Source organism: Triturus cristatus, chromosome 2_2 (genome assembly GCF_964204655.1).
Source record: "Triturus cristatus chromosome 2_2, aTriCri1.1, whole genome shotgun sequence".
NCBI classification, from domain to species: Eukaryota; Metazoa; Chordata; class Amphibia; order Caudata; family Salamandridae; genus Triturus; species Triturus cristatus.
Genome location: NC_140582.1, coordinates 306,832,754 through 306,976,932, shown reverse-complemented (window position 1 = coordinate 306,976,932; position 144,179 = coordinate 306,832,754). Strand labels below are relative to the sequence as shown.

At 43.6% G+C, this 144,179-nt stretch overlaps 1 protein-coding gene across 1 annotated transcript; it reads left to right on the top strand.

The window, feature by feature from the left end:
- Positions 1 to 31,620: 31,620 nt before the first annotated feature.
- On the top strand, positions 31,621 to 140,235 carry LOC146862164 (thioredoxin-like). The gene is made up of 5 exons (XM_085643229.1): positions 31,621 to 31,675; positions 50,331 to 50,435; positions 78,088 to 78,147; positions 91,669 to 91,734; positions 140,151 to 140,235. Exons 1-5 carry the CDS (start codon positions 31,652 to 31,654, stop codon positions 140,211 to 140,213), a joined length of 318 nt encoding a protein of 105 aa, XP_085499355.1. The 5' UTR covers positions 31,621 to 31,651; the 3' UTR covers positions 140,214 to 140,235.
- The last annotated feature ends 3,944 nt before the right edge of the window (positions 140,236 to 144,179 follow it).

The window sequence follows — 144,179 nt, the reverse complement described above, 5'->3', positions numbered from 1 at the left end:
ACAGAGATTTCACTGCGCCACTTCTATGACTTCACTGCGTCAAAAGCTTATGCCTGCTTCAAGCAGGCATATTGACTGACACAGGGCTTTTCACATGGGACTCGCCCCATGTGTAATGATACATTGCTGGAGTTGTGACTTTTTTCCGACACACTCCAGCAATGCGTCATTGCTGCCCAAATGATACGTCAGGACCTGACGTATCTGTTTAATCCTTGAGTAATGAAGTGCCATAGTTTTAATCCGATACATCCATGGTGTTGCAAGTGAGGCACAATGAAAAGTGTTGCATTGCTGTGTTCTACCAGTGATGCAACACTTCTCATAAATGAGGCCTTGACTGTGTAGTGGCAGCACTAGATGTTGTAATAGAGTGTGCTCCCATAACTGAACAAGCTTGGCAGGAAGCTTGTTCTGAGGATACCAAGCTCAATCAGAGCTTCATAATGGGATGTTGGCCAGGAACATGGCGGCCGGCTAAGAGCCTGAGTCGCGAACTCCGCAGTAGGAACGTTGAGTGGAACGCTAAAACGGCTCCTGGATGAAGCAATGAGGAGCGCTTCTGTCGGCAAACCTTTATTGGCAACATTTTAAAAGCTTTAAAACTTACGGGGAGTGGCTCCGAGGCTTCGAGGTTTCGAGGCTTCCCTTGAGAATTTTGTGGAACGACCACGGAGGTGTTTGTTGGCGTGGTTAGGGCAGAGGGAGCGTTCGAGGCTGCCGAGTGCGGCATAACAGAGACGGCGCTGGGACAGTGTCTCGGACCGAGGTAGGACGTGGAGGCGTATCTTTCCTGGAGGCAGCAGTCGGAGGGTTTTGCAGCATGGGAAAGGACAGGAGACTTTTGGGGAACTGCCGCAGCAGAATTTCAGCATCTGCATGGGGCCATACTGAGAGTAAGTTTCAGAGGCCCCCTGTGTAACTCCCCTCTTTTTTCCAGCTGTTCTCTGCAGAGCTAGAAACAGTCAGGAGAGTTGGGAGCACCACGCACTTGCAGAACGGGATCATTAAAGGGAACCTGGCACTTGAAGGTGTTCTTCATGCTAGAGATTGTATAGATAGTGCAGGAACAAATTACACTATCTGTATGAATTCCACAAAGAAAGGGGACAGAGGCAGATGCAGGGGGTCTCTACTTCAGATACAATCTTGGGGGTGCCCTGCCAAGATAAGTCAGCATCATTGCCCCACGCTCGCGCGGACACTGAGGATATTAAGATCATTGAGAGTAGTGCTATTGATCCCAAAGAAGCAGGGTGTGCTTTAAGAAATAAGCGCTTGATCTGGGACCTGGCCCCCTCAAATATTAACCCCCTAGTGGAAACTACATTAGTAAGAGAACAGGAATTGGACAAGGAGGTAATCGTGACACAAGACAGTGGCACAGGTAGATCCACGAATAGGAAACATAGAGGTCAGAAAGTCAAGGGGAAAACAGCAGCGGTAATCTCAACAAGAGCAGCAAAGACGGCCAAAAAAGAAAAGCTAAAGAAAGGATCTAACCTGAAAGTGACTCCTTCATTACGCTCTTTTGTTAAGGTGCAGGAGAAGCCAGTTCTAAGACACGAGTCGCCCAAATCGGAGAGAGTCATTGAGCGCGTCACAGTGGGTAGTCAATTGGTAGAGTCCCCGCCAATACCAACAATAATGGAATCCCCCAATAGATACCAGGCACTCATGACCTTAGATACAGGGCCTAATGAGGAGAATCATACTGGAGTTACTGAAGTTGAGGGGCTGCCAGAGAGAGTAGGTAACCAGTTACAGTGCACAAAAAACAAGGAGCAAGATTTAGAAATATCTGCGCAGGCCGAGATTGGTGATTTGGTGGGTTCACTCTTTAAGAAAATGAAACTCAGTTTTGCGAAATCCGAGAAGAATCAAGAAAAAATTCAGGCCACCTGCGAAGCCTTGGACTCTAAGGTTAATGCTTTAGTTGACAGAGTTGTGGCAGTTGAAACTGCCCTGGAACAGACTAGGGAGGAAGTGAAACGTTGTCAGATAGATATTGATAAGCTCTCACAAGCTGAAAAGGAACTTAGGGACAAAGTCGACAATAACTCTAGAAGAAATAATCTACGCCTGTTGAATATCCCGGAAGGACAAGAAGGACAGAACGTAAGGGGTTTCATAGTCAATCTGCTAAAGGAGTTCACTCCTGACTTGGACGAAAAATCTCTTGACGAAGACATACAAAGGGTACATAGGGACCCCTTTAGGCTAAATAAGGATAGGAAAAACCCCCGGAGAATGCTTGTTAATTTCAAATCTTATTCCCTAAAGGAACACATTTTGAATAAGGCCCTGAAATCTGGCACTCTCACAAAAGATAGTTTCAACTACAAAATCCACTCCGATATTTCTAAAGCAACGGCTGACAGGCAGTGGGCCCTGGGTAAATACATGCAAGATCTGATGGCGGCAGGTGCAACTGTCCAATTGAAATTCCCAGCTCACTTGCGAATAATGTGGAACAATAAAACATTCAACATTAGAGAAGCGAAAGAAGTGAAGTCGCTCCTAGAGCAAATGAGAATACATAGCAAAAAGTAGTAAGAATTATAGAGCCACGACGGGCAACTTTTAGAAAAATAGTCTCCAACTGCGGATCTCAAATAGGGCAACTAATTCTGCCCAAATGATGGTAGGAAGGGTTGTTCAGGGTAGGAGCAGTGGTAGCTTTAGGGGTTTTATTCTTTTCTTGTGCACAATAAACACTTTTTTTGGGTGGGGAGCATTTGGGAAAAAATCAAAAAATAATTGTCTGATATACAAAATTAATACCAAACAGGGCCAAGGTGAAAGGCGGAGTGACAAACCCCTAGCTAGATGAGTAACCTAAAATTAGTGACATGGAATGTGAATGAGCTAAGAACAAGGGGTAGGCGACAAAAGATCTTCGAGTATCTAAAGTTAAAAAATTGCGACATATTTATATTACAAGAAACCCATCTTATTAAAGAAGAGTGGCTCGAAATTATAAAATATGAAAAATGGGTTGGAGAGAGCATCTGCACAAATCAATCCTGTAACATCAAAGGAGTAGCAATTATTATAAAAAAGTCAGCGAACTTAATTTTACTAGGGGAGAGCGTGGACTCAAGAGGCAGATGGGCTATGGCCAACATAAAGTCGGGCGACATCTCTTTATCTGTGGGTGGGTATTATGGTCCTAATACAGATGACCCAGCGCCCCTTCAATCCCTTTATGTTAAGTTGATAACAATGTCTTTTCCAATTATACTAGGTGGAGATTTTAACATCTTATTAGACCCCAAAAAGGATAGGCATCCTCCAGGCAGGGCCCTAAACATCCCTAAAATGAGAGAATGTCTGAATAGACTTAAAGATGACTTGGGGCTAACTGATATTTGGAAAGTTAAAGGAGATATGATTAACAAATTTACTTATCGGAATCATAAGTACGGTCATGCATCGAGGATTGATTTCTTCCTAATTGATAAAACTCTAAGCAACAACGTTAAAAAGGTATCCCATATGCTTGCCTATCTTTCAGATCATTCCCCAGCACACCTTGATCTGGGCACCAATTATCTGCAGGGAGAGAAAAGATGGACACTGAACCGTACACTTTTATTGGATCATCAAGTAATAGATAAGTTAAGTTGTACCACATTCAATTACTTTACAGATAACATTGATGGGGAACTCTCTAAAATGGTAATATGAGACGCATTTAAAACAGTTCTCAGAGGAGCATTAATTAGCTTAGCAGCATTTAAGAACAAAGAAAAAATAACTCAAACTATCACAACTAGAGGCTGATATAGTAGGAAAACAAGGGAGGTTGGAGGCTGTTCTTAATGAGGAAGATCAGAATAAAGTAAAGGAAGATATGCTAAAAATGAAACAGGAGATAGCTTCTTATCTGGAGGACAGGGTAAGGAAGAGATGGCAGGCCAGTTCTCTATCGAACTATGAATTTGGAGAAAACAGTGGCAAACTCTTAGTGTGGAAGCTTAAAACTGAGTCCAAAAGAAATAAGATTATGGCAGTCTATAAGGCTAATGGGAGGGAAAAGGTAGAAGACAGGGTTGACATAGAAGAGGCTTTTGTTGATTTTTTTCAGCTTTTGTATGACGAAGACCTCTCCCCTTCACTCTCCTCGATAGACTTATACTTAAAAAAGTCACAACTCAAAGCTGGACGTTGACTCCTGCAAATCATTAAATGCTGCTATTACGGTGGAGGAGGTCTTGGAAGTAATTAAGAGCTTGAAAAGAGGGAAAGCGGCGGGGCCTGATGCAATTCCCAATGAGCTCTACCTAGTTTTGAAGGAATCGCTGGCCCCTAAATTAACAGATCTTTTTAACTCTATTTACTTAGAGGGTTCCCCGATCCCAAAAACCTGGAATGACCCATCCATTAGCTTGATTTTAAAACCTGGGAAAGACCCTATAAAATGCGATTCATACAGGCCCATATCACTTCTCAACAATGACTATAAAATACTTACTCAGATTTTGGCACAAAGACTTGGGTCCCTCTCTAATCACTTAATCCATAAAGATCAGAAGGGCTTCATGAGGGGGAGACAGCTACATGACCTTACCCACCAACTTATAGGAGCCATTGATATTACAGCCCAGGAAAAAGTTCCCTTGCGCTTTTTACATTTGACGCAGCAAAAGCGTTCGACCGCGTAAACTGGTTATACCTGCAGTAGTTTAGCCACTATTATGGTCTAGGGAGGATATTCTTAAGGGTCATCGTGAATATACTCAGCTCCAGTGGGGAAAATACTTGTAAATGGCAGAGTATCAAAAGGCTTTCAGATCAGAAGAGGCACTAGACAGGGTTGCCCACTCTCCCCTCATCTCTTTAACCTATACATAGAACCTGTAGCCAACCTGATAAGGTCTTCTGAAGAAATTATACCTTTTAGCTTTAATGGTTGGGACTTGAAAGTAGTGTTATACGCCGATAATTTAATGATCTATACGAGTAGCCTGAATGAATCTCTTGAAAGCATAAACCGCCTATTATCGGAATTTGGGAGGATTTCCGGCTACCAAATTACCCATAAAAAACTGAGGTTATGCACTGGAACATAAGGATGCCCCTGATAGAATCTAAAAATAAAATTAAATACCTGGGGATCGAAGTCCCGAGAAATATTGAAGAAATTGCTCAAGTTAATCTCGACTCTAAAACTAAAGAAATTAGGAAATTATTAAAATCATGGAGCTGTCTACTTCGTACTTTGATGGGGAGAGCAAATGTCATCAAAATGGCCATTCTACCAAAGTTTACATTCATTTTTAATGCAATTCCCATGGAGTTCAATTTAGCGGGTTTAAAAAAGATTCAGAGTGAAATCAATACCTTTATTTGGGCCTCTAAAGGGGTAAGGATAGCTTGGAGATAGCTCTGCCAAAAGAAGAGTCGGGGGGATCGCCAGCCCAGATTTAGCCATGTACTACAAAGCCTTTCAATTAAAAAATATCAGGATTCTTTTTCGTGCCCATGAGTTCTATCCTGCCTACTGGAAAGCTGTAACTGACATTGATCAATGTCTTTATAAGTTCGGCCACCATAAATAGATCAGGTTGAAGGTACTAAGATCAGCTTATAAAACCTGGTTTGAGAAAAGGAAAATATGGAGGCTTTCGTATTATAGTCCTCTGGCTCAAATATGGAATTCGCCGGGCACACCAGACTGTTTGAAAGACTCTCTAGCAGGCCCCCTGAAAAGAGCATGAATAGAGAAGTGGGGAGATCTTCTTGAAAATGGTAATCTTAATTTCTGGGACATTTTAGTGGAAAGAACTAATAATGAAATATCGAGATTTAAATATTACCAGATGGCCAGCTGGGCTAGAGAACAAGTTATATCACCGGACCCATGTTGGAAGCTAGAGGAAGATTTACAGAAAAATCCAACCCGAAAAGAAGTATCAAAGTGGTACTGGTACCTGATCAAAGGGAATGAGGCCGACTTCGACATACCTGACGTTGTATGGAAGAAAACCTCTCCGGCTCAAGACTTGCAACATCTCTGGCAAGTATCCTGCACTTTTTTATGGCACATTATTGTTTCTGCACCTCTTAGGAGAAATCATCTTTTTACTTTGCACAGGTCGTATTGGACACCCGAAAAATTGTCAAAGATGAATACACAGGTGATGAAAAAGTGTCCTAAATGCGGCAAGATGGAGGCAAATGACATACATATGTTTCACACATGCGCTCACCTTGACGCTTATTGGTACGCAGTTGGTAAGATTGTTGATAAAGTCTTAGACATCAATATCAAGGTAAGCGCATTTACTGGTATATTTGGCATTTTGGACAATGACGATTCCAACATTAATTTAAGTAAAAATCAGAATCATTTTCTATTCACTTCTATGTTACTAGCCAGACATGAGGTCTGTAAAAATTGGATTCTTCCATCACCTCCTAAAGTAGATGATTGGGTTAGAGCAGTGAACAAGTTTAGAAATCTGGACGAATCGAGAGGTAACAGCAAACGTACAAATTATTGGGAACTCTGGGATAGGGCTATGTGGTAGGGTAGGAAGGGACGTCCAATGATTTAAAATAACACGGTCATGCAAGTTCTCGAGTTTCTTCATGGCGGTGATGAATACAGGCCCCAGCTAGGCCCGCAGGACACAAGGGTTCGCTCTCCTGTAATGGAATCTATAAGGAAGTTGGCACGGAAACTGCAAAGTACAAAGACAGCATTTATTAACCCTTAAGGGTGGTCCTACAATCCACACAACACTCTTCAGTATTGCATAGAGTAGCACAAAGAACCTTCGTACATGGTCCCCTTTTATACACAGTAGAGGGGCTCATAAGTGGGTGGATACAACATGAGGCCGAAGAACATTACCATTTATGGTCATTTTCGATACTGAATCAATATGTGGGCGGAGCTAACACACTCCTTGAGCCCGCGAAAACATGGTCAAGCAAGGCTAACTGATAACAGATGTGGTCAAGTCTGGGCATGCGCCAGATGGACAAATGAGCTATTTATAGACTGTTACTAGGCAGATTACAAGAGCAACTAACACAGAGGTTGGACTCTTCTCGTGGGGAACACGTGGAAGCATGACAATACAAAATGGAGCCCAAGCTTCGGTCAACATAACAGAGAAAACACGATCTATAAAAGGGGGATTAATGTCTTTAGTAAATGCTTAATCACATCGTTGTTTCAATTTACAACAGACGACCCTTTCAGCATTTACTGAAGACATCCGGTTTGTTAGGATAATCATCATATATGTCAATTGTCATCATTTCTTCAACTTCTTTTGCTAAACGTTTCTGGTGAACAACATCGGCAATAGCTTTCTTATCAGGGATACAGAATGATACACATAATGAGCAGAGCAAGGGACCACATTGAACGCAGATACAGCACGAAAACAGAACCGCTACAATAATGCAGAGACCAGTTAGAACCTTCCATCCCCAGGCGGTAATTAACGCCCAAAACCATCCAGAAAAGGACCAAGTGCCGTTTTCTGTATGGATCTCAGCTGCAATTTTATGCAGTTTATTGATGGCATTATAAACTGATGGCGTATGATCAGGGATAAACACACAACAGCTACTTCCAATAATTTTACATGCTCCTCCTCTGTCAGCTAGCATAACGTCTAATACCATACGATTCTGCAATGCAACAATTCTAGTAATTTGCAATTCCTCCGTAAGATTCCCAAGAGCAGCAGCAGTCTGATTTGTCACAGCTTCTACCACTCTTGTTAATCTTCGGATCTTCCTACTGTTCAGGGCAGCTCCAACAAAGAAAAACAGTCCTAAGTTAAAATCAATATACTGTTGCAGACTGGTATCAGTCTGATCCACATCATCAATTGATAAAGTACGTTTATACCTATTTACAGTCACATTATTCAATAATTTCAGATCCTTATGATAAGATGCGGGTGCTAGGAATACAGGAGGTAATAGAAATGATACATAGCATACCCCAGACCACCCAGCCGGCAGACGGTAATAACCTTTATTTCCACACACAAAGTACGTATTATGGGAGGCTAAGAAGGTACTATTGTTCAACCCATCAATATTCAAAACAGTAATGCAATCACTAACACCAACAGGGATGAAACCCACACTCTGGACACACAGGTCCGCCTGAGCTTGTGCTACTTGAATCACAAACTTATCCTTTCCCACAGTGTCTCTTGTGTTCGTGAAGATGTAGGGAATGGATTCATTGTCTGGTCGGTACTCTTCCCACTCCCAGATTGCCCCATTCGCTTGTGGATACCCATTTTTGTCTTGATGGCATTCTTTATTGAGTCTGAAGAGCAATCGTCCCACTGTCGGTTTCCGAGTGGCAAAAAGCAAAGTATACCATGCTCTACAAGAGCCATTATGAGAGAAAGAAAGCGGTATAAATGGCGTTCCTCCTTTCTTCTGATGAGCTGGCATCATCCCACATATCCAACAGTTCGTAGCATTCGTAGCAACGTGGGTATGATGCAGCATCTGGATGAAAGTGTTATTCAAGTAAGACTGTCGATGCTTCAACTCTTGATACGGTAATGTATAAAAGTAGTGCTCCTCAGGCACCGGAGTTGTCAACACAAGAATCTTCCGAGCGGGAGTTACATCCTCCACGAACCATGTGGTTATCCCAACAATGGCTACTGTCAACATGAACCCTAATGCACAAAGGGTTTTCTTTTTCTCCATATCAAAATAAAAATAAAACCCAATATCTTCCTGAAACTAAAAGTCTGTCAGAACTCTTCCCCTTGGGCAGCGGTTGATTTCTTCACCAGCGGGCCAAGACGGGTGTCGCTACACTAATGCAGGGCTGATCCCCCCCCCTTGCCTCATCGGCTCTCCGTTTCACTAACCCAAGGGCCGTTCTGACAGTATGTCCCGGTACTGGAAAACTCACTTCCTTGGTCGAAGATGATATCGCCTTCCTCCAGGAGTCGCGTGGTCCGGAAAAAGCTCCTCAGTGGCATTTGGCTCCGCAGCACGGCCTGTCTCTGCAGCCAAGATTTCTCGTTGATCGGTCAGCACGGCAGGTTCCACCAATCCGGGCGGCACCTTCCTACAGTGCAGGGAGTGGATCCAATTCTTTCTGTTGGAGACTCGCACAGCCGTCCTTGTTGCGAGGAGGACCTGCTCAGGGCCCACCCATCTCGGCTCCAAACTGTTCGTTCTGTCGAAGACTTTCACCATGACATGGTCACCGGGCCGGAGACCATGTCCTTCGCCGGTAGACCGATCAGGGAGCGCCTCTCGGACCTGTTGATGGATAGAAACCAAGTTATCCGTTAACTGTGCCAGATAATCGCTCATCATTACACAAGGTACATCATACACAGCCTTAGGTCTTGGTGGACCCCAAATATTCATTGGGCGTCCGAAAACAATCTCATATGGCGTAAGGCCAGTTCGAGAGTGCGGTACCGATCTAATTGACAATAACGCCAGGGGCAGAGCGTCTGGCCAAGTCAAAGACGTCGAAGCTTGAATTTTGGCGATCTTAAGCTTCAGTGTACCATTATACTTCTCAACTAGGCCTGCAGACTGAGGGTGAAACACGGCGTGGAACTTCTGAGTGATGCCTAGGCCCTTCAAGACATACTTTATAACATCCGCTACAAAGTGAGGGCCGTTATCACTCCACAGAAGTCTACAAACGCCATATCGGGGGAAAAACTCCTTCAGCAGCAGCTTCGCAGTAGTCATTGCAGTATTGTCTTTCGTAGGGTACGCTTCAACCCATTTGCTGAAAGCGCAGACCACTACTAGAACATACTTCAGATTATTACAGCGCTCCAGCTGGATATAATCCATCTGCAGAACCTCAAAGGGTGCAGTGGGTGTCACAAACCCTCCTGCTGGAGTTCGAGTACCCTTTCCTGGGTTATACCTCAGGCAGATCATACAAGTCTGCACCACCCTCTTCGCTGTGCTAGCAATCTCTGGATGCTCCCAGACTTGGGTAAGCAATTTCACAATTGCGGAAGCTCCAACATGTGCTAGCCCATGTGCCATCTGAACCATAGGTTGTACAAAAGGCGTGGGTAATTTCCATCTATCCATCTGCTTATTTCTCCAGCAACCCTCATCGTCCAATTCTCCCTCACTAGCCCATTGTTCCCGCTCTTTGTCAGAAGCGATCCTTTGCATTTCTCGCACTTCCTCCTTCGCATCATGCCATCTTTCCACCTGTGACTTTACTACATACATGGCAGTAGTACCGGGCTGCATCGCAGTCTCCCGTGCTACCCGGTCTGCTAACGCATTCCCTTCTCCAACTTTATCAACCACTTTCCTATGGGCGCTGCACTTAACGATGGCAATTTTCTTTGGGTATGTCAATGCAGTTAAAAGATTATGAACTAACTCTCCATGCATTATCTGTACTCCATGTGACGTTAAAAACCCTCTCTCCTTCCAGAGTAGGCCGAAGTCATGCGCTACTCCGAAGGCATAGCGGCTATCTGTATAAACATTCACACATAGTCCTGTACTGAGCTCACATGCTCGTGTTAATGCTATCAGTTCCGCTGCTTGAGCTGATTTCTGTGGTATGCGTGCTGTCTCCACTATCGTGTGTAATGTGGTAATTGCATATGCTGCTGAAGTCGTACCATCTGGTAGCTTCAGACAGGATCCATCCACCCACAGTTCTCCATCTACATCTGGAAAGGGCGTATCCTGGAGATCAATACGACCCTTTGTTTGTTCCTCAGTCACGAGAATACAATCATGCGCTTTCCGCGCCTCAGGCTGGGTTTCGGGGTATGGCAACAATGTTGCCGGGTTTAACGTTACGCACCTTTTCAACGTAATATGAGGAGCCAAAAGCGTCAACTCATATCCCGTTAAACGGGCGCTGGTCAAATGCTGCGTCTTCGTTTGATTGAGCAGGGCATCGACAGCATGGGGGACTAATACCAACAGCTTATGAGATAACACAATTCCCTCGCTTTGGCGTATTGACACAGCTGTCGCCGCAACCGAGCGAAAACACCCTGGTAATGCTCGGGCGACAGGATCAAGTACAGCCGAAAAATATGCACAAGGGCGCTGCTTATCGCCGTGCATCTGTACTAAAACTGACAATGCACATCCATCTTTCTCATGCACATACAACGAAAAGGGTTTTGCATAATCAGGGGTCCCTAACACTGGTGCTGAACAAAGGGCCTGTCGTAGTTGCTGAAAAGCAGTATCACACTCGTCTGACCAAGGGATTGGAATAGGCGTGTCCTTTGTCAAGAGGGCTAACAATGGCTTAGCTATGTGCGAAAACCCCAGTATCCACTGTCTACAAAAAGAAACAAGGCCCAAAAATGCACGCACATCCTTCTGTGTGGACGGTCTCGGTGTATCCAAAATTACTTGGATACGATCCGGTGTGAGTGCACGTCCCTCCTTAGACAAAAGGTGACCCAAATAAGTCACCTTTGGTCTACAGAATTGCAATTTCTTCCTAGATACCTTATGATTGTGGGACGCTAAAAAAGAAAGTAAGGATAACGTACTTTTTTCACACAACTCTCGGGTGTCAGCCGCCAGCAAGATGTCATCAACATATTGAATGAGGGCGACCCCCTCGAGCAGAACAAAGGAATCCAATTGTCGTTTCAAAGCCTGACTGTAAATGCTAGGGCTTTCTGTATAGCCCTGGGGAATCCTACAGAAACGATAAGATCTATTATTTAATGTAAACCCAAAAAGATATCGGCTATCAGGGTGAATGGGAATGGAAAAGAAGGCATTCTTCAAATCAATCACTGAGAACATGGTCGCCGTAGGCGGGACCAAGGTAAGCAACGTCGTGATATCGGAAACCACTGGGTATTGAGGTATCACGATCTTGTTCACTTCTCTCAAATCAATTATAAACCGATAAACTCTGGCATCCGTATCCTTTTTCAGTATGGGAAGAATCGGACTGTTACAAATGTTATAGGGGACTTCCTCGACTACCCCAACCGTTATCAAATCCTGCACTATCTGTATGAGAGCCTCCTCACCCTCCTGGGAAATACGGTACTGTGGGAGGCGTGGTAACACCGCCCCCTCCTGGACGCTAATGTGGACCGGTGGAATCACCATTTGTCCTACATCAGTATCCGAAGTTGCCCACAAAGCACGAGGGAGGGTAGATAACAGCGCATCCTCTGACATCGCACACATCCGTTCAGATCGGGGGTAATTGTCATTCAATATTACCCGCACCCCAGCAGGGGAGCAGCGGATAGTAGCCCTAAAATGCTTTAACATATCAAGACCCATAATATTGTCCGGTGTGTACGGGGCAAGCAGAAACGGACAAGGTGCAGAAAAAGAATCAACCTTAAACATGAGGGGCTGTGAAAGAGGGCTTCGGGAGAGTGTACCGTCAAACCCTACCGATGTGACCAATAAGCCGGATGGGGGAGCCCCCGGAACCAATTGCTTAGATAGCGCACTACGTGTCGCTCCTGTATCCACTAGGAAATGATCAGTAGAGCCCAAAACCTCAGCCGATACATAAGGGCCCTTCTGATCGACCGGCACCTCAACTGATTCTAACCCCCATCCAACGCTTTCCTATGCATGCTGAGAGTCATGGTACCCCGACCGATCAATCCCTGACGCTTGATACTGATGCTGGCGATCAAAAACATTTGATCTATCTCGGTGCTGCCCAGCAGAGTCAAAACGAGCCTGTTCGTTAGAATTCCCTCGAAAGTTCGAGAAACCCCCTCTACCTCGCGGGCCACCGTGGGTATGCCCATGACGCGATGCATGCAACACCGGGCAGTCCCTAGCCCAATGACCCGATTGCTTACAATACGCACATTGGTTCCTATTCAAATCAGATCGGCCCGAGGGAGGACCATAAGATCCTCCCCTACCTCTATTACTACCCCGTCGAGGCGGGCCATAGACTTGCGCCAACATCACCTTTGTTTTCAAATCTTTCGACTTCTTCTCCTCCTGGCCCTTTGCTTCTTGCTCCTGACGCTCATAATACTGGGCGATAGTCAGGAGGGCCGTCGGTGTAGCGGAGGACCAAGAACTTTCACTCGCTTTTAGACGGGCCGCAACTGCCGGCAGCAGATTAGCCACATATTTATCCGCAAAAAGGTGGCGTCCCGTATCGTCGGTAAGCGACTGTCCACTAAAATCATGAAACGTCTCCTCAAAGCGCGTAAAGAAGTCCGCAACTGACTCGTCAACTTTCTGTTTACATGCTGCTAACATATTCCAGTCAATCTTTTTAGGGGGGATAATTGTCTTCAACTTAGCCACAATAGCAGCAGGGAGATCTAAAATATTCTGGGGCGGTTTCTGCGCAGGCTTCCTCTCCCTATCCTCATCCTCCAGTTCAGACCATCGAGCCTTAAAAGTGGCAGCATCATCTACCTTTCGCACAGATCGCCACATATCTGGTGGTAGAATAAGCCCAAAGAACAAATCTATATCTGCCAAAGTCATAACGCAAGAATTCAAGGCCCCCTCAACTTCTTCATAGAAGGCCGCTGGATTCTTGCGGGGGTCGGGCAGCGCATTCTTTAATGCCATAACATCAGCCCTATGCCACGGAGTGTAAACCCAATTATACACAAAATATCCCTTAGCATCGGCGGAGGTAATGTCCGAGCTAGTCCCCGCTCCTTTAGGAGGAACATACAAAGGCGCCGCCTCGCGCATTGGCTTAGCATGCACTAGATCGCTCTTATCTGATTGAGAGGTGGATGAGTGGCCTTCTGCGGTACACGAATCCGACTGCGTCTCCTCCCCTGCTCGCTGGCGTGCTTTCTCTTTAAAGACCAGCACCTCGTCCCGCAAGGCGAACAGCCGCCGAGCCGTATCTGAAGCCTTAGAAAAAGAGAAAACACCATTACGCAATGCTTTAGCATCCGATGACACTTCGTCGGGCTCAAAAACACCAGAACGTTTCCGGAAAGCATCAATCACTTCCTCCGCGAAATGACCCAGAAAATACAATTTATCTCTCTCCTGCCACGGCCCCCAAGTATGGAATAATTCCTCTATGGATATCTTGCCCTTAAGTGCACGGAAGGAAAATTGCCGAAGCTCAGCCATTTGTTCGGCTGATAACATGGACCGCGTATCTACCTTACCCGAACCCGGGACAGAATCTTGCGGCCTCGGAGCAGATGCGCCGACATAAGGGGGCGGAGAACGATCTAGTAAATAAAAATCATCATCAAGATTATTAAGGACAGGATAAAGTGGCTGCCGAACAGCATATTGACCCGAAACTTGCAGCCTACGCTCTTTCTCTTGTCTCTCTGTCTGTTCTCTGTCTTCCCGACGCTTCGCTTCCTGGGCTCGCACATGATCATTCTTCCGTTGTTCTTTATCAAACAGCGCTTTCTCACGCTTCTCTCGCTCACGCACCTCCTTCACCCACAACCGCACACACTCAAACATATCCTGACGAGCACGTCGCTTACACATACACTGTTCCACATACTCAATCTTACGTATATCAAACGATCCATACAAAGGCCATCGCAACTCAGGATCTTTTTTTGTATATTTCCTCCATACTGTGCTGTACATTATGGAAGAAAGACCATGCTTCACATACATATCCCTATTAGGAGTCCCCTCTGGGGGAGCTGGAGCAGATTCCTCGAGGTTCAACCGGTTCCCAAAACAGCAACACCACTTACGGAGTGCGCTGAAAGCAGGCATGCTCAGAAATAATGCAAAATATGCAATATTATAGAAAAATGGCACTTAATCGTTGCGCCGTTCAAAGTTACACAGCTCCGGAGAAATCTCTCCACATTACCTGCCTATATGTGTTGCAACGCATATATATTCACAAAGACAAATACAAAATATGACTAGTCATCACAAATCAAACTCAAATAGCCAGATCAGGCTTCAAAAACTCGGAGCAAGTACCGTACACCGGTTCTTACCAATCAAGAGTCCAGATTCCAACTGCCAAGCTCCACAATCGCCCAAACGGCTTTCACGGCCAGACCGACAGAAGAGGTCTCAGTCGAGGACCGGCGCCACCCAGACGGTCAGCTCGGAAGGGAAGGAAGAAAAACCTCGGGATGCCAGGGCTAAGACGCCGCTGGCAGTGATCACGTCCCCGGCCAAATTCCTCACCTTCGTCGCGACCAGTCCTTCGAGCATCCGAGTCGCCGATGAGCCCCACGTGACGGGCGCCAATTGATGAATACAGGCCCCAGCTAGGCCCGCAGGACACAAGGGTTCGCTCTCCTGTAATGGAATCTATAAGGAAGTTGGCACGGAAACTGCAAAGTACAAAGACAGCATTTATTAACCCTTAAGGGTGGTCCTACAATCCACACAACACTCTTCAGTATTGCATAGAGTAGCACAAAGAACCTTTGTACATGGTCCCCTTTTATACACAGTAGAGGGGCTCATAAGTGGGTGGATACAACATGAGGCCGAAGAACATTACCATTTATGGTCATTTTCGATACTGAATCAATATGTGGGCGGAGCTAACACACTCCTTGAGCCCGCAAAAACATGGTCAAGCAAGGCTAACTGATAACAGATGTGGTCAAGTCTGGGCATGCGCCAGATGGACAAATGAGCTATTTATAGACTGTTACTAGGCAGATTACAAGAGCAACTAACACAGAGGTTGGACTCTTCTCGTGGGGAACACGTGGAAGCATGACAATACAAAATGGAGCCCAAGCTTCGGTCAACATAACAGAGAAAACACGATCTATAAAAGGGGGATTAATGTCTTTAGTAAATGCTTAATCACATCGTTGTTTCAATTTACAACAGAGGTACACTGTCGTTTTAAAACTCAATGGAACTTGCTGGTTTTTATGACATGGACTCACCTTGTCTCCTTGGGCGCTCCTCCGTGCACGATTAAGAGGTGACCCTGTTGCTGTAACCATATAGATCGTATAAGTAAGGACAAAAAAAAATAATAATAATAATGGGATGTGATGTGATGTTGGCCTAAAAGCAGGAATTTGTCTGGTGAATTGAAAAGTTTTTCCCAAGTGACCACTGAATTATTGGTGGTAAACAATATGGTAATGCACATCATGTCAAGTACCAGCTTTATTCGATCTAAATAAAGGAGACCATAAAAGCACACCAAAAGTACATAAAATACAGTAAATCCCACATCAATGACTATCATACATTTTAAAATCAATTCATTTCATTTCATTATTCACCGGTCATATTAATCCCCATTTATCTCAGCCCTGTTTAAGTTTTATAAATTTAGTTTAAAAAATACAAAAAGAAGAAATGATGGAGTGTAAAAACCTCAACTCAGGGTCCGCCATACATTCCTATTCAAATCTCTTATTATAATTCATAGTAACAGATTATTTAAATATTTATTAAAAAACATATTTTATTATTTATATCGTATAAAATAATAGTAATACCCAGTTATCAAACATCATAAATCAATTAATCACTTATCTAATATCATTCAGAATTAATCCTATAATTTATCAAAATGTTCTTTCTAGCATAAAAACCAGCCCATAAAAAACTTGACTTTCTACAACAGATATCAATGGTGGGCAATGTTTGTAGAAAAAGATATCGCCGAGCGGTAAACTATAATGGCTTTAGGGGGCTCAAGATATAATATGGGAATGCAAAATGACCTGTTCGTTCCACTAGAGAGGTTGAGAAAAGACATCATTCATGTTCCACGCCATTGGTGGCCATCCTTGGAAAACAGGTGAAATCCATGATTGATTCTTGTGCTGAATGTCTCCTGGCAGATAAACGATGGGGAACAATTGATACCCTGCTTCAGCCAATTCTCTTCCCAGTGAACCCATGGGACAATGTTTGCCTGGATTTTTCAGGCCCGCATGAGGTATTGTCCAGTAGCAACAATTATTTTAGTTTGCTGATAGATTATCACTGTAGGTGGGTTAATTATCTGTTTTGTGATGCCCCTAGTACTGAAAATGTAATCAAGGTTTTGGAACATGTGCTCACGTTAGAAGGTTCGCCAAAGGCAATAGTCATGGACAACGGTACACATTTTTTGTCTCATCATACACTCACATTTCTAAGTCTTCATGACATTCAGCATCTTTAAGGTGGCACTTTATTTTTCATCTTCAAATGGTGTAGTCGGTAGGGCAAACAGAATTGTGAAGGAGGGTGTCCAAAGAGAGCTATCTTCAGGGCAGGATGTGCAGGAGTTCAGAAGCACAAAGATTTGGAGTTACAATACAACACCCCATAGCACCAGTGGAGTTACACCTTTTACATTGCTCAGGGATAGAAGAGAACACAGAAATCTAGTTCCTGATTGGTTAAGATGTAAGTGTAATTTGAATGATATTGGCGCAAGTAATGTTCCTGTCAGTTCGCATGTGATACTGAAGCAAAAACACCATGAAAGAACACTTTAATGCAGGAAAAAATTAAAAAAACATGAACCTTCAAGATGGTGAATGGATACTGATAAAAAATCCAAGGAGAATGCAAAAAGGATTATCAAAGATCTCTTCACCTGTTCAGGTCAGCAAGGTGAGCAAAGGGTCAGCTCTTCTTTGTGACAAGGGATGGTGGAAAAAAAACCAGGCGGTTTCTATGAGGGAAACACTCTTAAGACGCGCCGCCAAAACCTGGAACACCCTCCCCCTCCACCTACGTCAAACCGAAGACCTGCTGACCTTCAGGAGACAACTCAAGACCTGGCTCTCCGACCAGTAACATCTCCCCCCTCCTCCCCCCCAGAGCCTTGAAACCCACCCGGGTATGTAGTGCGCTTTACAAGTTGCATGATTGATTGATTGATTGAAGACGCTGATCAATGTGATTGGTCTAATTGGTTACAGCCTCATCAGGAAGAGCTACCACCAGCTTCTGGTGTTATGACATCTGCATATGTCTTGACTCAAGAAGTCATCAGCGCTACTTCTTGTGTCTCTGGTGGTGGTGAGTCAGACAAAAGAGAAGTAGGGTGCCACTAGAGAAAGACGCCAAGCAGATTTAGGGCCTTTTGGACCTGGCCGTTTTTGCAGGGTTATCCCCAAACCTTTTTCCTTCTTCCTCCTATTTTTGTGACCTGTTTTTGTTGGCCCTAGGACTCTGGGCACATTACCACTGCTAATCAATGCTAAAGTGCATATGCTCTCTGGTGATTATGATTATGATTGTTTATCCATTTTTTCTAAACGTGTTTTTATTGCTTTTTACAAACACAGGATAGAACATGCTCCAACAATATTTTCATTCACATATATCAAGTCTATGTCGCAGTAGCTCTTTTACCAATCACATGACAATAAAATATTCGGAAATATGAGAGAGGAGGGTAGACATTCTGATATGAAGGGCTTGTTGCCGAAAATGTGAGGTAAGATGAGCTCATGTGGCGTTGATGAAGGCGTCACTGGGGGATTAGGGGGGGGCGCTCAGCGCCGGCAGTGTCTTGCTCAAGGGTATGAAGATAGTTGCGCAGAGGTTGCCAGAAATCAATGGGGCACAGCGTTTTTTTATTTTATTTTTGGGGGGCTAAAGGACGGCATGATCCGCATTGATGCTATCGCAGTGTGACATGTGTTTGAGCCTAGTGGTAGAGAAGGGAGGTAGCCTGCTTCCCCAATGAACCCCGATCTCGCACTTCGCTGGTAGAAAGGCCATGGATGCAAGTCTGCGCTCTGATTTAGGGAGGTCGGCAGTGTGGCCTAGGAGTGCCACAGCTAGATCCGGGTGCATCGTGATACCTAGCATTGTTGTGATGTGTGAGTATACAGAGAGTAGGCAGAAAGGGTAGGTCATGTCCATGTCCGCTGTGGAGGCCTGGCATTTGGGGCAGCAATTTGGTCTATTTGCATTATATTAGGCAATATCCAAGGGAATAAGATAGGCCTGATGTAGGAACTTGAAGTGCAATATTTTTTCCTCTGTGTTTAAGCGATATTTTCTGGATTTGTGCGCAGCAATAAGACCACATTTTGTCCGTTAATGGAGTACCTAAGTCCTGCGGCCATCCATCCCGCACTCTGATAGTAGTGTCCGGTTTCAATGCCATACATGAGTTGTATAGCTTTGATGTTAGGTGGGCGCCATCTGGGTTAGATATTACAATTATTAAGTATTAGTGGTGCAAATTCTTCTGGAGCAAGGGGGGAGCTGGGCAGTTGGGATCGCAGGGTTGTATAGAGACGCTAGAATATAAAGCGATGCATGTATGGTATACAATGGAAATGGGGGTCATCGGCGATTTGCAATCCATGGCCATTTGGGAACAAATCTTCTACGGTGAGGATGTTGTAATGACATAATGTGAGTCGTTCACCAGTTTGTGGGAGCCATGGATTATTCTTCAGCGGGGGTGCCAGAGAGTAGGGGGGCCACCCCTCAGTCTGCAGCACAATGTTCGCCATGTCCAGTATGTCGGTGACAGTGTCATAATGTCTGCAGTGTCCAGGGGTATACCTTTTGGCAGCATGGCTGAGTGCGGAATGCCTCGCAACTGGTCCAGTCCTGGCTTCAGATCGGAGATGCTCGAATCTGGATGGTACCATCTATGTGTATATTGGCATTAAGCTGCCAGATTATATAGCTGAAGGTCAGATACTCCCAGGCCATCGCGTTCGTATGGCGCCGCGGTCCTTGCACGTAACACTAGTGGGGCGGTGGGGCCGGGTAAGGGGGGATTTTCAGGGACGATGCTGAGGGAAAATTAAATAAATAATACATTTTCCCTTGTCATCGTCCCTCGAAATTCCCTGTACGGACCGCGGCTGCTCATATGGTAATGCCAGAGTATCCCAAAGCCCACGTGGTCGGCAGCCTGCCTAGATCAAGCAAAGGAGGTGACTGTACAGGGTTCGAAAAAATGAATTTGGAAGGGGTATTGGGATATTGAGAAAAAGGTACAGAAACTGGGGGAGCACAATCATTTTAATGATAGACACCCGCCACCTATTGAAAGTGGTCATTTATTCCACCTCTCAACTTGCACCTCCAGGTTCGCCACTGCAGGTCCATAATTTAACTGCAGTATTTGGTGTTTGTCCCTATGTAATTAAATACCAAGGTATCAGGTATGTCCCTCCGCCCATTTGAGAGGGTGTCCAGTCGATACCGGTTGAGTGGTGTCTGTGAGTGGAAAAAGCTCAGATTGGCCCAGTTGATCTGTAAGCCAAGAGATCACCTAAGCACACTATCTCCTCCACCAGGGGGTAGAGATTGTCAGCAGGGTGCCTTATAAAGAGCAGGATATCATCAATGTATAGTGAGAGAATTAAAGGTCCCTGTTCAAGCTGGAGCCCTTGATGAAGCTGTTGGGCCTGCATGTGGCGTATCAAAGGGCCCATTGCTATGATGAAAAGTAAGGGGGATGATGGGCAGCCCTTCCTCGTTCCTCTAGCAACCAGGAAGGTTTTGGTTAGTGATGATTAATCCGTATACGCACTAGTGGTTCAGAGTATAGTAACTTAACCAGGACAGGAAGGAAGGGGTTTCCGAGCTCCCTCAAGACTGCTGTCAGGAAGGGCCATTTGAGAAAGTTGAATGCCTTCTTAGCGTCTAAAAGAGCTACCGCTGCATGTGTGGTCGGGGATATCCTGTGGAGAACCGCTAATACTGTGTGGATGTTGAGTGAGGTCGCTCTGTGTGTACGAAACCAGATTATACTGGTGAGATGATTTGTTCCATTAGGAAGGCCAATCTAGTCGTCAGGGCTTTGGCTAATATTTTTATTATTTATATTAAGAAGTGAAAGGGGCCTGTACGAGGAGCATAAGGTGGGGTTGTAATAATAAAGTGCTGCTTCTCACAAAGTAGGTGGTAGTAGACCTGTGGTTAGGGCTTGATTGTACAATGTTTAAAGCTGTGGGGCTAGTTGCCCTTTAAAGGTTTTGTAAAAGGCGCCAGTAAGGCCAACAAGTCCAGGCGCTCTGGAGCCATCAAACACATCAATAGCCTCTTTGATCTCATCAAGTGTGAGAGGCTCACAGAGAAACTGCTGTTGGCCATCAGCCAACCATACCATCGCTATTTCTTCCAAGTAGGAAGGAAGTTCCAGGGGGGCTTCTGGGATGCAAGAGGTATATAAACATTTATAATATTCCAGGAATTTAGCCTTTCCTCCCTCAGTGCCCAATAGTGGCAAGCCTGCATCAGTTTGGATATCGGTCATATAGTCTGCCGCTCGGTTGGGGTGTAGCATCCTGGCCAGCGTGCAACCAGGCCACTGGCCCTCTCCATACCTACACGCTAGTGTATTTCCCCAAATACGCAGTTTCTTGGTTGGCCAGTGTGCAGAATTCTGTAATTAAGAGTCCCCAGCTGTGGGGTCTCGGGTTCCCATCTGCCACTGCTGCTGCATCTATGGTTTGCAGTTCTGATTTAATGCTTTTCATTTGGCGACTTATATCACGCAGAATGCCAAATTGTTTAGATATGCTTATCCCCGGATGTTGGCCGTGAACGCCTCCCAAAGCGTAGCCTGTGTGGTGACAGTGACTGTATTCATTGAAAAATATTCTACTACTGCCGCTAACATTTTTGCCCTTTAATACTTGGTCACGGAGAGCATGTCCAGGAAATCGCCAGCGCTTTTCGGCTTTGCACCAGTATGGGATGGCTAGGCGCAGTAATACCGGGCTATGATCAGAGTGGGTGGAAGAGAGTATCTTGACCTTGGCTGACCAATGTAGGATATTTGCCGCTAGAAGTCAGCAGTCTAATCTCGTCCAGACTGCACTGGGTGATGACTAGAAGGTGAAACCCGGGTCTGAGGGGTGGTGAGAATGCCAAGAGTTGCATAGCACATATGTATCCATAATTTGGCAGAGTAAAGCCCTGGCTTTTGGCGTCCGCTAGAGGAGCCTAGCTGTGGGCACTGAGTCAAATTGAAGTCGTTCCCCATTATTATATGGTTGACATCCTCAAGGCTCATGTGGTAATCTATGTCTTGGAAGAAGGTTGGGTCGTCCACAGTGGGTCTGTATACATTCACCAATAGAACCTGTTTGTCGGCAAGAAGGCCATGGAGGATGATTTAACGACCTTCCAGGTCGAAGTGGGATGTGCATCGGGGAAATGGGAAGCTTTTGTATTTAAGTATGCAAGTGCCCCTTCAGTATGTGCTGTATGAGGAAAAATAGAGATGCATGCCCCAAGATTTAGCAAGCACAGAGGTGGAACCAGGGGGTAGGTGCGTTTCTTGCAGATAGGCAATTTTGACTCCATGCCTGCTCAACTACACCAGAACTTGCTTCCCCTTGCACAGGTTGTTAATATCACGAATATTCCAAGAAATACAGGATATCTCCAGGGGTTTTGTTAGGTCACGTGCCAATGGGAAAACGTGGTTAGGAATAATGTGTATGCTCTAATTTCAGAAAGGTTGCAATTACTAATAGGGTTATCTAGTGGCATCATGGAGCTAAAAGAGAGATACAAGAAAAACACTCAAACATCATCCCTCCAGAGGAACAATTATACCCTCCTGCCCTTCTCACACTAGATTCAAAAACATCCAGCAAATCCCAGTCAACAGAAACAAACAACAAAGGAGCCAGAAGCTTATGACTAAGGTTCTACCAGTGGGGCGCAGAGGCGACCCATCAGGAAGCGGCCTAGTTGTGAAAGAGTTGGAAAGCAAGAATGAAAGGTTTCTGTCACCAGTTGCAGTTAGTGATGGAGCAGGTAGAGGTCAAAGTGGGCTCCCCGTATATACAGCATCCATGACATTTCCGGTCAGCCAGCACAATCAAATGCCCAATTCTCCTGCGTAGAATGCATGATGGAGTATATTCTGTCAATTATTTGTCTGGCACTGGGGAGCCCCATGTGTGGAAAGGGGAGCCATTGGACAGTTTCTTGCAAGGGTTTGCCACCTCTGCAGAGGTCTCAAAGATCTTAGGTTTCCCATTATGGTTGATGTTCAGATGGGATAGGTACCGCATTGCATATCGTGTATTCAGCTTGCGAAGAGTGCTTTTCACATTGCCGAGTTTACGCCTCGCCTCCTGCACTATAGGGGTGAAGTCTGGATAAATGGAGACAGTCTATCCCTGGTATTGTAGTTCTTCGCGTTCTCGGGCCAGGCGAAGGGCAGTATCTCTATCCTTGTAATTTAGGAGTCACGCAATCAGAAAACATTGCGCCAGGCCAGCAGAGGACCGCGGGCCCAGGGTACAATGCGCTCTGTCCACAGAGAAGCCCTGGAGAGAAACTGGATCGGTTAAACAGGTCTATTAGCAGTTATTCAACAAAGGAGTCTGGTCAGCCAATATTGGTGGTCTCAACAATGCCCGAGATGCGGATATTATTGCGTCTTGACCTGGCCTCTAAATCCTCATCCTTTATGGCCACCTGCTTGAGTATGCGCTCCACTTTCTCTAAGCACTTCTGGACTGTGGATGACTCGTCCGCCAGACTCAATATTCTCTCCATCCAGTCATACCCCCTGATGGCGCTCTGCTAGCCTGTTCATGTGGCTTGCCAAAGTGTCAAAATGGGCATCCATGGCCCGGAAGCCAGCCTTTAGCTCGAGCATATTAGCTGCTGTGTCAATAGAGGGGGCCATACCTGTGGGAGCACCTGTAGTGTCATCCGCATCTGAGTTTGCACCCCCGCCTTTACATGGTCCAGTTTGATCAAATTGCAGCTTGAACTGCTTCGGGTCCGTCCAGCCCATTGTTGCAAGAGATTCCCCGTGGTGCGCCCCCACTTGGGGCACAGGCAGGCGTCCATTCAGGCGTCCAGTCGTCGCTATTCAATGCCCCGTGCAGGGCAGGGCTGCCCAGGCTGCACAGCATTAAGTAGTGGTGTAAGTGCAAATGGATATAAAAATAGCAGATGGGAACAGATGGAAATTTGGAGTTTGGGGTCTTTGTACTCAAAATTCAAAAATACATCTTTTGAAGAAGTTGTTTTTTAAATTGCTTTTTTGAAAATGCCACTTTTAGAATGTGGGTATTTCTTGCTTTACCATTCTGTGCCTCTGCCTGCCTTTACAATACACATCTGGGTGAGGAGGTTGTCCTATTGTGCATTCACTCTAGACAGTCACACAAAGGAAGCTGAGGTATGCCTTGCATATCCTGATGGGCCATTACCAGGCTGATGGGCCTTTCTGAGCTAGAGTGGTGGGAGGAGTTGTCACTGGCACCTGAATGGGCTGTGCCTTACCTCTATCAATGCTGTCCCCACCCCACTGTAGTGTTTCCGGAGCCAAGACAGGGTAAGGCAGAATGTTTGCACTACAAATACTATCCTTTGAAGTATGCCTACTTCAAAGGCCAAAAAGGATATGAAATGAAATACCAGTATTTGTAAAACGCACAGCTACCTCCGAAGTGGTGCCCCGGCGCTGGGGGCCCTCGGGAAGATTAAGCAAGCTATTGCCCAGAGTCACATGGTGCTTGTCTAACCTGCCGCAGGCCCCGGGGATCAAACCGTGATCCCCGTAGTCCAGAGTCAGGCACCCTGGCCGCGGCGCCACACCTCTTCCACACATAAGTATTGGACCTATAACTCCAGGCATTTAGAACACTTCTGGACTAAGAGGAGATTCTGCCAAGATGAAGAGCTGGAGAAGCTGTTGGAGGGGAACTGCCATCTGCTTGTTGCTGTGTTGTGCTGGTGTGTGCTTGCTGCTTCTGTCTTGCACAGTGAAAGGACTGGACTTTTCTTTCTTCATCCTGCTTGCAAGGGCTTTCCAAGGGCTTTTGTGTGCTTGTCTTCTGTTGGATGTCTCAGGGAGACCTAGGACTTCATCCACATCTTGTTGCCGGCACTGGGACTCTTCTGCTGTGAGTCCTGCATTGCCAAGTGATGCCAAAACCAGTCCTGGGCCCTTGGAACTTAGCGGTTGTGCTGTAAATCCAAGAAAAGAAATCCGACTTTGCTATTGATTGTGCTGCCTGCACCCAAGCCATGTTCGCCACTCTTGAGAAGCACAACGCATCGACCTGACGACATCGCAGCCCTGACCTCACTGACGACGCTTCATGCCGTCATCGATGCTGCTGCCCCTGGTATGCCAACAACAGCCCCATCTACGCCGTCTTCACCACTGACGCAGCTGTCTGCAGCGTGGCTGAGGGCACTGCATGTAGAGTACAACGCATCGCCACGTCTCACACCGCAGTCCCAGGTCTACCGATGACAGTGCTTCTGCATTAACGCTGCACTGCTGCCTTCATTGAAGCTGTGTTCACTGCTCATGAGGAACACGACGCATCGACCAGGATGACATCGCATCCTTGATGCCTGCTCCTGACTTCAACATCATGGAGATCTATCTGCAATATGTGTTCCTTCAAGGTCTTACCGACTTCTGGATCCGACGTCCGCCGACGCATGCGACGCCTCATCTTTGGATTTCATCGCAAGGTTCCCAAGGCCTCTTCATTGTCAATGGTATTGTTTTGTGGGTCTTCCAGATGTCGCACCACTGAACTGATGGATTTGTGTTAGTCACGATGCCTTGATAGTCCGGGTTGGTGCTATCACCTTCAAGGAACTGTATTTTTTGTTAATTCTTGCAAAAGTGATATCTTTACCTGTGTTTGTTGGATTTTTGTCATTTTGTCTTGTTTTATTCAGATAAATATTGGTTATTTTTCTACACTGGTGTGGTGTCCATTTGTAGTGTTTTCACTGTGTTTCTGTGGGTGTTTTGTACAAATGCTTTACACATTGCCTCTGACATAAGCTTGACTGCTCTTGCCAAGCTACCAAGGGGGCCAGCCGATTCTGGAACTTGGGGTGCATGGGGGGGAGCACATGTTGTGCCCCCCGGAATTGCACCCTTGTTCCTGAGCAGTGTGGCATGCACAACATGGTGCATGCTACACTGTGCAGGAATGTGCTGCAGGCTCTCTCACAGCGGCCATATGCTTGTTAGGCTCTCCTATGAGCCTAACATGACACCGCCATGAGACCACTGCAGCACCGCCCGCCGTGGATTAAAGTCATAATCTGGCAGGTCGGCTCACCACGGGCTCGGTGGTCAACCTGGGACCACGGTGGTGGCAGCCCCAGCCAAAGATTGCCAAAGTCGTAATAAGGCCTATAATGACTATGTGTTATTTTGACACTATTATCACTTTGAGTGTTATGACACTATGCATCATTTTTTGTTTTATTACAAGTGTAAGCTTTTACCTGTTTTCTTTCAAGGTGGGAGCTGTAGTAATACGTTTCATGGGTTTGAATGTAAGCATATCACTTTGTATCATTCAGTTTCCGTTTCACACTCAGGAGTAGAAAGGTACCTGCTCGATTTGCTGCAACCCTAGTTAGGTACTGGGTGAAGCTCAGAGACACCGGACACACCTGGTTGTGGATGTATTGGCTTTGGAAATAAAGCTTGTAAAAGCTTCACCTGTCTTCGCGTGGTTTCTCACCACACTTTACACAAATATTTTTTTATGTTCAAAGGCTTGTTTCTGACTGTTCTCTCACACAAAATTACAACCCTTCTTCATGAGCTTCCTCAAATGTTCAGTCTTATCAGCATACATTTTAATACATTTGGAGTAATATTATATTAGCCCCAAACAGGACCTCAGCTGATCTTTATCATGATGAACAGAAACTTGGCTTTCAACACATTTTTCTTAGGTCTCACATAATCCTTGGAGAGAGTATACCCAAGATACTCAACCTCCTCCACGAGAAATTTGCATTTGTTCTTCCCAGACTCAGCAAACCTGTCCAACACCTGTTTGAGGCTAACTTTATGACTTTCAATAGTTTTACCAAACATCAGGATGTCATCTTGAAAAAATATGATGTTGACCTTTCCTCTAAATACCTCACCCATCATCCTTTAAAAGTCGCTTGCAGTGTATGTTAGTCCATATGGCATCCTGGAGAACTGTAAAAAGCCCTCCATAGGTACAAAAGGTGTAAGCAGATTGGAATCTTTATGTAACTGTAGTAACGGAAGGCCAAAAGCGGTGGAAATCTTGCTGAGATGTTGATTTCAAATATATGCATATGCATTACCAAACCCATGAAGCGAGTGCGGCGAGCAGACCAATAGGCTAACCATCATGTAGCCAGGATATCAGAGAACTGACCACACACTGGGCAACAGTAAAACTCTCCACTCCAGAAGGCAATGACACCATGAAATGCTGCAGTGATACAGCATATGAATGCTATGACATAAAAATACAATAAAATAAACACACATTACAACATCTCCCTTTCCACAAAGGAAAACTAAGAAATGCACATAAGTACAATAAGAATATAGGAAACAATCAGTACCATAATTATTCTTTAAACATAACTGGCATGCCAGCACTTCTCTTAAAAAAAACTGCACTAGGAATTTCTTTTGAAGGAGCGCATGGGAAGGTGATATCTGAAAACTCAACCTCCTGTTCTTCAGCCTTTTCTTCAGAAGTGTTTCCAAAATTCACACAATCCTCGCAAGTGTTTCCAGTGTCCACACTTTGATCTTGGGTAAGCAAATCATTTACAGGAGGAAAAGTAGATTTTTTTTGTCACACATATCCCACACAGAGACTCTCTTCCCTTTATCAATGTTAAGTTTGTTCTCTAACAAAACGTTTTGAAATGGTTTTCATTTAACAACAGCTCCCTTGTTCCACCTCACCAATCTTTCAATAAAACAAGAGAAGAAACATGCAAAACTTGCATGTGTGCTGAAACATTGGACTCTCCTTTGTGACTTTTATAGCTTTTTTGAGGTCTTGAGATTAAAACCCAATCACAACATCATTTGTTTTGCACATGAGAGAATTATTGAAGCGGCTGTCATCCAATTTTGCCATTTTCTCTCCCAATCATCAACATTTGAATGATTGGTCAATACAATATAAGTGCCAGCCACTATTCCTTTGAGTAAAGAAATTAATGAAAAAACAGTGACAGAGTGTGGTGTGTTCAAATAACTCCACATCTTCCCTCTCAAATACTTCTGAACATCCATTTTAGCTGCTAAAGCATTTGAATACCTTCCTTGATGAATGTGTTTGACCTCTCAACTAAACCACTGGCAGCAGGAGAGTGCAAAGGCATCCTCTCATGCTTTAAAATGAGTGCCATTATCAGAAACTTAAATATGTGGAATCCCTTCTTTATAAAATGCATCTGCCAAGAATCACAGAGAAGGTTTCCTGCTTGAAGGGGCTGCGTGTTTTTCAAACAATAGACCTGTCAGCTGCATACCATCCGATCTCCCTCACGCCAGTGTCCCGGAAGCTTACTGCATTAATAACACCTTTTGGGTGCTTTCAATTTAAACGAATGCTGTTTGGCCTGGCATCGGCATCTCCGTCTTCCAGTGCCTGATGCCCAACTTGTTTAGGCGGGAGAGTGGAGTAATGTTCTATCAGGACGACATTTTGTTTTTTGGGGAGAACAGGTTTAAACATTATGAGAGATTAATGAAAATGTTAGGAATTTTGGAAAGTAAGGGGTTGACGGTGGAGCTGAACAAGAGCAATTTAGCTGTTATTAGTGAGGGGTGAGGGTCAAACCTAAACCTTCATCGATAATTGCCATTATTGGAGCCACACCTCCAGCACACAAGGATGAGGTAAGGTGATTTTTGGTAATGGCCGATTACTGCACAAAAGTCATCCCCAGTTTTGCAGATAAAGTGTAAAATATTAGACAATTATTAAAAAGCACTTGAAGTTCTTGAGAGACTCGCAATGTAAGGTGGAGTTCCACAGAATAAAGTATGATTTGGAAAGAGTGCCTACTTTAGGTCGTTTTGACCCTAGAATGGATTGTTTCCTAACTACAGAAGAAGTAATAAAGGGTTAGGGGCAGTACTGTCACAAAGAGAATATAGACGTAACAAAAGTATCATTCAGTTTGCATCCAGATCCCCGTTTCCTGCTGAGGAGAAATAACCCATTATTGATAAAGAGGCATTGTCATGGGCTTGGGGATTAGAGCACTTTTGTGATTTTGTGTGGGGTGAAATGGTTATCCTTCAGTGTGATTCTAAACCCTTGGTTAAATTATTGACCATGGAAGAGAGAGTTACAGTGTTTGCCAGGATTGCAAGAATATCTATGAGAATGAAAGATTACATCTATCACATTGTGTATGTACCTGGCTAAGACAATTTGGGGGCAGATTGTGTATGAAGGATGCCTTGCCCTTTAGAAAGATGTGAGGATGACCCCTGGAAAGACTTTAAGATTGCGTTGGTTAATGATTCCGGTTCACCAGCTATCAAGCAGGAGGACTGGGAGAAGAAACAAAAGGAGGATGCCATTTTGCAACTGATTATTCGAGTTATATGTCTGTAGGCTGGCCAAAAACAGAACTGCTAACGGAAGGGTGCAGACCCTTTTGGGAAGTTAGGTCGGAGTTGTCTGTGGACAGGTAACTGATTTTCCGAGGTTGTAGAATAAGTCATCTGTGTGGGTTGCGTGAAGTCATTTTGAGTCTCTGTCATGAACGACATTCTGGGATCATAAGGACCAAATTGGTTGTAAAGGAATTATTTGGTGGCCTGGAGTGGATAAGGTGGTAGAAAGGTTTGTTAGGGCCTGCAGAAGTTGTACTTCTGCTGACAAATCCTTGTGTACTTTAAGATCACCGATGAGTGATTATGCCTTTCCCAGCCAAATCCAAGATGTATTGGACCCCGTCAGGGAGCTGCAGAAATATGTTATCATGCTGATGGATTTCTTCTCTAAATGGTCTGTGGTGGATATTGTGAAGAGAGCTGATACTGCCACAGTTTGGGGATTTTTCGGTAGGGCTGTCTGTTTAGAAGGGATTCCAGCTGTGTTGTTAGGCGATAATGGAGTCCAATTTGTTTCCAATCAGGCAAAGGCTTATTTCGAGAAGGTGGGTGTGAAGCACAAACCCACTTCTCTTTATAATCCCTGTGGGAATGGTACTGTGGAAAGGTTCAACACAGTGATTAAGGGGGTTATTCACAGTACGGTTGGAAAGCAGCATGATTGGCGCATTGCTTTATGGAAAGCTGTGTGGGCTCATAGGGTGACAGTGAATTATACCACAGAAGCGTCCCCATTGGTCGTAATGAGAGGAAGGAGCCCCAGATGTAAGTTCACTCCGGCGTGGATGTGCGACATTGCAATGGAACATTGGTCACCCAATTTGGTTAAGAAGAAATTGGAAGAGACGCGTGTAAAGATTTAATGCTACTACGATGCTGCACATGGTGTCAAATCTGTTCTGGTAAAAATTGGAGGCTGGGTTTGGGTGAAGAAACCTTATAAAGTGTCAAAGGGTGAAAGTCAATTTTTTGCACCGGAACAGGTGGTGGATGCTTTGCAAAATGCTGTCAGACTCAGAAGTGGGAAAGAAGGTAACCTAAAGTGAGGGGTTTTCGGTTCATATGATCAATGGAAGAACTATGATAGTAAAGAGGCGAGTGGAAGCCAGGATTACCTTTGGCTGGTAGATATGGTTGAATTTATGGGTGGGCAATCCACTTCACCTTTGGACGTTATTATTGACACCTGGTGCGCGCCCAGCGTGAGTTCGGTGGAGTGCACCCATGGTGTTGTGGAAGGAGGTGGTGTGCAAGAACCACAAGAGGAAGTGGTAGACTTCGAGAAGAGGAAGGGGAACCTGCCTGGATGGCTGAAGGATTATGTTGTAGGTTAAGTTTTTTTTTATTGTTTTTGTTTTTTTGTATAGAGGGTACGAGGAGTAATTGTTTAAATGTATTGTAATGTATGGCCTCAGTCATTATTGAAATGTGATGTATTGCCTCTTTCTGATTTATTTTTTAGAAGGGGGGGTGTTATGGTTTGAATTACTTTTGGTAGGGAGCTTGGAATGTGTGCAGGGCTTGGTCCTTGGGCTAGCATTCTGCGACACAGTTGCTGTGGCAGAGGAGCTGAGATGACATGTTTCCTGTATGCTTGGAATAATTATTAGTGAAGATAACTATACCGCTCCTGCTGCAACTTCTTTATTGAAGTGTGTTAAGAAAAGTAAAACTCTACAGCTACTTATGGAAAACACTTTGACATCTAGTCGCACTGTTATTTTTGTTGTATTGTATAATAATTATTATCATTATATTATTATATCGTATGTTCAGATTTAATAAAATGGTGATTTTGTGATCAGACCACCAGGAAAAGTCGTCATACTTGATCAATACATAGGATCTCCATGCGAGAAAATATTTTCATTCGCTCACTTTTAATAACTTTCAAAGTTACTGAGTTGTAAGGGCTGCAAAAAACGAGACAATTTTAATAAGGCTCGTGGAACGTTTGTGCAGTGATTTTTTAAATTTCCTTGCACAGACTATTTCTTTTCCATATTAATGATGTCATGTTTGAATGAATGAAAATTCAGCTGCGCTTTTTGTGGCACCAGTTAGCAATAAGCATTATTTCTCCGGTTAAATTATGGTGTACATATTTTTTAATAATAAGCTGATGCTGCTGTGAAGTGTCCTTGACCTGCTCGAACTTCTCAAAGATCTCTCGTCACGTGGACATGGTACACGTTTCTCACTATTTTGCTGTGAGAGGCACCAGTTAAATGGCGATCTCGGATTGGCTGTTGACTGCTTGATTGTCTCAGAAAGGCTATTATGATGTCACCAGAATGGTGGCTGGCACAGTCCAGGTAGTAAACACCGTGGTAGCAGTGACTCGCTTTGCTTGGAAAAGAACACGAGCAGATTTTCAACATGGCCGAAGTAATTACTTGCAGGGTAAGAAGGCCTCCGTTTAATTTTCCATTTGACTTTGTGATGTCAAAGTTCTAAATATTTAAGAAAGAGGTGGTGGGGTTATTTTTTAATGCTACCTAATGAGGATTCTTGCATAGCATTTAACAGCACAGGTACTTTCAGAATGTTCATTTTGTTTCCAATGTTATCCACCCCACTATTAATCATTCAGGGGCAGATTTCCTTACATTTCATGCAACGCAGCAACACAACATGTTGTGCTTCTTTGCGTGAGAGGGAGACAGCAAACATGGGCCATATTTACAAAGGTATGGCACACTCCTGCTGCCTGCTATCACCGTGTACTGCCTACCATCAATGCACAAGTTACCACAAACAAAATCCCTTGTTGGCAACCTCACTATACCAATTCATCCGCCTAAGCCCTCAAGGGTTTATTGGGCTTACCCTTTACCTATCATTACCATCAATGCAGGCACTATAGGCCCATGGTGCAAGGGTGCCTGCGTTAAAGACAGGATTGTTTTAATGCAGGAACTAACACGTTCCTGCACAAGAACATTCCTTAGAGGCATATTCCTCTTTCTTTATGCAGCACACATATAAAGAGGAAGTAGCAAGGAGAAATAAAGATATTTCTCCTCGTTATGCCTCACTGAGGAAGGTGTAGCATTTAAACCCAGTCCCAGGTTTACTAACTTTAGTAAATCTGGGAATACTCCAAAATCCATGGAGAATGCATGGGAACGCCAATGCTCCACCCTTGGAATGACTTGCAAATGCAAGGTAGCACAAGGCAGCACTGCCTTGTGTCACTTTGTGTTTACTAAGCCGCACAAAGCCATGCAAAGTGGCTTTGCGTGGCTTAGTAAATATCAAAAATGATTTTGTGTTGGTGCTGCACCACAAAAGTGACGCAGCCCGATGCAACATATTAGCAAATTTGACCTTGAATGGCTTGGTAATGATGAACGTCTTGGGGCATTTATGGGAATTCAAACCTGTAACTCTTAAGATGCATGCAACTACCTCCTGCAATCACAATAACCATTTGGTATCCTAATAGTTCAAAAACATAACCTCACGTTGGCAAGTAAAATTAAATTAAATACTCTTTTAAATAGTAGGACGAACAGAGGACATCAGTTAAACAGTATTTTTTGAAAATGCTTTGGTCTGAATGAATGCTATTACTATGCTGTAAATGTCAATCCAGCAATATTGGTCTACTATGCAGATCAAAAGTTGTTCAATAAATCACACCTGCTACATCCAATCTGATATTTCAATGCTTCTTAATTACTATAGCTTATGTCAGTGATGGGAACAATGTTTTATCTTTGGTCCACTTCCACACCCACGATGGCACACGCAAAGAATCTCTATCTGTAGAGTTTGATTACCCGTGGTGTGTCCTAAAGACACACTGGTGCTCTCAGCTTCACAGATGGCATGAAACCCACGCCCAGAACACATTTATTACAAATTGTCCCTCTCAACATCCAAATTGTCCCTCTTAACACACAAATACCTGCCAGGGTTGCTGTGTTCCCTTCAAAGAGAAAATGACTTGAGCTGGTTCAGTGGAGGTTTATTGAAATACAGCAGATTTCAACACCAAACAGTTACAGGACGATTCTCCACCAGCTCCCCACACTCACTGCTCCCGTAAGATATCACAGTAGAATATCATGTACTGATGGAATCATAGGCTTCCGCTACACAAGTCATAACACATCCCCCCTTTATGGAAGGACAATGCAAATAATACGTCATCTACAGAAAATACATAAAACATAGAGACTAAAAAGAAACACAACAAAATAAGTAACATGTGTGTAACCTAAAGAATGATTACAAAACGTTTGCATCAAACAAAGTCTTTCAGCCACCCAGTTTCTTTCCCCATATCTCTCTGGATGATTCACCTTCCCACTTCCACTACCTGGACTCCTCCTCCAAGAAGGACCGCTTAAGGAATCCTGTCCTTGATTGTCATTATTAGCAACTTTCACAAACCATGGCATGCATCAGGTATCCCTGCTTTCTCATACCACCACATTCCTCTTAAACCTCAGTTATCTTTAAGTGCTGCATGAAACCTGTAGATCCCTGTGAGATCCCAAACCCTTCAGGTAGAGTTTCCCCAAACCTATTGCTTTTACTAATTCTCTTGTGGTGGCCTTGGGGCCTACAGCACTTTCTCACTGTAAATACAGTGTTGCAGTACTTGCACCTTCCTACACACGTTAGGAAGTGGTGCTTACCTCGTGCCTTAAATAAGTGTCTGGCCTGCCGTTGCAGGCTGGTGTGTGCTTTGCACTGATAGTATTCTAAAATAAGTGTCTGTGCTGCCGTTGCAGGCTGGTGTGTGCTTTGCACTGATAGTATTCTAAAATAAGTGTCCGGTCTGCCAATGCATGCTGATTCCCGCAATTGCACGTTCAATCAGACTGGCCTGCTAAGTCACTAGCGATCCTGAGAGGACTTTTCCCTTCCACCCAGATACCCCAACGGCATGTCCTAAGGGGTGAAGTGAGTGCTAGTTGGAAGACAGGGCAGGTACACAAGTGTGTCCCCTGCCCCGAGTAGTGAGGAATAACCATGTGTGTTTTCGATACCGATGAGGTTTCCTCTTCCCATAAGCTAACATGGGTAAGTGGTTGATATTACTTTCGGCTGCAATAGTCGATTACAGTGAAACAGCCTCATAATGATTCCTACTATTGGATTTGTATTGACAACCCCTTGCCACTGTTTAAGGCAGCTTTGTCATGATTCACGCAGAAATGCCATTACGAGATTGTGGGCCTTTCTATGCTCTAAACCTCTGTATGTGCGTGGGTACTTGACTTCAGTCCTCACTGGAGGTTGGGGCGGAGAACATCGGAGCATTCGCCAAGTGACAGCTATAACACACTGGGAATTCAATTGCCATTTGCAGGCCTGGCTGCAGAGATTGTAGGAGGAGGTTTTGACATTTGGCCTCCGTAGCCAGATCGTAGCCACCCCTAAAGGTTCAGCTCTTCATTCCATGGTCTCATGGCAGACAGGACTGAAATTTAGGGGAGATGTCTGTGGTTCAAAGGTGACCTTTTTTACCCCCCCAACTTCAAAGGCACACACCAGTATAACCACTGGTGTCATGCTGCAGCAAAGGGTGAGGTACGCTTGTGAGGATGTGGGACCAGAGAACCTGGAACTGCGTGGTGCACATTGCCAGAGGACACTGTTGTGCACATGGAGGATTACCACCATTGAAAGAGACTGTGTGCCCTTCCTGAATAGTGGCTGACCTGGGCCGAATACCTGCTGCTGTGTGGCATCCTAAAGTGTGCTCTTCAAGGGCTTGGTGAGCTTATCCCCTGTTGCTTTGGAGAACTCTGGGACATCAAAGATTTCCAATGAAGGACCCACATCATCTACCTGTGACACCTGAAGTGCGGTGCGCTCTCAAGAGCCCACAGCATCTTTTGGATTCCAGCTGGTAGCACGGCATGGGCATGGAACTAAGAATTAGGCCTGGTGACCATATTGCCTAGTGCAGAGCCCCAAAGCCTGTCTGGCATCTAAGGTGTGTGGCCCCCGCATTGTGGGGACCTTGGCATGCATAAGCATCTAGTTGGTTTAACCGGTTATGGAACCCAGGGTGTCCTGCTTCGTCGAATGTGCTGCATCTCTCTCATGCAACATGCTGACTGAATGCTCATTGCATGTGGTGTCTGATTCATAGGCTGCGAGCTGTAGAGGTGGAGGCTGTAACCGTAGTAGTGTCTCATTCTACCTCTTGAGGCATTGCTGAACTTGCGCCTGTGTGTGTGACCGGAACATTCTGGTGTGACCAATATCGACATGCACCGGATTTTGTGACTCATTTCCAGAGAGGTATGCAACTCTCGAACCTTCAATCATGTGAGTGACAGGAGCGGTCTGGTGCATCCAAAACCGATGTGCACCGAATGTTGTGCCTCATTTCCAGGGAGGAATGGATTGTACATCTCTTTGTTGTGTGTGTGACCGGAATGTTGTGGACCGACCCCAGATTATCACACACCTAACGTTGTGCTCAGATTGCCTGGGTGCGACTCTGATCAACATGTACCTGACAGGGTGCCTCTTCCTTCTTAGAGGCCCTCCCTTGCTTCATTCTCCATTCATCTACTGTTCCCTTAATTGCCACTCAGTGGACCAATTGCCCTCTCCTCACCAGGCCTGCACAGAGAACACTGTTTTGCCAGTTAGAATTGTCCAGCTAGGACCTGGGTGGTAAGAGACTCTGACTGGGCTGGAGGAATGCTTCTGAGAACAATCGGAAGTGGATCAAGAGACTGTGTGAACCCTCCTGTGCTTCCCCTTTTGTCGATTGCCATCCTTTATATCTTTCGTGGTGTCTTCCCACTCTCTCCTCTACTCCATCCAAACTAAAACATTCTGTGGAGTATCTCAAGGATAACCAACTAGGAGTTTACTTGGTTCCGGCTTTCCTCCCTCTCAAACTTTCAAATGGTGGGATGCCAGTCACAAAATGGGGTGTGGCCTATACAACCACAAAGTCTATCTCAAGGCTTTCACCAAAGACACCTTAATTTGCAATGATCTCTGAACACACCTTATACCATTTTGTTCATCACCTCTTTTAATCCATTAGCCTATGGCAAATGAAGTGCTGTGTGCTGGTGAGAAATAGACCAACCCTTGAACTGTGTTTGCACTGGTTGGAAAACAAATTGCATCCCATTGTCATTCACAATAACTTCTGGGAATCCCTTCCTTAGAAAACTCTTTTTTCAGGAAAGCAATGTTTGCCTTGGATGTTACTGCACCCAAACATTGAGAAGTCGCCTATTTCTTGGTGTAATCCACCAGCATGCGTGCATATCTTTCAGAGGGCGGAATACATTTGAAATGCCCTACAATATCTGTGCCTAATTTTTGCAATGGCTCTCTTGGCAATTGCACAGGTGACAAAGAAGTCTGTCTTACCACCTTACTCTTATCAGCCTTTGAGCAAGCTTAACAGTCTCTAAACACTTCCTGTCCATTACCGGCCACCAGTATTGCTCGTTTAACCTGCGTTTTGTCAAACTCCTCTTCAGGTGTCCCATGTGGGGTAAACATGCCAGTTTCACCCTCACATTATGTAATTATTAATTTATATACTGCTCACGACTCTTGACGAGGCATTGAAGTGCTTTTTGCGGTCTGTAGCACGCTACTCCAGGAACCCATGATTATGAATTAGAAGGTTAGCAAAAACATATATATTTTTCTAATTCTTGTGCACTAGTTGTGTTAGGATTGTGCTCTTGATTTCTTGTGTGTTTAGTAGAGTTTGGGGTAGGGATAGAAGGATAGGAGTGGATTTGAAAAGGAGAAGTAGTGATTTGTTTTGTATGTAATGGTCATGTTTGCTGTTAGTTGGGTGGCATGGCAAAACAGGAGGGATGGCAGAATGAGAAGGATGTTTGTGGGAGTTCATAGTAGTCAGAAGGTTTGGGATGTGTCAGACAGAGAAGGGATGTAAAGGACAGACATTTTCTTAGAATAGCAAACTCTAAATAGTGTGTGTGTGTGTATATATATATATATATATATATATATATATATATATATTATCTACTGGCGGTCGCCAGTAGATAGTTATAGTTAGGACCGTGTTTCCATAGGAAATCCGCAACATTCTATTTGGAATAACTTTGGCGCCGGTTGACGAATCTTCGCGAAATTTTCAAAATAGGTGGGGCGCTCCGCTCCTACCCTAAAAGTCTCGGGGGGATTCATCAAGCGGGGGCTGAGAAAAAAGGGGGGTCCCAAAAAGCATTTTCCCCATGCAATTTTCCATAGGGACCTTTAGTCCAAGGTACAGCCCGAACGGCTGAACAGAATTACTTGAAATTTGGCAGAGAGGTAGTCCTCAGGCCAGGGAAGTGCCTTTTGCAGGTCTGGTGTCAATCTGTTCAGTAGTTCCTGAGAAAATCAAAAGTAAAATCATATATATATGTGGGCGGAGCCTAACCACACATCTCATCCTGAGATCTGATTGGCTGTCAGCACTTCATCCAAGAAGTGTTGGCAGCCATCTTGGGACCAATATACATGATAGCACCTCATTAAAAAGCATTGCAGTTAATAGAAGGTTTTAAGACTTTAGTTACATTATAAATCATTTGTTGATGGTACCATACTCATTTTAGGAATTGTGGTATGTTCTAAGGTGATTTCACCATGTGAAAAAGCCTTCTGCTGGGATATCATGATTGAGAGAAAAATATTTTCTCATGCTTTTCCCACAGAGTTTTGGAAGGTGATCTATAAGCTAAACTGAGAGCTTATTTTCTGTAAATTCACATTATCTTTCTCAGTCATGTGAGAATGAAGTCTGACATTCTCAGTAAAACATGTACATCAAACAAGGGCAGAGACTGTCAGTTGATTCCTTTGTGTTCTACTGCAGCTTCCCAGAGTGTTCCAAAGAACAACTAGAGCGCTAACAGTCCTACTTATGATAAACATATGGCACACCTGAAGCCATCTTGCTTGGATTAAAGTGGTAACTCTTAAAACATTTAATTTAAAAAGGAACAAAATGAGGGGGTTCATTTTCCCGTAAAAAGTATTATTAGTGCTGCAGAAAGAAAAATTAGGGCACATTTTGAGTGACTTCTCAAATCCTCTTCTATTTCATTAAAAAATTCTGACATGCAGACTGAAACATGCACTTTCAATACCAGCAGCAGTTTCCCCTGGTGAGCAGTAGCTTTACTACAGTGATCTAATGAGCAAAAAGAGTGCTAACATTCTGAATTTATGGCAAATGTGTGACACATCTGACTGCCTTCTTGATGGAATCAAAGTAAAAAACTGAAAGTATTTCCTACTGAGGAGACTGCAGTAAATGAGGAAATTAGGAAACTTCATAACAAATAAGTCTCCCAAGATGGCCACCAGAGACAAAAGAGCCCAAATGTAGCCCAAATATCACCCAGATGTAGCCCAAGTATAGCCCAATGACAGAATGTCCCAGAGTGTTCTTAAAAACAACTAGAGCGCTTACTGTCTTCATTATGACAAAAGTATGACACACCTGAAGCCATCTTGATTGGAATCAACTGGTAACACTTAAAACATTTAATTTAAAAAGGAACACAATGAGGGGGTTCATTTTGCCATAGAAATTATGATTAATGCTGAAGAAAGAAAACGAGGGCACATTTTGAGTGACTTCTCAAATCCTCTTCTATTTCATTAAAAAATTCTGACATGCAGACTGAAACATGCACTTTTTATACCAGGAGCAGACTTCCATGGTGAACAGTAGTTTTACTACAGTGATCTAATGAGCAACTAGATTGCTAACATTCAGAATTTATGGCAAATGTGTGACATATCTGAATACCTTCATGATGGAATCAAAGTAAAAAACTGAAAGCATTTCCTACTGAGGAGAGTACATGAGGAAATTAGGAAACTTCATAACAAATAAATCTCCCAAGATGGCCACCGGAGACAAAAGAGCCCAAATGTAGCCCAAAAGTAGCCCAAAATCACCCAGACGTAGCCCAAATATAGCCCAATGACAGAAGTGTGCAAAACACTTATTATTTTGTGTTTTTACAGTGTTATATAGTACAGACTTGTCAGGTATTGGAGTGCTTTACATGAGCATTGGTTACATCACACAAGAACAAATTCATTTTGGTTGTAGACATGGGGAGACTAAGTGATTTGACCAGAATCACAGAATGTCGAGCTGAAGCAGAAACTCCAACCTGGTTCCCCAGTTGCAAAGTCTGCAGTTCTGGAAGTAACACCACATCCTCTCCCCTAAGTGCAACATTTAATCAAGTGGTCAACTGGATAAAAAAACATAAAGATAACAAAGAATTTAAAAGTGCTTTGTCGCTATTTGAAAACTCAGAAAATATGTCCTTATTTTAGTCTTTTAGAGCACTAACCATAATTTTGATGCCAATAAGACCCTCTCATATATGTAATTTCTAAAGGAAATGCTCTAGGTATTACAGTTTTGATTACATCAAGATGACGTCAGGCGTTCCACACTTTTGTAATAAATATAGAATGTTAGCAATCTAGTTGTTCATTAGGATACTGTTGAGAGGCAGAGGCCAGGAGCACGGACTCTGAAAATTGAAGGCAGGTAGAAGGGTGCAAAGGCAACAATTTAACCACACTGAGCAGGCAGGAAGGGCCGTGGCAGCACAACAGACTATGGAGGGCAGTGGAAAGGGGGGCAGGGGCAACAAACCAACAATACAGGACTTGCAAGAGAGGCTGTGGCAATGTAATAGACCATTGTGGGCAGAAGGAAGAGGCAATGGTAGTACAACCATACATGCCAACAGACCCGATTCAGCCAGGAAACGTCCAATGTTTTTAAGCTCAAATGGGCTTTATTTGATCTGTCTCCTGTCTACAATCTCCTCTTTTTCAATGTAACTCAAAGGGGAAAATCAATACCCCATTTTTTTTTCAAAATCTCCCTCTTACCAAGTTCAAAATGTTCGCAAGTATGGTACATTGGATCATGTCAGGAAATGGGGTAGGGACATGGACTTGGATAACAGAGGACAGGAGGGACATGGAGAGGTGCACCAAACTGACCCTGCAGAGCAGGCATCAGGGTTTGCAGCAGCACAATACACCACACAGGGCATGCGGGACGGGAGTGCAGCACAACAATCCATAGAAAGCAAGAGGGAGGGGACAAAACCATGCACATGGGCAACAGAGAATAGAGGGGCAAGAGGCAATGGTAGCTAGCTGACCATAATGGACAGACAGGAGAGAAAGCTGCAGCGTAACAGACCATAAAGGGCAGGAGGGATGGATCAGGGGCATTACAATGGAACAGACAAGCCAAGAGGGAGGGAGTAGGGGTCTGCACATGTAAACAGAGGGCTGGGGGCAAGGGGGCAGGGCAGGAGCAGCAAGATAGCCATGGAGGTCAGGCAGGATAGGCACTAGAAGCAAGACACACCATGAAGAGCAACACTAAGACTGTGATGTCATACACACAGACCATGGAGGGAAGGTGGGAGGGGGTCAGGGGCAGCTAACTGACCACACAGGGAAGGTGGGAGGGGCCATGGCAGCACAGAAGAACATGCATGGCAAGTGGGAGGGTTAGTGGCAGCACAATGGCTATGATGGGCAAGAAGGAGGGTGCAGGGGCATGCTCAAAGGACCATAGAGGATAGAAGGGAGGGTCAGGACCTGGGCACAGACAAGAAAGTTCAGGGGAAGGGGCCTCACAACAGACCGCACGGGGCAGGCAGGAGGAGCAGTTGCAGCACAACAGACCAGGAAGGGCAGAAGGGTGTGGCAGTACAATGGACCATGTAAGACAGGAGGAAGAGGATAGGGGCATGGCATCTGGACAGGCAGGGTGGAGGTGGCAGGGACAGATTACAGTCATCTGACAATGCTAGGCAGGTGGGAGGGGAGTGGCAGCTCAACAGAACACTCAGAGTAGATAGGAGTGGCAGGTCCATGGAACATGGTGGGCAAAAAGGATGGAGCAGGGGCATGCACAAAGACATCGGAGGGCAGGGGGAAGGAGAATAGGGGCAGCAAGCTAAGCACAGAGTTTAAGCAGGAGGTCAATGATGGGGCATAGAATTGGGCAATGGAGGTCAGGAGGAGTGGACTGGAACATCATACTAAATTGAGGGCAGTGGCAGCACATCAGACCATGCATGGCAGGAGGGAGGAGGCTAGTCCATGGATTCACACAACAGAGGATAGGGAGGAGGGGGATGGGGCAGCAAGCTAACTGTTCAGAGAAGGTGGGTATTAGGAACTTTATTGTTTTTAAAACGTTTGTCTGTGCGAACTACTTAAAATATGAACAAGTATGCAGCATAATCTCACTTTTATTCAGGAAGAAGAGGACGTTTGTGACTGTGACTCCGGGCTCACTTGGCAGAAACACCCCCTGACCCTCCACCCCCCATCAAAAAATGTAATGCCCGTGAAAAGGGTAGGTGAACACAGTGTTATATAGAACATAGTCCTGAGAGCACGATTGAAAATGAAAACTAGATATAGTGTATGGTATAAACTATGCACCAAAAAGTGTGATATAAGATGAACCGGGCGTGAAATATAATATGCAATACATTGTGCGCAATTACAGATTCATTGGAGAGCGCGAGATAGCACAGGCACTAGCGCGTGCTATGCGTTATGCGCCTTGGAGTGTAATAGGCACAGGGCAGTGTTGTGTAACCTAACTAGTCTCTAAAGTTGTAATATAAAATATGTGCTGGGGAGAGTAACGTTGCATATGCACTGTGACAAAGATATGGATCCCAGATTGTAATATGTATGGCATAGCACTGTGCGTTATAACATAGGCATCGAGGAAGGCACGTTAGATGGGGCAATATAACCCGTGCGAAGACAAGTGTGGCATGACATATTCACGGGGTGGTGTTACAGTGCACATGGGCTAGAGAGTGTCATAGCATATGCACTAGCTAGTGGAATACAACACAGAGGTGTGTGGCACTCAGCAGGCAATGGTGGGTGTAACACAGCATTGGGCTCTGCCAGGAGCGCGCTGTGACTCTCAAGTGATGTTCGTCGCCTTTCCAGAAAGTAAAATAAAAAGTATTACACATCCGGCAGTGGATGTGTGTTTTATTAACCGTGAGGGGGGTTTCTTGCATAGTTTTGGTCGAATTTTTGTCGAATCCTCTTTGAATGGCTTGGTGTGCATGTGTATTAAATGTGCCCGTCAATAGCTACCCATGTTTGTATAAATAAACGACAAGGGTGTCTACCGGGATTAGGCACGGTAGGGCATCAGACATGTCAGAGCTTCACTAGTGGTGTAAATACATTCCACGTGGATTCATTGTATGCATAGTCGCCTTTTAATGAATATCACGCAAATCGTCATGGTGATAGGTACCTACGGTTTGTCCAGCATGTCCTAGGTGTGTCTATAAGTATATATTTTTTAAAAATAATAAAAAACAGTGGCCGGCCCTGGGGATTGGGGTCAAAAAAATATAATTAGGAGACAGGCCCTGGGGGATGGGGTCATCAGGGCCAATAAATTAGAATAAGAAGGGGAACCACACAGCCCCCCTTCTTAAAGAATTAAAATAAATAAAAGACTGGCATCGTGCCAGACGCCAGGCCCCCTCCGTCCAGCACTCTGCAAACGCGCCCCCTGGTGAATTGTAAGTTGGGGAATTAATTCCTCTTCAATACTGAGGGTCCCTGAGGGCCAACTAGCCCAACAGGCATCTCCAGTATGCGCCAGGGAGCTGCGCTGCAGACCGGTGTTCTGAGGCCAAGCCCCTTTTTGCACCTCTCTGTAACGCAGCTCTGTGGCGCTTACTGGAGGTACCTAGTGGTCTAGTTTGACCCTAGGGACCCTTAGGATTCAAAGGAAATTAATCTCTCAACTTAGAACAGCCACAGGGCGCGTTTACACAGTGGTGAAGGGAGGGGACGGGGCCTGAGGTGACGTGTGCAATTACGCACTATGGCACGTTTTAAATTGGGGATATAATTTTCCTTCAATACTGAGGGCCCCTGGGGGCTAACTAGCCCACCAAGTGCTTCCAGTAAGCGCCACTGAGCTGCATTGCAGAGAGGTGGTCCAGGCCGTGCCACTTTTTACACCTCTCTGAAACGCAGCTCTGTGGCACTTACTGGAGGTACCTAGTGGGCTAGTTGGACCCTAGGGACCCTCAGGATTCAAATGAACTTAATCTCCCAACTAAAAATGGACACAGGGCGTGTTTACACAGTGGTGAAGGGAGGGGACGGGGCCTGAGTCAACGTGTGCAAAAATGCCCTGTGGCCTGTTTTAAGAGGTAGTTTTAATCCCCCTGCCCTATTATATACTAGGGGCTTACAGAGGAGGTCATACTAATCACAGGGGGACCCCAACGCATAATGTTCCCTAGTGTATGTAGGTGTTTTCACTGTATTCTAAGTGTCTTTTAACATAGCACTGGCTCTAGGACTGGTTAGTCAGACTCAGTTACCACCAGTATCCGTCTGAAAAAGTTGAGGGTACAGGATGATTTTGCAACAAGGCTTCTTTCTGCTCTTCTTTTTGTTCTTTCTGCACGTTATCCTTCTTCCTGCACTTTTCTTTGTCTTTGAGGACTTCTGTTGCTTCTTTCTGCACTTCTTTTTTTTCTTTGTGTGCATTTTTTCTTCTTTCTTCACATGTCCTATCTCTGTAGGCATAGTTAGAAATTAGCATTTAAAAAACCTTTGAAATTCACAGAAAAAACCATAGGTTTCAGGCACGTTATAGTTAGGAATTAGCATTTAAAAAACCTCAGAAATTCACTGAAAAAACCATAGGTTTCAGGGGTGTTATAGTTAGCTGGACTTTTCACTTGTACAAAACCATTGAAATTCCCCCGTTATAGTTAGTTCAGCTAACTATAACTCGCGCGCCCGCAATGCACTGCTGATGACGTCACATATTACATCACTCATGACATGGTCAGTGACATCACTCATGACATCACTGATGACATCTCAAATGACATCACTGATGATATCACTGATGACATCATCCTTGTGATAGAGTGGCAGACCTCCTCTCACCCTAATATAACCTTTGATACACACATTCAAAAATAGAGACTAACATTTTCAAAACAATGGACATACCAATACCAGTTACAACAACCTCTTCAGTAATTCTAAGATCCACATACACATCCACTCATTCACCAACAGTCCTATACAGTCACTCATACATGTACTCACTCATCATATGTACTCATACACCTATACATCCTGTTACACAATGCCACTCATCCAGAGAGTTACTCACACACATAGTCACTCATGCTAATAAAGAATCAAACATACATTTACTTGCATAGACAGTTATACACACACCACCACACTTACTTCTACGGAAACTTACACATACTTAGTCTTTTAAACAATCACTTATAGAAACACATACTTATTCATACAGGAACTCTTTCAATCTCTCACTCTCACATATACTCACTTATATACACCAATAGTCACATATACTAGTTTAAAACATATGTAGTTACTCATAAAGACACTATTGAGACAGTCATTCACTCACTAACACACCCATACACACACTCATCCACCCATACAGTCCTGCACACATGCTGTCTTCAACACATACAAACAGTGAATCACTCATTCATGCACCTATGCACTACGTAATACCCCCCACCAAACCATGCAGACACTCAGACTGATACTCAAAAAACCAACTAATAACCTATATAGACACCCATGTAGCTACTCACCAACCCATGCAGCCACTTATACACAAAGTGAGAGACTGATACATATATTTACATATTTAAACATTACTCACTAAGCCATGTATTCACTATGATACACTTAATCAGTCAGTTACACAATCAATTTTTCAAAAACAAATCATCCATTTAGACACTTATATACCCATTTATTCTTCCATCGACCTTGAGATATACATATATAAAACATATTTAATTTTCAGAAAAACACACATTCACGGGATGATGTCATCAGTGATGTCATCAGTGATGTCATTTGAGATGTCATCAGTGATGTCATGAGTGATGTCACTGACCATGTCATGAGTGATGTAATATGTGACGTCATCAGCAGTGCATTGCGGGCGCGTGAGTTATAGTTAGCTGAACTAACTATAACGGGGGAATTTCAATGGTTTTGTACAAGTGAAAAGTCCAGCTAACTATAACACCCCTGAAACCTATGGTTTTTTCAGTGAATATATATATATATATATGGACGGAATTACACCAAATTTGACAGAAAGCTAGATATTGGTCCAGAAAGCATGCTTTTATGATTTGGTGTAAATCCATTTGGGAGTTTCAGAGATATTCAAGTTTATAAAATATAGATCTCTTGGGATGCGAGTTCTTGCAGTGGTCTCGTGGATCCTACTAAAATTTGATTGTGGAAGTGTTGGAAGCCATCTTGGGACTCTGCTTGAAGCTGAGTCCTACAAACACAGGAAAAAAATAAGAAAATGACAACCAGATATGTTGGAGTGCCCCACAGCGACCCTGCTGGCCATTAAAAGTATTTTTTTAAATGTAATGTTTCCCCAAATTTGAAGGTGTACCCACAGCATAATTTAAAATAAATTACATGCGTTCTCCCGCACAACTTTTTATGAAGCTCCGGGTGGCCCAAATCCTGGCAGTGTTTATTATTAAGGTGGGGGATGCCCACACAGCACCCCCACACCCTGGGGACCACCATCTCCCTGGGGCAAACAGTATAATGATGCAGGGGGCCCACACGGCCTCCTCGCAGCTCCAGGGACCTCCACCTCCCTCGGGCAATAAATTATAGAAGTGTGAGGGGGCCAGCGTAGCCCCTCTGCAGCCCGGGGTCTGCCACCCCCCAGTGGCAGTTAAGTTATAGAAATGTGGGGGGGCCCGCACAGCCACTCCGTAGCCCCAGGAACGGCCACCTCCCTTGGGCTTAAATAATATAGTGGAGGCGCTCTGTTGTTGACCCAGCCCGAGGACCACCACCTCCCCGTGGCTAAAGTAAAGGTTGGAAGGGGGCCACACTCCCTCCTCCTTGAGTCATAGATGGGCCTGGGGACTGCCACCCCCCTGGACTGACACCTGCTATTCCCCAGGGTGCCCACCCCTGGGACATAATTGGTTGCTATGGCTTGGCGGGAGCATTACTACTCCCGCCAAGCCATAGCAAATGCTGCTCCACTTTCAGCAAGCAAGAGCATTAAAAATGCTTTGCTTGCTGAAAGTGGAGCAGAATTGCTTTTTGAAAGAGGGAGCTGGATGTTCAGCAGCTCCCTCTGTCCAAAAGCAATGCCGACTACCGCAGGACACGGTGAGCAGGCAGGGACCGCAGGGGCCTTCAGGCTCCACCTGCGGTCCCCAACAAAGTGCCTGGGTGCCCTGTGTTGGACCAGGGCACTCAGACTAGAGTCTGGGCCCTGGGGGATGGGGTCCCCAGGGCCCAAAGTGGCTTGGGAGGGGGGCTGAGCGGTCCCCCTCATTTTTAGTTTTAAAAAATATATTTAAAAAAAGGCCAGGTCACAGGGGATGGGGTCCACACGGTCAAAATCAGCCCATGGAGTGGGGCCCTGTGGCCCTCCTCCCTATTCAAAATAGGCCTGGCCCAGGCGATGTGGTCCCAGGGGCCGCAATTGGCCCTGGGAAAGGGGTCCTTTGCGTCCCACTCCCTGAATACATTAAACAGGACGAACAAATAAAACAGGAAGTCGCCAGTAGCCACGCACCTTTTCTTCACTCTGCAAACGCACCTCCTAGCACACTGTTGGTTTGGCGATTAAATCCCCTTTATGGCTGAGGGTCCTTGGGGCCCAACAAGACCTCCTATTACCTCCAGTAAGACCCACACAGTGGGATTTCTGAGAGGTCTTCAGAGGCCACACCCCCTTTCTCCACTACTCTGCAAGCGTGCCTCCTGGCACACTACTTGTTTGGGGATAAAGTCCCCTTGCCTAATGCAGATCCTTGGGGGCCAGAAACCCCTCCTGTTACCTTCAGTAAGTCCCACACTGCGAGATTGCTGAGAGGTGGTCAGAGGCCACGCCCACTTTTCCCACCACTCTGAAAAGGCACCTTCTGGCACACTACTAGCTGAGGGATGAAGTCCAATTGAATTCTGAGGGTCCTTGGGGGCCAACAATCCCTCCTGTTATCTCCAGTAAATCGCATACAGACCACTCTGCAAATGTACCTCCTGGAGCACTGCTGGTTGGGGGATGAAGTCTCCTTTGCTCCAGAGAGTCCTTGGGGGCCAGCTACCTCTCCTGGTACCTCCAGTAAGTCCCACTCTGTGGGATTAGTGGGAGGTCTTCTGAGGCCACGCCTCCTTTTTCCACCACTCTGCAAATGCACCTCCTGGTACACTGCTGATTGGGAATGAAGTCCCCTTGGATCCAGAGGGTCCATGGGGGCCAACTACCTCTCCTGTTAACTCCAATAAGTCCCACACTGTGGGTCTCCTGAGAGGTCTTTGGATACCACGCCCCCTTTTTCCACCACTCAGCAAACGCACCTTCTGGCACACTGTTGGTTGGGGGATGAGGTCCCTTGGATGCTGAGGGTCCATGGGGGCCAGGAACCCCTTCTGTTACCTCCAGTAAGTCCCAGAGCTGGTCAGAGGCCCCACTCTCTTTCTCCACCACACTGCAACCGTGACTACTAGTTAAAAAACTTTAGAAGTTCATAGAAAAAACACAAAGTACAAGGACATTATAGTTAGAGAACGGAATTGAAAAAACTTTGAAATTCACTGAAAAAAAACAAAGGTTACAGGGATGTTATAGTTAGGCTCAGGTTTCACTCATACAAAATCAGTGGAATTCAGCAGTTATAGTGCACCCCCCCCCCAATGCACTGCTTATGACCTCACATATTACATCACTCATGGCATGGTCAGTGACACCACTGATGACATCTCAAATGACATCACTATTTTTGGGTAATATGTGTTTTGAAGCCGAGGACTACATTGATATGAAATTCTATGGACTTGGCATTGTTGCTTAACTGTTGTATGTTCATTTCTCTAAGATATGTGCTGGCGTTAATGATAAGCCCAACCCTATTTTCCTCAAGTTTGATTTGAGACTGGCCTTTGTCATCCAGACTTTAATTAATATTTGGCAGGACACCACATGAGTTCCGTCCTAGCTGCATGTTACTTGTTAGGAACAGCGATATATAAATCACTCTTGGTACATGATGCTCAAGGGGATTATTGAAAATGAAATGCCATTACAGGCCCCTTCGGAACATTGAACATAAGCAACCACAGACCAGTTTCAGCCTTGTTGGTCCTTATCTGTAAGATGCAGCTTGAGTCCTGATGAATTGTAATGCAACCCAGAGTAATTACCTGTTTCTGTAATTAACTAAAACATTCCATCCATTACTTTTCTGTGTTTCTCAGTGAAATACCCTATGTGTGATGGGTATTTCCAGATGTGGATCCTGTGCTCATTGTGCCAAAGAACACAAGGTACTCCTCACTGATGAAGCCCATTTAGATTGAAACCAGTCAATCTCGTTCAAAGGGGACAAGACCATGCAGTTCAGGTTAGATTGTTTATATTGCAACAGAACGAAGTCTGATTTGCATAAGGTTGGTCTGTCTGTAGTGGTAAAGCGAGCAGAAAAATGATAGTCTAGAATACATTTGAGAGTAATTACTATAGGCTGAGGTTTAGAATGTAATTCCAGCATTCAGTCTTTTTTGTTTTCAGTTTGCAGCATAAGATATAGGGCAGCGGGTCATCAATTAATATTTCTTAGTTCTCACTCTTGGTACATGATGCTCAAGGGGATTATTGAAAATGAAATGCCATTACAGGCCCCTTCTGAACATTGAACATAAGCAACCACAGACCAGTTTCAGCCTTGTTGGTCCTTATCTGTGAGATGCAGCTTGAGTCCTGATGAATTGTAATGCAACCCAGAGTAATTATCTGTTTCTGTAATTAACTAAAACATTCCATCCATTACTTTTCTGTGTTTCTCAGTGAAATACCCTATGTGTGATGGGTATTTCCAGATGTGGATCCTGTGCTCATTGTGCCAAAGAATACAAGGTACTCCTCACTGATGAAGCCCATTTAGATTGAAACCAGTCAATCTCGTTCAAAGGGGACAAGACCATGCAGTTCAGGTTAGATTGTTTATATTGCAACAGAACGAAGTCTGATTTGCATAAGGTTGGTCTGTCTGTAGTGGTAAAGTGAGCAGAAAAATGATAGTCTAGAATGCATTTGAGAGTAATTACTATAGGCTGAGGTTTAGAAAGTAATTCCAGCATTCAGTCTTTTTTGTTTTCAGTTTGCAGCATAAGATATAGGGCAGCGGGTCATCAATTAATATTTCTTAGTTCTCTAACGTACTGAGTCACAACTACATTTTAAAGACATCTGTTTGGTTTGAGTGTGTCATGAATTGTACTACTCTTTCCATACATGAGGTCGATATTCTGGCAAACTTTACCAATCAAAAGTGGTGGTTCAGAAATGTACCAAGAGCTCCTTCACTGCTATTGAGACTGCCAATGATACTAAGAAAATCTCTTTAAGCGCCTTTTGGAACACCCCCAGGGTAAATACACCTTTGCATTTTGTATTCTCGATTGAATAATTACGGACACATTCAGTTGTACTACTACAAATTTTGCATAGAAGTTCAAAGAGTTCAATTTGAATTGCAAAATTCTGATTTGAGTAACTATGTTTTGATGATAAACCTTTTCTTCTATATTTGGGACAGGATTCCTTACCTGTGCTCTTTTCTTCAGCAACCATACTCAAAAGCAGTCATGCTGAGGAAACACAGATTGCATGGATTTCATGTGCATGTCCTAGTTTTATTGGCATTGTTTCTCATATGATGCGTGCTCCAGCTGGTAACTTCAACTACTGACAATGTTTAGTAGGATTGATGTCACCAAGTTACTTAAAATAACAGTTTATATCTAACAACTCTTCCAGGTATTAACAACATATGTGTGGCTATTGTGGTAGTCTGGGAGCTGCTCAACATTTTCCACATCAGTTTTTTGATTGGAAACATTTGTCTTAAAATTGTGTACTAAGCTGCCAACGTTGCCAACATGATTGTTTTATAATTTTTTGCAGGACGATTTTTACAATTTATTGCGTAATGCTGGCTCCAAGCTTGTAGTTGCTGAATTTCTTTCAAAACGCTGTGGCCATTGCAGAGCAATGAGTGGTTCTTTTAATGTAAGTAAGTAAAAATGTAACTGCTGACGTAATGTTTTTACTTTTTATGATGAAAATAATTGATGGAAAGTATGTGTGGAGAAGTTTGTTGGCGTGTAAATATTCTGAGTGAGTAAACAATAGGGAATTTACAATGAATATTTGAAGTAGTGTGCCTGCATTCAAACTGTAGGGAATATTTTTTATCAGCAGCTCCATGGTTCAATCTGTATGTAATGCCACCTCTGAGCCTATTATTGTCTCGGACTATGCGTGCTTCTCCATTACTCTAAATTTCACTAATTCTCCTCCAAAAACTAGATCTTAGAGTACAAACTATGAGATTATTGAGTATCCAGTCTCCAGGCTTACACTAGCACAAACGTTAACCAATTTTTTCAAGGATAATTTTGCTTCTGATTTTGATGAATGCACCCAATGGGATGCTATGAAGGCTACCATTAGGGGTGTGATGTTAGCCGTCATGGCAAATAAAAACAGACGGCTGAACCCTAAACAAAATATCTTGGAGAAAGAAAGGCAGGTTCTAGAAAAGGAGAGAATTAAAGACCTTAAGTCCAACAATTCCTCCAAAATCAAACAACTTAAATCCAAATACAACAAGATACTTAGTGAAAGGGTACATGTATGGTCAACCAAAATTAAATCTAGAAACGTATTAAAATGTAATAAAGCTGGGAGACTACTGGCTCTTACCCTTAAGAACACTGAAAAATCCATCAATATCTCAGCCATTAAAGATCATTTAGGGTGCCTTCAAGCTGATCCTACAAAAACGGTAGAGGCTTTTTGTAACTTTTATTCACAAGTGTATAATTCCATAATTTCTGATAATAATGATTGTGCAACTGCGTGTAAATCTTTCTTAGACCCTCTCCAACTGCCCACAGTCCCAAAAGAGGCCCTCACACAGCTAAATAACCCCATTACACAACAAGAAATCATTTCAGTATTAAAATGTTGCAACCAAACAAAGCTCCTGGCCCAGATGGCTTTCCGGCTTCCTTATACCACACCTACCAACAACTATTACAGCCTTATATTCTTACTCTTTTTCATAAGCTCGACTCAGTAGGCTAACTAAGAGGTTATTATTTGGAGGCACACATTGGGATGATTTCCAAAGAGGGAAAGGACTCTCTGGATACAAAAAATCCAGACCCATCTCATTATTAAGTACAGACTACAAAATGTATCCTAAAAGTTTGGCACTCCGATTTGAGAAAGTCCTTCCATTACTTATACACCCATCTCAGACAGGTTTTGTAAAAAGCTGCCTTGCGTCTGTTAATATTCGGACCTTCTCTCCTGTTTTAAACACAGCAAAACATCTTTCCTCTCCAGCCATGTCGATGGCTTTGGACACAGAAAACACGATCAACAAGGTTTCCTGGCCCTTTTTACAAGCCACTTTAGAGAAATTCAATCTAGGTACCAGGTTTATTCACTTGTCCATGGCCATATACTGCAATCCAATAGTCTGTATCAAATTGAATTGACACATTTTGGATGCTTTTTGCTTATCTCAAGGAAAGAGACATGGGTGCCCCTTATTCCCTCTATTTCTTTTATCAATTGAACCTCTACTACATTCTATTCACATTAATGAGAAAACCAAAAGTATCTCTTTCAGAAGCGGGTCTCAGAAACTAGCTGCATATGCAGAAGATTTCCTAATCTTTTCCATTCCTAAAATTCTAAATGTAATCTCAGGTTATGCTAAGGTCACTGGTTACTCCTTAATAAGGAGAAAACTGAAATCTTCCCCCTTAACAATTTATGTCTTCCATTAATGGCATTATCCTCAAATTTTAAATGGCAACCAAATAAACTTATATACTTGGTTACTGTGTAAGCAAACTCTATATTGGAAACTAAGAACCATATAGAAACTTCCCTCCTTGTGAAAATCAAAAAGCTTACTGCGGAGTGGTCTCTGAAATTCATCACATGGTGGGGTAAATCTGAAACAGTTAAGATGCTCATTGCACCTCAAGTCAACTTTTATCTTAATATATTACTTCTGCACCTATCCAACACCTTCTTCACATCTCTTAACACTTTAACTACTACTTTCATTTGGAAGAGGAAAAGGGCAAGAGTTTCCTTATGTAAATTACAATCAAGCAAACAAAAGAGTGGTATTAACCTACCCAATTTCCTCTGCTACCAAATTGCCTACCTAAGTAGACCAATCATCTGGAGGATACACCCATCGGTTCCTTTTCGTCCTACTTGGGTGGCCATAGAAATTGGGCTAACTACCCTTCTCTCATCCATAAGTATCCTAACAACAAAACATATGAAGGATCCTTATTCTTACCAAATAATCAAAGATTCAGCTGCAGCTGTCAAAAGACTAGATACATGTTTTCCTCATAAAATCAAAGAGTCTGAACTTGCCTCCCTATGGTTTAATCCATCTATAAAACTTGATTCTAGCCCCTCTTTCTGGGAACGATGGGCATTTATAGGTCTACTATATGTCAAAGACATTATATCCCTGGAAGATCCACTAACTTTTGTCACATTAACAACTAAATTCGCCATCCAGCCAGTCAATTTTTAAAACTTCCTGTCTCTCAGCAGTTTTAAGAAACAACATAAAGCAGACTGTCTGAACTTCCTCCATACCTTAACCCCTTGCATGCCCGCCCCTTTCCCCGCCCAGTGCCGCGCTTTGTATTAGCGGGCGGAGTTCATGACGAGCTGGACTCGTCATGGGCACAGCGCCACCGCAGCCCATGACGAGTCCAGCTCGTCATGGGCACTGAAGGGGTTAATATCTATAAACCGTAAAGTCTCTGTAATCTATAAAATGCTTAAGAAATCATCTTCTATTTTTATGAATGAGATCCAAAAAACATGGGATGCCTCATGCATTAAGCACAATATAGACCACATACCACCGTTGCATTGGCCGGATATATTAAAATCAATGCTGTTGCATAAAGTTTCGCCTCATCTTTCAGTGCAAATTACGGACAACATACTGAGCATTCTGGACTTTGGAACGGCTGTATAAACGTGGTCTTCTTTCTTCAGCTGCTTGTTGGCACAGCTAGCATCCCTCAGGGGATCTAGAACATTTGTTATTATACTGCAAACACATTACCCCCTACTGAGTATCTAATCAAGTGGGGTGTTCCTACGCATCCACCCATGGATTTTGATGCATTCACAGATTTACCATTACTGGTAGACCTGGGAATGCATGAAAATGGTACGCATCCCTGGGGAGGTGTAATGAGGAGAAATATCTTTATTTCTCCTCGTTTTTTCCTCTTTCTATGTGTGCTGCGTTCTGCTTTCTGCAGCACACGTAGAAAAAGGAAAATGCCTCAGGGTATTGTTTTTGTGCTGGAAGTTGTCACTTCCTGCCCGAAAAGAATTCAATTTGCAACACAGGCACCCTTGCAGCACTTCACAAGGGTCCCTGCATTGGCGCTAGGCAGCACATTGCGTGCCAGCACAACGAAAAGACAGGAATGCGCTGTACAATGTTAAATACGGCACATTCCTGCCCTTTCACGCAGCACAGTAAGATGGCTTGCTGCGCTGTGTGAAAGTTTGATAAATATGCCCCAAAAAGCCTCATACAGGAGGACTTCTGAATGTGTTCTCCTGAATTAAGAGGTTCAGAAAGGGGAATATGTGCCATAGAAGACCCAAAATGAAACAGACGATTATATAGACTGCAAAACCTTTACTAGAACTGTCAAGAGGGAAAATCGCCTATTAGCAATAGAAATGTAGAGCAAAATATTGTGGACGCTAATAACAGTGAATTAGCAAAGAGGACTGAAAAATAGTTCTAATATATAATCAAAGATCCATCCAGAAGCTTGAGGGAAATCAAAAATCAGAGAGAAGTAGAATTTCCTCAATTATTAAGTGATGAAAGAAACTGTAAAGAATGTGTATTCAACCCAGCTTGCAAGTAATAACTGGGATTTGCTCAAATTAACTGAGGTATAGTTGGCATCAAAAACTTGCCCTTGTTCGCGCCGAAGGCGACTGTAGACAAAACTATTCCTTAGAAAAAAAAGACCGATACCTAACCCTACTTAAAGAGTATAAAAATGCCATTATACAAACTAAGGCAACATATTTGTTCCATAAAATACTGAGCTCCACCAATAAATCGAAGGACATTTTCGCTATTGTTGCCGAGCTATCCAATCCAGATAGCCATTGCAAAACTTGCCCCCATTCAAGCAATATGTGACTCCCTCAGCACTTTTTTCATTGATACAATTATCACCATTGAGACTAGTATTCCTGCTTCCTCTCCCCCTAAAGCTCAGCCACCCCCACTCAGGAACCCTCCCTCTCTGGAGCAGTTTCCTCCCATCACCAAAGAAGCCTTCTCAAGCCTACTAATAAAGGTTGGAACCCCCCCCCCTTCCGTCTAGATCTATTAAAAGCCTCAGCATCACTATTGACAGTGACCTGTCGATGAAATCTCAGATTGGGCCAGTTGTTTCTACCTGCTTCTTTCAGCTCCGGTGGATCAGGAAGATTAGCAGATTTCTTACCACCAAAGCCCTGACCCAAGTAGTATTGGCCTTAGTCATTTCTCATATTGACTATGCCAATTCACTCTACTTTGGTATACCAGCAAATCAATCCAAAAGACTGCAACTGGTGCAAAATCAGGCTGCTAGATTCATTTATCACCAGCCGAGATGGCACAATGTCACCCAGATTATGAAAAAGTTACCCTGGCTCCCAGTTGCTGAACACAGTGCATTCAAGTTGGGATGCATTGGGATGCATCATCATTAAAAGCACTCCATGGCAAATGCCCAGTGTTTGTTTCTTCTTGGGTAGAGAAATACTCCCCTACTCAGAATCTTAGGTCTTCTCACCTCAATCTCTTAGTTATTCTATCGTTCAAATGTAAGAAACTAAGATTCGCGGTCCTGGCCCAAAAACTCTAGAATTCTCTACCTCCTAACATTAGGTCGATGACTTTGTATCCTCAATTCAGGGAGCTCTTAAAGACCTGGCTCTTTTGCCAGGCATATGAATGAACCACTTGTGTCGGGAGAATGAGAAGTTGTGTCTGGACTTTAGCGCCATGAAACTGTATGGTCTACATGCGCTCAATAAATACTTTTAACATAACATAACACTGTATTTGGCAATGTAAGTCATTGCAAAGTAACAGGGAGCCATTTTTACCCCCCAGACAATTAGCTGAGAAACGCAGTACTTGTAAATGCACTAAAAAATCCATGTGCAAAGAGTGCAATGTATGGTAAAATCCTACAGGAGGATTCGAGCGCAACAGTTAAGAGCTGCCCACATCTACTGTTGTCTGTCATTGGCGCAAAAGTAAGAAGAGATCTCTACAGGAAGGTCAGAGTACCATTGATAGTTGCTCTCAGAAAGTGCCAGCATTCTCTTATTTGTGGAGGAACACACCTGGAACTAGACCAACACGTGAACCAGATGACAACGTTGTTTTCAAATATGCTGTCATCAGGGAAGTGCAGCTTATGTTAAAAAATATATTTCTCAGTCATTCGATGATCCAGCGATGGAGACTGACTTTGTTTCAGACGAAAAATGCTCTTCACTCAAATGGTGAATTCTGATGGAAACAGGTAGAATATACAAAAAGGGTCTGTAAAGGAGTAAAGTTAATGATGCGCCATTCTAGAGCATCTCTCCTATGTACTGCTGCAACCTCTGGAGGAAATATCCATGTGAAGCACTCAGACTCAAAGTGTTCCACACTGCCAATGTTAATCAATCCCAAAATCTAATTATTTTTTTTTAACTTTATTTACCAGTTTCAAAATAAGCACAATGTCATTACCAGCTCGAAATTCAATAACATTTGCAACATTACACAGTATTCGACAGATGTACCTGCTACACATGAGACAGCATGGCTTCTACGAACATGGCTTAATAACACATCTCATACATAGTGCACCACCCTGACCAAGTACATTTCTAACATCGTATTTTTGCATCGCAGTTAAATCACATTTCAGGAGTCATGATCCAGTTAAACTGGCGTATCCCAGTTGTGTGCGTAGAAATCTGCGTAGACCTGCAGGTGCAATCCCGCTATTTGGCCGCGTGTGAGATTGTGATTGTGTTGTGGCTGTGTACTGTTTAAAAGGACCCCAGATATCCCGGGGACGGAATTTACTGGGCAACGTGGAAGCATATAAATTGTAGTTGATGTGGCAATACCTGCCACACTGTGAACTTCCGGACCGATTTAGGGATGTTATGTACATATCCCAATAAGGCTATGGCCTGTGCAGGGTCTATATCAAAACCAATCTTGTCCCCCAGTGTGTGAAATATGTCAGTCCAGAATTTGCCTATCTTGGGACGAGTCCAAGTCAGGTGCGCAAAGTCTGCATGTGGGGCCCTAAATTTAAGGCAGCAGGGGGACTTGTCCGGGTCTATTTTGTGTGACATTTCGGGTGTTATGTAAATTCGCCGTAGGAATTTGAAGTGTAGAAGCTTATGTCTGCTGTTTAAGGACACCTCATAAGTTTGTAAACAGCACGCAGCCCATTGATCATCAGACATAGGGTGGCCCAGGTCTGCCTCCCATGCGGCCCGTATCTTGGTGTCATGGACTGGAACCATCTCTACGCAGGCCCTGTATAATTTAGAAACCAAATGGTCCTCTGTGCTACTGTCTAGTATTACGGACAGGGGGGTTAGAGAGTCGGGTTCAATGGGAAAGCCGGGGACCCTAGCTTTTAAAGCTGCTCGCATGCGGGCAAGCACAAACCTATCCATAAATGAAGCCTTTGGAAACTTGTCACTGTCAGAGAAAACTTGGCCCTCAATGTAAAGATCGCCTATTTTTTTTTACGTCAAACCTAGTAAGTGCACGTTGTACTATCCTTTCCCGGGAAATTGGGATCCATCGCTGATTTGGAAGCGGTAGGCCTGGGGAGTACATACTCGGAGAACCCAGCACCCTGAGCAATTTTTTCCAGGCTCAACTGGTAGTGGACACCATCTGGATGTCTAGGGGATCACGTGGGTAACCCTGCAGAAGCACCGTGCTCAAGGAGTCCGGAAGGACGAGAACTGCTTCAGTCCTCAGATAGGGCATTCTGGCGTCAGGGTGAAACCAGGAGTGAGCATAGCCACATTGCACAATCAAATAATATAACGGAAAGATAGGGACTCCCAATCCTCCCCTGTGGTATGGATGGGTCAAGACCTCCCAGCGGACCCTGGGGCGCTTTCCCCCCCAAGTCGGCCGTATAAGGTGGGTGTTGTTGGACTTGAAGAACTGGTTCGTGAGAGGGATAGGTATGTTATTGAATAAATACAAGAACTTCGGCAGGACAATCATCTTAATTAGTGCTACACGCCCAGTTATCGAAAGTGGAAGCCGAATCCACCTCTCCACCTGCTGCTCCAAATTGTGTATTACTGTGCAATAGTTTAATAATAGTATCTCGTTAGTGTTTAAGTGTATGTTTATCCCTAAATATTTAACAGAATCGGCGCACCAGGTGAGTGGGTACTCACATTCCCATCGGACTGTGCCAGTGGTAAGGGGGAATATCACAGACTTGCGCCAATTTATACCGAGGCCAGAGAAACTGCCAAACCAAACTATTTCTCTGATCAAGAGGGCCAAATTGGTTTGGGGGTCCCTGACATATAGTATAACGTCATCTGCGTAGAGTGCCACAAATAAAGGCCCAGTGTTGAACTGGAGCCCTCTATGGAGATGGCGTTCCTGAAAGTTTATAACGAGTAGGTCCATTGCCAATATGAAAAGCAATGGAGATAAAGGGCAGCCCTGCCTTGTGCCTTAAGGTAATGTAAAGGAGCAGGAGAGCGTTCCATTTAAGTGCAGTCGAGCAGTGGTGGCCAAGTATAGCAGCGCGGTTAGGTTGACAAATCCAAAGGGCATGCCCAACTGGCACATACCCGTCCATATAAAGGGCCACTCAAGAGAATCAAAAGCTTTCTCAGTGTCTAAGAACACTGCTGCTGCCGGAACCGCCGGGTTGATGTGGTGGAGGACTGCGAAGAGAGTACGTAGGTTTAGGGAGGTAGATCTATGGGGGACAAATCCCGACTTGACTGGGGATATTATTTTATCTAACAACAGGGCAAGGTGCACTGAGATCGTTTTAGCCAGAATTTTACAATCAAAGTTTAATAATGATAGAGGCCGATATGATCCACAATGGAAGGGGTCCTTACTGGGCTTGGGCAACAGTACATTAACTGCCTCCCGCAGAGTCGGCGGAAGCAGATTTCGTTCCAAGGATTCATGGTAGACCTCCAAAAGTTTAGGGGCTAGGATATCTTTGTATCGTTTGTAAAAATCACCCGTGAAGCCATCCAGGCTCAGGGTGGAGGCACCGTTTAAAGCATCAATCGCATCTGTTATCTCATCCTTTGAGAAAGGCTCAGCAAGGAAATCCTGCATGTATTTGTCCATATATACCAGCGCAATCTCATTGAAGTAGTCTTCATGCGCCTCAGAGAGTACACAAGTTTAGAGGTGTAAAGTTCCTTGTAATACGTTAAGAGTGTGTCTCGGATATCAACCGTATCCGTTAACGGGAGCCCTGAATTTGAATTGAGAGCTGTGATATACGATTTAGAGTATGGTGGTCTCAGTAGCTGTGCTAGGGTTTGCCCCGGCCTTTCGCATTCGCCATACTTGCATGCAACCGCATGTTTACTGAGGAAGTGAGTTTCCCTTTCCGCAGCCTCTCGAAATTCTAGTAGCAGCGCCAACCCGCACCATTCGCCATAGGCGGCGTCTGGGGAATCTAGCATGGAGACCTCCAAGGCGGTGAGCTGCTGCTCTATGTTAGCCAGAGTTTTTCTCAAGTCCCTCAGTATCCCTGCGTGTTTGGAAATGACTACACCCCTGATGTAATCCGTGAAAGCTTCCCAAAGAGTTGGCCACGTGTCCACTGACCCTGTATTTAGTTCAAAGTATTCTTCAATTGCCTCCCTGATGTCATTGTCAAATAATTCATCATTTAACGCCCTGTTTGGAAACCGCCACTGGCGCTCATGTCCCTCCGGTCTGGGAATGCAAAGTTTTAACAAGACGGGTGCATGGTCAGAATAGGTGCGAGGGAGGATGTTCATTGTGTTATGCCATGTGTGCGTAATCGGAGCGAGCAACCAGAAATCTAGTCTGGTCCAAGTGTCGTGTTGGGATGAGTAGTAGGTGTATCCCAGAGTCGTTGGATTGTGGACCCTCCAGGCATCAGTTAGTTGGAATGCCTTGCACGTATCAATCAATACCTTGAGGGCCCGGGGTTTGGTATCCGCTGGTCTAGAAAAGCAGTCTATGTTACGATCTAAGAGTAAATTGAAATCCCCTCCCAGTATCATATTTCCAGTACTCATACGTAAAATGTGAGTGTCTAGTTCCTGGAAAAATTCAGGGCTGTCGACATTCGGGGTGTAAACAGATACTAGAGTAACAATATGACCCATCAGTTTACCTGCAACTATAGTGTAACGCCCTTCCTGATCAGTATGGCAGCAAGACAGTGAGAAAGGAAGTCTCTTGTGGATTAGGATCGATGTGCCCCGAGCGAAGGTGCTGTACTTGGAGAAAAAACTGAGCACCCCAGCTGGCCGCAAAGCGTGTGGATTTGGACCTCGGTGAATGTGTCTCCTGTAGGAAGGCGATGTCTACTTTGTGCCGTTGTAAAAAATGGACCACATATTTAAATTTTTTAGGGTTATTTAGTCCCCTAACATTCCAGGTGATGAAGGACAGATACGAATGAGTAGCTAAGTCAGGGACTGTCGTCATGTGTGACGTGTAGTTCAACCATGAATGCAAAGCGCGTAATGAGTATCAGTTATAATGCTGTGGTTAGAGCTGGTAAAGGAATAACATCTAACAAGAAGGAAATATCCCCTCCCTCCACCCCACTCCCAACCTCGCGTCCCAGTACGTAAGGCAATAACCAAATAAGCAATAACCTAATGCATCCTGGAAATTCCCTATTCGGAAAAAACAGGGTCAGTGATTGATGCATTTGAGTTTGAAAGTTCAACAATGTGCTACGCACCTTGGGAGGAAGCAACGCTCCAGTGGAGCCCAGCATTACATAAAAAATAACATAGAAAAATAGGCATACTGTCTGATTACCATAATAGCACAATTATTGCATATCCTCAAGTCTCCGTGGCGTGCGATCCTATCTTGTTGTCGAAAGTGAGCCAAGATCATTCACGAGAAAAGAGTTTGACGCTGGGAACAGATCCGCTACGGGGAGGGGAAGAGCCACCACCCACATACCCTCGCTGGTTGTCCGAGCCAAAGGCTAGTATGCTGTCTAGATCAACATGAAAACTTAGGAACCTTCGATTGACAAAACTCTGCAGCATGTTTTCAGATTATATCAGTAATATAGCAAGTATCATTCACGAGAAAAGAGTTCTAAGCTGGCAACCGATCCACTGTGAGGAGGGGATGAATCTGGACCGCCATATCTCCGTTGGTTATCCGTGCCCTTGTATGATTTACAAAAGGTTTGAACATCCGTAGGATTGTCGAAAATGCGGAATCTCCCATTGACATCGACCCGCAGACGTGCCGGGTACAGCATGCTGTATCTAAGACCCAGATTCCGCAGTGTGGCCTTGACCCCGATGAATTTGCGGCGGGCATCTTGGACCATAACAGTAAAGTCTGGGAAGAAGGACACAGCGGAGCCCTGCCATGTGATTGCACCTTGCTCTCTGGCCAAGGGGAAAGCCGTATCCCTGTCGCGTATGTTCATTATACGGGCAATGATGGAGCGAGGCGGGCAACCAGGATTGGGGCGTGGGCCCAACGAACGATGTGCCCGTTCGACCACTAAGCCGGGAGTGAATGCTTCTTTACCAAAAATGTCAACTAGCAGCGTTTCCACCAAGGTGTCCATTCTGCCCGTGTTTGTCGACTCCGGAATTCCAATTATACGGAGGTTATTGCGGCGAAAGCGTGCCTCCAAATCTTCATTTTTGATGGCGATGTTTTTTAAGATTTTCTCCATACGTCCATTCATTTCGTCGATTGAGCGGCACCATCTTCGAGATTCGATATACGACCTTCTGCCGTGTCAAGCCACGATCATGAATGTCTAATTTGGCCCCAAGGGAGTCCAGACGCTTATCGAGCATGTCAGATCTGGTATCGATCGATTTGAATCCGGCCCTGAGTTCTGCAAGAAGATCAGATTGGGATGCAGCAGTACCCGGTATTGCAGCCGGGCCTTGAGCACTGTCCGCCATTGCGACACTAGAATACTTGTGTTTTGTCTGTGGCAGCTGGAAAGGATAACACTCTCTGCTTGGGGTCTTTTTTGCCCATTCCTTTGATCCCACAGCTAGAGGAGTCGCCCGCCGCCACTCACTGTAGCGGCGCCGCAGGGTGAGGAGGGCACGAGTCTGTGGAGTCAGCGGATAAACGGAGTAGGCAAGCGGCTCTCAAGTGGCAAGAAGCCAAGCGAAGGTGAAGTGTCACACAAACTGCTGAGCATGAGCAGCCCGCAGAAGAAGAAGCTGTGCCGTCTGCTGGGTAGACATGTGGTGTCCAGGATGGTGAGGGCTAGGGAGATCACACGTCCTGCACTACAAGGGACCTTATCGTCGCGTTGGCAAGGAGCCAGTTTCCGCCAAAATTGTAAGCCAGCGTTCACCCCTGCCCAGTGTATGAAATTCAGGAAAAGCAAGCCAACCTGCGGTGCAATCGTACCGCATTTCCCTCCTGCGGCGCTGAGGGAGTAAAGCAATGCCCCGGTTGTGATGTCCCAGTCGGAATTCCTCGTTCCACTCGCCCGGTTTTCAGCCAGGGGCACTTCTTTTTTTTTTTAAGCTTCTTTTTTTTATTAAAGTTAGGGCATAACAGAGTCATACAAATGAACACATATTGTAGTTGGTTGGTACAGTTTATTTTGTCATTGTACATATCACTGTTACAGCTATTACATGATGGATCACACCTGTTAACCCGTTAACGCCGCTGCATCTCCTCCCCTTTTCAGCTCAAGATTTCCTCATTCGGTAACTCCGGTGGTGCACAGATAAAGCCCCTGTATTTGTTCCAGGCTCCCCACACTTTCCCCCATTTCTGGGGACAGCCACGGTTAACATACGCAGCCTTCTCTGCCACCATGGCTTCGTCCATGTCCACACACCAGTCATTAATCGTTGGTAAGCATCTGGAGCCCCACAGTCTAGCTATGTTTCTCTTGGCGACCATCATACCCAAAGCCGCCCAATCCTGTGCTACGTGATTTAAATCATTGGGTTCCCATATATTTAACAAACATCTTTTAGACTCTGGTACCACCGACACCTCTGCCGTCTGTGATATGGTCCTCATCACTGCCACCCAGTATGTCATGATCTTCGAACCCTGCCATATAGTGTGGTAAAACGTACCCTCCTCCCCACATTCCCTCAGGCAATAGGGATGGGGGGCATTCCCTATTAGCCAGGGGCACTTCTAGTCCACAGCGAGTCTATCCCCACCGCAATCCCCAAGCGCAGCCGGTTGGCTGCCCCCCCTGGTGCACCTGTGGCCTACGGGAGCGCTGGCAGCTAAATGTGTGGCCCCTGAAAGTGCTGGCGATAAAGGAGAGGCATGCTGCAATGGCCGCTGGTGAGGCGATTATGGTGGGGAATTTTCGAGTGACGCACTCACCGCAGGTCTAAGTTTTCGGCGGGATCGCTCCAGCATCGTCAGCGGGAGCACACAGGCATCTTAGAGGCCCCAACAAGCCAGGATGTAGGCCGTGACAGGCCTGCACCCCACAGCACCGGAGACGATATTCGTGCTCTGCGAGTGATTTTCCGGGACATAAATATCTTCACCGCTTCTCCAGCAGGCAAGGATGGAAAGTCTCGTGAATTGGAGCTTTTAGGTAGCCATTACTGCAAGACAGCCGGATCGGAGCTGGGTTGGCGATTGGAGCTTCACTACCGCGCGGCCATCTTTGTCCGCGGCATGGCTCCGCCCCCATCCCAAAATTTAATTTCATACCCACCAACAACACTCACCTATCAGCGAGTCAGAATCCTAAGACTGCCCCTTCATAAAATGGGCTGCAACAATGCAACTCAACTTAGATATCCACGGTTCCTGAATGTGCACAGACTCTGAATTTGGCAATGCAGAAACACCATAATTCCTCCAGATTGATCATAAACTAAATAGTCAACTTTCTTGTATCCGCCCCATAGAACTCATATGTGGCATGAATGTCCAATGCAGCACCTTGCCAGTCAATAAAAGATAGAAAATTTAGAATTTCAATAGCAGGGCAGAAAAAAATCATCATTTTGTGAAAGGCACAGAGGCTAGGATTATGCCAACCTTCTAGTATTAATGCCTTGCAGCCGATTAATCCAAAGCAACATTCCAGGATACTTCAAAATAAATATTCAGAATCTCCATAAAACAATAGAACACACAGCCATATTCCTTCTTGTATTCTGACAGCTATAAAGTATAGTTTGCTCTTCTAAACCTAACGGCATAACAGCCAAGATTCAAACATCCTCTTAAAAGACTTACTTCATAATCCTTTTCCTTGTACGCGTCCAACATTTACGGGAATGTCAGGTAGAAATGTGTGAGACATAAACAATAAAAAGATGGGTGGAATAATATTAGCCTTCAAGACTTTTCACAAAATTAACATTTTCTTTCCCACCTTGCTGTGGGAATTCTGAATCTGATAGCAAGGCACGGGGATAATATGCATTTTCAAAGCCTCGCCATAAAAATCCAATTGCACTAACCTCTGTTTTAAAACAAAACATTTTTTAATACTGGTTCACCTGATCAATCTGCTGAACCAATAATATCTTGTGAACCTCCAACCACCATGAATGCTCTTGAAGCTGTTTCTCCTTTGACTGAATATTCTCCAAAGACAGATACATCCACCATAGCTTAACTCCTCACTGCTCTCAACCATCTAATTAAAGAGGGTGAAGAAACAGATTTGAAAGACGCTCTAAATGAAATTTACGATTATTTTCTGCCTTTCTCAAATCCTTTGTCCTCCTGTCATACTCATGCAAACAATCTACAACACACAACTTCTCATTCTCCAGACACAATGGATAAAATATGCTGGTTGACATTGGCTTAATTTGTCTCTGCAAATATTAGTACACTTCCTCAGGCTGAAGACACAGTGCTGTCACAACTAGCGCTCTCATACCATTCAAGACAACACCAAGTACAATAACATCACTAGCTTCACAAACAGTTTTTTCAGGGTCAAATATTAATTAATGTCCCATCTATTGATCAAACACAATGCCATATTCACATCCAATAGAAATTATATTTCGGCAGTGGAGCCCCACAGACAGTCATTCCACAAGGACATGATCCGGTGAAATATCTACTCAATACAAATTCACTGCATCAATACTCTAATAGTCCTCTTTGAAACAGCTCAGCTAAGAAATTCATAACCTGTGCTTATGTCATTGAAACAGGATCTTTCCTTTGTTTCACACGCCAATGAACCCATTTATTCAGTACAAATGTATATGCTTTGTTGTCCCTGGAGTCCATGATCTCTAAATAAGATCTGCAGCCCCAATTGGCCTAGCATAGCACTCACAAAGATCCCCTAAAATCTTCCATGTCAACAGTTGAAAATGTCCCTGCAGCACCAAATCATGAAACTAGCATTTCTATCACCACTGGAAACCATGCCTGTGACCTGTAAAATGAAAATGTTAAAACCAATCTCCCGGATTCTCTTGACCCTAACCAACACTCATGAAATCATTAAAAATGGAGTGAAAGTTTATGGCTTCAGTCCCTTCCAATCCTTTGCAAAAGCTTTAACCCCCAAGACCACTGGATCTGGTCACCGATGAATAAACAATGATGTAACTGGATAATCAGTCTGTTTACAAATAGGCCTACACTAAAAGGATCAAAATATACTGAACCTGCATAATGAACTCCTTGTCTAGCCTCCAGTCTCCTCAAATCCTAATCACTGTAATTTTGATCAGTCCTGACAATACGCTGAGGCTGCAGAAGTATACCTCTTTCTAAGCAATAATGCCTGAACTACTATGCTATTTCTGCTAAACCTCTGGTTCATGCACGTCCCAACTTGTTTACGTAACTCACTGTTGAGACATTACCCAATCTAATACCGTGCACACACCCTGCCTTTGGACAAACCCTTTCCAGAGAAAGTTTGATTAGTAGTTCTAAACAATTTATATGCAGCTTTTTTAATGACTGCTTCGTAGAATTAGAGGAATTTACCAACTTTGTGTTACTCTTTTAATGTGGAGATCCGGCCAAATTCCACCTATCGTTGCAAGGCCAAGTTTCTTTCCCATTTGAGCATTGTGATGACAACTGGAACTGCGCAAGTGTTGGAAAGTGGGTTATTAGTAGTGGCAAATGTATATTTGCCACTGGCAATAAGGCCACTAACTCCCATGCTCAACCCTTGGTAGCTTGGCTGTGAGCAGGCAGGCTTAACTTCAAAGACAGGTATGAAAAGCATTTAAAACACCAGTTCAGTAAATAATTAAGACACAGCTCACATTGAAAATCCAACATCAATTTATAAAAATAGGAAATATTTTTATCTATAAAATGACCCTAAAACTAAAAACATCAAAATGTAGGGAACCGGAGATATTCATTTTTAAAGATTTAGCACTATATAGCATATAGAACCCTATAGCGCCGATTGGGACATCTAGTCACACTAGACTGGGGCAAAGTCAAAGTTTCAGGCCGACCATAATGAAACCCTGCTCGGCTACCCCTTGCGGTAGGTCTCGATCATAGTTTTTACCTTTGACTTAGAAACATTTCTGGAGCTTTTCTTCCCAGGGTTCCTCAAAGCTCTCAGCCAGTCCGGATTCTGTGAGGGTTCGCCGGCTTGCCTTGCGATAAGCTCCTAGTCAAACTTGTGAAAGTCCGGCCTCCGGAGCTTTCCAGCGGGAAAAACCAGGAATCCAGGCTGGCTCGCGGTTTTAAAAGTGGACAGCTTGGCTCTCGCAGTTGGTCCCGGTCACTTTTCCTACGTTTGGACTTTGAAACTTTTATGGAGCTTTTCTTCATGGGTGCTTCGATGCTCTTCACCAAGCTGACTTGGGTTTCAGCTTATTCCCGGTCAAACTCTGGAAGTCGAACCTCCGGAGCTTTTGAGCTGGACTAACCTGGATGGTGGCAGGCAGGCTCACCAGCTTGGCTAGCCAGTTCGAGTCTGCCCACTCATGGAGATTTTTTCCAAAGTTGCTCCGAACTTCTCCAAACTTCTGGAAGTCCAACTGAAGTTCCCAAAAAGGTCCCAAAGTGTCCAAAACATACTCCAAGGGTCTGGATGCTCCAAGCTGGTCCTTGAAAGTTTGGGACTTCAGTTCCCATAATACACTTGGATAAAACCCTTACAAATCCATTGGTAGAACCCCAGGATGTGGATTCCTGCTAGTGATGTTCCAGGTGAGCTCTGTTAACCTATTACTTACAGGAAGTCCACTGTTTAGCCCTTCTGAAGCAAGTTAGATCCACAGGGCTGTAGTTCAGATTGTGTAGCAGACACAATCTTCATAGTATAGGGCGTGGTTGGTGCCAATCAAACTCCTCAGCATGGACTCTTCTTCGCTCTCAAGTTTCAAGCAACATATCTAAGAGACAGGCTCTACCCCTCTCAGATACGTATTCCAAGTTCTCTGGGCCAAGCAGGGAGGCACTCTTGTCCAATGAGGTGCAGGGCAACACACCAGGGTATGACCACATCCTGCAAAGTGTGGCACTATTTTCTCCCATAGAGCACCATTTCTCCAAAATTCATCATGGCTGATTTTGCAGCAGGGAGAGAAGAGCTGGCTAAACACCCACCCAGGATGTTTAATCTTCATAGTCTCTCCCCCTTGCCTCTGTCCATTCCTTCCTTAATCCCACCATCTGGCTGGGTTTAAAGACTGGCTTATTTTGCCTGTCTCCCCCTTCCATTGAGGAATATGTTTTACGACCCCTCCCCCTGCTCTGACATTCCGATGTAGCAGAACCCTGCCCTCACAGAAGAGCTGTCTAACCCCAGGGGCCACCTTTTCGGGGAACTTCTTAGAAGTGAGTTCGGTTAGGGGCCCCACAATGGTCCCATAATTTTGAACAAACCTTGCATAATACCCTGTCAGTCCAAGGAATGCCCTAACCTGAGTCTCAGTAGCAGGAGCTGTTCAATCAAAAATAGTTTGACTCTTGGCCTGGAGAGGCTGCATATAACATCCAACTTCCAGATGGCCAAGGTACACCACAGAACTCTGCCCTATTTGGCACTTACTTGTCTTAATAGTAAGGCCTGCCTGCTGCATGACCTGAATCACCACCCTTAAGTTGCTTAAGTGATTCCTCCTGGTAGAACTGTATACAGCTATATCATCCAGATAAGCTGCAATGAACTGCTCTAACCCAGACAAGACCCTGTTCAACAACCTTTGGAAGGTGGCATGTGCATTCTTTATGCCAAAGGGCATTACCTTGCATTGATAATGTCTCTCTGGTGTGGAGAATGCCAACCTCTCCTTTGCACCAGCAGTGAGGGCAATCTTCCAATAACCTGAAGTCAAATCAAAAGTACTCAGGTACTTAGCAGCCCCTAACCTGTCAATGAGCACATCAGCTCTAGGTATAGGGTAAGCATTAGTCTTTCTGACTGCATTCAATCCTCTGTAGTCCACACAGAACCTTAATTCCTTGGGCCCCCTTCAGGGAATTAGGTTTAGGCATCAGCACCACTGGACTGACCCATGGACTTTAAGACGCTTCAATTACCCCCAATTCCAGAATCAAAGCTACCTCAGCCTTAATGCTTGCTCTTACATGGTCAGACAACCTGTACAGCTTATGTGTGACAGGTAGGCTGTCACTAGTGTCAATATGGTCCACACATCACGCAGTGATGCCTGGAGTCAAAGGAAACAGACCAGCAAACTGCTCCAGCACCTGCTTACAGTCTCTGTGCTGCTGGTCTTTCAACTTGGGAGAGAGTGCCACCCCCTCTACTGGCCCATCTTGCACATTAGTGATTAGGAGGTCTGGTACTGACTCAGTTTTCTCCTCCATCACACATCAGTGACCAGTAACATGGTCATATCTGCACTGTCATGGTGGAGTTTCAATCTAAGACAAAAAGATCCGAGATCGTGGATCAGTGAACCCAGTTAGTAGGGAAACGGGGGGGAGGGTCAACTCAATTAGTCAACACACCACAATTCAAAGAAAAGGAAATACTTTTCTTGAGTCCCCTCACTCACCCAAGGTTTCCCCTAGGTGACATGCTTCATCATTGGGGCCATCCCAAGCATCTACTGCTTGGGGCATGCTGCGACTTGCGACAGTTACGTAGGAGCACTGAATAGTAAAGACTATGTGTAGTGCAGTGAGGAGGGAGTGGTGTGGATTGATTAAAAATTACCTAGCTAGTGAGTGTAGGATACGTTTATTCTTGCTCCTAGCTGATAAAGGATAAAAAGGGGTTTAATAAAAGGGAGGAATTAGGTAATTATGTGCTAATAGTCCCTAATATTCAAAGTCAACATGTTTTGAGGTTATTCCCTAAACCTCTTCTTCAGGACCGCATGGGGACCAGACCCATGTGTACCACTCCGTGCACAACCTGTAATAAAGTGATGAAATAAGGAATAATAATAGTAATAATAAACGCGCACCTCAGTGTCAGCGTAAACAATTTACATACGGTTACACTGAACACGTAGTATTTAGTAGTTAAGCAAAAATAGCCTCATGGTCTGCCAGGGTGGAGGAGCCTGAATAACCGTCCCTCACTGCACTACACATAGTCTTTACTATTCAGTGCTCCTACGTAACTGTCGCAAGTCGCAGCACGTCCCAAGCAGTAGATGCTTGGGATGGCCCCAATGATGAAGCATGTCACCTAGGGGAAACCTTGGGTGAGTGAGGGGACTCAAGAAAAGTATTTCCTTTTCTTTGAGTTGTGGTGCGTTGACTCATTGAGTTGACCCCCCCCCCATTTCCCTACTAACTAGGTTCACTGATCCACGATCTCGGATCTTTTTGTCTTACATGTACCTAGGAGGACGAACCTAGTTATATCCTCCTCTCCCCCCTTTTTGTTTTGGAGTTTCAATCTATTCACATGCAGGACCCTATGAGGGTTCCTGGGGGTGCCAAGGTCAACCAAATAGGTAAGTCCAACCTTCTTTTCAAAGATTGGATAGGACCCACTCCACTTCTCATGGAGGGCCATGGGAACCACAGGCTCCAACACCCACACCAATTGTACTGGAGTATACTCACAGTAGCCTTCTGATCATACCAGTGCTTCATGAGCTCCTGGCTGGCCTCCAGTTTCCTGTTTGCCTTGTACATGTACACTTCCATTCCTGATCTCAGGCCTAGCACATAATCAAGCCCATTGTCCTTTGCTTCTTTAAGAGGTTTCTCTAAAGACTCTCTCAGCACCCCTCACAGGATGTCCAAACAGCATCTCAAAGGGACTGAATCCAACCCCTTTCTGTGGCACCTCCCTGTAGACAAACAGTAGGCATGGGATGAGAACATACCATCTACTCCTGAGTTTCTCTGACAACCCATTTATCATGCCCTTCAGGGTCTTGTTGAACCTCTCAACTAGACCATCTGTTTGTGGATGATAGGGGGTGGTGAACTTGTAGTTGACACCACACTCATACCACATAGAACTCAGATAGCTGTACAGAACATGCGTGCCCCTATCTGACACTACCTCTTTCAGACAACCAACTCTGGTGAACACACCAAACAGTGCTTTAGCTACTGCAGGAGCATCAATGGTTCTAAGAGGTATTGCCTCAGGCTATCTAGTGGCATGGTCCACTACCAACAAGTTTTATCTATTCCCTGATGCAGTAGCTGGGTCCAAGGGACCTACAATGTCCATCCCCACCCTTTCAAAGGGAACTCCAACCACTTGCAGTGGAATTAGAGGAGCCTTTGTCTTGCCCCCTGCCTTGCCACTGGCATGACACATGACACAGGAGCTGCAAAATTCCTTTACCCTTTCACGCTTATGGGGCCAGTAGAAATGGTTCACCAACCGGTTCCATGTATGTGTCTTTACCAAATGTCCTGTCAAGGGGATATCATGACCCAAAGTCTGGATTAACTCTCTGTACTTCTGGGGCACCACCAACCTCAGGGTGGCCCCCTCCTTGAGGTTTCTGGCCTCAGTATAAAGCAGTCCATCGTCCCTGTAGATTCTGTCAAACCACTGTCATCCCCCTCTTCCTGCTTAGAGGCAATCTGCTTCAAGCTCTCAAGGGTAGGACAGTCTCTCTGTCCCTGACCCACCTGCTCCTGTTAGTTCTGTCAAATCTGACAGCTTTGGCAGGGATGGAATCCCTCCTTCAGAGGCCAGATCCTCCCCATCAGGGTTCGATTCTTCCTGCACCTCTAGAGTTCCCCAGGCTGGTTTATCAAGTCCAGTACCCTTGTCCTTGGATGCTTGGCCCTTTGTTCCAGGGTCCAAGTGTCCAGCCTTTCCCTTTCCAATAGTCTGTGACCTAGACACAGGACATATCCACTCAGGGAGCTTCAATATTTTCATATGGAGTCCTCTCTCCACCTCTGACCACTCAGAGGCTTCAAGATCGTTGCCCAGTAAACACTGGACTGGGAGCACCTTAGGCACAGCTACCTTCATAGGCTCAGTCACACCTTCCCATTCCAAATACACCACAGCCATAGGATGGAGTTTGTTAGTGCTGTCTGCATAGGTAACCTGTTGAAACTCACCCGGTAGCAGCCTCTTCTGAGGCACCAGTTGGTCCAGGACCATAGTTATACTAGTCCCTGTGTCTCTGATATCCTCTACCTCAGTCTCATTCACTGTAGGCCCCTGCCTGTACTTGTCCATGTCCCCACCCAGGGACACGAAGGTTGCTTCTATCACCTGCCTACCCCTCTTTGGGGCTCCACTCTCCACCCCACACTTACACTGGCAATCGCTGGGGAGGGCCCCTTAGGGGAGAGCTTCTTGGTGCAGACAGCACCTCCTTGTTTGTGCCCTGGCTGGTTACAGTCAAAGCACTTACCCACCTTTGAGGGATCAAAGAACCTACCACTCTTTCCCAGATACTCCCTCCCTTTGAATTTAGGTTGCCTCAGGCCTCCCCTCCTTGTTCAGGTTTTTGTGAGTCTTTGGAGGACTCCTTAGGTTTTTGACCTTCTTTCCCCTGGGCTTTCCCCTGGGGAGGGACCTGTCCTCCTTTCTTCTGGTCAGCTCCCTTGTGCTGAGTGGAAACCCGGGTTCTCAACCACTCATCAGCTTCTTTGACTAGGTCTCTAGGAATAGACAGCTTTGAGTCCACTAGGTACTGGTGTAACTTCTCTTCAGCACAATGAGTCAAAAATATGCTCTTTCAAATACAAATTATACAATTCCTCATATGTGTCAACATTGTTACATCCACCCTTCCGGTGCTTTCTGTCACATGTCCAAATAGTCTAACCATGATTTTGAACACACTTTCTGGATGTCTCTAAACTTCACCCTGTACTGTTCTGGGGTTAAACCAAATTTCTCAACTAAGCATTGTCTCATGTGAGTATAGGACTTCGCCTCCTCTGCCTGCAGAGTCAGGAACCTATCCCTTCCAGTCACTGTAATCAGTTCCCACAAGAGTGAACCCCAATGCTTGGGGCGGACGCCCCACAGCTCAAGTGCCCTCTCAAATGTAGTCAGCCTTTTTTCAATGTCATCCACCTCTATGTACCTCAGTCCTATACCCTTGGGAAGTTTGTGATCAAATCCACTACCCTGGAAACCTCGAAATCTTCATAATTTTGACTGCCACCAACTCTTTTTGCAGCCTCTTCCATTTCCCATTTCTTTTCAGCCAATTTCAGTTTCCACTGTTCCAAAGCTATCAAAGCTTGTTGGGCCTCAAGCTGTCTCTCTGCAAGGGACAGTGGTAGTCCCTGAGTAGGGGACACTGCCCTCCTGCTTCCCTCTGGAATCATATGGCTAATACTTGAAAAAATGGAAGCGGTACCATCCCCCCCTCCTGGGTGAGGCTGGAGGGAACACCCTTCATCCCCTCTTGAATCTCCTCAGCTGCCCCAGCCCAGGCCTTAAGGGACTTATGCAGCCCTGCCTTCCCAGCCCTCTAAGCCTACACTGTACCCTAAGATCAGCCATCCTGAACTGGTACAGTTTAGCTAGGCAAACAGACTTAGAACAATTTGGAAAAATCAAAACAATGGATTAAAAACTATTTTAGTCCATATTCCAAAAATCTAAATCAAAAGTTTTGTATTAAGACAATTTAGAGGATTTTTTAAATCTTAATTCACTTTACCGAAAGGTGTACTTTTTAAACACAGGTCCTCATCCACACCGCCGAAGACCAAATTTCGGAAAGTGAGTTATTAGCAGTGGCAAATGTATATGTGCCACTGGCATTAAGGGCACTAACACATTGTAGGGCTCAGTAAAGGTCTTAGAAAATTATTCCCATGTTCAACCCTTGGTAGCGTGGCGGAGAGCAGGCAGGATTAACTTCAAAAACAGGTTTGTGAAGCATTTTAAAACACCAATTCAGTGAATAATTAAGACACAACTCACACTAAACATCCAACACCAATTTATAAAATTAGGAAATATTTGGATCTTTAAAATGACATCAAAACAAAGAATATCCAGAACCGGATATATGAATTTATAAAGATTTAGCACTATATAGCACATAGAAACCTATAGCACCTATTGGGGCATCTGGTCGCACTAGACCGGGTCAAAGAAAAAGTTTCAGGTCGAATAACCCTCGCATTAGACCGCGGTCAAAGTTTTTACCTTCTGACTTAGAAGCTTTTCTTCCTGGGGTCCCTCGAAGCTCTCAGCCAGTCCGGATTCGGTGAGGGTTCGCCGGCTTGCCTTGCAATGACCTCCCGGTCAAACTTGTGGAAGTCCAACCTCCGGAGCTTTCCAGCGGGACAAACCAGGGATCCAGGCCAGCACGCGGTTGAAGGTGGGTGGCTTGGCGTTCGCGGTTGGACCCGGTCACCTTTCCTACGTTTGGACTTAGAAACTTTTATGGAGCCTTTTCTTCAGGGGTCCCATGATGCTCTTCACCAGGCTGGCTTCAGTGAGGGTTTGACGGCATGGGTTTTGGCTTACTGCCAGTCAAACTCTGGAAGTCGGAGCTCTTCAGCCAGACGAACCTGGATGGTAAGCAAGCTCACGGTTGAGGGTTGTTGGCTTGGTTAGCCAGGTCGATTCGGTCTGCTTATGGAGCTTTTTCCCTAAGATTCTCCAAATTTCTCTAAACTTCCGGAACTTCTTCCTGAAGTTCCACAAAGGGTCCCAAAGTGTCCAAAACTTACTCCAAGGGTCTGGAAGCTCCAGGAAGGTCCTTGAAAGTTTGGGACTTCAGTTCCCACAATCCACTTAGCCAAAAACCTTACAACACCACTGGTAGCACTCCAGGCTGAGGAGTCTTGGTGGTGATGTTCTATGTGAGCTGTCGCTTGCAGGAAGTGCACTCTTTAGTCCTTTTGAAGCAAATTAGGTCCACAGGGCTGTAGTTCAGGTTGTGCAGCAGGTGCAATCTTCAGAGTGCATGGCCTGGTTGGTGCCAATCAAACTCCTCAGCATGGACCCTTCTTTTCTCTTAAATTTCAAGCAGCAGATCTGAGAGGCACTGCACCTCTCAGATACTTATTCCAAGTTCCCTGGGTCAAGCAGGAGGGCACTCCTGTCCAATGAGGTGCTGGGCAACACCCAGAGTACGACCTCATCTTCCAAAGTGTGGCACTATTTTCTCCCAGAGAGCACCCTTTATCCAAAGTTCATCATGGCTGATTTTCCGGCTGGGAGAGAAGAGCTGGCTAAACACACCCACTGGATGGTTAATCTCCATAGTCACTACCCCTTGCTTCTGCTCATTCCTTCCTTAATCCCACCATCTGGCTGGATTCAAAGAGGAGAGGTGTAAGTTGAAACTGACTTATTTTGCCTGTCTCCTCCTTCCATTGAAGTATATGTCTTAAAATCCCTCCCCCTGCTCTGCCATTCCTATGTAGCAGAACCCTACACTCCCAGAAATGTTGTTTAACGCCAGGGGCTATTTCTTGCCTTATCAAAGGGGCCTGGCTAATCCATTTAACCCTGACCAATCAGGACAGACCACTGGTAGGCTAAATTATGGCTTACAGACAAGAAAGTCTTATAACTTCTTGTCTGTACACTTTAGGAGAAATTCAATACCATATTGTTGGATGTATCAATACCATTCTAAGAAGTATTTGAATGGCATTTTTATGATTCTCCTAGTGGGAATTATTAGTTAATAACTTCTTGCCATGTTAACTTATTCTGGCAGGGGATTTTCAATAGGAAAAATTATTTGGGCCATTTTTTCCAATACCAGGGTTTATACATCATCTTTTATAATGGCCCTGCCTACATCTTCAGGAGCCCACACCCCTGTGATATCTAGGGTAGACATTAGGGGTTCATAATATTGCAGTGCCTCACTCCACAGTGCTCCTAGCACAAAAGTCGATTTTTTGAAGTACTTTATCACAATGTAGGGAGTGGAAGGTGCAATTTCACTAAGCCCAGGGCATATAAAACTTCTTTTAGAAGGATTCTCCTTATAAATACCTGACCGCCCACACCTGGGACGGTGGACAGTCAAAATATCGAGTTTTTTATTTCGACCTACATTAATATCGAGTTTTAAATATCGTAGGGACAGAATATCGACATCAAGAATATCGACGACCAGAATATCGAAATGAAGGTAAGAAATATCGTTTTTGTTAATATCGAAGTTAGTAATATCGATTGCAAAAATATCGATGTTAATAATATCGATGTTTATATTAGTGTTATGTATTTTAGAATATATTTTATATGTAGGTGTTCTATATTTTTTGTTAAGTATTGTACTTTTAAAAAAAATATATGTAACATTTTTAAAAGTTAATAATGTTTTTTTAAGTAAATTATGCGTTTTAGTACCGTAGCAGGTTGTGGTTTATAGGGGAATAGGGTGGAAAGTAATTTAATTATATTAAATAAAATAATAATGTTTAGGAATTATTAATTATTTTTAACTAAATGTTGCGTTTTAGTTTTGTAGCGGGTTGTGGGTGTATAGGGGACTAGGGTGGGAAGTATTTTAATTGTGATTATGTAATTATTTATTTTTATTTATTGGCATTGATAATTAATTTATTGGTAATTAATTATTAATTGGTAATTAATTTTTATTAATTGATTAATTGATAATTATATTAATTGTATTAATTTATTATTGGAACGGGTTGTAGGTTTATAGGGGAATAGCGTGGGAAGTAATTTAGTTGTAATTAAGTAATTATTCATTTTATTTTTGGGTATTGATAAGTAATTTATTGTTAATTAATTATTAATTGGTAATGAATTTTTATTCATTATTATTTATTGGTATCGATAATTAATTTATTGCTAATTAATTATTAATTGGTGATTAATTTTTATGAATTATTATTTACTGGTATTGATAAATAATTTATTGTTAATTAATTATAAAAACATTATTTATTTACAAAAATTGTTTCATTTTTAAGTATGTTATGTTTAACCCCTATGCTATCTAACACTTTCCCTACTGTTGCACCCTCTGGAGTGGGAATAGTAATTTGTATCCCTACACTATCCAACACATTCCCTACTGTTGCACTCTTTGGAGTGGGAATAGTAATATTTACCCCTATGCTATCCAACACTTTCCCTACTGTTGCACTCACTGGAATGAGAATAGTGATTTTTACCCCTACACTATCCAACACTTTCCCTACTGTTGCACTCACTGGAGTGGGAATAGTCATTTTTACCCCTACACTATCCAACACTTTCCCTACTGTTGCACTCACTGGAGTGGGAATAGTCATTTTTACCCCTACACTATCCAACACTTTCCCTACTGTTGCACTCTTTGGAGTGGGAATAGTAATATTTACCCCTACGCTATCCAACACTTTCCCTACTGTTGCATTCACTGGAATGAGAATAGTAATTTTTACCCCTACGCTATCCAACACTTTCCCTACTGTTGCACTCACTGGAGTGGGAATAGTCATTTTTACCCCTACACTATCCAACACTTTTCCTACTGTTGCACTCACTAGATTGGGAATAGCCATTTTTACCCCTACACTATCCAACACTTTCCCTATTGTTGCACTCTCTGGAGTGGGAATAGTCATTTTTACCTCTACGCTATCCAACACTTTCCCTACTGTTGCACTCTCTGGAGTAAGTATATATATTATATTTTATATGTATATGTTTAATTTATTTTAACATTATATATATTAGTTATTATTTTTAATTTTAAAAATATATTTTTAACTGTTTTGTCAATTATATGTATTATTCACTTATTTTACCTTATTTTTTTAACATTTAAAAATAACAATATTTTTGACAACGATATTTATGACATCGATATTTTTTTCCCGATATTTTTGTACTTACCATGATGTAGATAGGATGTTGATATTCTTAACTTCGGTATTTGTGTCCCGATATTTTTGTATATCGATATGCTGTCTGTCGATATGCTGTCCGTGATTCCCTGCGACACCTAGGGGAGACCCTGGGGGTACCTAATATGCCCAAACATTGTAGCTTATCAATTTGTAAGTGCCCCAAACACCAAAGTCGAGTTTGGACACAATTTGCATTTTAAAAGCAGTCCTGCAACACAGGACGGTTTTTAAACTGACCTCAGGCTCCAGCAGTGCACACATGCAAGTTTAGAAAGAGCTGCTGGCCTCTAAACTGCCATGCCACTTAAAGATAGTTTCAATCCCCCTGCCCTATTATGTACTAGCGCCCTATAGGGGAGGTAATGCCAATCATAGGGGTACCCGAACCCACAGTGTACCCTGGTGTATGTAGGTGTTTTCACTGTATTCTAAGTGTCTCCTCCAGCATAGCACTGACCCTGGGCCTAGTTAGGCAGAGCCCAGAGTCAGTCAGAGTCTTTCACCACCAGTACCAGTCAGCAAAAACGTTGGGGGGGTGCCCAGGGCACATGATCACCTTGCAACAGCAAGTCTCCAGCAAACAAGTTGGCATGTGATATTTGGAGTCCCCTCGCATGATTTCCAGATGTTAGGAAGTCTTCTGGCACCATTTGCTAACATGAGCGGTTGCTGTCACAGGAGCTGCTTTTCGAGTAGATTATGAGCAGGAGCAGACTAGATAAATCAATGTGGCCACACGCTTGTGCACCACGTGGTGCCGTTCTCCCTGATTTTTCAGTGCAGATCATACCACCGGTGCTAAATTTCACCTCAAGGTGCATTTTCTCTCCCATTCGTGGAGTTCCACAGAATATCGCTGAGTTTTTATGTAACTCCACATAATTCCGCAGAGTGAAATTCCATGAGTTTCGCCCAGTTCTAATTTAGACCCAAGGGTTATGTTATATAGCTTGATTTAGCTATATGTCAATGATGGTGTGTAAAATAGGACCCTCAAATAACAGGATGAAGGTGCAATAATTGCATGATGCCTGTCTAGATTGACTTGTTTTTAAAACACTTTAAACATTTTGCACTGTTAACTTTAATTCTTAAATTATATTTATCTCATAGGAGTTGGCACAACGCTATTACAATGTGAAATTCGCCACAATTGACATTAACGAAGTACAGGTGAGTGTGTCTTTAAATACAAATATATTGTATTGTTAATTTGCTTGGGCTAAATAACTGCAAAAACATGTCTTGCCAATTAGTTATGGATGCTACATTGCCACTTTAGTCCATGTACTTGGGATTCAGTTTGATTTTTTTACACATTTCGGCATTTTGCATTGGCTCAGTTCTTTTATCAACACTGTACATAAGTAAGTGACACTAGAGAAGAAGACTATCTATTAAATGGTTCAGTATTTACTCAGGTATCAAGTCTTGACATTTGTGCCTTTTTTGTACTAATAAATGTCCCTATTGTGTTGCTAAAATGTAATGAGTTCTTATTAAAATATCCAAGATAACCTGATAGGAGGAGCAGCAGCTCTGCTACTGTTTTTTTGTTTCCTTGGTGGTGACTTCTTGCTTCTCTAGTCTTTCCGTCTCCAAGTCTCATTGCAGCCTTCCCTTTTGAGGTGCAGCTATGATTCTAAGCATTTGATTATATGATTGCATTTGAAGATGGCGTGTCTCCTGGAGACTCCTATCCGGATGAGTGTGCTGTCTATTCTTACATGAAGGAGGAAGCAATCACCTGGAGTTTAACAATGTGGAGAAAGGATGTAGCCTTACGGCCAGACCGGTTGACCACAAAGCTGCGGAACCGGGTTCGAGTCTCGGCAACGACGCTCAACATCTTGTGATTCTGGGCAAATCACTTAAACTCCCCTTGTCTAACAAAAAAGAATGTGTCCATCTGTAACGAAACTGGTGCTCATGTAAAGCGCTCTAATACCCGATGCCTTGGGTCTAGTTCACGCTATATAAAATTCCAAAAATGTTTTGCTCCTATCTCCTGGCTTCCTCTCTAATCTGTGCTTCTACCCTGGGGTGACTACTTCCATCCAAGCTTAGTGGTAAAGGTTTTTACATCCATCTTTGTACTCGAAACTATGATTTGTTGTTATGCTTGAAGGCCATTTCCTTGTTCTTCCATGGTCTGCTCATTCATTGTTAGTTAATTTCCCAATACCTGTGTTGCTGCAACAGCTCTTGTGTTCCTGCTACTTGTTCTTTGCCTTATAGTTTGTCTGTCCCTGTTCCTTATCTGATGCTGTGGTTTGCTTTGTCGTGTATCTAGAGTCCCTTGTTCAGTATGCATGGTATCAACCCTGTTCCTTTTCGGAGTGTAGATACCTTTGCCTTGTATTTCAGAGTTCCTTGTTCTCATTCCTTATTTCGGTTGCATATCTACCATTCTAGTTTCACCCGTTTGTTTTGCTTTCCCAATTACTTCTGTCTGCTCTTTCTGTACTCTTCCTTGCTTCCTCCTTTCCATATTTGTTAGAAGCCAGTCCACCCTCTTGTGATCCCTTTTCTGTAGTCTGTTCTCCTTGCTCCATTCCCCTGTTCCTCTCCTGCATTTGTGTTTGAACATTTAGCTACTATTACTGGAGATTGCTAGTGAGTTATGAGGCTGGGTGTCTCAGACACAGAGCTGCACTTAGTCCTCTTATTCCATAAGAAGGCTCATGTGTATCTCCTATGACTGTGTGAGGATTACTGCTCCTTGCTTTGTAGTGTGTTCTTTGTGTTGTTTGCAGATTCTATTCAAAGGAGCATACAAAATGCAATTTATGGTGGCTAGACCCTCTTTATGAGTGGCTCAGTAAATTGCAATCCCTGAACAAACATCTGCTTGCACAGAGATCACATTTGCAAGTGTTGCAATAGTTATCACAACCTGTACCTACGGGATGTAATGAAGATTACGCCTCTTGTTAAATTGTTACACTTGTCACATTTTAGAGGGGAAACTATCTAGTATAGCACCAAACTGCATGTTATGCCCCATTTTGGGAGCAAACTTGTAACTTCTACAGCATGATGCCTGCCTAGTATTGTCTTCTACAGGCATTACACTGTTCAAGTCCTGTCTTCAAATCCCAGTCACTTCAAACCTGCTACTGTCTTCAGCTCCTGTGCTGTACTTCTTCTTCCAGGGTTTCAGATGTTCCCTCCTAGCTGTTAACTCCCTTCTTCCGAATGCCCTTGTCCATGCAGAGAACAAGCTCCCCGTTAGTCATTCAAGTCCCAGACTCAGAAGGGGTGGTGAGAGAGTCCATGCTTTCCTATTTGATTTCCTATTATTCTAGTCAAATACATCTTTAGTCAGATATTTCATAATTAAACCATAAATAAAAACACAATACAACATTTCTCAGACATTATAAATAAAAGTTAAAAACTCAGTGTTAAAAACAACATAATAACATCAATTTAAAACCCCAAGGATTCATAAATCATCAGTTCCAGGTGCTTTAAACTTTTCCTTATACATAGTGCTTGTAGGAAATAACTAACAACCACACAACAGACCAACAAATCATCCAAGTTAGTAAGAACACAAAGTGTAGCTTTATGAGTAGTGATACCCTTTCATATAACTACAGGTTATAAAAGCGGTCTTCTGAGATTAATGTAAAATAACCAAAACAATCTAACATGCATAGTGGATTGCAGCGATATCCAATCACAGGGGCATGAGATTATATCGTTGTTCCAATGTCTAATCTGTGGAAATGCCACCAGGTGATGTACTAAACCTAGGTAAAAATGTGTAGGTATGTACCTATGATTTGGATTCGGGACATTAAGCTGATAGGACTACCTACCAGTCAAATGTTTAATCAATAGAGGAGCCTTGGACAAAGCTCTCCGGGACCTTAATCATGCTCTTTCTTGCTCTCTGATATCAGTGATCCTAGCCTTTAGAGAAGTGTGTTATCAACGATGGGCTTGAGAATAAATATGGACCATTCATCTCATTTAAGAGTTTTTTTATGTTGTATCACTAAAGGATCCACAGAACGTGATCCAAGTCTAGACAGTCTGTTATGATGTTGCTTGTAAAGGAGGCCTCTGATTTGATTCACACCGCATGCCAGAGAAGAACTGGCATGATATACATAGCATCCTCAATATGCTAAATACCTAGGTCCTTAAGGATGGCTAGTAACAAGGACAATTGTAGGAGGTTGAGGAGATGTCCGAGAAATGTATTCCCTTGCCTTTGGATGATCAAGTTTGAGCCACAACCCCATAGACTCACCTTGTATAGGGTCCCACGTAGGCACTTACTTCTGTGTATTGCCAGAATTTCCCTTATTAGTTTGGAACCCAACTTAGTAGCAAATCTGAAAATCCTCTCTGGTGTTCTAACCAGATTAAAGGTAACAGACTTCCTGTGTTTCTCCCTAGTGCCTGAATCTATGAAAAGAATACCCAAGTATGAAAAGGCCGATGTTCTCATAATGGGAAAATCATTTATAAAATGGGAACAAATCTTAAGGGATCTCTTCCTGCTGATTATAGTATAAATTTACTTCAAATTCACCTTTAGGGCCAACCTCTCCATGTATGTTGTGCTGGCGTTGATCAAGGGATGTAATCCATGTGACGTCTGTGACAAGAGAACAGTGTCATCTGCATATAACAGTATGAGTACCTTTCTAGAGCCGACTCTTGGGGAATCAGACTTAAGTTCCTGCAGTTCGTCATTCACCCCATTGATATAGAGGCAAAATAAAAGGTGCCAATACACACCCCTGCCTTACTCTCCTCTTTATCCCAAAGGACAGTGTGCATTCTCTGTATCGAACCTTTGCCATTACATTCAAGTACATCCCAGAGAGCATTATAGCTAGATTCTCTGGGGCTACTATTATTTTCATGATGTGCCATAACTTCTTGCGATTGACCAGGTCAAAAACACTACTCAGATCCATAAAACACAGATGGAGACATCTTCAGTGGTTCAGTGCTTGTTCAACCATTACCAGTCCCTTTCTAAACCCATACTTCTATTTTGTTAGCATAAAGTGTTCCTGTGTGCAAATCTGGAGCCTCTCTAAAATGACCTTTTCCATTAGCTTAGCCGATTATTCCAAGAGGAAAATAAGGTGACAATATGATGGGTTGCCTTTGTTACCCTTCTGACTAATTGGGAAGGTGGTTGTCTCTGACTAAGCAGGGGGGAGAAACCATGCTCCTGCCGAGCTGAATACCATGAAAAGGATAGGTGTCCATCGGTTAATAAGGGTTTTGTATAAATACACCAGGATGCCATCCAAGCCAGTGGCCTTCCTTTAACTGCTTTTATCTAAGGTCAATATAACTTCCTTCAATGTAAAAGTGGAGCTGCAATGAAAATGTAATTGGTCATTGTCGGAAGAGAGTGTTCCTCCTTTTAAAGGGTTGATGAAAGTAGTGAAATTACCAATCCAATCTAAAGAAGAGGACACATTATCAGTTAGAAAATTCCCAGTCATGGTTTTGCAGAACAGAGATACGTCATTAGTTTCGGTTGCTAACAACAAGTTACCCCCAGCTTCTTCCTGGAGTTGTTCTCTCCTAATAGTTACAAGTTGCTTGTACCGTAATCTTAAACTATGGATCGCTACACTATTTCTAGGTTTAGAGCGTGAAACAAGTTTTAGGTTTTTAAGGGTGATTTACATGCCTTATCAAGCCAGTCCTTATTTATTGGTGTGTCCTGGCTTTTTTAGATCGAGATCAATGGCTTCCAAGATGTTAATGTGTACTTGCTTTATATTTGCTGGATCTGTAGTATGATCGAGACAGGCCACAATATCTTTCATGCAAGTTCTTATTAGAGATGTATTAAAATTGTTGGGATCGACTTCTGACCATTTCAATCTAATCCCCTTTGGTTCCATTTTATGAACTTCCTTGGTAGTAATCCGTTGACAAATGGGAGCCTGTATTATAGGATCAATGGATTATGATCGCTCATGTAATTGTTCTGAACCCGTAATTTGGAAATTTCGATTACAATGTCATAAACCTATAATATGGTTGATCGTTGACCCATCACCCCTCCTAATAAATGTGGGCAATAAATAATTACAGCTTTGTGCTATGAGGGTCAAATTATATTTGGGCAGCAGGGTATTCAAGGATTCACCATAAGGATTAGGCAAGAAGTGGATTTGACCATCTTCCTCTGCATCAACAACTCCCCACACTTCTTTGGTAGGATAAATGCATGTAGTGATATTGAAGTCCACTGCCCAGATTACAAACTGAGCCTTTGTCACATGACTTAAAAGTTGTCTAGAAAGTTATACAGCACTAAAACCATCTCAAATCATGTATTGTAGAATGTATTGTTATAAACGTTTATAATAAAAATATTAGGAGATACTCTCTCGACTAGTAGAACGAATTGTACAAGGGGGAACCTGTAAAGGACTTAGAAATTATCATGGGAGCTGGAGTGGACACTAAAACAACAAGACCACATTTTGACCTCTATGCTGACGATGGGGTAGCAGGAGTGGTCACCGAGACAAAATCCTTTATAAAAAATTGGTTCTGTGGGCTGTTTCCTGGATATAAATAAGCTGTGTTGGTACTATATGTGTCTTCCAATCTATCGTAGATGTCTTACCAGCTATCTGTAAAAACCAAAGGAAATGATGGACGGAGTGTTGAACATTGCAAGCACTCACCCCCAGTCAACTGATCTGGGTTTAATCCATCACCGTTCTTTAGCCCACTCTGCCACCCCAGTTCAGACATGGCCATATGCAAATCAGTCTGACCCTGTGCCTCATGGGAACAGTCCAGCCCGAACTGCCAAGCCATGTCTTCCCTGGACCGGAAACAAGCTTCCTAGGACCGGTTTCTGGCATTTCAGCCGTCTTCAGCCAGGCTTGCTTGAATCCAGTGGCAAAGTGAGCAAGGGACTCATGTCTGAGCATACCCTGCCAACTTATGGCGAACAAAGCAAAAACCAAAGGAAATGATGGACGGAGTGTTGAACATTGCAAGCACTCATCCCTAGTCAACTGATCTGGGTTTAATCCATCACCGTTCTTTAGCCCACTCTGCCACCCCAGTTCAGACATGGCCATATGCAAATCAGTCTGACCCTGTGCCTCATGGGAACAGTCCAGCCCGAACTGCCAAGCCATGTCTTCCCTGGACCGGGAACAAGCTTCCTAGGACCGGTTTCTGGCATTTCAGCCGTCTTCAGCCAGGCTTGCTTGAATCCAGTGGCAAAGTGAGCAAGGGACTCACGTCTGAGCATACCCTGCCAACTTATGGCGAACAAAGCAAAAACCACATTCCATATAATGGTGACTTCACTAATTAACCTGTTTTATAATGTGCATGTTTCTACATCTAGGCAAGACCTTTTCCCTATATCTTGATCTATGATAATGTATGAACGTACATCCTCACCATTGGATGACCGATTGATACCATTATTGTGAGTCAATCGATATCGCCCATGGATTCTAAAGGTGATTCTCTTGTGCTCACCCCCTACAAAACCAGTGGTTGAATTGGTAACCCTTTAGGTGGGAGGTTAACTTGATTCTTAACAAGTTCTGCAAGTTTCTGAAAAGAAACCCAAGGGCACTGCTTCGATTTTTACCATTGGTGAGAAATTGTACAAGTGGGTAGTAGAAAATCCTGTAAACAAGTAATTGACAAAGCGGGAGCAAAGAAAATTGATAACAATACAATCTCTCTGGAAAGATTTCCTAGATCTATTTGCCCACTTTACTCACCTCACTATAACTATTTAATTATGTAAAACCTGCATCGACCCAACCCTTTGAGATAACCAATGAATAGACTTGTCCTCTAAATCCAGACAAGACCTGGCTGAGTTAATAGAAAGGAGCACCTTTTAATATTATGACATAGAGTTGTTGCCGGAGGTAAGTGAGGCACATCCTGTGGGCATAATGGAGGGATGTTGACGGGTCCGGGAAAAATCTTATCACGACCCTATGAAGAGCTTGCTGCTAAATTGGTGCCTAAACATAGGTTATTAGACACACCACTGTTTGAAGCCGAGTGTGTGTTACGGCACTTAGACAATAAAGTGACATTTTATTGTAAATGCCTTTGTCATGAGTTATCGTCTTTCATTTTAGCTTTCTGTGACAGAGTCTCCTAAATTCATCAGTTTCCTTGTCATGTGCTGGACAACTGTTTGTGGAAGTAACCAATTTAGACTTGTTAAGGTCCTCCAAATTTTTGAACAACGACTCAAAATCCTCTAGTTTGCTCCTTATGAGATTAAATGGCAATTTCACATGTTGTTCTAGGGAATCAAACTCATCCATCATAAGCTTTACAAGTGGGTCGAGGTCAGTGCCCCGGGATTCAGTGTGGGTTAATGTGGCTTGAATGTGTCTGGAAGGTGCCCCTTGATTTTCCTTTGCTAAATGAGGAGTTTTTATTTGTACGGTCTTGGCTTGCGATCTCTTCTTTTTGGTGGGTGGGAGAACATTTTGCTTGAGATGGAGAAGTCGTAAAAGCTCTCAATGAGGAATTTAGAACACAGGGTTAGGCCTGTCAGCCTTACGGTTGTCTTTCCTCAAACCTTTTGCCTTACTCCTCCATAATTTTCAAATCTTGTTTGTTGGCTTCAACTTTTTTCATTCTAGTATCCTGTTTTTGCTGACTTTGTTTTTGCTGGCTTTTGTACTGGGCATACTTTATCACTGTTTACCAGTGCTAAAGTGTTCACTCCCTAAAAACATAGTGACATTTGCTTATACCCAGGGCCACTGGAATTATGCGATATTGCGGCCACTGCAATTGTCGCATAATTAAAGATTTGCCACATTTGACATATAATCCATCATCTGCTGCATAATCTGCAGATTTTAACAAAATCATTTTTTGTTTCTAGCGCAAACAAGTCAAAAGTAAAAAAAAACGCAGCAACACGTGTTGCTGTGCAGTGGAAGGCCTTTTGTAAAGGTTGATTGGTCACCTTTCTGTTGCTTATTGGTATATTTGGGTATTAAAATGGTACTAATGAGGTGCACCCAAAGCCCAGACAGTGTAAAAATACAATACAATGAAGCAATACTATCAGAAAATGAGCCGCATTACCTTGCATAATTTACCTTTTCTTGCTGCATAATTTACTCAACCCTAGCGCATAATTTGGCCCTCCCCTGCATAATTGCAGAGACCCTGCTTATACCCAATTGGCATCTTTAATTTACTTTTAAGACCCTCGTAAAGGGTTACTACATGTACCTAGGGCTGTAAATGAAATACTACTTATTGGCCTGCAGCACTTATTGTGTCACCCACTTAAATAGCCTCACAAATGTGTCTCGGGCCTGACATTGCAACTTGTGTTTGCAGTTTTAAACTGCCATTTTGACCTGGCAAAGAACACCTCTTGCCAGGCCTATACCTTCTTTTTTAATACAGATAAGTCACCCCTAGGGTAGGCCAAACAGAGTGCAGAGGGCATGGTGTAGTGTATTTAAAAATTAGAACATGTACTTTTAAGTTTTGCATGTCCTGGTAGTGAAAAACTCCCAAATGTGTTTTTCAAAACTGTAAGTCCTACCTCTCTCATAGGATAACATTAAGTTACCCTATTAAATTTAATAACTGAAAACTGTCAATTAGGATCAGGTAGACAGGTTGAGTTTGATATCTAACGAATAGTAATTAAAAGCCCTATTTAATGGTAAAGCCTGATATTTAATCATAATTCTGAAAATGCCACATTTAGAAAGTTGACATTTTCTTGTCCTAACCATTTGGTGCCTGCAGCCTGGTCCTGGCTCAAATGACTAGGTGTAGCTGGCCCACAGTAAAACAAAAGGAAGATAGGCACTGGCAGGCTTAGCATCTCTGAGTTAAGTAGGGGGAGGAGCTGTCATTTAACACGCTAGCACATCACAAAGGGTTTGCCTGAGCCCTCTCACAAAGGATTTGTCACTAGTCTTTTGTGATGGAGGAAAGGGATGCCTGACACCTCGTGGGGGGTTTAAATCCTCTGGAAGCTTCTCCCCCTTCAAAGAAGGCACCAGGTATAAATATTGGACCTCAGACACCAAATCTTCAGTACATGTCTGAACCTGTGGAAGACTGCCAGGAAGAAGAACTGCTGTGCTACTGGAAAGACATCCACTCTGCTGGACTGATGCCCTGCTGGGCTGCTGCCCTGCCGGATTGCTGCTGAACATGGCCTGCCATTCCATCTGTGGATGTAGCAGAACCAATGCGTCTCCCCTGCTGTGCTTCACAACCCCCCAGCAGAACCAGCATATTACCTCTGCTGCATGAACTTCCCCAACTCCACATCGCCCATCACAGCTTCCCTTAACTACCACTGCATGACGCATCTCCACGCAACAATCTCACGTTGCACATCGCAGCTCATTGGAACCTCCGCTGCATGACGCAACTCCATGCAAGGATATCACTTTCACAGCTCCCCGGAACAGGTGCGGCACAATGCATCTCCTATCCCAGACCTCTCATGACCTTTGCTATGCGATGCATCCTCCATGAGGACGACCAGATATCCACAGTTGGCGCTTTGTGCTTTTTGGCACTATATCCTCTGAAATCTTCAAAATTACTTATCTACGATTCTACTGATTGAATATTTGTTCTTTTGGTCTTACTCTATTTTTCTAATTTTATGTGGGATTTTTCTTATGTTGTGTTATCACTTTATTACTGTTTTAAGTGCTCCATAAATACTTTACACATTGCTTCTAAGTTAAACCTGACTGTTCTATCACAATTTGCTAGAGGGTTGAGCAGAGGTTATTTTGGGGTTTGCTTGTGACTTCACCCTGACAAGGATTGTGGTTGCTGCTTGAGGAGGGTTACACCCCCTTCCATTAGTAACTCAATTTCTTACAACAGGGATTGCTCATCAATGCACTAGACTCTATAACTTGCTGAGTGCCTGCATCAATCGCCTCCTGATCATCAGGGATGACGGTGGGAGGATTCAACAGGGCCTTGTTTTCTGCCCACTGGGTTGCCCCCAGTCTCTCCTCAACACTGGTTAATTCATTGTTTATCAAACCCATTGCTCCCAAAAGGTAGTTAGTAATTATGTTAGTGGAAGCAAGCAAGACTAACCTTACCAGGCATCCTCTGCACAATCATCCTTTTAACCATAATTAATGATTATTTTCCAGGTACTATAAATCATAGGGCACTTTTCAGCACTGTCTCTTTGGTAGACCGCTGTTGTGGGGATTAAAGTTCTATCCCTGAGAAGAGCACCCCTTTGGCTTGTCAGGTAACTTCTATGCACCTGCAAGGCACTTCCAAGTAAGCCCCACCTCTTTGGTAGACGGGTGTTGTGGGATTGAAGTCCTGTCCCCAAGAATGGCGATCCTCTTGTATTTTGCTTACCATCTTTGTTAATTCATACTTTCAAAGTAAATGGCATCCCCTTGCGATTCCGTTGGTTCCCGGGCAGTGACTTCGTCTATGAATGTATCCAGAACAAAACTTGTTCCTTCTACTAATACATTGTGTGAAACTTATCAGTGAACACTGTTTGCGACTTTAGGGAACAGCACTGTTTTTGGCAGTTACGTCACCAAATGGGAGACTGCACCATGTGATGCACTCACCTGATCCCAATCGTGGAGACGACACTGGAACCAATTCAGGACCTCCTATACCTCACAGGACCGAGCCCGCTCAAGGAACAGAAACTCTTTGAACCAAGCGCTTCCCTTGAGAGAAGGGGAGTTGGGATAAAATAAGAAAAGAGAGACTTGAACTTACTGGATCTGCTCAGCGGCTATGAAACACTGGGTAACAGGAATTGTTGCTCCTGAGACCTTCTGTGTCTGTGAGGTAGGTATGCACTTGACCAGAACATCTGGTTTTGCGATGATGCCATCCACTGGAAATGACATGAGGAGGCAGTTACCATCAGCACACTAACAGGTCTTTATATACAATGAATATGTATTGACTTCAATGACATACACTTACAGGTTTCATCATCAGCACGGCATGAGAGAAGAAATACCAAAATCACAGATTTGAAGTGTGGGACACTCCCACAAATTAATCCCGGAACACAGATTTCGTAGCAAGGTTCAAACACTCTAAAAGGCTTTCTCTTGGCACTATGATTCGTCAGAGAAACACGAAACTAAAGTCTCTAGTCCTTACGCAATCACAGCTCTAGCGCCGAGGTTGCAAGAGGGTTCCGAGCACACAAGAAGTGCTGAAGGAAATCATGAAGAGGGAATGGAGCAAAAGTCTAATCTTTGAAGACACTGATACTCAGTCCTGCTTAGGAGGATTAGTGCGCACTAGCCTGATGTCAAGTACTTAGCCTAGTTCTTCCACTTGTCTGAAGTTTGAAGAAGGACTCAAGGCTTTGACTCAGGGAGTTGCAGGGGAACAGGAGTAGCTGTGCAGGAGGGAGAGCAGAAGGAGGCAAAGGGAGCTGAATTCATGGGAATCACTGGTTCAACTTGGACTTGAAGAAGACTGGAGCGCATCTTGGTTCCGGCTGGATTCTTCTGGTGAGTCGGAAGGGTGAAGCTTGTTCCACAGAAAGTGAGGCCAAGCCTTGACTTGGGGTTATGCCTGGTTGATATACATATACCCTCTTAAAGGCTCAATGGATGTAACTAGATCACGTGGGACTCATGACCTTCGGAAGGTTCTCAAACCCTTGAAGAAAACACGTGTTAGTACACTCGCTTTGACCTTACAGGAAGGACAGGTGCAACTTAACAGTCGGAACCAAATTAACAGGAAACAAATGTATCGCTTTTGCTCGAACGTGCATAATCAAAAACAACAACAAGGTCCATGCAACAGCGGGTGTAAGGCACTCTATTGGTTCACGGGATTCTGGGGGAAGCTTGCAGAGACTCAATGGAAAACCACACCAAGGGACTAGTAACAGTGGGTTCAAGGTAATCTATTGGTTAATGGGTTCCGGGATTGGGATGCTAGCAGGGATTCAAACGCAATAGAATCCTGGGCTTTGGGGAACATCTGTCATAGTGTGCCATTAAATGGCAGAAGGGTAATACAAATTGAGGCCTGCGCGCTAGGCCCTCTACACAAAGGGTGCATGAGGGGGTCCTAATACACTGCAACCTCTCTTCCCTCCCTGATGGTCCACCACAATGCTATCATGGCGACACTTGGTGACTGGTCCTTTTTTCTGGTGACCAGCTGTTTGACAGATCATCCAGGTTTTTGATCCCTTGCTAGTTCACTGGAGACTGGACAGAAAAGATGTTGAATGCATAGTCACAACAACATGAAACGAAAACAAGAACTTTTCAAAAATGCCTCGGTACCTGAAACTCCCTTTACAGGTGCCAATTGGAGGCACTTTGGACATACCTGCATGTACTATTTGATGGCCATATTGAAATGGTTTTTGACACATGAACTATTTAATGAAATAGCTTGCGAGGGCTTTGTAGCTCATTAGCCTATATTGTAATTAATAACCCTTATCCATCAACGGTCATAAACTGCAGCATTTTTGGGGCTAATTTTCGTGGTGAAATCAATGTGTGACAATGGTAGAGGATTGCTGTCTAAGTCCAATTTGATTAAAGGGTATGATAAAGGGGCGGCTCCTCCATTAGTGTGGAGGAGCATCGCCTCACTCTTGGAACCAGCAGACGCATGTGAAATAAAATGATAATAAAGCAGTTAATAAAACTGCTTTATTATCATTTTATTTTACTCCAGAGCCACCACCAAGTCTTAAGGGCGTTTCCAGGAGGAGTGGTGGGCTTAGGGTACTGCCAGCACACATGTAGATTTGGCCAGCCAACTTTGATCGGCCAAACCGACATGCACACATAAATATCTCCAGGCTGTTGCTGGACATATAGGCAGGCTCAGGAGCACAGGCTCCCAGTCCCTACTGGAGTGCAGAACCAGCCTCCTCCACCCAATCCCTATGCTTCTCTCATGCTGGGTAATACCAGCATAAGAGTAGTGTCTGGATTGGTGCAGGAGACTCTGGGAGCCAGTGTGAACATCATCTGAAGAGGCGGCGAGACGGCAGATGTCAGGCTACTGGAAATATTTTATATTTTTTTCTCCTTCTAAGCTGCCTCACCGATTTCCCCAGCTAGCAGCCTCTACTGATATGATATTCCATGGCTCAAGTTTGCGTAGTAGAATTTTAGCATAGATTTTAGCCTCTACATACATAGTTGTGGAGTTAAGAATAGTAAATCTATACTTACCTCTATACACTTACCTTTTCAACATTTGAGTCCTTGATATTTTTTTCCATGATATTCTGTCAGCACAATATTTTTGAGTAGATATCAAAGTGGAATAACTCACCATATTCATAAAGAGATAGATAGATAGATAGACAGACAGACAGACAGACAGACAGACAGACAGACAGACAGACAGACAGACAGACAGACAGACAGACAGACAGACAGACAGACAGACAGACAGACAGACAGACAGACAGACAGACAGACAGACAGACAGACAGACAGACAGACAGACAGACAGACAGACAGACAGACAGACAGACAGACAGACAGACAGACAGACAGACAGACAGACAGACAGACAGACAGACAGACAGACAGACAGAAAATGGCTATAGTTTCCATTCAGAGAAGCTAATGTAATTATTAGAAAACATCATACCACTTTTCGCTATTCTCACGGCATATTATTTGTTCCCTTTTCCAGGATTTGGAACTGTGTAATTTCATTACTGGCACCCCAACGTTTTATTTCTACAGGAATGAACAGAAGGTACAGTACTACTTTACTACTTGCCGAAAAGTGTAATATGCCAATGTCAAAATGGCTTGTTAACACTACTGACACTTTATGTGAGGTTGTTGTATGCATTCAGTACATCCTTATAATTATTCATATATCAGTACTTTGAGAGAAAGCAAATTCCTGCTGGCCCATACTGTAATAAATGATTTTAGATATTGTAGTAGCACAATAACTATTGCCTTCAAACACGACCATAATATGCAAAATCATCACTGTCCCCAACAAAGATGCTTTCAAGTTCATTACCTCAAAATTCAATATTAACTCAACAAAAGCACCAATATTTTTGTGGTTTACAAGCATCAGAATCCTGACTCCAGTTACTTAATGACCTTCTCACTTTGCTTTCCCCACACTTGTAAATAAAATCATCATCCTTGGTATCCTTTTGGTTGACTAAACCATTTTCTCCAACATCTTCTTAGATTCCATGCAAATTTTGGATCCATCCAGTATACAGGGTGTTCTTTGGTCCACATCTTTCTCATGACACATTTTATCCCTGAAATAACTTTTGGCTAATCATGCATCCCTTCCCTTCCAAATGACGATCCAGCCCAAGGAAAATGTCTCACGTCTCCTTCATGATGCTATTTATACTAAACACACAAAAGATGATTTGGAAGACTGTTTGCAATTTGTCTAACCACTGGCAATCTCTCCGGATAGATTACCAATCCATCATTCTTTTGTTCACAATGCCATTTCAGTTTGGACCTAGCTATATGCAAATCAATATTGACCCTGCTCCAGTTGGACTGCCCGAATTGCCAAGCCAGATCCTCCGTGAACTGAACTACAAGCAATCAAAGGCCTGGTTCAACCTGACTAGGGCTCATCAGCTTGGCTCCAGTGGCACAGTGAGCGCGGGATTCTTGAATCCAAGTACTTCACCTTGGCCTTTGCGCACTGTTGCCTGAAGCCGCTGCTTGGAGATTATTCTATAAATATTCCATTCCAAAACATACCATGTAAAACAAGTAAACTACACTTTACAATGACAATTTTTTCATCTGCTCATTTATTGCTTAGTTCATAGATATCTCTTTTGAAAATTCAAACATTCTTCTTTTGTGTTGTTCTTTAGTCGATCAAACGTGACTGTTTGACATTTATTCTCATTCATAAATTCAACATAAATCTTTCATTTCGCCATGCCCAATGCATTTCGGGCCCCTCTGGCCCTTCTTCAGGGGCGTAATGTCTGAAAGTTATACAAACAGAAACTTAATTGTAAACTTAAATGCTTTTATATGTGCAAGGAAACACTGTAAACGCTGTGTTGCACTGTCACAGATAACATCCTCTACTCATGTTATTAAACCACATTTTTCTCTCCTAAAACCCACTAGAATCTTTCAAAACATGCGATGTTGTTTAATGAGCTTCACCTCACCATATTAAACTCAGACTTTATGTTATATAAAAGCTGCCAAAATGCACATACCTATGTTGCTCTAACTAGTTTGTCCTCGCTGCGTTGCCCCGAAGCATAAACCAGCTGAAAACCGGGACTCTTAAGTCTGTAAAACTATAGAAAGACAAATGATGTAAACCCAAACCGCCAGATACAACGCTATTATACTTAGTGTTATTCCTTCCTTGAAATGTGCTTTACCTTTCGAATGCTTCACAATCTCCTAGTCCGCTTCCCATAAGTACACTTAAGGGGTTTTGTTTGACTCCTGCTGCGCGTAACTATTCCTCTCTATCTGCTTGTGATCACATTAATAATACTGCTGCCGCAGCTGCTGCTGTGCTCGAAGTCTAGTAGACAACAAAAACGGACTACCCGCTAACTCCTTCTACTTAGTATTAACGATGATCGCCCATTCCAAAATGGCGTGTCAACCTCTAGATTTTAACAAAACTTTATCAAACATCAATACTTCACACTTAAGCTACAGTATCGCCTTAACAAATCTGAGTTTAACTACTCACTATTCACAACAGTGGATATTAGGTGGTATGATTCAACATCCTTATCATGTCTTAAACGTTCCTAAATTACTGAAAAAAAAAAATATATATTTTTACATGAAAACATTCTCCAATACTGAACTTCACACTGTCCTTCGTATGTTCTTTACGGCTTGATGTTCGTGAATTCTGTACCACAATACCTTTTGTGGTATTGAAAGTCCTGCTATAAACCTAAGTTGATGCCTCTCAGCCTTGACCATAAGTTGCAATATTTACAAAAAACAGCTTAAATCCACTTTATCATTAATTCCTTTGGGCTCCTGCGTGTCTAGCCTTCTTATACAGAATATTTCTCGCTGAAGAAGAGTTTTACCCAGATCTTTGCCTGGGGTGTGTTCGATCTTCTCAATTATTGTGAATCTTAGTTGGGAAATGTTATGTCCCAATTTCATCCAATGTACTGCTAAATTGCTTTTCATATTCTTATTTCGAATTGTGCTTTTATGTACCGATATTCTCGTTTTTATTTTGCGTTCTGTTTTCCCTATGTACAGGGAACCACATGGACACTTAATTCCATAAATTACGTTACCTGTGTTACAATCTGAATTGTGTCTTAATTTGATCATTTCCCCAGTATGGGGATGCTGAATAGTATTCCCACTCATTACGTTGTTGCAATGCACACAGTTTTGGCATCTGCGCATTCCTCTGAATTCTTTTGCCTCTTTGATCTCTTGAAACTTCAAATGTTCTTTCAAATTCCTTGATCTTTTATAGGCGAAAACTGGTTTCTCCTTGAAAAGTTCCTTGAAATCACTCTCATTTTCTATGATTTCCCATCGTTTGTTGATTATTCTTTTCAATTGACTTGAACTTGTAGAGAAGGTGGAAACAAAGACTTGTCTTTTGAGTGTTTTTTCTGGTTGTGATATGAGTAGTTCCTCTCGTTTTATTCTGCTCATTCGTGAGATTGCTTCTTCAATCACTCCTTGTGGATAGCCTTTCATTTCATATCTTTCTTTTATAATGTTCACATTCTTTAGATACAAATCTTCATTCGAGCAAATTCTTTTGGCCCTAAGAAATTGTGAATATGGAAGATTTTGAATTAGATTCTGAGAATGAAAACTGTTGAAGGCCAAGGTGTTGTTTTTGTCCGTCGGTTTGTGAAATACTTCTGTTTGTATAGTTTTTTCCATTAGAGTGATCGAAACGTCCAAAAATGAAATTGATTTCTTGTCAATTGTGTGTGTGAAATCTATATGTTCATCCATTGTATTCAATTGTTTGATTTTTGTCTCCAACTTTTGTTTACTGTTTCCCCAAATAAGAAATATATCGTCTATGAATCTGCAGTACATCAACATGTTGTCTGTCCATTCTTTATCAGATATAATGAATTTTTCTTCAAACATGGCCATGTACGTATTCGCGTACGCTGGAGCTCCAGCAAAGCCCATAGATGTACCCTTTAGCTGTAGGAAAAATTGACCATCCCAATGAAAATAACTATGATGAAGACAAAAGTGTATCATGTCCAGCAAAAAAACTTTGTCTGCTCCTATAGTGGTTTGTTTTAATAGGGCCCATTCTACAGCTTCCAAACCCACTTCATGCGGGATGGAAGTATATAAAGCTTTTACATCCAATGTACACAAATGGACCTCATCATGTTTTACTAGTTCTGCGGCTTGTAGTTTCTGCAAAAAATGTGTTGTGTCCTTTACATAGGAAAACCAATTTTGTACAAACGGTTGTAAGAAAAAATCTATGTACTGACCTATTGGTTCGAAGATCGAGCCACACCCTGTGACTATCGGTCTGAATGGTGGGTTATCTACGCTCTTGTGGATTTTTGGTAGCATGTACAGTCCCGGTGTTTTAGGGTTGGTAACTGTCAAATATTGTTTTGTATTTTGTGTAATCCATTGCATCTCTGTTGCCCTGTTCAAAATTTTTTCCAAAGTTGTCAACATTTCTTTCGTAGGATCTTGGTCTAGGAGAAGATATGTATTGGAATCCATTATATGTTCTTTGACCTTTGACATGTAAAAAACTCGATCCATGACCACTGTTGCTCCGCCTTTGTCTGCTTTTTGAATCATGATTCTAGCATTGTTCTTCATGGATAATAGAACTTTGTAATCCTGCTGCGTGAAATTTGTTCTTTTGATTTTGGTGGGATTTATTGCTAGCAAATCATTCTTAACTAAATTCTCAAAAGTGTCCAGTATCTTATGTGACGTCGGTGCCTGAAATGTTGATTTCCTTTTGAATTCAATTAATTCTGGTTCATTTTTCTTTGCTTGTGTTTCGGGTAAAGCTGAAAAAAAATAAGGAAGACGTAATGTTCTCATGAATTTAAAGAGTGCTATTTCGTGATCTAATTTGGTGGAGTGATACGTAGGCACAAATCCCATTCCTTTATTGAGAAGTTTGATTTGTTTAGATGTTAATTGTACTGATGAAATATTCACCACTAAGTTGTTTTCTGACTCCTCAAGTTCAATTTTTGTTTTTCTTTTGCTCCTCCTGGTTTTCCTCCTTGTTTTCCCGGTGGTTGACTGGTATCCATTCCCTCTGCCAACAAAGACTTCGATGTTGATGTTGTGGGTATCTCATTGTGCGATGTTACACCTCCTCTTGTTTCTTATATCCCGGGACCCACGTCTGGGCATACACTTGCCACTTAAGATGTACATCAACCATACAAAAAGTGATTTGGATTAATGCTCACAATTTGTCTAACCAATGGCTATCTCTCAGGGTTGCATACTATTCCATCATTCTTTTGCTCAACATGTCATTTCAGTTTGGGCTCAACTATATGCAAATCAGTCTTGACCCTGCTCCAATAGGAACAGTCCAGCCTGACCTCCCAGGTCAGGCCCTCCCCTAACCAGAATACAAGCAACCCAAGACGCACTTCACCGTGACTAGGGCTCATCAGTCAGGTGCAGCTTGGCTCCAGTTGCCACTAGCAAACTAGTCAAGGTACATGGGGGCATATGTATCAGAATCTCCATTTGCGAATCTCAAATAGCGATTTTTTGAGAATCGCTATTTGAGAATTGCAAAACGGGATGTATTTAAAAATTCGCACATATTTTGCTAATTCTTAATATTCCATAATTGCAATTAGCGAATTGCGAAATCGCAATTAAGGAATACCTTCCCATTCATTCCTATGGGCCAGGAGGCCCATAGCAATGAATGGGAAGTCATTCTCAAATTGCGAATCGCAATTTGCTAATCGCAAATTGAGAATAATTTCAAAGGTGCAAGGGTGTCATGATGACACCCTGATGCACCCCTGAAATTAGCATGTGTGCGCATATGGCGCACATACATGCCCTAAGGGCATGTATGTGCGCCACATGGCACTTTGAAAAATGCCAAAAAGTGCATTTTTCAAAGAAATCGCAAATTACCACCAACTTGAAGTTGGTGGTAATTTCCGATTTCTTAAGGAGAAATCACACAACTTGGGTGCGTGTTACATAGCATTTAAGGAATCGCAATTTTCGATTCCTTAAATGCTTATGCAAAATTAAGAAATCGCAAAATTAGCGATTCCTTAATAATGCGATTCTAAAATGGCTCATACATCTCATTTTGCGATTTTGTATTCCAAAACGCTGTTTTTTTGCGAATCGCAGCGTTTGCGAATACAAAATCGATTGATACATATGCCCCCATGGTCCCTTCTGCAAAGCCATCTGTCCCTCTCACATCCTGAAAAGTTTATTTGCTAAGGGGAATGGTAACCTAATACAAAGACCTTCAGAAACTTATCTTCTGGTCATTCTTGACCTTTTATCTCTGCATGTATCAAATGATTGGCTTTAGAGATCTTTTGACATATCAGTTACTCAGAAGCAGGTAAAATAGTAATCATCGAAATAAGTGGCCATCAATGGTTAACTTGGGATCTTTAAATTATCATGCATTGCACCCAAACACTTGGAAAATGAGAAGGTCCTTCTCAGGTCATAGTAAACTTTAATGACCAATTCATACTAGAACATTTACATAGAAAGTTCAAATCACAAATACAAACAGTAGAGAAAACATTCCTTAATCTTGATTCCTAACAATTTTGTTTCGTCTTTAATTTAAGAACATGCAGTGATTCTTTTCACTGACATCGCATTTGTTGTGATTAATTTTTCTCTAAAAACCTACCTTTCCAGCTTGCCTCAATACAGGTTGTTACCCTGTTTGTAAAGAAATCAGAACCAAACCTCTCAAAACATTAATTTGTATGCCAGTTGCTAATATCTTATTCCTGGCAAAGGTTCAACAGTGGTGAACACTGAGACATCTGCAACAGCATCTAGAAACACAACACATTTGTGATGACCAACAGCCATTAACTTGTCCTTCCAGAGTCATCAAATCCACTTTCAACCGTGACTGTGCTGGTATAATAAAATTTTAGAATGATGGGTGCTTAGCTGTTTATGTGCTTTGAGATTGCCCCACTGCAACTGAAACTATGGACCATCAGATCCTGATAGCAACTGCTTTTGTCATGTCTGAAGATGGTAATCAGTGCCCAAACTGTTTTGTCTCTTTATCGGAAACAGCAGCAACAGCAGCATATTTCTCCTTTTCATGTCATCCATTTCTCAAGTTTTCTCCAGGCCCCAGAAAGATTCTGCTCCCTAATCCGTACTAATTTGTTTACTTTAAAATTGAACATGCCTGAATAGAGAACATACAGTGCATTTTTAAATACATGCTTGTATTCCAATGGGCAGCCAAAGACATTGGGTTGGTGCCAGACGAAAGACCAGTTCAGTTTATGAGTGGACTGTCTTGTAACAATATCCCTGGGAATCACCCATGCAAGACTTTGAACTGCATTTCGTTTTTTATCGCTAGCCTACGACGAGTCTTCAATGCAGGTGTAATCATGTAATCATTACGGTGGAACTCAAATATGATCCTTACGGATTGATATGTGATGTCTGGAGTTTATTGACAGTTGTGAGGGAGTGTTATACAGCAATTTTCTGAGTAACAGGTGGAGTTGAAAGTACGCACTTTAGCTACTTGATAACTAAGGATTTGAATGAATGCTGTCTCCAACAGCACCCCTGGCTGCCTTTGAGTTGGTCCTGTTGAAGACCCCAAATAGTTGGCCAATTAAAGAGGAGAAGTTTAGGGTTGACAGAGACCTTCAGGATACTTTTTTAACAGTTGAGGATGCACACCCAGGTTTAAAGAGAAATCAGCACTGGCATGAGCTACTGAGGCAAAAGACTGGATATAATACAGTTGTGAAAGAGGAATTGTATGAAACATAGCTACATGGTTCTTAAGGCAAAATGAGAAACAAAGAAAGGGCTATTTAAGCCATGAACTGTACCTTCTAGTGATTTGTTGTCCATGCACCCCTCATTCTGTTGTTTGGATTTTCCATTGTGGCCTCCTAGGGACTTAGTTACATGCAAATTAGTCTTGACCCTGGTCCAATCACAACAGTCCATCCTGAACTGCCAACTGTGCACAATACTGATCGATTGGGATGCAGCCCGAGTAATTACCAGTGGCTGAGATTAATTCAAGCATTCCATCCATCACTTTTGGTATACTTTAGTGTGTCACCCTAAGTGGGACAGGTATGCCCAGACCTGGGTCCTGTGAACACTGTGACACTAGTTGAACCAAGCTATGCCTGGCTGATGAGCCCATAAATAGGGCAAAACCGGTGCAGGGTTGCTGGGTTCAAACGGAGGTGACAAGGTGTACAAAATAACAATGGTTTGGGCTCTGAGTAATTACCAATGTCTAAGATTAATTCAAGCATTCCATCCATAACTTTTTTCCAAACTTTCTAAAAGTGGTAATTTTAAAATTGTAATTCAAAATCCAACTTCACCATAAATTAGTATTTTTCATTACAATGCCAAACACACCAAACATAAAGAGGTACCTGTTCCCATTCGTAAGTTACAGCTTATTAAATGTAATATGGTAACTCCAATTTTATCCTATTTCTAGAAGTAGTCCTTGTCATAGTGAAAAGCAAATTTAAGAGCTTTCATGTAAAACTGAAAAGTACATATCCCACCTTTTAAGTACATTGCACCATGCCCTCCGGGCTGACCAGGGCCCACCTTCGGGGTGACTTAAATGAGTTAAAAGGAACGGTTTGGGCCTGGCACCAGGTTTATTATGCCATGTCAAATTGGCAGTTTAAAACTGCAAACACAGGCTGCAATGGCAGGCATGAGACAAGTTTAAAGTGCTACTTAAATAGGTGGCACAGTCAGTGCTACAGTCTCACTAGTAGCAGTTAATTTACAGGCCCTGGGTACAGGTAGTAGCACTTTACTAGGGAAATACAAGTAAATTAAATATGCCAATTCGGTATATGCATGTTCTACCATTTTTTAAGGAGTGAGCACAAGCACTTTAGCACTCGCTAGCAGTGGTAAAGTATGCAGAGCCCTATAGCCATCGAAAATGATTCAGCATACAGGGGGGCTGAAGGCAAAAGGTTAAGGGTAAAACACACTAAGGTTGCCAGGTCTAACAGCACTCCAGTTTCACACAAGGATCCGAGGAAAACCAATAGTTTGAAAGTCTTTGAAGACTTAAACCAGTGGGGCAACATAAATTTGAAAGAGACTCATTTGACTAAATATGAGGCTTCTAAGTTTATTAAGTACAATTGGTTGGGGGTTATACTCTACATAGACCCACAATATCAATAGGATGTCTCTCTGGCTTTGAAATTTAATTGAGGTAGAAATTTGGTAGAGCATGCCTGCCTGGCAGGATTCTCTAAATTTGGCAGTCAATCTTCTGACAGGGGGCAGAAGCCATAATCTTCGCGGTCCTGCTGGGTCAGCCTCCATTGCTTAAATGACCCCAATTATCAATTTTTACGATATCATTCTTTCTTATTAGTTGGCAAATGTTTGTGAAGGATTAATCTGCACTATTCACCAGAGAATAATCGTGGATTATTCTCTGTTTGTTGTGGACGTTCATTTGTCAAAGAGGTGGTTTTTGGTGAGAAGAATGGGTTAGACAGCTGCTTTGAGAATAAATAGTGAGTTAGAAGTTATAATCATCTAGTTCTGCATTTCACGATGTCAGTTTGGGAAGTTATGATCGCTTAGTGCTGCATTTCACGGTGTTAGTGCTGAAGCAGAAAATACGTGTAATTGCAATTGAGAATGAAATAAGAGTATCACATTGTTGGAAAACAAAAAGATCAACTGCAGGCTTATTAACTGATGATATTCTGCTCCGGCTAGCCTGGGCTAAGGCAGAAATTGGAGATTGAGCCGACGTAAAGGCCGCTGAATGTTTCTTAGCTAAAAGAGAGCATTGCCACGAATTCAGTGAGCGGGTCGGACATACGCTGGCAGTTAGACAAAGGAGTATCGCGAGTGAGATAAATGAGATCATAGATGATTATGGAAATCTAGATACAGATCCACCTGGGATCCAGGAAGAATTTCGACAATTTTACCAATGGCTATAGGTTGAGGAATCCCAGGCGCGGCCGAATTTAACTTAAGGGTATCTCAATAGTATACCATTGCAGAATATTGAATCTGAGGACAGTGAGAAGTTGGAGGCAATTCTGACACAGGATGAGATCTTTGACGCACTGAGGAATCTCCCCTCAGGCAAGGCCACTGGACCTGACCAGATCCCTCTGAAGTTTTATAAAATTTTACTGGTTGAAATTGGACCCGACCTGGTTGATACGATCCGTTGGGCACAATCTGGGAGCCGATATTACAATATTTCTAAAAAAGGGTAAGCCGTCGCGGGAACCCGGATCATATCGGCCAATTACGCTCATAAATTGCGATGCAAAGATTTTTTCAAAAGCTCTGGCGACCAGATTAAACATTATCATAGGGAAAGCAATCCACCCGTGTCAGCATGAGTTTATACCAGGGAGGGGGACTACTCAGCATATACGTCAGGTTATAACCCTGTTTGACACAGCAGAAGTCTCAGGGGACCCTATGGCTTTGCTGCTTTTGGATGCAGAGAAAGCCTTCGATAGGGTCTCCTGGGATTATCTATGGGAGGCAAAGAAATGGTTCGGTATCGGGCAGGGGTTTATTAAAGCCATTCAAGCTATGTATAGTGCACCAACAGCCCGCTTGAGAATAAATGGGAAATATACTGCACCTTTTGCGATTAAATGGGGCACCCGGCAGGGCTGCCCATGCTCACCCCTTTTGTTCGCCATCTATAAAGACCCTTTACTCCGGCTATTAGATGCTTGCTATTATCTACCACTGGGTTGGAACAAAAGTCCTTGCATATGCGGACGACGTCACCTTAGTCACCCCTAACCCACTAGCAGCGATTGCGGCAGTTGAGGAGATAGCTCTAGCTTTTGGTGGGATCTCTGGATATGCCCTAAATAGGCAGAAGACTCAGTAGGTTATAAATGTTGGATTAGTCTTTCTGATCCATGGGTGATAGATTCAGTGGTTTATCTTGGTATCACTATATCCCCGGTTTTAAGTGATCTGGTGGCAATAAATATCGATCCTATAATCCGGAAAGCTAAAAAGGATTTTGACAAATTTCACAATCTGCATTTGTCTTTGGTGGGCCGCTGTAATGTGGTTAAAATGGTATTCTTACCAAAAATACTATACTTATTCAGGGCAATACCCCTAGAATTTGGTAATCAATGGTTTGCTGCTTTGGAGAACTTGGTTAACCGGTTTGTTTGGGCACACGGTAAAACAAGGAGGGCTTTACATTATATGACATTGCCACAGGTGCAAGGAGGTTGGGCACTCCCAGACTTTAAACTCTTTTTTTGGGCTGCGTCTCTTCAATACATTTGGGGGCAGTTCGGCGGTCGATCCGACGATCCTAGTGTTGAAGATAGGCTGCCAGATGTATATAGGTTATTGGTGGGTGACGATGCAGTGAACTGCTTTATGAAATTTAGCCTAGCTATTTTAAAAGAACAAAGTTTAAAACTATGCAGGCAGCCTTTAAAATCTGGGCTTCCCTTAAGAAGAAGAGTAAACTTTTACACCCAGCTGTTTGGAAATCCCACACTGCCAGAAATTTTTTCTGATCAAATCATTGGGGAGTGGGCGGGGCGCGGTTTTTTGAAAGTGGGGGACTTAATGAGCTCTGAGGGAATTTATCAATTTAAGGATATTCAGGACAAATTTGGTATTGGTACTAAGAACTTCTTTAAATATCTCCAACTCAGAAGTTTCCTGAGCAAAAAGATGGGCGGGTTTAATGGCTTTGGTAAAGATAAAATCATAGACGTTATAAGAAGCGGCGAGGGCTGCACTATAAAAGGAATTTATCTTGAACTTACTTCACTCAAGCAGGATGATCTAGAAAAGCAGGGTGAAAAATGGAAAGGCAGGCTGGGCACTGATTCCGATAACTTCCTTGAGTCTTTAGAGCTGGGGCAGACAGTTTTATGCTCAGGTGGTCTTCTGGCTCAGCATTACTAGACAATTTTCTCACTCTATTATACCCCGGCAAGGATAGCACAGTGGGGAGGGCAGGTGGGAACTAGGTGTTCACAGTGTGATTTACCAAATGCTCACTTAATTAAAATGTTTTCCACCTGTCCGCGTCTTGATATGTTATAATCCTCTATTGGGGCTTTTTGTGAACATACTTTGGGCCTTAAAGTTGAGCTAACCCCAGCCCTAATGCTTCTCGGGTTGACAATAACCATGGGCAAGATACGTGCTACCGTTTTCTTTTTCTTGCCATGGCAGTTCTGCGAATTTGTGTTGCTTCAGCCTGGCTGGATCAAGCTGCCCCAACATTTCCGCACTGGCTCGCTAGGCTACTTGCGGTATTTAATTTGGAGAGGGGAATCTTCGAAAGGTAAGAGATGGAAAACACTTGGTAGACGTATATGGGCCCCTATCTATAGCTGGAAGGAACAGCAGTTTCATAATGGGCCCTAGACATCTTGAAAAAAGAATTGGCATATAATTACTGCCGTGCTGTATCCCCTTTTGCTTACTTGTTTGTTAGAACTTTATTTTCATAGGATATTTGTTAGAGCTCTTTTCTAGTCGTGGATAACTTTTAGTTTTTTTTAATTTCCTTCCGTTACTTCCCAATTAGAGCTTACTTAAAAATGTATGTAAAAGAAAATGCTTTTTTTTCAAAATGTCGTTTATAAAAGACGAGATGTTTAATCCTCATACTTTAATGAAATGTATATACACAATTGGTGCTGTTTATAAATGAAAACTGCAAAATAAAAAAAAGGAAAACAAACAGATCTCCAAACAACAAGTTTAATTAAGGGGATTCTAGATAGTAGTGCCGGTGACATAACAAACATATGGTTCTTGGAAATTCTCGAAGATTTTAAACAATGTGTTGAGGACATGGCATCTTCAGTGGATAAAGCAGCAATGGAATGATTTTATTTTCCACAAATTTATTTGGAAATTGGAAGGGTTTTTGCAAAACAGGTCACTCTTAAAATTCTGAGAAATGTTAAAAATGTCTTCTGGAGGGTTTGCCCTCAGTACATAGTGCTTCTTTATAATTTGATGCTAGACGATCATTACCTTGGCTTCTAGCTTCAAATTATCATGTGTGAAGCTTACACAGCCTTGACTCCATTGTATTTGTCGGTGTGCTTGACCTATATCACTCCACAGGATTCAGGGCCGGACTGGGAACCAAAACCGGCCCTGACAAAGTGCTAGGCCGGCCCCCCCCCTCCCCTCCCGGGCGTTGGGGGTGCGGCCGAGCTCATTGCCAGGGCCGGTTTTCTGCCGATTTTGTTACAGGCCCGATTTTGCCGCTAATCTGCAAAAACTTCCCTGTAACAAAAACGGCCCCCAGGGGCCCAAAACCGGCCCCCACCCGTGCGGCGCACCGGGGGATTGCCCGGTGCCCGCTACAGCCAGTCCGGCCCTGACAGGGTTGGAATGGGATAAAAAAATCGGCCCAGGCACGCTAAAAAAACCAAGTGGCCTACATTTGCATATTGCCTTTCGCAAAACACTGATTTGGCAAAATTTTATAAAAAAGGGGGGGGGGGGTTAAAATAAAATGTACAGATTAGTTTACACTGGTGAAACACATCTGAAAACAAGTGTGGCCACTTCTGCTCAGGCCCCCTACCCCCGCTCAATATGCAAATATTGATGGGCCGGCCCAGCGACAGAAAGGTAGTGAAACCTCTGCCCTTTGATAAAAGTAAGGTAATGAGCACCCATCTGCCTCCAGAAAGGCCACTCAGGCATCCACTGGGCCGCTGGCGGCATTGAAAAACGCAGAAACCGCCCCCCCCCCCCATGCTACTCAAAAAAATAGGGTGGGGTATTTACTGGATACTACAATTATGTGGGAGCTGAGAAAATTATGCCGCTGGGATGATGAAATTATGCAGCAAAAAGACGAATTATACAGCATAAAGCAGCATAGTATGTAGTAGCATTATTATGTTATTTTGTCATTTTAGCAACTATTAATATTGTCTGGGCAATGTTGCACCTCATTAGCACTAGTTTCACTTCTAAAAAGAGCAATTAGCAACCGAAAGTTTCCTTTTTTTTGTGTCATTTTTTTTCCTTTTTTTTGTCAGGTTTATAAGTATTATGACACATACAGTTGTATAAAACAAAAACCTTTGTCAGGAAACCTGATGTAAACAATAAAGGGTTAAACAATGACAAATTTGCAGCCCAGTGTATATTCATATCCCCTAAACCATTACAGGGCATCAGACAACTCTCAAAAAGGCCCAGGCATCGCAGGGCCCGTGGGGGGGCTATGGAAATCCCTCACTTGCGGGTTCTAAAACATTTGTGGATAGCGGAGAGTCTGGGTCCACATCCCCAGCCTCCCCATCAGTACCCAAGTGCTCTATCATGTCCCCCCAGATTTCTAGGTCTCGTTCCACATTCTTATCGGTGTGAACTCTCTGAAGTCGACACCCCTCAGCTACCTCCCAGTCCAGTAAGTTTGCCCTCCACTTATTTCCCTCTGGTGGCGCCAAGCTCGCCCAATGAAATGCGATGTGCCGTCTGGCAAGGAGCAATCCCAGCTGAGCGAACTTATACCTCATCTTACTCCCTGTTTTTTTGGGGTGACAGCTGTCCCAGCAAGCAACGTCTCCTTAAGTTCCGCACCACTTCCTCCCAAAACGGTCCTATTCTCCTACATCCCCACGTAATGTACGCAAAGTGACGGCCCCGCATCTTGGGTATCCATCGGTGTCAGCTAGGCCCTGTATAGGTATTAAGAAGTTTGACAGTTTGAAGCTGGCATTACTGGCCACCCACTTCACCTGAGCCTGAGTGCGCCTCCACTCCCCAGCTGAGAGGGGGTCTGCCAGGTCCCTGTTCCCTCTGCCCCTTCAGACGTCAATTCTGTTTGGCTGACATTTTTTAGGGCCGTGTATAGATGGGAGATTATAGCCTTGGTAGATCCGGCAGCACCCTCAGGACATTTGATTAATTAGGTTTGGCTGGGAAGGTTGTCCACAACTCCCTGGTTGTGCGAGATATATTGGTATATTGCAGAAAGTGCCCAAGACTTATGCCGTAGTTTGTGCCTGCCTCCTCTAAGTTATAAATGTAGCATTCAGGTATAAGTCTCCTGCTCTCTGACACCCAACCTCTACCCAACGTGTGACATCCATAGAGTCTTGCATGGTTGTAGGCATCATATGGAGTATAGTTGTGCATAGGGCGCCCATATCAGGACGTGGGTGACAGTTCTTTCCCATGCCCATGAAACCTGTCGGACTATAAAGGGGGGACCCACTGGCTGTCTGTGGCCTCTCATTAGCAATATAGGGAGGTCCTCCATGGCAGTAGATCCCCACTGCTATAGCTTTTTACAGTTGGGGTTACCGTCACAACACATTGTAGCATAGTGAAGCATCCCCGCCAGGTAGTACAATTGAAGGTTTTGGAAACCCAGACCTCCCTCTACCATGTCCAGCTTTAGGGTTGCCATTCAGATCATACTCCGCTTCTCCACGAATACCAATTACATCAATAGTGCATTCAGTCTTTTAAAGAGGAAGACTGGTAGTATGCAGAATGCAGTTTACATGCTGTAGAGGCACCTGGGCAATAGTACCAGTTTACTTGGTGCTACCGTACCTATGACCGACAGCGGCAGTGTATTCCAGAACCGTACTGCGGTCTCAAGGCCCTCCAACACTCTTCTCATAGTGAGGTCAAATTGTAGACGTGGGCCATGTGTTATCTGCATACCCAGTTAACAAAACTGTTGTGTTTCCCAAGGCAGAAGAACTGCAGGGAGACCGCCTCCTCTATCTCGGCCAGTGACTCCAGTGGAATCCCAACGCCGCTCGAACCTGAGATACCGATTGTCCCGGGTCCCTCATGTATATCAGCGTGTCATCCACGTACACTGAGACAGTGTATGTCGTGTTGCCCACCAGCATGCTCCAGCCCCCCTGTTCCGACCTGAGAAGTATCGACAGTGGCTCCATGGTGAGAGCAAATAGGAGGGGATACAGTGGGCACCCCTGCCTAGTTCCTCTCTCGATGTTAAAGGCATCAGACACTATGTGTCGCATGTGCACCCTTGCCCTGGGCGGTTGGTACAGAAGGCAAACCAATGCTTGGAAGCTCAGACCCATCCCACCCTTTCCATCACTTCCCACAGACAGTCCTAAGATAAAGTGTTGAATGCCTTCTCAATGTCTAAGGCATCAAGTGCCACCTCCATCACCTCTCCCCTGGTCTCATACATCACGTGCAAAAGCTTTTGGAAGTTTATTTGAGTGCCTCTACCCGGCATAAAGCCTCACTGGTCGCTATGTACCAGGTAGGTGACCACCTTGCCCAAGTGTAATGCCAGGACTTTCGTAAGGAGCTTGATGCCCACATTAAGCATGGACAGCGTCCGACATGAGCTCGGGTCTGTGGGGTCCTTGCCAGGTTTCAAGAGCATAATAAGGAGGGTCTCCCACATATCTCCAACATATATGTGCAGCTTTGCCAAGGGTCTCCAGCAAAGCTGGGAGCAGGGAGGCCAAGTACCCCTGAAGGTACTCGACTGGAAGTCCATCAGGATCCAGACATTTTCCATGGGTCATGTCTCGGAGAGCCTCTTATAGCTCCTCTAATTGAATATCCCCATGTGAACCCTTCATTTGGGCCTGTGTCAGGTGGGGAATCTCAACCTGGTCCAGACAACCTGCTACCTCATGTGTTCCCCAGCCTGCCGGTTTTGCATATACCACTGCTAGATGATCCCTAAGCAGGGAATTAATTGCCGCCTACCTCATTACCACTCGTCTCCTGGTCGATTAAGTGCAATGAATGATGGCAAGGGCCTTTCAGGCCTGAGGATCCAGACCAACATGTGCCCTGAAGTGTCACCTTCCTTGTGCAGCCTTTGTCTATAATCTTTTTGCACAAGACAGTCCAGTCTTTCCCATGCAGCAGCCACAAGCCTCTGCGCCTCTATCAGTCCAGCATCTCCAACTGCCAGTCCCACTGATCACTGTAGCATTCGGGATTCCTCTTCCTCTTGCAACCTCAGTAAAGAGGAAGAGTGGAAGAGGGGGGCAAGGCTCCAGCATGTCTAAGTCCCCAATCGATGAAGCAGCCCCAGCAGGACCCGCTAAGCCCAGCCCATGTCGCAAACTCCAGAGCATGGTCCGCCATCAGGCCAAAGTCAGAAGTCAAATGCTCACCCTCAGTGGGACCAGAGGAGAGAGACAAACAGATAACAGTACCTTATGGGACAAATCCCCTCTCACCGGGGCCTGCTACCTGATCTACCCGGGACTCCCAACTGTCAAATGAAATGGCAGCTGCCCCCAGCCACAGCCTCCATTGCCTCCTACAGGTTAAGTCATTCTCTAACTCTGTGAGCTGTGTGTTCTCCACCGCATCCAAGCTGGCTCCAGAGGATGCAGGAGAAGTGACCGACTCCACCAATGCCCTGACTGCCTCTCTCTCCTGTCGCTTCTGTTCCAGGTCCAGACTGCCATCTCATCGGACCACCACCTTTGTCCCTGATGCAGATTGCCGCCTAGGTCTGCTTTTCCTGGTCGATGCCGGCACCGACTTCCAACCCCTTCAGGCACCTACAGGGGCATTTTCCGGTGTAATGGCCAAAATTTGGTCAGCACCTCGGACCTCCAACCAGTCAGGTGTCCTCCAGGGATGAGAAAAAATATGAACGATCACCATGCAGCACCTTTAGTTTCACTGGGCAAAGTAGCATGTGGGTGAGACCCATAGCTTTAAATTTCTACATTAATCCCACTGAAGGACTGCCTTTGTGCTTGGACCGCTCTGGTGTAGTCCAGAAAGATACGTATAGTGTGGTTTGCGACTTACCTCCTGCAAGATTGAGTCCTAGTCCCTGTAGTTTAGGATCTTTGCGATTACTGTTCACGGGGAAAGGGGCTCCCGGGCGTGTTGGAGGCCCCAGCTACCGGTGTGCCCTCTCCACTGTGAAATCCAGTCTTGCAGAAACGTCACCGGGGCAGCTCCATGGGGGAACCCCACAAAATGTAAGTTGCATCTGCAAGACCGACCCTCTGCATGCTCTGCACGTGCCTTCAGTGTCCATGACGGGTACGTAAGAGCATTCACCTTGGCCCTCATCTCAGTGAGTTCCTCTTGCATCCTGGACACCTGCTATTCAATTATGACTGATCTCTCTGCCACCGGGTGTAGGTCTGTGTGCAGCAGGTTGAGGTCTATTGCTATGCCACCAATCTTTGCCTGCACCACCATGCTGGACGCCTCAATGGCTACCAGTATCTGGGTTACCGTTGTCTCCCATGGGTCTGTGACTGTTCATTGTCTTCTGTTTGCAGCCCTGCGGCCATCCTCTGGGCTGTATACTCCGAACACACAGTGTCGTTGAGCTCACAAGTGCCGCCCTCGAACCCCCTTGCTCAAGTCTGCGTTTGAGTGCCAGTGGGGGTGTTCTGCATATAAGGTTTTTGGTTGACCACAGTGTCTGATGCTTCAGCGTTTGATCTCGCCCTCAGTGGTAACAGGGCAGAGAAGGGGGGGGGGGTGATTTGACCTTCATGGGCAGTCTCCCAGAGAGACCGGTGCCACACTCTCTCGAGCCCCCTCCCGCCACCAAGAATCCAGATCTTCCAGGAGTGTTAACGTGCAACAAGCGCAAGGAACACGAATGGCACCCCCGGACCATGCTCAGGGGAGGCCATCAGCATCCATTAAAACTTCTGATTCAATTAAATTCTGACTATTTTTGCTATTTCTTTCCTACTCTAAATTTTCAAACTATTATGACCTCTTGAGTGATTGACAGGGAGCAGTCAATGGGTGAGATAAATATTGCACCACATGTTATTGGAATCCCTGCACCAGTAAATGTCTAGCAGGAATCACAGTTTAAAAGAGCCCTTGTAATCAGGCCCAAAATAGTAAAAGGTAGGGGTCTTAGCTCTGCGCACAGCATGGGAGCAAGGCTAACACCACATATCGGACTGAGCTACAGCCATGTAGAACAGAAGATTGCCTGTCCTTCTAGCAGGTACTTTTTTGATAAGTGTTCCCATCTGGAGGAGACCTGGTTTGCCAGCTGATCCAGAACCAATGCTGATTTGCAGAAGTTCTGTGTCTAGTGTGACATGGTGAGAAATCCCATTGGATGGGAATGTGGCCATGAATGATTGCCAGTGGCTGCGATTATTCATGCATTTTTTCCATTCCATTGGTTGCTGCTGTAAGGTCCCGAGTGTAATAGATATACACCCAGACATAGATCCTGTGCTTGCTCACTGTGCAATAGGACTCACTGAGGAAATATAAGCAGACCAGAATTTCTCTGGTGTTGCTTGTGTTCCCATCTGGAGGAGTCCTGGCCTGTCAGTTCCTATTGGAGCACAACCAAGGCTGACTTACATATGACTAGTCCCTTTCTAGTGTGGCATAGTGGGTAAAAAGGGATGGACGGGAATGCAGCTCAGGCTTTCGCCAGTGGCCGAGATTAATTTAAGCATTCCTTCCATCAATTTGTTGTTTGATGGAGGAAAAGAAAACAGGAGTGGATTTTTAGTTTATCTGACAAGACAGAGGAGGAGGGTATGCCAGATACAAGCTGAGCAAGAAAGTCATATTTGGCTTAATTTATGGGTTGGGCCCAGTGCTAGACAACCATAGTCCATGCAGCTAGGCCATCCCCGCACATGTTCAGGTTTGTACTCACTGCATCTCGTAGCATCAGGGGGTTACCAAGGCACTACTCCTGTAGCAGGTGGCGTATCACACAGTACCTGTCAAGGATATTTGGAAATGTCCTGGATGTCCTGCTGACCAGAATGCATGCTCATATCACAATCCTCAGTACCTCAGATGACATGCAGACAACTAAAAGGCAATTTTACCAAAGTGCTTGGGTTCCTGACGTAATCGCGGGGTGTGGTTTGCATGCACATCCCAATATGCCTCATATTAGATACAGAGTGCCTGCATGGGAAAATAAAAAAACAGTCATTGAACTTCCAGGTGCACTGCCGTGAGATCAATGTAATGAGGTGCTTATATAGCGCTCTATCACCCGACGGGTATCCTGGCGCTTAAAAGGAGAGTCCCCACCAGAAGTTAATAGGGGCAGCCGAGGTGTGAGACAGGAAGGGAGGAAAAGAGAGATAATATCAGAAGAAAAAATTACTCCAGCCTAGGGAATAAAAACGTTTTCAACTTTCTCCTGAAATCCATAAGACTTTGGACCTGACGTAGATCCAAAGGGAGAGTGTTCCATAGCCGAGAAGCAACGGCAGAGAAAGATATGCCACCTGTTCTGGACCGCCTGAACCTGACTACATTCATCAGAAATGCAGAAGCAAAACAAAGGTTTCTAGTTGGAGAATACCAGCTGAATTTTCTTTGCAGGTTCTTAGGGCCCATTCCATGAGCTGCCCTAAAGACAGTGCATAGAGCTTTGAATTGAATTCGCTGGTGGATCGGTAGCCAATGCAAATCTCGCAAGGCTAATGTGGTTGAGGTCCCTCGCTGCCTATTTAAAACAAGTTTTGCTGCAATGGTCTGTATTCTGTTCAGCTTCCCGATAAGGGTGTTAGGCGCACCCAGATATAGAGAGTTGCAGTAATCAAGTCTGCTGACAATTACGCATCTCACAACCTGCGTTCTAGCAGAGTTAGGCAGAAAAGGAGGGTTTTTCTCAGCACTCGGATTAGCGAGAAGCAAGTGCCAACCGTTTTTTTAACCTGAGAATTCAGTTGGAGGTCCTGATCCACCATCACCCCCAAAGTGCGTACTGTGCTAGAAGGGGTAATCGGAGTGCCAAGTAGGGGACAGCTGAAAGATGGGTAAAACAGGCTGATCAGATCTTCTGGAAGAACACAGGACCACTTCCGTTTTAGAGCTGTTAAATTGTAACCAGTTCTTCTTAAGCCACTTCATGGTGCTAGTCATACACTTGTGAAATCTTTCCAAGGAAATGGAATCATTCTCTTCCAAGGAAAACACGAGCTGGGTATCATTCGCGTAATTCACCACCTCCACTCCAAAAAATCTAATAACCAGAATGAGAGGCTGCAAATAGATGTTAAAGAGCACAGGACTAATCCCTGAGCCCTGCGGGACTCCCTGTCGTAAGGAAGACTTGTTAGCGGAGAACGGCTGAAGGCACACTGTCTGTGTCCTGTCTGTTAGATAAGAACAAAGCCAGTTGAGGGTGCAAACAGTCACACCCTGGTCTTTAAGTCTCTCCAACAGTATACCGTGGTTTACAGTGTCAAAAGCCGCTGACATGTCCAACAGCACCAAGATCACTGACTGGCCACTGTCCGCCCGCATCCTCATTTCATATCATATCATATCATATCAGAGTAAATACAACTCCTTCATGGTTTTGCAATGTGCACTTTACAATCGTCTTGCAAGGGGATTGATGGGATGTGGTTGTTTGGTAGGTGAGTGTCATTTTCCATGCCTCTGAGTCATACAAAAAAACTTGCCCTGCAGGTCGTTCATACCCATAAACCTGTGTTAGAGGTGTCAATGCATATGCCAATTGCTGGGGTATTCTCGCCCCCTTTCTGAATCCGTGGACACAGAGGGAGTGTCGCTACAGTTTAACACATAAGCAGTCCTTGAAAGAATTGTTGGTATTTTCAGTGGAATATTTTGGTGTTGGCATTTAAGATGGGGTATTATGGAGTGTAGCCCTGACATCTTTTGCAAAGTGTTTGCAGTTTGTGCAATGCTACACAATATTGCCATGCACAGGTAGTTGCAGTAGAACCTGCGGACGATTGGCAAGAAGACCCAGGGGGCCCTCCCCCAACATTGTGTCCTTAGGCAAGACATTTTAATCTGTGGAGAGAGAAAGAGATGCAAATAATAAGCTACTTAAAAAAGGTTGGTTAATAAATACACGATGACCAAATATTTGATTCCAATTGACAATGCATGTTTTTGTAAACAATTGTTATTTATTTTATGATTAAGCAAGCGAAAAGGAAGGCTACAAATACAGTTGACATTACTTAGTACAATAAACATGCCCGTCTAATCTCAAATTCGGTGTTCCCAGGAAGAAAAACAGTATATGCAACTAACAATGAGCCTCAATGTGCTACAAGCGCTGACTAGCCTATTGTAGTAACTCTAGCAGACAGTAATGTACAGACAGTGGTTGGTTTCATAAGCAACATCGACATTAGTCCAATCAGAAAACAAGATAACAAAAAGAGAAAATAAAAAGATAATGGTAATGTTAAAACCAGGAACGGAGGAGGAACCAAACTAACACCGTACATAAGTTGTATCTGCAGTTCCACTAGGAGGGGGAGGTGGTCAGGGACCAGCAGGGCGCACACCACACCCCTTTGTGCATGTAAACAGCCAGTTGGGCCCCGAAAAGGGTGCTATAAGGTTCCAACAAAACACTACAGCAAACGTGAGCTTAGAGCAGCAAAGGAGGTCATTCAGCCATAGTCTACTCTTAAAGAATTTCACCAGCATTTACACGGAGGGCCAAACCAACTGAATTGCCTCTCAGGCCTGCATGATTTCTGGAGAGTGCAACCCTCTGTTAATCTCTTTTTTTTTGTAAGGCTACCATTTCATAATCGGACCACTTAGTAGTCTTGTTCGCCTTACATGGTACTTTAGGGCCCTATGGACGCTTCCAAGTCAGAGGTATCTGTAGTTTGGTCAACACCAGCACCAGACCTGTAAATCTGACAGTTAACTTAGTAGCCTTAGTTCTAGGAAACAATCCCGTCAGACAGACCAGCGTGGTTGGAGACAGCTCACTCTCCATGGCATGAGAGATGTGTTGTAGGACCGCGGACCAATAATCAGGAATTGAAATGCAAGTCCATACCATATGATAGAATTCAGCCCCCACTTCACCACATCTGGGACTTTGCCGCCCCAGATACATATGATTTATTCATTTAGAAGTGATGTAGATGCTTCGGAGGTAATAGCACTGTATTAATTTTAAACTGGAGATTCTAGAAACTCCATGAATTTTAAGATGATGTTAAAAACCTCTTTATTTTAGAAAGTGCCTACTTGTTTGAGGAGCAAAGATACTCCTTTGGGAGCGAGTAGTGCACTATACCAAGTAATAAAATAAATAAAATAATTAAATATAGAATGCTTTTAGCACCTTTTTCCAGTCATGATCACAATCAGGACACCCATGTCAGTAGCGCATTTTTGAGTTCGCCAAAAGTGCAGAGTAGAAACTTGTCACTGCATGATTCTTAGCATCTAGTGTTAATGTAAGGCATTCATGCTCCTGAGGAGAGACTGTGGCTCTGATCCACCTAGACCACTTGGCAGCCTTTGATATGGTCTCCCACCACACAATCATCACAAGGCTGTAAAAAGTAAGCATCCAAGGAGCCGTTCTCATATGGATCGCCTCTTTCCTCACCAGAAGAATGCAAAAAGTCCCTTTCACCTCCGAACTCAAGAAAATCATTTGTGGAGTACCCCAAGGATCCTCACTCAGCCCTACACTCTTCAACAGTTATATGACACCCCTGGCTAGCATTGCTAAAAACCCATGGAGCCAACATCATATCCAATGCTGATGACACACAACTCATCCTCTTCCTCTCCGAAGACATCACCAAGACGGCCTTACACAACTGCATGACAAAAGTTGCCAAATAGATGAAGGACAATTGTCTAAATGTCAACACGGACTAGACAGAGGTACAGATTTTTGGAAATCAGAGCTCCCCATGGGAGGCACCCTGATGACCCTCACAACTTGGACCTAATCCTACCTCTACTGACAATCCTAGGGACCTAGGTACCATTTTGGAAAACCACCTAACCATGGAGGCTCAGGTGGTCAACTCCGTCTCCTCCTCCTGCTTCTTTAGCCTCTGCATGCTTTGTAAGATATTCAAATGGCTACCCCAAAGTTCAGGACACACCATCACCCAGGTCCTCATCTCCAGCCGACTAGTCTCCGGCAATGCTCTCTATGCAGGGATCGCAGCTCACCTCCGATGACTACAGACCATAAAGAAAGCAGCAGCCAGACTCATCCTGTGTCTCCCTAGTTGAACCCACATCACCCTCTATTTCAGGGAACTCCACTGACTCCCTGTACAGAAAAGATGCCAGTTCAAGCTCCTGACCCATGCATACAAGGCCCTACAAAACTGCAAACCTGCCTACTTGAACCATCGCCTGAACTTCCAGAAGCCCACCTTACAACTCCGCTCTGCATCTCTTTCTCTAACCCTCACCCCTGCATCCGACGTAGCAGATGCAGTAGTAGGCAGCGAAGACATGGAAGAGCTATGTCTTCATCTACAGGTCTCCTCATCTCTTCCAGAGTTCCAAAAGTCCCTGAACACCTGGCTATGTGGCTAAGCAACTGGACCCCACCAGCCCCTGGACATCTTCACGGGTGACAATTAGAACTCTACAAATGTATCGGTTGATAGATTGGTTCCTCTGCACCTGTGCACCACCAGCAACTCACCATTGCCATTAAGGTGCTGTGCCTGCTGCACTTCCTGAAACGTCATGTGTGTGTCCTTGCGGTATAAACTCCCCAGTGTTGTAAGTCCACTCTTAACCCACTCTTCCAGGGCAGACCAGTTACCACCGTGTGGCAGGAATGCTAGGGAAATCAAGTGAATATCCATCGATTAGGGTACCTTTGTGTTTGTCCTCTGAAGTGCCCTGACCCAGCCATGGCAAAGTGTTCTCAGCGCTATTCCGTTAGACTGAAATAGATTAACTCTGAAAGGATTGAACAGTAGCTGTGTCGAAAGTGCCCTTGGAGGCATATCTCCACAGCATGTGGCTCTCCATCTAGCTGCCCATTGTAGTTGAGCAGCTATATAGTACAGTTCAAATTCAGGAGCAGCTAGGCCGCCCTCCAGCTTAGACAGAGCCATTCTGCATGTCCAAGTATCCCAGATCAACTTTACCAACATGCAGTCCATCTCATGAAAACCTCCCTAGGGATCTGGATGGAAGGGACACTAAAGAGTACAGCACCCTAGGGAGGAGCACCATTTTTGACAGTGCCACTTTCCCCATGGCCAATATGGGAAGTATATTCCACACCTAATCGTATGTCTCAAGGAGGATAATGTTGTCAGTAGATTCTGAGTGGTATATACGGACACCCAGATATTGCAATGTGATCAGTTCTCATCTGAGATCAATGATTGACTCCTACCTCCATGACATACTCACCACCTCAGGGGCATGCAGTGTATATCTACAAGATTTCCTGAGTTGACATATAAGCCTGAACAGCTTCTCTAATACCCTCCCTAGAACCCCGGCAACACAGCAGAATATCGTCCACTTACAAAGACATATACAACAGTTTAATATTAATGTGGAGTCTCCGGAAGCAGCTGCCCCAGCATATTGTCAGGGTTAGTGGCTTCACAGCCAGGGCAAAAAGAATTGGAGTAAAGGGAAATCCCTGTCTGGTGCCTCTACCAACAAAGAGGGATCCAATACAATGGTACTCTTTTGATACAAGCTGTGGGATCTGTATATAACAATCAAGTTTAATCTACAAAACCACAGCCCAGACCCATAACCTCCAATTTAGCATATAAAAAGTCTCAACGAAGGGAAACAAAGGCTTTTCAATGTTTATGGAGAGGACCTAGGACTCCGGACACTCCTGCATTGGTGCTATCAAGTACCTGTATGAGCTGTCTGATATTGAACATAGTGCTACATCTGTGAAGAAACTCATTCTGATCTAAGTGAACAAGCTTGGCAACATTGTGCAATAATTGAGTCACCAAAACCTTACTTAATATCTTATAGTCTGTGTTAAGCATGGAGAATGGCCTATAAGAAGACACCCCATCTGTGTCCCTATTGTTTTTGGGAAGGGACACTATGAGCACCTCCCGTAGAGTGGGAGGGGAGGCAGCATGAACTCCTTGATTTATTAAAGACTGCGGAGAGCCTAAGGGCGATTACATCCACATGTAAAACATAAAACTCGTTAGGGAGGCCATTGGATCCCAGCACTTTCCCCCATCCAGGCTCTTTAAATCTGCACGCACCTGATGGACCACTATTTCCAATCCCAAGGAGTTTGCTTCCTCTGGAGAGAGATGTTAAATTTGGGCATCATTGACATATTCCAAAAGTCTGCTCTCATTTAAGTCTTCTTGCACTGCATAGAGCCTCTCAGAGAACTTCTAATACAACAGAATACTCTCCAGCTGGGAGAACACAAACTTGTCATCCTCTGTTCAAATGCTACAGCTTGGGGTGCACTTATTATCTTGAGAAACCAACCAAGCAAGAAGCCTACTTACTGTATATAGTTCATCCAGTGCCCCTTCTAGGTAGGCTGTGTAATCCTAATCCAGTAATCATTGTACCAGTATCAAGAGCTTTTCTTTTTCTACATGCAGGGGTACCAAAGGGACCTTTCTTTTATGTTATTCAAGTACTCTTCTTGTATTTGGATGTCCGCATACAACTATGCATGCACCTCTACTTAGCTATTATGCAATGTCCACAGATCTCTGCCATAAAGGCCTCACACTCCACAAGTACAGAGGTGGCTTCTTCAGTGTTCTCAGTAAAGTATTTATGAATTGCATCACCCAGTGAAGCTCCAAAAACCAAAAAACCTACATAAAGCTTCCAAGTTGGGATGGCTGGTCTAGGAGTGTTCTAATGCAAGGTAAGCAGGAGTTGATTGTGATTGGAGTATTTTTTAGCCAAATAATTAAGGGTGGGCAGTAAACTCAGCTCCACTTGCGGAGTTTGCGGAGCTTTGCCACTCCGTGCCCCTCTAGGAGTGCAGAACTCAGCAAAAACGTCATAAATCAGTGTGTAACTGAGTTCGTAAGAAAGGAAAAAGAAAGCAAGAGCATGGATGCCCCATCATTCTATGCATGCTCAGGTCAAAGCCCTAATCCCCAGCGCACATGCGTGTTTTGGCTGCCTTGTGGTTTGAATATGAGAAAGGTACCAGTCGCACTTCTGTAATGGTGACTAGTACCAGCCGTCCTTTTAAACAAGTGGATTTAGTACAGCAGCCAGAATGTTTCCCAAGGGGCAGCTGCTTAACCATTCGAGAGACTAGATATCAGGCATAGATGATCCTGCCAGCCTGCTTGTGGGATTCAGACTAATTCCAGCAGCATGAAAGTGGAAATGTGAGGTGGCATTTCCCCACTCCAGCGCATGTGGCAAAATGGGGCCTGGCAGCAGAGGTTCCCTGACTTCCCTAGCCATGCATCCACTGAGAAGGACTGAATTACAAGAGCCTGTGAGATGTAGGCTGCTGCGAGGAGCAGCGAGACCATTGCAATCCCCGTCTGTGAAGATGAAATGCTTTTCCCACTAACTGCCGTATACCTTCAAGCCTTCCAGCACCATCCTGTCCTCCAGGTGCCACACAGAAGGTACGAGTCTGAGGGCACACCCACGGGGCAGGGGGTTCGCAAATGAAGTGGGGGCGGTGGCATGACTTGCCAAAAAGCTTTTGCTTACACTGCTGCTGGCAGCAGGTAGACAGACAGCAATTGCTAGCCGGCTCCTGTGTGTGTATGAGCATTTAATTACAGCTTATTTCATGAGAATTGTATTGGTCTTAAATTACCTGAGTGATGTGAACTGTCGCACTCGGATTTATGCAGGAGAAGGTTTCTTGTCCCTGAGCTTTCCAACACTACAATCTGTGGGGCAGATTTACTACTTCTGGCTCATCTCTGCTAATCAGCAGGGATGCGCCAGAAGAGTTGCGATGCATCTGCCCACTCGTGCGCCACCACTGATGCGCCGCATTTACAATGCGGTGCACCGTGGCGCACGGATGGGCCGATGCGTGTCACATCCCGTCGGAAAGGCGGCGCATTTCTGGAGTTGCGTCACAAGCGCGACGTAGCTCCAGCAAGGCTCGTGGGAGCCCTATCCCTAAGATGCTGCGTCAATCCTTACGCCTGCTTCAAGCAGGCGCAGGGTTTTGACGTAGCATGGCCTTAAAAGTGACTGAGTGAAAGCTTGTAGATTTCACTCAGCCACTTTTAGGAGGCGTTCCTGCACCGGAACGCTCCCCTCTACGCTGGAACGCCCACATGTGGCGCAGGGCTTTACAACGTGACGCATCTCCCAGATGCGTCACGTTGTAAATACCCCGCAGCATGGTGCTGGCTTTGCGCCGCCGCTGCGTCACAAAAGTGACGTAATGGCGGCGTAAAAGAGGCGCAAGGGGCTTGTAAATCTACCCCTGTGTTTTTTTCATGTGGAGACTGTGTGTTATTTATCATATAGTTTATCTAGGGTCTGCCACTCTTCGGAAGTTGACTTTATCTTCTGCGGGTGAACAGGGCTCCAAAAATGGCACCTGGGCAGCGTTTCTAAGTTTAAACCTTATTCAACATTAAATGAAATGATTGCATGTGAGGTATAGGAGTATCACAAGATATTCTGCCTGTCCTTTGTTGGTGGCTGGTTTCGTTTTACGTTAGGTTTTCACAAAAAGATGTCACACTATTTTGGGAGATCTGTGTTAGCATGGAGAGCAATGGATGTTTACAATGTTCCCACCCGGTATGTCTCCTTTACGTAGATAATTGGGAGATTTGCACTTCATGATGCGAAGCAGTTTTGGCGCTGGCTGTACTGATGTTGACCTTTGACGAAAAAATATTTTTCAAAGTAGTCCATTGCAATCGTTAGAAAGCAATTGTTAATGAATCATCTGTCAATAGTCCATTGTGCTCCTGTCATAGGAGAACACTTTGTCACTTCATATTACTAAATCAGTTTCATTTTCATAAGACAAAGAGCTAAGATTATGTTGCCATGGATTTGTATTCTGTTAATTCCAGTGATTGTCAGAAAGATGACATCAATGGGCTAAGAGCGCTGGAAAAGTCTCAGTAGTGTTCTGCAGGATACCATAGAGAAAATGCATGTGGGAGAGACATTCCTTTGTACAGTGTTCTCCTAAAAAGGGGAGGGGGTGTCTCTCTTCTACCTGAATCAATTCACACAGTACAGCTGAGCTTCTGTGTGGAAACAACAAAGAGAATGAGTACAAGTTGAAGGACCTGGCTAAGGTGACAAGCTCGGGTAACCACCTGCCCTCTGAGTTTACACAGATGCGAAAGTGCCCATGTGGCAGGGTGTGCATGACCTACTGCCTGTGCAGCAGAGCACACAGTGTGGCACTTTCGGACATAGTACAGCTGGTGTGGATGAAACCAAAGCCAATCTGGGTGCATTCCGAAGACAGAGTGGGGTGGACTAGAGACAACTCTCTTCCGCGCACTTCCTTAGGTGGCAGGCGGTTGGGTGATGCAACCGATGAGTTGAAAGGGAACACACTGGATTACAAACAGTTTACCAATGCTTTGGAGTGGGCAGAACTCCGCGGAATCTCACAGAGGTCTTATGCAACTCTGCAGAATTCCGCGAAGTAAATCTCTGCGAGTTCCACCCATCCCTACAAATAATCAACATGAATAACTTAACCATAGTAAGGAGTAGGGTTGAGCACATACATTTTTCCAAGCGAATATACAAGTCATGAACCCCAGAATAATGAGAGTACGCTCTTGTTACAGGGCTAATTGGTCTCCAGGAGTCCACAACCTCCCACTGAGACATCCAGTCTGTGTAAGCTTTGGCCAGTTTTTGCGCACCAGATGGTGGAGTGGGGGATGTGCTCTATCCATTACCATGTCTCTGATAAAATTGGAGTCTTCTCCCATTATATAAGGGTAGAGTGCAACAGGGTCAGGCAAGCAAGAATGTGGGTTGGTCAGCATTTGAAGTATATATGTTAATCAGAGCTATATCATTGCCGTCAAGTCTACCTCTAATAATTATAAAACTCCCTTCTGCATTCTTTGTTTCTGTAAGGGGCGGGAAGGGAACTCCTGGTATAATCAAAATCAACACGCCTCTCGCAAATGCTAAATACAGAGCAAAATCCTCAATTCCTTGCCACACTCTCTGCAATGCCTGTCCCTCCTTTGTCGTGAGGTATCTCTCTCCCAAAAACGCTATGTGCGCACCCTGTGGTTTTATGTAGGTTTGCACATTGTAACCCTTACTAGAGAAAATGAGACCTTGGACATTCCATGTGAGAAATGTAATGTTCCCTCCAGTCCAAGGCAACACCGGCATGAAATTGTGTGGTATACATCAGATGGATCCATGGGCCTATAGCTCACATAGGAAAATCAACTCTGCTCCCAAATAATAATGAAAAATACAACAGCAACTACAAATTCTAACAACCCTCAACTCACCCTACCCGCGACTTGAGTCCCTGCCAAGAGCCGAGATCAGGGCCACTTCCCACTCAGAGCTCCCCAATCCAGCAACTGCCTCAGGTGCACACTCACTCTGAGCGCTAGTCTGTTGGCGTGAAGGACGTCCGGATGCTCGGCCCAACTGGTGCAAAGAATTGAGACAGCATACCTTCCGTGTCATATGTGTCCAGCCAGTCATTCACCTCAGCAGTCAAACTGGAGAGGAAACTTTTCCTTTAGCTTTCATCCTCTGGCAGGCAGGGAACAGTAAAGCATATTGGATGCTCATATCCCACAATAGGTTCTTTACAATACACGCTGCCTCTGCACGTGAGTAGTGTAATCAAGGAATATGGAGACCCTGGCAATTTCAGTAATAAACAGACCCTCAGTGCTGGCCTGCCGGAGGATATAACTGCCATCCCTGAATTATAGCAGCTGCACCACCTCAGTCCTAGAGCTGCACTGGACCTAAGGGGCCATGCAGGCACCCAATGTGCTTGCTCAAGTGCATAGAATTTTGATAACCTTCGGGTGCCATCCCCTCCTAATGCAAATCCTCCAGATAGGTAATCATGGAGCCACCTTCCACAAGTTCAGTCAGCCACACCACTCTTATATCGTTGCACCTTGTGTGCCTTACTAATACTCAGTTCTGCCTTCCAAAGACTTTATGTGCTCAGCCATGGCAGTCAATTGTCTCCCATCTGTGGAGGTCGCAGGGGCCAGTTCGGGGAGTCCAATTTTTACCTTCTGAACTCGCTCTGAGAGCTTTTTGTGTTCATCCCTCTGCAGTCAAATACCAATCATTTATGTGTTTATCCTATATTCCAGAGAGCTCTGGTGGAGCCAAAAGGTGCCAGAATGGCATCCAGTTTTTCAGCTGCTGCTGGTGTAGCAGCAGGGCTCGATCCGGACGCATCAACCAAAGTTGCCCCTTATAAACGTTCCTGCCAATGGCGTAATCCTTGCAGTATTTTTGAGTGTGCCCACGGTGCAGTAATTCACCAAAATCACCCCCTCCCAGGAGGGCACCAACCATGGAGCAAGTGCACCAATGAGCGAGGTCACATACAGAAGAAGGAGAAGCGCCTCCGTGGGCAGGTAGAATGGTTGCCCAAGAGGTCTAGTACACAGCCATTGAAAGGACAGGAGTAGGGTCCCATCAAGCACTCTGCTCTGTGGATTGTGTGGATGGCAATGTGTTCAGTGTCCAGACAGGCAGCCCAGATAGCATAAAGTGCAGGGAATAATGTAATCACGCCTATACAGTCAATAGTGAATAGGTATAAATGGCAACAGGACATTAGCGGTATCCCTCTAGAACAGCACCGGATTCCAAATTAACCCATCATATCTAATGGTGATAATATCTTCATTCACCAAGAGTGTGCAAACTTGAATAACACCCGCCAATACAATGTTATTCCAAAAAATGGAATGGAAGTAAAAAACAACAGCACAAGTAGCACCACTCAAAAAAATGTCCAAGTATAATATAAATCAATCCATATCCATAAGGTTTCTTTTCAGAGCAATCTTCTTTATTTCAATTGTTATGTACACATAAAAACAGCCAAAGCAGCCGACGCGTTTCGTCCAACTCGGGACTTCTTCAGGGCTGCAACAAATTTTACAAAAATATATATACAATAAATAACATGCATGAACAAACGGCACAAAACATTAAAAACATTACAATAGGTAATTTGATTAAAGTATCGGAATTCCAAAACACCAAGATGAATGTGAAGATGGAACTATACATCATTTAATAAATTTTAGCCAAAAACCAGACATTTGAGGTTATAAACAAACCTTAATCAATCTCCCCATCAGTATCGACATACAAAAGTTATCACAAAGACAATATTCACATTACGGGTAATAAGTTCAACATTTCGTAATTTTCTAAGGATCTAATCTTAGAAATAAATGGCGTACATCCTATCCTCACTAGAGCGTTTGTGTTTGGAAGGGAATATGAAAATAGGAGAGAGAGAAAAGGGGATTAAAATTAGAGAAAAGGGATCTAAAAGATCATAGGGAATGGGGTAGGTACCCACCAAGAGAATCGCTGTGTAGATATTAGGAATGGTTGCTAATCTTCCTTCTTCTTTATCGCTACAGTCACGGTCTCTAAGAGATATGTCTATGTTGCTGGGAAAAAAATAAAAACATGGGTAAGTGTACAAAATGCGCCGAGTTCAACCAAGAATAATTTTCAGTCACCTCCCACCAAAAAAGCCGGTGTATGCACTCACTTAAAAAGGATATGTGCCTTGTTTCCAAATTAAGAAGTATAGTAAATAGTGTGAGGTCACTGCACCAGGTCCTGACCTTCCGTCCTTAATCCTATTACAATTTTGTCCAAGAATTTGAAGGGTAATCTCCCTCCCTCGAGTAATATCAATCGTTCAGATGCCTAAGGATAGAAACCCCGTTGTTGTTGTTTAAAGAGAAGCACAATATGCCCAAAGAGAGTTCACTTGAAAACAAATATGCATATATATTCGAGCAGTAAACCCGAAATCAGGTATGCTAGCGAGACCCCCAAAAAAACACGTGGAGCGGGACAAGTCCGTCAACCTACCCGATTCCGCATCTGCTCACGCAAGAGTCGTAGTGTCAGTCAGGAACAGCGAGACCAAAGTGGACAGGCCTGCTGTTTATATAGAGCTAAGGTGTATCTTAATTTGATGCACCTGGGTTTGAGTCCCATCGCGTGGGGTCAAGCCCAGACGGTGTTTCGAAAAAAACACCCGCCATCTTGACAGAGTAAAAAACGCCCCGCAACAATCACAAGAAACCGGTATCTACGTCATTCCCTACCAACATGAAGATCTAATAGTCATTAATATTAAGACTAAATTACGATGGGGCAAATAACAAACTCGTAACTAGGCGCGGGACAGGAAAGATGAAAAAACGAATTGAATACCGTATGTTCAAAAGGGTGTCGCCATCTTGGAAGGGTAAAGTCGCCCCTTGCTAATAATAAAAAGAAAAGGCGCATGAATAAATCGTCCATAAGCAAATGTCACTAATCCAGAACATCGTAGGTAAAAACTAAGTCGACACAATTGATTAAATGATTATAGATTAAGTATTGTGCGTTTAAATTAGAAAACATGTAGCCATCTTAGGAAGGTGAATAAACCAAAAAGCGATATTAGGAAGGGAAGGCACATTTATACAAAATCTGTTACCTAATGAAACTAATCAATAAAGGACACACAATCAGTGTAACCTGATTGAAAACTGTTAGTTAATGAAATATTATATGAAACGGATTAGAGGGACGCGGCCGCCATCTTAGAATGGTCAATCACCCTACGCAATAATTGAAAAAAATAGTCATATAGACTAGTACAGAAAAGAGCAAGTGCCCAACATTACTGCTAGTATACCAGAAATACTACCCGTGGTATAAAAGTAAAGAGGAAAATTCAGAAAAAAGAAAAAAAAAAAAAAACTTTGTTGCTAAACCTTTTTAATTCTACCGGAGGCGATCCACAGACACACGGATGCCTCAATTGATGTAGTGGCTGGTGTGGGGCATATGCTTATTTATAACTAAAAACCAAAATCAATGTTCAGGGTCAGAATGCAATAAATCGATATCAATGTCTATCTGGTATGGTATATATGCACATCCATCATCCAAAAACGTCACATTAAAATACAAAGATTTTTTTGGGTCAAACATAAAAAAGTCAATGTTAAGATAGCAAACAAAAATTGGTGGGTGACGTCAAAATGAACGGGGGGCAAGAGAAAGTTGAAAGGAAAACGTTGCAGTAATGAATGAGAAAGGGAGATGGTGTCAAAAGAAGGGTTGATTGATCTAAGTCAGATTACGTTTTAAAGAAAATAGTGCATTTCAGTTTCACCATTAAGTCCCATTTCAACACTTCTAAGTCTGCATATCCAACTAGCCTCGTTCCTTCGTAATTCCTGCTCTCTATTACCTCCCCTTGGTGAAACCGGTATGTGGTCTATCCCAATGAACCATAATTCTTCTGGTTTCTGTTGGTTTGTTTGCATATGGGTGATGAGGGGATATCTCAGGTCCCCATTTCTTACTGCTCTAAGATGTTCCTGGATTCTGGTTCTTAGTTCCCTTATAGTACTCCCTACGTATATCATGTTACATGGACAGCCCAAAATATATGTCACAAATCTAGTTTTGCATGTGATAACATGTTTGATTCTGTGTACTTTCTCGGTGTTGAATTGGAAAGTACGAGTCCTGTTTCTTCCCATCTTACATGCGCAACAGCTCGTGCATGTAAAGAAGCCCCTCGTCCCTCTGTCATCCAATTAATAGGTTTAGGGGAAGTCACCAGACTAGGGCAAAGCATGTTTCTCAAACTACGGCCACGTCTGTAAGTGATCCTTGGGTTTCTTGTGATCTCATCCTTGAGCCCTGGAACTTCTTCAAGTAGTTTCCAATGTTTGCGTAAAATACTAAAGATCTTGCTGCTATCCTTATTGTAACTTGTTACAAGGGCAGTAGGGGAACTAATCCCTCTCATCTTCCTGGGTACTTTTTCTTCCAATGTATTCTTACGGTTAACCTTAAGAACCCTCTTCTCTGTTTTGTTCATCAGTGACAAGGGATAACCTCTTGCCAGAAATCTTTTCTTGGTTTCTCTGACATTGTCCCCAAATCCCTCCTCGGTGCTACAGATTCTTCTTATTCTTATCATTTCCCCAAAAGGGATGTTATTAACTACATGTCGGGGATGGGCACTGTCATAGCGTAAAACACTATTGCAGGCAGTATCCTTTCGATGAACTGTACTCTGTATTTTGTTATTATCTATAAAAAATTGGATATCAAGGAAATCAATCCTTTCTTTGTTCCAATTTAAAGTAAACCCCAAGTTATATGGGTTATCATTAAGATAATGATGGTAGTTCAAAAGTTCAGGGACAGGTCCATTCCAGATGATAATGACATAATCGATGTACCTGCCCCAGAATAGTACATGTTCCATCCATGTAGTGGCAGAAAACCGGGCTCTGAATGAGTTAAGATCTAACCCCACATTAGTCATCCGTGAGGCAGATAAGGGGGGCAACGTTGTTGTCATGGACAAGGTTGATTACTTGGGGGAAATTGAAAGACAGCTAGCAGATACCACCTGTTACAAGAAATTAACCCTCAATCCAATCAGACCCTTATGCAATCACATTAACACCAAATTATTTGAGTGGCGAGAAATGGGTCTACTGAATGATAAGGAATATGAATATTTGACTGTAAAGGAACCGTCATTCCCATGTATTTATATCTTACCTAAAGTCCACAAGGGAGGCCCATTTCCACCTGGCCGTCCCATTATTTCTGGTATCAACTCGCCTACAGAAAGGCTGTTGGAATACGTGGACGGGTTCCTCCAACCCTTGGTACAGAATTTACCTGCATATGTGAGGGACAGTAAGGACATTTTGTCCAAATTTGAGGGATTAGAGTGGTCTGAGTCCATGATATTTGTCACCTTGGATGTAACTAGCCTTTACACCAGTATTAAGAAAGAATTCGGTGTTATGGCTTTGGAATTCTATCTAGGACAAAGGTCGGCTGGCCATTTGTCTCACAATGAGATGCTTCTTGATATGACAAATATAATATTATCCAAAAACTTCTTTCTCCATGATAATGAATGGTTCCAGCAAATACAGGGGACGGCGATGGGCTCCAGGTTTGCACCCGCTTATGCCGGCCTTTTTATGGGTTGGTTTGAGCGGTTGCATGCCTGGGGCCGACATGCCACTACATGGATGGAACATGTACTATTCTGGGGCAGGTACATCGATGATGTCATTATCATCTGGAATGGACCTGTCCCTGAACTTTTGAACTACCATCATTATCTTAATGATAACCCATATAACTTGGGGTTTACTTTAAATTGGAACAAAGAAAGGATTGATTTCCTTGATATCCAATTTTTTATAGATAATAACAAAATACAGAGTACAGTTCATCGAAAGGATACTGCCTGCAATAGTGTTTTACGCTATGACAGTGCCCATCCCCGACATGTAGTTAATAACATCCCTTTTGGGGAAATGATAAGAATAAGAAGAATCTGTAGCACCGAGGAGGGATTTGGGGACAATGTCAGAGAAACCAAGAAAAGATTTCTGGCAAGAGGTTATCCCTTGTCACTGATGAACAAAACAGAGAAGAGGGTTCTTAAGGTTAACCGTAAGAATACATTGGAAGAAAAAGTACCCAGGAAGATGAGAGGGATTAGTTCCCCTACTGCCCTTTTAACAAGTTACAATAAGGATAGCAGCAAGATCTTTAGTATTTTACGCAAACATTGGAAACTACTTGAAGAAGTTCCAGGGCTCAAGGATGAGATCACAAGAAGCCCAAGGATCACTTACAGACGTGGCCGTAGTTTGAGAAACATGCTTTGCCCTAGTCTGGTGACTTCCCCTAAACCTATTAATTGGATGACAGAGGGACGAGGGGGCTTCTTTACATGCACGAGCTGTTGCGCATGTAAGATGGGAAGAAACAGGACTCGTACTTTCCAATTCAACACCGAGAAAGTACACAGAATCAAACATGTTATCACATGCAAAACTAGATTTGTGACATATATTTTGGGCTGTCCATGTAACATGATATACGTAGGGAGTACTATAAGGGAACTAAGAACCAGAATCCAGGAACATCTTAGAGCAGTAAGAAATGGGGACCTGAGATATCCCCTCATCACCCATATGCAAACAAACCAACATAAACCAGAAGAATTATGGTTCATTGGGATAGACCACATACCATTACGAAGGAACGAGGCTAGTTGGATATGCAGACTTAGAAGTGTTGAAATGGGACTTAATGGTGAAACTGAAATGCACTATTTTCTTTAAAACGTAATCTGACTTAGATCAATCAACCCTTCTTTTGACACCATCTCCCTTTCTCATTCATTACTGCAACGTTTTCCTTTCAACTTTCTCTTGCCCCCCGTTCATTTTGACGTCACCCACCAATTTTTGTTTGCTATCTTAACATTGACTTTTTTATGTTTGACCCAAAAAAATCTTTGAATTTAATGTGACGTTTTTGGATGATGGATGTGCATATATACCATACCAGATAGACATTGATATCGACTTATTTCATTCTGACCCTGAACATTGATTTTGGTTTTTAGTTATAAATAAGCATATGCCCCACACCAGCCACTACATCAATTGAGGCATCCGTGTGTCTGTGGATCGCCTCCGGTAGAATTAAAAAGGTTTAGCAACAAAGATTTTTTTTTTTCTTTTTTCTGAATTTTCCTCTTTACTTTTATACCACGGGTAGTATTTCTGGTATACTAGCAGTAATGTTGGGCACTTGCTCTTTTCTGTACTAGTCTATATGACTATTTTTTTCAATTATTGCGTAGGGTGATTGACCATTCTAAGATGGCGGCCGCGTCCCTCTAATCCGTTTCATATAATATTTCATTAACTAACAGTTTTCAATCAGGTTACACTGATTGTGTGTCCTTTATTGATTAGTTTCATTAGGTAACAAATTTTGTATAAATGTGCCTTCCCTTCCTAATATCGCTTTTTGGTTTATTCACCTTCCTAAGATGGCTACATGTTTTCTAATTAAAACGCACAATACTTAATCTATAATCATTTAATCAATTGTGTCGACTTAGTTTTTACCTACGATGTTCTGGATTAGTGACATTTGCTTATGGACGATTTATTCATGCGCCTTTTCTTTTTATTATTAGCAAGGGGCGACTTTACCCTTCCAAGATGACGACACCCTTTTGAACATACGATATTCAATTCGTTTTTTCATCTTTCCTGTCCCGCGCCTAGTTACGAGTTTGTTATTTGCCCCATCGTAATTTAGTCTTAATATTAATGACTATTAGATCTTCATGTTGGTAGGGAATGACGTAGATACCGGTTTCTTGTGATTGTTGCGGGGCGTTTTTTACTCTGTCAAGATGGCGGGGGTTTTTTTCGAAACACCGTCTGGGCTTGACCCCACTCGATGGGACTCAAACCCAGGTGCATCAAATTAAGATACACCTTAGCTCTATATAAACAGCAGGCCTGTCCACTTTGGTCTCGCTGTTCCTGACTGACACTACGACTCTTGCGTGAGCAGATGCGGAATCGGGTAGGTTGACGGACTTGTCCCGCTCCACGTGTTTTTTTGGGGGTCTCGCTAGCATACCTGATTTCGGGTTTACTGCTCGAATATATATGCATATTTTTTTTCAAGTGAACTCTCTTTGGGCATATTGTGCTTCTCTTTAAACAACAACAACGGGGTTTCTATCCTTAGGCATCTGAACGATTGATATTACTCGAGGGAGGGAGATTACCCTTCAAATTCTTGGACGAAATTGTAATAGGATTAAGGACGGAAGGTCAGGACCTGGTGCAGTGACCTCACACTATTTACTATACTTCTTAATTTGGAAACAAGGCACATATCCTTTTTAAGTGAGTGCATACACTGGCTTTTTTGGTGGGAGGTGACTGAAAATTATTCTTGGTTGAACTCGGCGCATTTTGTACACTTACCCATGTTTTTATTTTTTTTCCCAGCAACATAGACATATCTCTTAGAGACCGTGACTGTAGCGATAAAGAAGAAGGAAGATTAGCAACCATTCCTAATATCTACACAGCGATTCTCTTGGTGGGTACCTACCCCATTCCCTATGATCTTTTAGATCCCTTTTCTCTAATTTTAATCCCCTTTTCTCTCTCTCCTATTTTTATATTCCCTTCCAAACACAAACGCTCTAGTGAGGATAGGATGTACGCCATTTATTTCTTAGATTAGATCCTTAGAAAATTACGAAATGTTGAACTTATTACCCGTAATGTGAATATTGTCTTTGTGATAACTTTTGTATGTCGATACTGATGGGGAGATTGATTAAGGTTTGTTTATAACCTCAAATGTCTGGTTTTTGGCTAATATTTATTAAATGATGTCTTCACATTCATCTTGGTGTTTTGGAATTCCGATACTTTAATCAAATTACCTATTGTAATGTTTTTAATGTTTTGTGCCGTTTGTTCATGCATGTTATTTATTGTATATATATTTTTGTAAAATTTGTTGCAGCCCTGAAGAAGTCCCGAGTTGGACGAATTGCGTTGGCTGCTTTGGCTGTTTTTATGTGTACATAACAATTGAAATAAAGAAGATTGCTCTGAAAAGAAACCTTATGGATATGGATTGATTTATATTATACTTGGACATTTTTTTGAGTGGTGCTACTTGTGCTGTTGTTTTTTAATAGTGAATAGGTGTGCACTGATCGGGCCCCACTCGCCTCGCACATTACTGCCAGCAGATTATGTGTTGAGGGCATTGTAGGGCAAAAATAGTCCGGAAGGGGTAACCCCCTGTAAACATGCACAGCACACAAGGTCACCAGTCACAGTCTGAGTGCCAGGGCCTAAGACACCACACCCACACACCTCCTTCATGGGGCAATCATTGGTAGTAGAAAGCAAGCCGATAGGACCCATAGAATTACTCTTTTTCTAGCAGTGCATGGTAAGCAGACACAAGCCATCCGGGGTGAAAGCAGAGAGATGATTGGGCGCAGGAGGGCCTCGAATCAAGCCCTCTATCCCACATCAGCCAGTGCCTTGAGAGTCCTTCGTTGGGTTCCCTTAACCTATGATGGTCCTGGCCATGCCTCAAGGGGGTCCTCACCCCTGCAGATCTGACTGTCTGCACCTCGGTGGCTCTCACAGTCAGTAATTAGGATACCAAGGACCCGAGCGAACGCGCTACACAGGCCCTCTTGGGCCATCCAAGATCTCCTGAGTCAAACAGCTCATAGTCCACCAGAAACTCGGTGAGTGTCCCTTGGGCACAGATAGGAGACCAGCAGGTTTCCTGCTACAATCTATGTGCTTGTGGTGCTCGATGGGCTCAGCATGATGGTGCGGTGGTCGGCGCATCCCAGGACCTCGGAGAAACAGCTCATGCAGCCATGGTGGCTAGCTCTGCCCTCCAATTAACAATTCATGTTTATCCATAATTTCATCTCAACTTTGGAAATATACTAAATGGAAGGATCCACATTGGGTGTCTCACACATGTCAAATTTTTTTAAAATATTTTAATATTTAAATAAATATGGCATCATAGATGGAATTTGTCTCTCGTTGTTTTGTGTTATAAATTTGTTTATACATTTAAAGAATTCCACAGGTATCCATTAGTTGACAAAGCAAAAGTCCCATCTGACTCAGTTTATATACATTATGAAGGACAGTTTGCAGCATGGATACTGTTATATTGCAAGTAGAATATCATGCAAATGTATTTTTTGACACCCTCTCGACGTGTACACTGATACTTCTCCTTTAGCACTGTAGTCCATCCCTATGAACCACTTCCTGGCAGGAGGAACTTTACTTGAATGACAATGGAAGGCAATATTTATATTTGCTATTATTAGGCTGCCAGCAATCACTTGTGGTACAGTATTTTATACAATCCGACTTCTAAACTGAATTACATCCAGGAAGCGGGACAGAATTAGCCCTAATCTATATCTGGGATGTCTTTAAAAACACAGAAATCAGAACTGGGTTGATGCCCTTCTTCTTTTGGACCTTTTAGCAGCCTTTGACACAGTGAGTCACAACACACTAATCCAATGACTTTAGGAAGCCGGAATAGAGGGTACTGCTCTTGCTTGGATTGCATCATATCCTACAACACAGAAAAAAATATTACATTTTCCTCCAATCTCTTCTAAACCATACAGCATTAAAGCAGGAGTCCCTCAAGACTCTATCATCTCACCCATACTTTTTAACATCTATATGAAATCATTACCAGATCTGATCAATGGCTTTGACTTCACCTGCTATAACTACGCAGGTGACACGCAGATACTTCTGAAATTGGAAAACCCAAAGGACATTGGAATATCGAATATCTTCATTTGCCACCGGGCTCTTGACTATTGGATGACATGGAGCTACCTCAAATTAAATGCCTCCAAAACGGAAATACTCACCTGTGGTCACTTGAAGACCTGTGACCCTCTCTGTTCCTTGCCTGGTGATCTATGATCACTGGCAAAAATATCTAAGGGCGTAAGTAGCCTCTGAATTACCAGGGATGCCAAGCTGTAAATAAATGCACCAGTGGATTAGTTAGCCAAATTAAGCTTTATTACAATGAAAACAGTGCAACGCTTCGTCCTGCACCTAAAAAGTCCTCACAAGGTTCAAGCTACCATCTCTCTTGTTTGGTCTACACTAGATAACACTAATGCTCTGCATCATGGCTCACCTTTGTCAACTAAATGAAGATTACAGAGAATTCAGAATCCTTCCGCTAGATTCCTCACACATGTAAAGCCCAAGTACACATCTCCCCTGCCTTAAGGGCCCTACACTGGTTACCAATTTGCCAGAATATCAGGCTTCAAGCTGCTTTGTATCACTCACAAGGTTGTATATGACAAAGGACCAATCTTCATCAGTAAGCAAATCAACAAATACATACAACAAAGGAAGGGAAGGGCTCCTGGTCTCAACATTGCAATATACATGAGTGGAAAATCTTTCTGTTCAGGCAGCCAAACTATCCAATTCACTACCCAGACACATACAATCCACTGTCAACCATCTTAACTTCATAAGGTTAGTCAAGAGCTGGCTCTTCCCCAGATGAAGTCAAACTCACAAGACAACAGTGTGCAACAACAGTATTCACGGATATGACAAACTATGCTTCTCACACCATCGAAATAAAGTTTTCATAATGTATGTGTCATTGCACATTGAAATATATGCTTCCTGTTATATAAGCAGAAACATTTATACAAGTAAAAGAAATTTATACTATGCCACCAGATACGCATGTATATAAGACAGTGTCATAATTGATGCTTCTTTGTACATATAGGTGCACATATAGAGGAGTAAATGCCTGCTACCAAAAACGTAAGAAATGTCATGAAAAAATTTGCATAATTCACTACAAGATAAATGGGCACATCTACATATGTAAATATTGCTGCTACTATGCACATATGTGCATTTACATAGAGGAGTTTTCTCCAACCAACAAAACCTACCAAGTATATGGATATATGTATGAATAAGGTATTTTCATTTTTTTTGCTTTGAAAAATAATCCTCCTTTCAACCTTTGTCCCATCCCTCCCTCTGCCTCATACCAAACATTTCTGACTACTATAAACACCCAAACTTCCTTCTCAAACGTTCCATCATGCCTTGTAACACAACTAACAGGCACATACAGCCACTACTTAAAAAGCAACTTAATGCTTCCCTTTCAAATCCGCTCCCATTATCCTTACCCTACTCTAAACTCTACTAAACACACAAGAAAACAAGAACACAAACATAGAACAACTAATGCGCCCCCAAAATAATATTACTAATCTACTAACTTTTAATCCCTAATCTTGGGTGCCGGATTTACGTGCTACTTGCTGCAAAGTACTTCAACGCCTTGTCAGGGGTAGTAATAGCTATATGAATGCCATTTACAATTATAATTATACTCTTAAACACATTGATGATAGGATAAGAGCACCAATCTGGTATCATGCATCACACAACAGATACACTTCCCACATAGGCCATGTTGCAATACAGCATCCATTCAATCAAGCACACCCTATGGTGCAGGGGGTATAGCATGCTAGTAAGATCAGGGTGTAGGTTTGTCCACTAATGCCGTCAACTCCTGTAATATAATGTAGATTTTCATCAGCCTTGATGGACAGAAAATCTGGATTTTATTAAAGACACAGAGGCTAATATTATGCAATCCTCTTTTATTGCGCCACCCACAGCAGCCCCTTTAAAGAATATAGAACGCAACAAAGTTCTTTAGATGATTAACAATGAGCCAGAACATCCATGACTCTTCCTTCTGTTTGTGCACTGCAGTAAATACAAACATAGGTCTTTAGAAAATCAACATAAAAACCAGAAGAACACATTATCCGGATTTGAGCAAAATCCATCTTCCTGTCTCATTGCTGGCCACGGGCTGAAAAAAGAAAAAATAACCATTACCAACAAGGGTAGGGAGAGGCGGGATAATATTAGCCTCCGTGTCTTTAATAAAATCCAGATTTTCTGCCCATCGAGGCTGATGAAAATCTACATTTTATGGCAAGACCGGAGGCTAAGAGTATGCAAGTTCAAAGCCTCTCTAATAAAAAAGAACTTGCATGAATCACAGGTTTAAAATAGAATTTCCTAAAAACAAGAGTCATTAGACCAATCGGCACATCTCAAAATATCATGTAACGCACCTCCTAGCATAAAGGCTTTTGAATCCGAAGCACCCCTCACTGAATGTGCTTAACACCAGCATTCCTCATCACCTCTTTCACCCATATCGCCAAGGTTAGATTAGAAACAGCTTTGTGTGGTTTTCTATACGAAATTAACAACTGTTTTTCATTTGGAGGACGAACATCTGAAGTCCTCCTCTCGTTCTCCTTTAAACAACGCACAACACACAAACGTTCATTATCATCAAAATAAGGATAGAATATGCTATCTGAATTTGTTTTTGTTCTTCTGCAAAGATAAAAACAAACACCCTCTGGATTGAAAATCCTTGCACCCACATCCAAAGCTCTCACATTCGAAACTCTCCTAAAAGATAATAAACATAATAACATTGTCAGCTTCCCACTTAAAATTCTTAAATCCAAACCATTGTTGCTCCCCAAGTTCTCTAAATACTCAAGAACTTTAGAAACATCCCAAATAGACGAATATCTGTCCACTGGGGGCTTAGATACTCTTACACTCTTCATCAACCTATTCACCAAATTATTCTGACCCACAGAAACTCCATTAGCCAGATCGTGACCAGCGACGATAGCTGATCTATGCAGATTGATAGTTCTGTACGCCAAACCTGAGGCAAACAAAGATGCCAAATAATTAACCACAAATACTACATCCACCGAAACGGGATCGTAATCTTTCTCCAAACACCAGCGTAACCATTTTTGCCAAGCCAATCTATACATCTTCCTTGTTCCTGGAGCCCAGGATTCCCTGATAAGTTGAGAAGCCTTGTTCGAAATTCCTGGCACTTCCCAGACTCTCCTGAAATTTTTCCTGCCATCAGTCTCAACTGGCCTGAAAATATTAAATTGTGAGATTCCCCCAATGCTCCTTTCAGGATGTCTGGGAATGTCAGAAGTAGGATTGGACAATTTGTCGACATTTCTAAAAGGATAGGATACCAGACTTGTGATTTCCAAAGGGGGGTTATCAGGACCACCGTTTCTTTCCACTTGTGCACCAACAAGGTCACCCGGGTTATCAAAACAAATGGGGAAAATGCATAAGGGCGAAGACCCTCCAATCCTGCCTGAAAGCATCTATCCCAGCCAAGTCCGGATCCGGGCGCCAACTGAAAAACTTCTCCAATTGAGTGTTCCACCTGTTCGCAAACAGATCCACATGACAAGGACCCCACAATTCCATTATTCTCAAAAACACCGACCTGTGGAGAGTCCAGTCGCTGGAATCCGAGTGATTCCTCGAATACCAATCCGCCTGCACATTTTTCTGACCCGGTATATACTCTGCTTGAACTAAGATATTCTGATTCAAACAATAATCCCAAAATACTCTCGCAAGATCCGCTAGATCCTTTGATCTCGGTCCCCCTAGTTTGTTCACATATCTCACCGCTGAGACATTGTCCATCCTCAACAAGACTGAACACTTGGCTTTGCCCTTCGTAAAACTCTTTATAGCAAAGGATCCTGCCAGCAGTTCCAGACAATTTATGTGCATCTTCCTTTCCTCTACAGTCCACATTCCTCCTGTCGAAGTAGCACCACAACGAGCTCCCCAACCAGTTAAACTCGCATCCGATTCTATAGTCAATTCCGGATTCACTCCGAAAATTGCTCTTCCATTCCATGCCTCCATATTTCTTAGCCACCAATTAAGTTCCGATTTGGCCTCTTCAGAAAGAGTAACCTCCTGAGAAAATTTCATACCACGCCTTAAGTGACTGCTCTTCAATCTTTGAAGAGTACGATAATTCAAGGGTCCTGGAAGAATAGCTTGAATAGTTGATGACAACAGACCTATGATCCTCGCTAACATCCTCAAAGAGATAACATCTAATGACAAAACCCTTCGAATTTCCTTCCTTATTTTCTTTACCTTGTCCAATGGTAACCTCAACTGACCCTGAATAGTGTTTATCATGAACCCTAAAAATTGTGTTTCCTGACTTGGGGACAAACAAGACTTCTCCCTGTTCACCACAAACCCTAGACTCTCCAGAAGGTCCACAGCTAGTTCCGTGTGATCTTCCACTCTCCTCTTTTCCTGATCCATAATTAAGATGTCGTCTAAGTAAATAATCACCCGTATCCCTCTCTCTCTCAAAAAGGCAACTACCGGACGAAGCATTTTGGTGAAACACCACGGGCCGAGGATAGCCCGATGGGGAGGCAAACAAACTTCCATAACCTTCCTTCCCATCTGAACCTCAGAAATCTCTGGTGTTCTGACCATATTGGAATTGCTGGATACGCGTCTTTTAAGTCTAGACGAGTCATTCAATCTCCTGTCTGAAGGACATCTCTCAGCATATGCATACCCTCCATCTTGAATTGATGGTACTCTACCCAATCATTCAGATGCTTCAAGTTTATCACGGGTCTCATACCTTTCCCTTCCTTTTCTACTAAGAAAATATTGCTTACAAAACCCGCACACGTTTCCAATTCCTCCGCAATTGCTCCTTTCATTAAGAACTCTCTTACTTCTTTCTCTACCAACTCTGACAGAGACAAATCGAATCTTATCATTTGAGGGCACTGATTTTGAACTGGTTCTTCTATGAAATCTAAACGATAACCCAAAACCGTCTGCAGAACCCATGGGTCCCCTGTTATCATACGCCAATTCTTGTAAAATTGGGCAAGGCTGCCGCCCAACTTTACATGGGTAACCAAATGGCCTAGTCTTACCTGATCTTCTTGATCTTCTATTCCCTCATGAATTTCCTCTTTCCTTTTGAGGGTAGAAATTCCCGGGTTGGAATCCAGACTGTTGTTGATAGTTATAATTGTAGGGTCTTAAACCCCTCGAAACTGAGGCCCTTGTGATACCTTGTCCTCGGCCGGGAAATCGACCTCTACTTCTCCCGGCCCCGCCAAAAACATGATGGTCAAAGAACTTTTTAATTTCTCTCTGTGATTTTTGCAGAGAACTAAAAGCACCCACATATTTGCTCATTTCCTTAATGAAAGCCTCTCCAAAAAGCATCCCATTGGCCTCCAATCCACCTTCGTTGTTTGCTAGTTCAGCCAACTTGGAATCAATTTTAAGGAGGATACTCTTTCTCCTTTCAACCGAAATCGCGGTGTTTGCATTACCCAAAAAACACGCCGCCCTTTGAATCTGTTCCTGAAGTTCTTCTCCGTCCAGATTTTTCTTTTCAACATAGGCTTCCTCGGCCATATCAAACATTTTTGTAAGAGGGCCAGTTAAATCAAGCAGTCTGTCCTGACACATCTTAAGCCCTTTATCCAAACCCTTTTTTGGATCTCTTCCGCCTTTCCCAATGAACGCTATTATTTTTGCGTCAAGGTCGGGTGTGAAAGCAATTTTATTCAACAGACTTGGTCTAGGGCATTCAGAACGGAGCCTCAATCTCACGTCCTTTGGAATTTGTTTCCTTAACCACATTTGGACATATTCTGCAACATGAGGAGCCGGGCTCCATTCAGGAGATAATGGGTGCTTTAACATCATTGGATCAAACATTGACTCACCTTACGGATCCTTGACCCCAGCATTCTCATCAGACTTATCCTTAACCTCTGCATGTTTCACCATTTCCACAATTTCAATATCTGAATCGAAGTCAGACGAACAACTTAACTCTATCTCCGCACTACCCGAAGACTCATCACATAAGATGGTAGTATGCCTTCTACCACTCTGACCTCTTTCAAGGCCCCCTTGTGTGTCCTCGACACTTCCTTGTTTCACACGTTTGCGAAGACCTGAATCCAGGTAGGCAGCCTTCGCCTTTTTGCTCCTTAAACCATCAGAGTCCACATTCTTTCTCTTCCTACTCACTTTCCCACTCTTTTTTGCTAATACTGGGCCTTCACCAGCAGACCAAAAATGCTCATCCTGGGATGGATGGCCACTACTTCTTTTCAATTCCTCAAATTTATTTTCTATTTTTGTATCCAGTTCACAGGCAAACTTACTCAACATAAAAGAGATCCTCTCTTCCATGCTCAAATTTGCCTGAGATTTTGCATTCTCCTCAGACATTGTAATAGAAAGTGAGTTTTATACAAATAAACTCTTAGAGACAGCCAGAAATCAAAACTTCCTCAGAAGCTTAAAATGTTCTTTCGTTTAAACTAAAAACCCTCAGCTATCATACAAACTGACCTTGACAAAACGAACGAAGTCAGCAATAACCTTAACAAAGGTCACCAAATTCCACAAAACACTAACAATTAATTTTTCCGATTTATCAAAAGATGTTCTTCGATGCCTAAAAACAGTCCGAAAGCACTTCCGACAGAAAAAGCCTCTTCCACAAACAGTTCTGTCAATTTCAAGAGAACAGACAGCTTCACGTTCCGAACGCACGCATCAAATCGACGTGCAATTGCGCGCATGAACGCGCAGACTGCCTGTCTCTGTGCTTACATGAAGCCTGAATCAAGATGGCAGGGGCGCTTTATTACGTGCGGCTCGCGCCGAATTGTCGTAACGGTAAGCCTGCATTTTTAAATCCAAATAACGTCTCTCCTCGTGAGTTTACCTAATTTCGACTGTATAAATGAAAACAAACTTACACAACCGCAACAACTGGTACTCGCGGACAAAGCCTAACGTGCTAGACGCACCATTTTAAAAATCAAAACTCACTCGACAATGCACTGAGACAAGAAACCCTTGACAGAGCGAACGGCATAGATAAAAGCTCATTACCTGTACACACCGCGTAGATCCTATCACACTCTCTTAATCACACTAAACATTTATGTCCTTTATTTCTAAACCATTCGTGCCATTTTATGTCCTTAAATTCTAAACAGTTCGAGCCTGATACACATAAATCTGTGTTATTGGAATCTAATAATTAAATACCAGAACATATAGGCATAAGTCAAATGTGAATTAAGTATCAGGCGTATAGCACATTATTTCAGACACATATAAACAATTCAAATAAAACTGAATGAGAGGAAACGCATGCAAGACTTATCTCATGGGCAGCAGCAAAAAAGAAGGAAGAGTCATGGATGTTCTGGCTCATTGTTAATCATCTAAAGAACTTTGTTGTGTTCTATATTCTTTAAAGGTGCTGCTGTGGGAGGCGCAATAAAAGAGGATTGCATAACCTTAGCCTCCGGTCTTGCTATTAAATCAAACTCTATATAAATCCAACCACAGAACAACACAAAAAAGTAAGAAGAAATGGCCACATTGAAAGTTAGGTGTTGCCAATTTTACAAAGAAATACGACTACACCCATGCAGATTGGTGACCAGGCGCCCTGGGTCCTTCGTACATTTGTTGTTAAATTGATGTGGTCTGAAAAGACTTGGTGATAATAAACATATTTATTTTCTGTTTTCTCCATCCCTTTTTATGTTAATTCCTTATACAGCTTCGTGAGTACGTTGGATCGAGTGCCAGCAGCCTAGAAAGTAAAATCCGGGAGTTAATGTGATTCATGCCACTGCAATCAATGTGAAATTCAATGGAGCCACAATAAATTGCTTAGGACAAAAGAATAGGCAACAATGAAATGCTAGCGACTGCAACTCCACATGTGAACTTGTCCTGACAAATTAAAGCATCAGTGGTGCACAGCTCATGTGTGTACATGTTTGGATTATTAAGGAATGCCTTTCCCACCAGAATTTATTCTGTTTTAAATGTGAGTGCATTTCTCCTGCTTTCACCGCCCTTAATAAATTCATAGGTTGAAGGACTTTTTGCCTGTATTTATCTACTCCCACCTTATGATTTCATAGCAACAAGTACCCATTGGGCCTTTAGGTGATTACAATATTGAAATGTGCATCTTTTAGACCTTGAGGTAAGAGCAATGGCTTTGTGTTTTTTGGTTTTCGCAGATCCCCTGAATGCAGGTTATGTTCTGCAGTTCATGGCTGTTTTTTGGGTGCTTCAGTAACGCGATAAGACCCCACTAGACTCACTGTGACCTTGCACTTCTTATGACCTTAAGTGAGACAAGTAAAAAACTTCTTAGAGTCAGTAACACCTCAGCCCATGTGGAGTTTAATGCATGAAACGTTTTTACCGCGGTGATTTGTGTGTGAGCGTGCAAGTGGTTTGTAGAAAAAAGCTACTCGAACTGACTGCTGAAGTAAACAACCTTCAATGCAGTAACCTCCTGCCTTAAACTTAAAGCAAATATTGAGCCTTTTCTCAATGTTAAGAGAAACATATAGACAAATAGGACCATGTCAGCGAGGTAATAGTGGTATGAAATTACCACCGTATTTTCATTAATGCCCGAATCACTTACCAGCAAGTTACATCATCTCTAGTAACAAAAGTAAAAAGCAAACAAAGTGGATAATGAGGGTATAGATTGCAGCCAGGCTGCAATGTGGCTGCATTGTCTCTGCACTCTAATGACCCCTCTTTTGACCTTAAGGGATGACCCTAACCCTCACTTTTGTCACTTCAGAATCAACAGAAACAGAGGCACAGAAAGAGACTGTAGATGTAAATTCCTTGCCCCTTTTTAAGGTTGGGCCTAACTGCCCAATGTTGCTCTTCTGGCCTTGTTTGCCCCTTTTTCCAGTAGACACTGCTTTACCACCAGAGCACAAGGCTCTACAGAATAAGGGGTTCTATCAAAGTGTGCCCCACTCATGTTTTAGGGCGGCTGCCGCCCCCTCCTGAAGTAATGGTGAAAAGACAAACGTTTCGAGTTGTCTCAGTACATAGAGCTGCAGCACAGACCTTTGTCACTATATCATGTGGGAGGTCCTACTGACAACCTCATGGAAAAAAGGTAGTTCATTTCTCCATGAGGGTACATTATGGGTTGTGGATTGGCACATACATGTGTCAGATATTACACGCTTTGATGTCCAGGTGATATGTAAATGGTGACATCTGAAAAAACAATTTTTGCAGAAGATGGAGGTTATGATCCAGACAACTGCATGGACCCTACAACTGCAAAACTGAACAGCTAGTCTGGGAGTCTTAAGGAATCCACCTTCATGCCCTGCCATGCATGGGAATTTGGTAGTGAATAAAGATCTAACCTCAGTCAATTTGACTGTCTGGGCATCTCTGACACCAGATCTGCTCAGTGTTAGCAACCCCTGCTCATGATGTATGAAATTTACCTATTCAATGTACATACTCCTGACGATCTCCGCTCCCCTGTCTCTGAGTTATGCTGCAAGTTTCCTGCTAACCCTTTGCAATGTGGATTTTAAATGTGTTACAACTTCTGATTGGCAATAACTCCCCACCTGGAGTCCTAGTTTTCCATAAGTATTGGTGCTACAGAACCATTATGTTGTATTGCCCTGGTCCGCTCATGAGGTTTTTGCAGCACCATTTTGGAGAGTCATCTCACCAGGCCCTAGATAGAAAAGTTATTGTTAGCTGCGCCAGCTCTGAATTAGAACATCATCTGAACCTCAAAGATATACTTAGGCCATCCATAAACTGAACACAGGTGCATGATGACTGCCTTTTTGCTGTTAGAAAGACAAAACCAAACAGAAAGCTACCTTACTACCTTACTCAGACCAAAAAACAAACCCTGACAGATCAGCAAAGTAGGATGATTGTCAGGGCCTTCCTGAACGTGAAGTGTGAAGTGTTTATTTCCAGTGGGAGTTTATCACAAATCTCCTCTGCCCACCTTCCTTCCACGAGAACCAGTATCATATTTTACTAAGACCAAGAGGAATGCAGGTTTTTTCCCTTTCACTATATGCCATTGATAGGTGTGCCTGATTGATTGATGCTTGCTTCCCTGATTCTGCAACTGTTTGATTATAGTTGAGCCGAACTTCTGTATGGCCCAAATTTGCCACTGAAAATAATCTGCCTAGTCAGTACCCCAGTTCTAGGGGGTGCCCACGCATGCAAAAGTTTTAACTGTGAATAGTAAATTTAAAATATGCAATTCTAAAGCTTATGATCAGCAGTAAGCTCACTTTGGTGGTAACTCATTTTTACCCCCAACAGTGGCGCACTCCCTAGGCTAGAAAATGCTATGCCTAGATTGTGCTTGGTTTTTCCCATTATCAACTCCAAAGGCGCCCGCCCAGAAGCCCCAGTTCACCAGACTACCATGAGCGGCAGATGGTGTAAAATTTTGTTTTCTGTAAAGTAGTAGCATCACTGGACTGAGGAGTTTGGATGCAATTCACTTTTGAACGGTGGGCTATCGGGTTTCGGCTTAATTATCACACAGTGTAAGCAGAAGTAACTGTGCCACGACCTTATCTGTTATCCCAGCAGAAGAGACGTATTTGAGGAACCTTTTACCCCTCACTGAGCACAGACCTGGGGTTATTTAAGTATAGGACACTGTGTACAAGACCATCACCGATCGCATTATGTGTTAAACGTGCCATCACTTTTTGTTTGTTTCTAGTGCTTATGTTTCGAGCGTCTAAGCATAAGAAACTATCTGTGTTCATTTTGAGGCCCTGTAAGTTGCTAGGATACTGCCTAATAAACAGTGACTGTTCCAGGATCTAGAAGAAGGTCAGGCATGGTTGAGAAATACTGTGGATTTGGTTTCTGTCTTCAAAATACTCACAGGGGCATATTAACAATAAAATGCGATAAATATCACTATGCACGCTCAGCGTGACTTTAATTATCGCCGGTTTTTATCGCCCGGTTAGCGCTTTATTTACAACGCTCATCGCCCAGGCGATAAAAATCCAGCGATAGTCAGCGAAATGCGGGAATATCTCTGGAAACCAGCGATATTCCTGCAGCGATAGGTAATTCCTAGTTGATAGCCCCTGGTGGTCATAGCCTGACAATCCACCCCCCTTTACACATATAGCTAAGTCTGGAACTTATCAGACGTTAGCTTACAGCGATAACCGGGGTTAGCGCGGGTTTCAATATCGCTATGGGTGTCAGGTCATGTGCTTGTTAATACCGCGATGTGTGATTTGCACGTTTTTCCCTGTTGTGTTGCCCAGAAACGCCCTCTTTGCATCTCATTAGCGATGCGTGGCACGGCATAACGGGAATGGGTACTAAGACAAGGAAACACGTGCCTGCGTGTCCTTGTGAATACTATGATCGAATTATCGCCGCTTTTCTGCTGAAAACGGCCGCAAAAGCGGCAGAAATGGCTTGATAATATGCCTCACAATGCTTCCAAACACAGTTCAGTACTTACAGTACAGCACAGTAAGAAGCCAGCTAAAAGATGCCTGATACTATACTAGCTGAGGTATCTATGCAGAAGTGTCCATCAGTATGTAGCTAAGTTCAGAATCCTGTGCAAGGCTAAGAATGTTCCTGATGTAAATGTGCTGAGGTTTGAGATCATGGAAACTATGCTGAGCTCTAGGTAAACGAGAGTCTAGTGATAGTTCCAGCGCAAAACCCTACAACAATCTCTCATCTTATAGTGCAGTCCCTTTATCCAGTCCACCTCTCAGTT

What these genes read in the sequence shown, in the direction of transcription:
- LOC146862164 (XM_085643229.1), top strand. Translation starts at nt 31,652, where the DNA reads ATGGCCGAAGTAATTACTTGCAGG. An exon ending in CCGAAGTAATTACTTGCAGG is followed by an intron (nt 31,676 to 50,330) that starts GTAAGAAGGCCT and finishes AATTTTTTGCAG; the next exon opens with GACGATTTTTACAATTTATT. An exon ending in TTGACATTAACGAAGTACAG is followed by an intron (nt 78,148 to 91,668) that starts GTGAGTGTGTCT and finishes TCCCTTTTCCAG; the next exon opens with GATTTGGAACTGTGTAATTT.